This window comes from Oncorhynchus kisutch, linkage group LG22 (genome assembly GCF_002021735.2).
Source record: "Oncorhynchus kisutch isolate 150728-3 linkage group LG22, Okis_V2, whole genome shotgun sequence".
Taxonomy (NCBI): domain Eukaryota; kingdom Metazoa; phylum Chordata; class Actinopteri; order Salmoniformes; family Salmonidae; genus Oncorhynchus; species Oncorhynchus kisutch.
Genome location: NC_034195.2, coordinates 21,535,953 through 21,657,959, shown reverse-complemented (window position 1 = coordinate 21,657,959; position 122,007 = coordinate 21,535,953). Strand labels below are relative to the sequence as shown.

General features: G+C 42.7%; 5 protein-coding genes and 1 long non-coding RNA gene across 14 annotated transcripts; 2 read left to right on the top strand and 4 right to left on the bottom strand.

Annotated features, from left to right (window-relative positions):
- Positions 1 to 12,661: 12,661 nt before the first annotated feature.
- Positions 12,662 to 16,497, top strand: LOC109867258 (uncharacterized). Its single transcript, XM_020456315.2, has 6 exons — positions 12,662 to 12,850; positions 13,710 to 13,817; positions 13,998 to 14,137; positions 14,346 to 14,442; positions 14,668 to 14,792; positions 15,723 to 16,497. The coding sequence occupies exons 1-6, from the start codon at positions 12,766 to 12,768 to the stop codon at positions 15,897 to 15,899; spliced, it is 732 nt and encodes a 243-aa protein (XP_020311904.1). The 5' UTR covers positions 12,662 to 12,765; the 3' UTR covers positions 15,900 to 16,497.
- A 15,974-nt stretch (positions 16,498 to 32,471) lies between these two features.
- LOC109866815 (VPS9 domain-containing protein 1) lies at positions 32,472 to 60,687 on the bottom strand. The gene is made up of 16 exons (XM_020455662.2): positions 60,158 to 60,687; positions 51,955 to 52,027; positions 51,560 to 51,754; positions 51,314 to 51,476; positions 48,672 to 48,786; positions 42,805 to 42,867; positions 41,978 to 42,030; positions 41,595 to 41,682; positions 41,370 to 41,455; positions 40,791 to 41,260; positions 40,579 to 40,708; positions 39,901 to 40,103; positions 39,529 to 39,607; positions 37,379 to 37,483; positions 34,689 to 34,805; positions 32,472 to 33,714 (listed from the first exon to the last, which is right to left on the bottom strand). Exons 1-15 carry the CDS (start codon positions 60,227 to 60,229, stop codon positions 34,694 to 34,696), a joined length of 2,007 nt encoding a protein of 668 aa, XP_020311251.1. The 5' UTR covers positions 60,230 to 60,687; the 3' UTR covers positions 32,472 to 33,714; positions 34,689 to 34,693.
- Positions 60,022 to 67,162, top strand: LOC109866816 (uncharacterized). 6 transcript variants are annotated; one of them, XR_004204804.1, is made up of 6 exons: positions 60,213 to 60,904; positions 61,005 to 61,271; positions 61,413 to 61,459; positions 61,597 to 63,087; positions 63,189 to 63,307; positions 63,514 to 67,162. It is a non-coding gene; the product is annotated as an uncharacterized LOC109866816 (long non-coding RNA). The 6 variants fall into 6 exon arrangements; XR_002251734.2 differs by having other exon boundaries at positions 60,279 to 61,271; positions 61,597 to 62,155; positions 63,011 to 63,087; positions 63,514 to 64,783; XR_004204807.1 differs by having other exon boundaries at positions 60,316 to 61,271; positions 63,514 to 63,729; positions 63,821 to 64,783.
- fanca (FA complementation group A) lies at positions 64,890 to 91,856 on the bottom strand. 4 transcript variants are annotated; one of them, XM_020455822.2, is made up of 42 exons: positions 91,544 to 91,856; positions 90,789 to 90,901; positions 90,566 to 90,662; positions 90,296 to 90,438; positions 88,786 to 88,881; positions 87,722 to 87,795; positions 87,466 to 87,566; positions 87,202 to 87,315; positions 87,017 to 87,080; positions 86,811 to 86,923; positions 86,607 to 86,683; positions 84,122 to 84,263; positions 83,806 to 83,939; positions 83,584 to 83,694; positions 83,380 to 83,475; positions 83,133 to 83,192; positions 82,921 to 83,009; positions 82,725 to 82,785; positions 82,573 to 82,622; positions 82,374 to 82,450; positions 82,113 to 82,217; positions 81,940 to 82,037; positions 81,663 to 81,733; positions 81,035 to 81,134; positions 80,725 to 80,912; positions 80,477 to 80,570; positions 80,038 to 80,256; positions 79,853 to 79,926; positions 71,988 to 72,119; positions 71,800 to 71,878; positions 71,511 to 71,671; positions 69,057 to 69,162; positions 68,809 to 68,868; positions 68,608 to 68,712; positions 68,393 to 68,508; positions 68,098 to 68,248; positions 67,554 to 67,616; positions 66,402 to 66,504; positions 66,229 to 66,304; positions 65,987 to 66,137; positions 65,756 to 65,854; positions 64,890 to 65,603 (listed from the first exon to the last, which is right to left on the bottom strand). In XM_020455822.2, the coding sequence occupies exons 1-42, from the start codon at positions 91,602 to 91,604 to the stop codon at positions 65,505 to 65,507; spliced, it is 4,323 nt and encodes a 1,440-aa protein (XP_020311411.1). In that variant the 5' UTR covers positions 91,605 to 91,856; the 3' UTR covers positions 64,890 to 65,504. The 4 variants fall into 4 exon arrangements, with proteins under 4 accessions (XP_020311411.1, XP_031657230.1, XP_031657232.1 ...); XM_031801370.1 differs by having other exon boundaries at positions 81,904 to 82,037; positions 90,536 to 90,662; positions 91,544 to 91,788; XM_031801372.1 differs by having other exon boundaries at positions 90,536 to 90,662; positions 91,544 to 91,788.
- A 3,107-nt stretch (positions 91,857 to 94,963) lies between these two features.
- LOC109867542 (P3 protein-like) lies at positions 94,964 to 97,761 on the bottom strand. Its single transcript, XM_020456746.2, has 2 exons — positions 97,657 to 97,761; positions 94,964 to 97,140 (listed from the first exon to the last, which is right to left on the bottom strand). The coding sequence occupies exons 1-2, from the start codon at positions 97,684 to 97,686 to the stop codon at positions 95,782 to 95,784; spliced, it is 1,389 nt and encodes a 462-aa protein (XP_020312335.1). The 5' UTR covers positions 97,687 to 97,761; the 3' UTR covers positions 94,964 to 95,781.
- Positions 97,762 to 100,497: 2,736 nt separating this feature from the next.
- On the bottom strand, positions 100,498 to 110,407 carry LOC109867320 (charged multivesicular body protein 1a). Its single transcript, XM_020456421.2, has 7 exons — positions 110,270 to 110,407; positions 109,615 to 109,634; positions 109,432 to 109,509; positions 103,246 to 103,392; positions 102,919 to 103,047; positions 102,443 to 102,639; positions 100,498 to 101,668 (listed from the first exon to the last, which is right to left on the bottom strand). Exons 1-7 carry the CDS (start codon positions 110,274 to 110,276, stop codon positions 101,647 to 101,649), a joined length of 600 nt encoding a protein of 199 aa, XP_020312010.1. The 5' UTR covers positions 110,277 to 110,407; the 3' UTR covers positions 100,498 to 101,646.
- Positions 110,408 to 122,007: the final 11,600 nt, after the last annotated feature.

The window sequence follows — 122,007 nt, the reverse complement described above, 5'->3', positions numbered from 1 at the left end:
ATCACTTTGTCCAGCACTACAAGGTGCTCTCCAATGGTTGGTGCTGACACGAGGATGTCGTCCATGAAGCACACAACATGGTCTATAACGTACAAGATCTGATCCATTGTTTGTTGGAATATCGCTGGAGCTGTCGAGATTCCATAGGCCAAGCGATTGAATCTGAATAGCCCCTTGTGTGTATTGATGGTCAGATACTGTTCTGACTCCGGATCCAGCTTCAGTTGCTGATAAGCGAATGCCAGGTCCAGCTTACTGAAAACCTTCCCACCAGCTAGAGTGGCAAACAGATCTTCAGCGTTTGGTAGTGGATATTCCTCTGGTAGTATGCAGCGATTTACTGTGACCTTGTAGTCACCACACATTCTGACGGTCTTGTCTTTCTTTGGGACTACAACAATCGGAGCGGCCCAGTCGCTCCTCGATACTTTTGTGATTATGTTATTCTTCTGTAGGCGTTCCAGTTCCTTCTCTACTGCTTCCTTAAGAGCATAGGGAACCGGACGTGGTTTGTGAAAGATAGGCTTGGTTCCTTCTTGCACTCTGACTTTTGCTGTGAAGTCTTGTATTTCACCGTAGCCATCTTTGAAAAGTTCTTTGTGCGTCTCCAGCATGTTAGTGAGTGTAGCCTGACTCACTGGTTTGTCATTTCTGAGACTGAAGATTTCTCCCCAGTTCAACTTGATCTTTTGTAGCCAGTTTCTGCCTAACAAGGTTGATTTTTCTCCTTTAACAATGACAAGCGGTAGCGTCCACTCCTTCCCCTCATACCGGACTGGTACCTGGATCTGCCCTAACACAGGAATAGTGTCACCAGTGTATGAAGAAAGGCGGATGGACACGGGCCTTAGAGGGCACTCTTTCAGTTTTTCTTTGTAGAGTCTCTCTGGAACCAGAGATACAGACGCTCCGGTGTCCAGCTGCATTTTTACTGGTTTTCCCGCTAACTCCATGTTGAGATAGATTCCATCTTTTAGTTGTTGAGCTGTGTACACTGTGAACAGTTCCACTACTGTTTCAGTTGTACCTTCCTCTTCTTGTGCTGCGTCTGACAATTTGTGCGCTCTTGCTGTGCGTTTCGAGGCTTTACACACTCTCTGTAAATGTCCAACCTTTCCACAATTGTGGCACTTTTCATTATGGAATCGACATTCACTGTGCTGATGATTAGCTCCCCCACATCTGTAGCAACTTGGCTTAGACCTTTGAGATATGGGCTGCTTTGTTCTTGTGTAACCTTGAGGACGGGACTGAAAAAAGTGTGACTTTTGTGAGCTTTTTTCACTACGTGCATCACTGACCTTGTGAACACTTTTCTGACGTTCTGCATATCCCGATAGCTCAATAGTATCCCTGTGGGCAAGCTCGAGTCCAAGTGCTATATCACAGGCTTTCTTAAAGGTCAGGTCCTTCTCTGACAGGAGCCTTCTGTGATATGCTTCACCTGTGAGACCACATACAAACTTGTCTCGGAGAGCATCATCAAGAAATCGTGCAAACTCACATGTACTTGCCAGCCTTTTCAAAGCAAGGATGTAGTCAGCCACGGTTTCCCCTTGACTCTGGTGACGTTGGTAAAATCTGAAACGTTCTGCAATGAGAATTGGCTTAGGCTTGAAATACCTTGCAAGAGTTTCAGTCAGTTCTGCATAGTTCAACTCCACTGCTTTCATTGGTTCAATGAGACCTTTCAGCAATCCATACTCAGTTGGACCCAAAACACTGAGAAATACGTCTGCTTTCTTTCCATCTTTGATTTCATTTGCAGCCAGCCAACGCTCAAAACGCTCCAAATAGGAATCAAAATCCTCTTTTGTAGCCTCAAACTCTGGTACTCGACCAATGGTTGCCATTTTCACAGTTAATTGCTCAGTTTCCTTATATTCCTTAATTTTCTGAATTTTCATCTAATTCTTCACTTCAGAAGTTTCTGCAATTACTTCATTCACTGCACTAATTTGTATTAATGTACACATCGTGCCAATATTTCTCCACTGAGATCGCCTAATTTCAATGGGTTCAATGAGACCGTTTTAAAAAAATTTAACCACCAGAGGGCAGTGTCGCTATTCTGGACTCCAATAGTCTTGCTACTTGGCAGCTCCTGAATACTGTACTAGCAGTGCTAGCAGTGGTTAGCCTTCTATACTGGCGAAAGAAAATAAAAAATAACTGACGAATTACATAATTATTTTGAGTTTCATTACTCCCGCAACATTCTTCCCTTCAAGCAATGTCCGTTTATGTAGTTTAATCACCTCGTCGCCACTGTAATATTTGTGTTGTGGAGAAATAACCAGGCAGGAGACGGGAGTACCGTTAGTTTTCGTTTAGTCAAAACCCCTCGTGCTCTACAGTTCGCGGCACCCCAGTGCGCATGTGCATTTCCTATTAGGTGTAGTAACGTAACACTGCCGTAATGCATTACTGCTTAGTAACAGCACAGTAACTAATATAAACAGATGTAGATCCCAGATACTACATTCAGCAGTCTTATGGCTTGGAGTTAGAAGCTGTTAAGGAGCCTTCTGGTCCTAGACTTGGCGCTCCGGTACCTCTTGCCATGCGTTAACAGAGAGAACCGTCTATGATTTGGGTGACTGGAGTCTGACCATTTTTCGGGCCTTCCTCTGACACCGCCTAGTATATGTCCTGGATGGCAGAAAGCTTAGTCCCGGTGATGTACTGGGCAGGACGCACTACCCTCTGTAGTGTCTTAAGGTTCGGATGCCTGAGAAGTTGCCATCGGCATACCAAGAGCAAAACGCTCTGAATTTACAAACGTACAATCTGACAACGCGCTAAATTTACAAGCGCACTCTGACACTCCACATTTAATTTACGAACACACCCGAAATCGTAAAATGTCTAACTAGTCATTTGTTATGCTAACAAGCTAGTATGCTAAACTGAAAGGATACCGTATTCGAACACGGATATTAAGTTAATTAGCTAGTTAGCATTCTAACAAAAATAGTAGTAGCTGGCTGGCAAAATGTTTCAATTTACAAGCGTATTTGAGCTAGCTAGTCAACTGACTTACAATGAAGTCAAAAAGCAACACCAGTGAGTGAAGTGTGTGTCAAAAAACACAGCTGTCAAGTGTTAGCCAATTAGCTAGTTTGCGCAAACTATTTGTCTGACACTATGGAAAGTGTTTGAAGTAACAATTTTAGTTATTACATTCAAGCGCATGACTGATTTGGTCAGCGCGTTCATCTGACCACTAACGTTAGCCTAAAGATTCCGACTTTACAATAGCTGACTGTAAATTATATGGTAAGAAGATAGCTTGCTACGTCTTCCCTGTAAGGTCGGAACCATAGCTTACGCTGCCATGATGATCAGGACACTGCGCAAGATATGGCTCAGAAAATGTACCTCAATCCGGCCCTGTCCGGTGGTGTCTCAGCTTCCAGTATTTATGCTGCAATAGTTTGTGTCAGGTGGCTAGGGTCAGTCTGTTATATCTGGAGTATTTCTCTTGTTTTATCCGGTTTCCTGTGTGAATTTAAGTATGCTCCCTCTAATTCTCTCTCTCTCTTTATCTCTCTGTTCTCTCTCTCTTTCTCGCTCTCTTCTCTCAGAGGACCTGAGCCCTAGGACCATGCCTCAGGACTACCTGGCCTGTTGACTCCTTGCTGTCCCCAGTCCACCTGGTCATGCTGCTGCTACAGTTTCAACTGTTCTGCCTGCGGCTATGGAACCCTGACCTGTTCACTGGATGTGCTACCTTGTCCCGGACCTGCTGTTTTGGACTCTCTCTCTACCGCACCTGCTGTCTCTAACTCTGAATGATCAGCTATGAAAAGCCAACTAACATTTATTCCTGAGGTGCTGACCTGTTGCACCCTCTACAACCACATTGATTATTATTATCTGACCCTGCTAGTCATCTATGAACGTTTGAACATCTTGGCCATGTTCTGTTATAATCTCCACCCGGCACAGAGGACTGGCCACCCCTCAGAGCCTCGTTCCTCTCTAGGTTTCTTCCTAGCTTCCGGCCTTTCTAGGGAGTTTTTCCTAGCCACTGTGCTTCTACATCTGCATTGCTTGCTGTTTGGGGTTTTAGGCTGGGCTTCTGTTCAGCACTTTGTGACATTGGCTGATGTAAGAAGGGCTTTATAAATACTTTGATTGATTGATGTTTCAAGTGTGTGCAGATGGACAGAGTATATTGAAGAAGAGTGTATAGAAGGACAACGGTGTTGCAATTGTGGTGGGATCATGATCCCGAGTTCCTGGAGTGCCTTGTAAGGGTGAAGGAGATTGAGGTAGCAAAATTTAGAGCGGTCAATCGAATCTCCTATGCGGAGGCGATTAACCCTTGAGTGGTGTTCGGGTCTGTGAGACCCATTTTCAATGTTTACTAAAAGAAAAATGATACAATTAATTATTTTTTCAACCTGCTACTCATTGGCCTTGGCTCATTTTCTGTGGAGAACATGTCAAATAAATCATTTTCATTGAGTGCACACTGCACCCCCCTTATATTTATATTACATATGTGGGGATCGGGTCATAAAAGTGTGGAAAAGTGTGTGTGTAGGTATAAACAAGTAAAAATGAAACCAAAAGGTTTGCTATGTGCCTTCACTCTGTCTTCCTCCTCCCTGGGCCTGCTGTTTTCAACATAGCACAAAGAAACTGTCTGTCTGCCTGTCTCCAAATTTTCTCTCACACTTTACCCTTTGTAGTGTGTGAAACTACATAATGTTTTAAGGGAACCTGGATAATACATTATTTCGATACATTGTAGAAAATGCAGTATTTTCCCACATTCTACCCCAGCCAGGTGCAAATTGGGGGACACAACAAATAACTAGCTTTGCTTGTGTGGCTCCTTACCATAATCAATCTGTATGGCAAAAATCATCTCTGCTCAGAGAGAGAAGCTAGTGTGGAAGGAGCATCTTCCACTTTGGAAGATCATGTCTCTGTCAATTCGGAGTCTGACAGTGAGTTAGAAAAAGAGGATGAGATTGACCATCAGCTAGCCCCAGGACCAGCCCGTCAGCAACCAGCTCATCAGCAGCCTGCAAGGAGGAGAAATATGGATGTACATTTTTTATTGAATGGTCTTCTTGCCTAAGGAATGAGCCACCCCCGCATGGCTGCCAATGTGATAAGGAGTGCCGACACGGATGGTGGTTACTCGTGGGCAGGACATAAAGTCTTCTTTTGAACTATTCATCCTAGACACCATCCCGAAAATCATTCTGGACTACACTAATTTGGAGAGAAGGCGTGTTTTTGGAGAGAGATGGAAGGTGATGGACCAAACTCATTTACATGCATACTGTGGGGTTCTTATCCTTGCTGGTGTTTTCGGATCCAATGGAGAATCCCTGTGGGATGCAGAAACTGACATAACTTTTCAGTGCTTCCACATTATTTCCAACATTATCTGCTTCGTTAACCGAGACACCAGACCAGCTCGGCGGCAGAGAGACAAGCTAGCTGCAATCAGGTCGTAAACATGGGCACCCTCATAGATATTATCCTCACCAACTTGCCCTCCAAATATACCTCTGCTTTTTCAATCAGGATCTCATCGATCACTGCCTCATTGCCTGCATCTGTTATGGGTCCGCAGTCAAACGACCACCCCTCATCACTGTCAAACGCTCCCTAAAACACTTCTGCGAGCAGGCCTTTGTAATTGACCTGGCCCGGGTCAATATCCTTCCAGGATACCTCATCCCCTAGGTTGAGGATGCCTGGTTGTTCTTTAAAAGTAATTTCCTCACCATCTTAAATAAACATCCTGTGGCGTACTGCACTAGCATGCACTAGCACTAGCGTACTGCACTAGCATTTTCAGGGAAGTCAGAAACCAATACACACAGTCAGTTAGGAAAGCAAAAGCTAGCTTTTTCAAACAGAAATTTGCATCCTGTAGCTCTAACTCCAAAATGTTCTGGGACACTGTAAAATCCATGGAGAATAAGAGCACCTCCTCCCAGCCACCCACTGCCCTGAGGCTAGGAAGCACTGTCACCACCGATAAATCTATGGTAATCGAGAATAAGCATAAGCATTTCAATAAGCATTTCTCTACTGCTGGCCATGCTTTCCTCCTGGCTACCCCAACCCCGGCCAACAGCTCCACACCCCCCACAGCTACCTGCCCAAGCCTCCCCAGCTTCTCATTCACCCAAATCCAGATAGCAGATGTTCTGAAAGAGCTGCAAAACCTGGACCCGTACAAATCAGCTGGGCTAGACAATCTGGACCCTCTCTTCCTAAAATTATCTGCCGCAATTGTTGCAACCCCTATCACTAATCTGTTCAACCTCTCTTTCTTATTGTCCGAGATTCCTAAAGATTGGAAAGCTGCTGCGTTCATCCTCCTCTTCAAAGGGGGTGACACTCTAGACCCAAACTGTTACAGACCTATATCCATCCTGCCCTGCCTTTCTTCAAAAGCCAAGTTAACAAACCGATCACTGACCATTTCGAATCCCACCGTACTTTCTCTACTGTGCAATCTGGTTTCCGAGCTAGTCATGGGTGCACCTCAGCCACGCTCAAGGCACTAAACGATATCATAACCGCCATCAATAAAAGACAGTACTGTGCAGTTGTCTTCATCGACCTGGCCAAGGCTTTCGACTTTGTCAATCGCCGTATTCTTATTGGCAGACTCAACAGCCTTGGTTTCTCAAATGACTGTCTCGCCTGGTTTACCAACTACTTCTCTGATAGAGTTCAGTGTGTCAAATCGGAGGGCCTGTTGTCTGGACCTCTGGCAGTCTCTATGGGGGTGCCACAGGGTTCAATTCTCGGGCCGACTCTTTCCTCTGTATATATCAATGATGTTACTCTTGCTGCGGGTGGTTCCTTGATCCACCTCTACGCAGACGACACCATTCTGTAAACATCTGGCCCTTCTTTGGAAACCTCCAAACGAGCTTCAATGTCATACAACACTCCTTCCGTGGCCTCCAACTGCTCTTAAATGCTAGAAAAACTAAATGCATGCACTTCAACCGACTGCTGCCCGCACCCGCCCGCCCGACTAGCATCACTACTCTGGACGGATCTGACTTAGAATATGTGGACAACTAAAAATACCTAGGTGTCTGGCTAGACTGTAAACTCTCCTTCCAGACTCATAATTAAGCATCACCAATCCAAAATTAAATGTAGCATCGGCTTCCTATTTCGCAACAACGCCTCCTTCACTCATGCCGCCAAACATACCCTTGTAAAACTGACTATCCTACCGATCCTCGACTTCGGCAATGGCATTTACAAAATAGTCTCAAACACTCTACTCAGCAAACTGGATGCAGTCTATCACAGTGCCATCCGTTTTGTCACCAAAGCCCCATATACCACCCACCACTGCGATCACCACTGCTACATATTCGTCGCCAGACCCACTGGCTCCAGGTCATCTATAAGTCTTTGCTAGGTAAAGCTCTGCCTTATCTCAGCTCACTGGTCACCATAACAACACCCACCCATAGCAGATGCTCCAGCAGGTATATCACACTCGTCATCCCCAAAGCTAACACCCACTTTGGCCGCCTTTCCTTCCAGTTCTCTGCTGCCAATGACTGGAACGAATTGCAAAAATCGCTGAAGTTGGAGACTTATATCTCCCTCACTAACTTTAAGGATCAGCTATCTGAGCAGCTTACCGATCTCTGCAGCTGTACATAGCCCATCTGTAAATAGCCCACCCAACTACCTACCCCATCCCCATATTGTTTATTTTTTTGCTCTTTTGCACATCAGTATTTCTACTTGCACATCATCATCTGCACATCTATCACTTCAGTGTTCATTTGCTAAACTGTAATTACTTCGCTACTATGGCCTATTTATTGCCTTACCTCCTTACTCCATTTGCTCACACTGCATATAGATTTTTCTATTGCGTTATTGACTGTACTTTTGTTTATCCTATGTGTAACTCTGTGTTGTTTTTGTCGCACTGCTTTGCTTTATCTTGGCCAGGTCGCAGTTGTAAATGAGAACTTGTTTTCAGCTGGCCTACTTGGTTAAATAAAGGTGACATTTAAAAAATAAAAAGGTCAGTGTGGGACAAGTGGTTGAACCGCTTTCCCCTGTTTTACAACCCTGGGTCCAATGTTACTGTTGACGAGCAGCTTATGCCATTTAGGAGCCGCTGCCCCTTCAGGCAGTACATACAGTCTAAACCCGCAAAATATGGAATCAAGATCTGGGATGCCTGTGATGCGGCTTCATCATATGCGTGAAACTTTGCAAATGTACATGGGGAAGCCAGATGGAGGCGCCCCTGAAAAGAACCATGGGATGCGGGTTGTCCTGGACGTGGCCACAACATCACATGCAATAACTTTTTTACTTCGAACAAGCTGGGACAGGAGCTCCTCAAGAGGAAGCTGACGATGGTAGGAACAGTATGAAAAAACAAGCCAGAGCTCCCACCTCAGCTGTTGAATACACAGAGCAGGCCTATTAATTCCTCTAAGTTTGTGTTTACAGCCAACTATTGTCCTACATGCCAAAAAAATGAAAAAATGTGGTACTCATAAGTACGCTGCATAGGGATGGGATAATCTGTGGCCAGGAGCATCAAAAACAAGAAATCATAATGGATTACAATCCCACAAAAGGAGGGGTGACTGGCTACAGCTGCAAAAGAAGAACCCTATGCTGGCCATTTGTGATATTTTTCAACATCTTGGACATCTCGGCGTACAACGTGTTTGACATCTGGTTGGCGTTGATCCCAGATTGGAACAGAGGGAAGCTCCAGAGGAGACGGCTCTTTCTCAACGAGCTGGGCAAGGCATTGGTAAGACCTCAAATCCAGAGGAGGCAACATATCCCATGGACCCCAAACATTGTGAGGAGGATTCAGGAGGAAGATGCTGGTACACCATCCGTCCAATCCACAAATCCAACAACTCCAATACTGGAAGTAAGTGTGAGTGATGTTGTTGCATGTGTGTGTGTCTGACTCTCCTACCTTGGCCTGCTGTCACTATATATGTGAGTGAGATGTTAGAAAAATGACTGAACTGTTTTCATCATTCTAGATTGCAGCCGGTAGCAACAAGAAGAACCGCAGCGATGTGTGGAGACCCAAGAAGGACAGGTAGACACAGAGCACATACATCAAAGTGCAAGAAATATATTTGTAATACACACAGTAAAACTTTGTCCCTCATGTGGTGTGTAGACCAGCCGTAATTTGTGTTTCATGGGGCTCATTTACTGGATAATTTCTATAAAATACTGTATGTAAAATGTGTCTTTCCAATTTGTTCAGTTCAAAGCATTAAACATCAATAGTGATGAAAACCTTGTTTCATTTATATTTGTTCATGATTTATTCCACCCATGTCTTGACTATAATTGCTTTTGTTTAAAAAAAATCACATTTGATTAAAAATAACAAATAGCGCTTTTATTGATAAATGTGATCTAGTAGAGGTAAATGGCAAATGTTAACCATGTATTGCTTGTAAATGATATGTCAATATCTAAGTATTAAGTATTTTTAAGTAAATTGTTATGGCTGTATTGTTTTAAAACCCCAATAATGTTGTGGGTCCATCAGACCTGTGAACATTTGGGTGAATAAAAAAAACATGAACTCCACACAAGTGTTAAAAGAATTGAGAAAACAAGTGATGCTAGTGAAGAGATGGTAGTGGACACACCACCGCCTGTAGTAAATGTTGGCTACCAGTCAAAACATACCCTGTGTGTTAAAAGGGTAGATTTTGTGGCATTCATTGCCACAGTTGTAAACTGTATGACACAAGTCTCAAAGAAATAAAAAAAACTGGATATTATTGTGGCTGCAGCAGAAAAGTTTTTGGGACTTGCAAGGGGTACTAGCACTGGAATTACATGCCTTCCCAGGTTCCCCCAAAAAGTTGTTTGATTTAGTTTTTTATTTATTTATACATTTTTTGTATTTTGGTTAAAAAAATATTTTGTTAAATTTTGGGGGAATCCTTTTTCCACCCCGCACAGTAGATGGCGGAATGCACATTACATTGTGCGATCGCCAATATACATAAGAAGAAATGACAGGCTGTGGTCTCTTGGTTTAGTTATAAAAATCTTTGGTATTACACCCCACCCAGAAGACTGTCGACCAATCAGGTTCACGTTATCCTGCTGCGTCGCGCGGTTGCTAAACTATCGTCACGAATTGCCTTCTCAAAGTCAGGGTATGAATCGAGAAATCTGCCTATTTTCCTCGAAAGTAAGTAATGTCACGAATCCAAAGCTATACGATATTACAGAGAACACGTTAATTTATCTCACATCTCGGAAAATATTTGTAATGTTATACTTGTTGTTCTCGAAATTGATGCTAATGTTGGGGTTTTGAGCTAGCGCCCAATTGGAGAACTCGCCTTGAACCAGAATAGCTCAGAATGCACCGCGCGGCCCATTGACGACGCAATGTTCCGAGAATATTTGCATATGTTTGTTAGGGAACGCCTACTCTGTCAAATGCGCTTGCGCAGTAACTCAATTCACTTTTGCGCAGTAACTCAATTCACTTTTGCCCACCTTTGAAACATTGCAAATTCTTAAAACTTTGGCAAAAGGTAAAGCCTACAAAACGTTATCCACTCTGTTCGTAACATATTTTAGTTTTGGGAATAGGAAACAGTATTGAGACCAAATGTTTCATTGATGAGAAAATGTGCAGAATGCCTGCCAAAATCCATCTTCTCCCACTGCTGGCCAATGGGCTTCCTCTCACTACCATATAGTGAGTTGAAACGCAAAGCGGATTCTTCACATTTATACGTCCAGTAAAATATCTGTCTCATTGTTCTATCTATGGTATCTCTGTAGCTACTCACCCTAAACCTGTTACATCGATGAGCGTGATTTTAATGTTTGAACCCAATCAAAAGTTCAGAAAAGTTAACTGTCACGTAACAGCTCAAAAATGTGGGTGCACTCGATTTAGCTCAGCCCCCAGCCCATCTTTGTTTAGATTGTTGTCGTTTAGCAGACACTCTTATCCAGAGCAAATGGAGTTAAGTGCCTTGCTCGAGGCACATCAACAGATGTTTCAACTAGTTGGCTTGGGGATTCAAACCAGTGACCTTTCAGTCACTGGCCCAATGCTCTTAACCACTAGGCTAGCCTCAAAACCGATGCATGAGTAATTATGGGTTAAAACAGATGGGTTGGCTTAGATTGTTGACAACATGTATCTTAAACTATATTTTGTCTCCAATGTTTATTGAAACATAAATACATTTGCACAATGAGCACTTGTTGTCTCTCAAATAAAGCATTACAGTTGTTGATTATCTAGGTAGCGAATTTCAGCCATATTGGCATTGACATGAAATCAGTCAAAACACCTCAAAACAAGACATGGTATGAAGAACAACATTAAACTAGCTGAAACGAGTCGCCTTCAATTCCCTACATGTATTGTCATTTTCGATAAATTCTCAGCTACCCCATCTATAGCACAGCCATAAAGTAAAGTGGGAAGAATTATGAAAACAAAAATAAGCTTTTTGGTCTCAAAGTGAAAATCTGCATCTTTTCAACCTCGTAATTATTATCTCCAGCACAAAAATATGTGAAAACACAGCATTTCTATGATCTGTGGTTGAAAAGATAAGAAGAAATCTTTTTTATATTTTAATGAGAATTCACAGGGTAGGATTAAAATCAATTTAAAAAACAGTGATTTTCAAAGCTTGCACATCAAAGTTTGAAAATCACTATTTTTAAAATAATTAACTTTTGATTATGTCACTGGGTAGAACTTTTTAAGTTACATTTTTTTCTACAAAACATAGAAATGTGTCATTTTCACATATGTAGACACTGGTATTGTGCTGGAGATAATGAAAATGAGGTTGAAAAGTGGTGCAATTGCCCTTTAATTTAAGGTTAGGATTAGGCATAAGGTTAGCAGTGTGATTAAGGTTAGGGTTAGGTTTAAAATATGATTTTAAGAATAAAAATGTTAGAAATAGGCAAGGTCACAACCATATATTTAGAGACTTAGGCCAACTTTTAGAATGTTGAATATTGTTCTAATTCTAGACATTCAGTTACATACCATTGTTTAAACATTCCCCATCTCATGTTAATGATGGCTGCCATATAATGTTGTAGTGTCATGTAAATGCATCATAATGCTCATTGTAGACATTCATTTTTATAGTATGTTTTTTAATACTCCCCATGTAGCCTAATGTTAATGGGAAGCTAATATGGCTGACATAGAATGTTGAAGTGTCATGTTAATGCATCATAATGTTGAAACTGCCTTGGCTCAACTCGCTAAATACATGGCTCTGGGCTGGGTTTATTCCTTTGTGGCAGTGTTAAGTAGTGAAGACTCACTGAATCCGAATGAACAAAAAAAAAGATTAATATTCATACTACATTAATAACAAATTAATTAGCATTTTTATTTAAATGTTAATTTAAAACAATATACATATTCAAAATATAGCCTATGAATTTAATATATTAAATATCTGTAATATTTGAGAGAGAGAGAGAGAGAGAGAGAGAGAGAGAGAGAGAGAGAGAGAAGTGAAAGGGGAGAGGGGAGATGGGAGATGGGAGGTCAATTAGGTTTTGCCGTTGTTCTTTCACCTGATACGGGCGTGGCTTCAGTGACACTTGTAAAGGGGCGGAACTGTGGCCCTTGTTATTTGTTTAAAGGTCCCGGGTGGTACAAAGTACTCTCCATAGTCTCAGACTGTCAGCGGTATTTAAATTCCTTTGTACAGTCCTTTGGACCTATTCAGCATGTCAAACGCGGACAGAGTTGTGTTAGCTCTCGGTGGAGCAGGAACAGTGGGCTCTGGAATAGTTAAAGCACTCCTCGACAAAGGTAAGATGTCCTTATTGAGATACGGAGCATATGGAGTCTTGAAACCATTACACCTGCCTTAAGACAATGCCCCCGCCCACGGTTAATGGTCAGGATTAAATTGTGCAACATCTATCATTTCCTGCGTGCAAAATATGTAGGATATATGAAGAGGTCTAATAAATCTTATGCTGTGTGCGCCATTTGCCATTGGTCGTTGTTGGGTGGATCAAATTGGGTCTGCTGCAAAGTAGTTGTTTTGTTTGTGTTTCTCAAGTTATGTTGGGTAATAGATGAAAAAGATTTGAGTAATTGAGAAAAAAAAGAATGAGGCTACCGTTCGTTGTCAAGGTGAATTGTGGATTGTCACCGCGCGTAAAAAAAACGGCCTCTCCTTTACGCACAGATTTCAAGTTGTGATTCTCATAAGAATGTCCAAAAACTTGATGTTGTCTTGAACTCCAACTAGCAGTTAACATCGGGAGCAATGTGAATGCATTGTTGTATTTCGTCAAAAGTGCTGGTAGCCTAGCATAAGCCTGTGTATCTTGGTTTAACGTTTTCACATAGGTTTCTCGGGACGCGATAGATAATCAAATGTATGGTGAATCGAAATACCACGAAGAGTTGATTGATTGGTATAGCCCTTTTCATTAATACCACACTGTCATTCCTCAGGTGACAAGTTGCCTTAAGTGTCCATCACTTGTCAAGTGGACATTCCGGTTTCTTAAATTGTGTTTTGTTGAATAGTATAATATATTGTCCATGACATTCTACAATATTAAATCAAATATTTAGCAATAAGCCAACCCAATTACTGCAGCAAAATTAACCTTCTGTTTGCCTGATTGTGACTGTGTACTGTCCATGTTTCAAGGTTTCAAGGTGGCTGTCATCTCCAGAGACAACAGCAGATTAGAGAAGCTCAGGGGGTTTGTTTCGCCCTCCGTCCGAGACAACCTCACTACCCTAGTCGGGAATGTTGGTAAGAGCACCCATTCACACTCCTTGGCGGGTGACAACATTTGACAGACATATTTTAGAAATTAGAGTATTGTTGAAGGTATCCCATATATATTAAGACAATGCCCCCGCATTGGTTATATATTTAACCAAAATGTAATGTATGGAAACACCTCTCAAACTCTGTTACACTTCGTCTCAGGTTCAGAGGAGGGGGCAGAGGTGGTCAAGCACGCCCTTCTGAAGTCTGTTGGCAAGGTGACAGACATTGTGTCATCTCTGGGATTCAGCTGGTGGCAGGGTGGGCCACCACATACCCAGACTCTGAAAGAACTACACTGGGTGAGTCTTCAACACACCTCACTGACTAATTCATGATCGAGTTTACCATCCTCATTATCTGTTAAGCTGTCATGATTTCATTGTTTTAAATCTGCACTCTACAATCTTCCTCTCTTTTCTGTCAGTTCCACATCTATTTAGATTTCCCTCTCATCTTGAATTCTTCCCCTCTCACTACTTTAATCTGTATTAATATATCCACCCGTAGGTGATTGAGACATTGCTGTTTAGCACCTTTGTATCATGGAAGGTCTTCTTTCCACTGGTGAGAGACGACCCCAACTGCACCTACACCTTTATCACAGGTGAGTCTCCCATCTGGGCCCTTCCCTACATTCCAGCCAGTGTAGTGTGTAGTGTGTGTTCTGTGAAAGTGATTGGACGATTTGAGTGACATCGGCAACACCTGTTAGTACACTTGTCTTGAGGAACAACTTTCTTCCCCACTTGATAACACAATATTTAGTCCTTGCACATTATGCTGAGTATGGCTTGGTGGTTACTGGGCAGTGATGTGTGCTGTGCCGCAGGTGGTGCTGGAGAGAAGCTGTTGATGCCAGGTACAGGGTTCCTGACTGTTGGCGCCGCCAGCACCCTGGCATTCTGTCAGGTACTACGAGAGGAGTACCCAGAAGTGCCCTGCAAACTCAACCAGGTGTGGCCAAGATCTATAATGTAAACCCCCATTGTTTAGTTAGCTAGTGTATATTAAGGATCATGCTATCAGTTGCAGAACTTGTCTCAGTCTACCCAAATAGAAATTGCCAGTAAAAGTTGTCTGCAACATTGTGATCCTGAATACACCCTTCCCTTGTCTTGTTTGTTGGTTCATATACACTGAGTATACAAAACTGCTCTTTCCATGACACGGACCAGGTGAATCCACGTGACAGCTATGATCCCTTATTGATGTCTCTTGTTACATCTACTTCAGTCAGTGTAGATGAAGGGGAGGAGACAGGTTAAAAGATGTTTAAGCCTTGGGACAATTGAGACAGATTGTATGTGTCATTGAGGGTGAATGGGCAATACAAAATATTTAAATGCCTTTGAACAGGGTATTGTAGTAGGTGCCAGGCTCACCGGTTTGTGTCAAGAACTGCAATGCTGCTGGGTTTTTCATGCTCAACAGTTTCCCACATGTATCAAGAATGGTCCACCACCCAAAGGACATCCAGCCAACTTGACACAACTGTGGGAAGCATTGGAATCAACATGGGCCAGCATACCTGTGGAACACTTGACACCTTGTAGAGTCCATGCCACGATTAATTGATGCTGTTCTGAGGGCAAAAATGGTGCAGTTCAATATTAGGTGTTCCTAATGTTTTGTACACTCAGCCAATCTGCTGTACACTATCATTAACCAACAGTTGTGGAAAATGTACCCAATTGTCATACTTAAGTCAAAGTAAAGATGCTTTAAAAGAAAAATGACTGAAGTGAAAGTCACTAAGTAAAATCCTACTTGAGTAAAAGTCTAAAAGTATTGGGTTTTAAATATACTTAAGTATCAAAAGTATTTGCTAAAATATACTTAAGTATCAAAAGTATAAATCTGGCTTCCATTCACTTGCTCTCACAGGTAAAGATCAACACAGGTGTGGCCCCTCCAGAGCGCATGGCTCCTGGTTACCTGAACCACCTGGACCTTGGTGAGGCTGTGGCCACGTTGGTGGAGAGAAAGAACACCACCCACACAGTGTTCCCTGTCAACTCCCCGGCAGACATAAAAAAAGTCATTCTCGAGGGTAACCTTTAAGGCTTCCCCGCTCTGTCATAAGTCCCTGCAGACTCTCAACTATAGTGCTGGAGTCACTCCACATCCATTTTACTGTATAGTCAGGAATGTGCTTTTCTTTGCATGCATTATAACCCTGTAAGGAAGATGCCAAGCTTTATGTAAATTCATGCCAGAATCTGCATAGTCCTTAATTGTTCCAGTGCTCATGCACTAATAACCACATAATGCACTACCTTCCAGGATGTCAATGAAACTGTGCAGGTGCATAGTAGATAATTTAGATGTGCTCTATTGGGAAAGTGCAGGATGACTCTGAGATGAGGCAGCAAAAGATGGTGGGGGGACAGGGAGGGTAGACGGTAGGGGCAGCGATGGGGGGCTTGGCACATTTCTGTCCCCCTAGCGTGACTCTCTGTCCTGTTCACAGGCGCCCTCCACCCAACCCCTTTATCTGGGACAGCACATCCCATAAATAAACAATGTGGTGGGAGGTCTGATAGAGGGAAAATAAATATCACAGAGTGCATTGTCTTTGTTTTACTGTTCTGTTAATGGCATACATGCTTAAGCAACTAGAATGTATATTTGTCATGCCAATAAAGAAACCTGAATTGTGTTAAGGCAACGCTAACTAAATGAGGGGGGCTTATGCAGTTGGGTCAGAGGTTGTTGGCAGTGGTTTTGTTTTGACCGTGTCGGCTGACAGCTCAATTAGGCCAACTTTGAATGAACAGCGGGGGAGAATCCGCCAGTCTTTCTCACTCCATCACACACAAAACATTTACAAACACTAATGCCTACATACCCTCCTGTATGATGCCCTTTTTTTATTCTAATATATAAAATATTATATTTTGTAGGGAGAGACCAAGGAGGGATGGTAGTGGGATTACAAATTCTTACAAGGCAGGTCAAATTGGGAATCAGCCTCTAAAAGAGGGCAAAGGGAGGAGGAAGAAGGGATTTTTGAATGTATGGGAAAAGGACAAAGGTAACGTTCATATTTTAAGGAGAAGAGTATTATGATGGTTGTATGGCACCTGACCTCATTTGCCATATCATTAAGAGGCATTCAAGCTGCAGTAGACAGAGCAGACATAACTACAGATGTAATTCAAAAAGTACTGAAAACGATTGAAATGCAGCTAATTAATTGCACTACTTAAGTGTAATATGTTAATGCCTGGACTGGGCCTGTACCTGATGACACAACAAATCACTTAGGACAGGCTGAAGACATGGTAAGGAGCAAAGCAGAACAGTTAAAGTGGGCGTCAAATTTCTCCTCTGGTTTTGAGAAGAAAAAAATTGGACTGACCCAGACTCCTCAAAACATAGGAATCAGCTGAGGGATTGAACTATTGAAACGGACGGAAAAACAGATATGAGACGTTGGCCGTATCATGCTCCCCTTTCCGTGCGAGTGTAGCAAGTCCAGACCAAAATGCTTATTTAGTTTAACATTTCTAAAAACACATGCCTCACATTCACAGGCCAAAAGACACCACAGCATACAGTCAGGCTGACAAACAGACAGGCAACAGATTAACTTGATACATTCTGGGAAACTGGGAAAATACTATTTAAATTTGGTATAAGTCCTGTGTGCTTGTGTATCATTTAAGCACATGCAAGTGTTTGTGTGTGTCTTAGTTACAATTCATCTTAGTTACGATGACGTGTGTGTGTGGTCCCACATATGACAGATAGGGGAACAACTCCTAGAGTAGTGTGATGACAGAGAGAGCAGAGTGATCTGTTTAATTCTGTATCTTATTAAAAACAGATGGTCATTTGGTGTTTTTGGAAACCAGTGATATAGGCTTACACACTCCAGAGACATTTGTCACATCTGTGGCCAGCTCTGAGGTCAGAGGGAGATGGAAATGGCAGCTAATTGCATGCAACCATCATCAGGGCGTGGCCACACACACAGTTTATCAGGTAAGTTCCCAATGTTGACGTGAACAGTAGATGTCAGCCGGCACTGACAATAGGATGACAAATGCACTGGGTAGCTGTCATTCATGCTTTCCAGGGCACACTGGCCATGGTCCTTGTATGAGGAAGACCACACCTGAGATGCAGTCAAGTTCAGCCCTACAATGTCATCCTAGGGCTTCCTATTGCTGTTCCCGCTGGTATAGATCACACAATAGAGCAAGGGCACTACACCCCACACATGGTTATAGGCTGATATAACAGACTACCAGTGGTGTAGTCCTTGGGGTCTGGATTGTTATCTGTCCAGGTAATAGCAGCAGCCACCCCATTCCGGTTAAAGGGAATCCTTGGCCAGGTCGCATTTGTAAATGAGAACTTGTTCTCAACTTGCCTACCTGGTTAAATAAAGGTAAAATACAAATAAATAAAATCCCTCAGTGTCCTCTATCATGAATTCTGCTGCTGCACCTCCAAAGGTGATTCTAACATGTATTGGCTCAGGGGTGTAAATACTTAATGTAAATTAAATATTTCTGTATTTCAGTTTCAATAAATCTGCAAACATTTCTGCAAACATTTTTCCCAATGGCATTATGGGTTATTGTGTGTTATTATGGGTGAGATTTAAAAAAATATTTAATCCATTTTGAATTGTTGTAAAACAACTAAATGTTGAAAAAGTCAAAGAGGTATGACTATATGTGCATAGATATATATACAGTACCAGTCAAACGTTTGGGCACACCTACTAATTCAAGGGTTTTTCTTTATTTTTACTATTTTCTACATTGTAGAATAATAGTGAAGACATCCAAACTATGAAATAACACATAGTGCTACACTATGGCCTGTACTCCCTGTTCACCCACGACTGCGTGGTCAAACACGACTCCAACATCATCATTAAGTTTGCTGACGACACAACAGTTGTAGGCCTCTTATAGAGAGGAGATCAGAGAACTGGCAGTGTGGTGCCAGGACAACAACCTCTCCCTCAATGTGAGCAAGAGTAAGGAGCTGATCGCAGACTACAGGAAAAGGTGGGCCAAACAGGCCTCCATTAACATCGACTGGGCTGTAGTGGAACGGGTCGAGAGTTTCAAGTTCCTTGGTGTCCACATCACCAACAAACTATCATGGTCCAAACATACCAAGGCAGTAGTGAAGAGGGCACAACAAAACCTTTTCCCCCTCAGGAGACTGAAAAGATTTGTCTTGGGTCCCCAGATCCTGAAAAAGATATACAGCTGCACTATCGAGAGCATCCTGACCAGCTTCATCATCGCCTGGTGTGGCAACTGCTTGGCATCTGACTGTAAGGCGCTACAGAGGGTAACGCGAATGGCCCAGTACAACACTACAAGTACAAGCTTCCTCTGACACCGCCTATATAATAGGTGGTGTCAGAGAAAAGCCCATAAAATTGCCAGAGACTCCAGTCACCCAAGTTATAGACTGTTTTCTCAGCTACTGTTTCTCAAACGGTACCAGAGCTCCAAGTCAAGGACCAAAAGGCTCCTCAACAGCTTCTACCCGCAAGACATAAGACTGCTGAACAATTAATAAAATTGCCACCGGACAATTTACATTGACCCCCCCTTTTGTACACTGCTGCTACTCGCTGTTTATTATCTATGTATAGTCACTTCACCCCCACCTACATGTACAAATGACCTGAACTAACCTGTACCCCCGCACACTGACTCGGTACCGGTGCCCCCTGTATATAACCTCAGTATTGTTATTCTTATGTAACTTTTTTATTATAACTTTTTATTTTAGTCTACTTGGTAAATATTTCCTTAACTCTTCTTGAACTGCACTGTTGGTTAAGGGCTTGTAAGTAAGCATTTCACAGTCAAGTCTACACTTGATGTATTCGGTGCATGTGACAAATAAAGTTTGATTTGATATGGAATATTATAGTAACCAAAAAAGTGTTACAAATTAAAATATATTTTATATTTGAGATTCTTCAAAGTAGCCACCCTTTGCCTTGATGACAGCTTTATACAATCTTGGCATTCTCTCAACCAGCTTAGCTGGAATGCTTTTCCAACAGTCTTGAAGGAGTTCTCACATATGCTGAGCACTTGTTGGCTGTTTTTCCTTCACTCTGCAGTCCAACTCATCCCAAACCACCTCAATTGGATTGAGGTCGGGTGATTGAGGCCAGGTCATCTGATGCAGCACTCCATCACTCCATCCTTCTTGGTCTAATAGCCCTTACACAGCCTGGAGATGAGTTGGGTCATTGTCCAGTTGAAAAACAAATGATAATCCCACTTAGGGCAAACCAGATGGGATGGCGTATCGCTGCAGAATGATGTGGTAGCCATGCTGGTTAAGTGTGCCTTGAATTTTAAATAAATAATTGACAGTGTCACCAGCAAAGCACCCCCACACCTCCTCCATGCATCACGGTGGGAACTACACCTGTGGAGATCATCCGTTCACCTACTCTGCATCTCACTTTTTTTGTTTTTACATGATTCCATATGTATTATTTCATAGTTTTGATGTCTATTATTCTACAATTTAGAAAATTGCAAAAATAAATAAAAACCATTGAATGAGTAGGTGTGTCCAAACTTTTGACACCTTGACTTTTTCCATATTTTGGTACGTAACAGCCTTACATTAAAAATAAAAAAATGAAATACCTTATTTACATTCAGACCCTTTGCTATGAGACTCGAAATTGAGCTCAGGTGCATCCTGTTTCCATTGATGATCCTTGAGATGTTTCTTCAACTTGATTGGAGTCCACCTGTGGTAAATTCAATTGATTGGACATGATTTGGAAAAGCACACACCTGTCTATATAAGGTTCCATAGCAGAGTTGCAAAAATATATATCTCAGACTGGCCAATAAAAATAAAAGATAAAGATGGACAAAAGAACACAGATACTGGACAAAGGAACTCTGCCTAGAAGGCCAGCATCCCGGAGTCGCCTCTTCACTGTTGACGTTGAGATTGGCGTTTTGCGGGTACTATTTAATGAAGCTGCCAGTTGAGGACCAGTGAGGCGTCGAACTAGACATTCTAATGTACTTGTCATCTTGCTCAGTTGTGCACCAGGGCCTCCCACTCCTCTTTCTATTCTGGTTATAGCCAGCTTGCACTTTTCTGTGAATGGAGTACTACATAGCGTTGTACGAGATCTTCAGTGTCTTGGCAATTTCTGGTATGGAATAGCCTTAATTTCTCAAGAATAGACTGATGAGTTTCAGAAAAAAGTAATCTGTTTCTGGCCATTTTGAGCCTGTAATCAAACCCACAAATGCTAATGCTCCAGATACTCAACTAGTCTAAAGAAGGCCAGCTTTATTGCTTCTTTAATCAGAACAACCATTTTCAGCTGTGCTAACATAATTGCAAAATGATTTTCTAATGATCAATTAGCCTTTTAAAATTATAAACTTGGATTAGCTAACACAATGTGCCATTGGATCACAGGAGTGATGGTTGCTGATAATGGGCTCTACGCCTATGTAGATATTCCATAAAAAAATCTGCCGTTTCCAGCTACGATAGTCATTTACAATATTAACAATGTCTACACCGTCTTTCTGATCAATTTGATGTTATTTTAAAAGGAGAAAAAAGTGTTTTTCTTTCAAAAACAAAGACATTTTTAAGTGACCCCAAAATACATAAATATTTCAGGGTCACTTAAAAATGTCCTTGTTGAAAAAAAGAAAAAATATATATATATATAAACTCAGCAAAAAAAGAAACTTCCCTTTTTCAGGACCGTCTTTCAAAGATAATTCGTAAAAACCCAAATAAACACTGTTTCCCATGCTTGTTCAAAGAACCATAAACAATTAATGAACATGCACCTGTGGAACGGTCGTTAAAACACGAACAGCTTACAGACAATAGGCTATTAAGGTCACAGTTTTGAAAACCTAGGACACTAAAGAGGCCTTTCTACTGACTCTGAAAAACACCAAAAGAAAGATGCCCAGGGTACCTGCTCATCTGCATGAACGTGCCTTAGGCATGCTACAAGGAGGCATGAGGACTGCAGAAGTGGTCAGGGCAATAAATTGCAATGTCCGTACTGTGAGACGCCTAAGACAGCGCTACAGGGAGACAGGATGGACAGCTGATCGTCCTCGCAGTGGCAGACCACGTGTAACAACACCTGCACAGGATCGGTATATCCAAGACATCCTCCTCCCTCATGTGGTACCCTTCCTGCAGGTTCATCCTGACATGACCCTCCAGCACGACAATGCCACCAGCCTAACTGCAAGTTCTGTGCGTGATTTCCTACAAGACAGGAATGTCTGTGTTCTGCCATGGCCATAGAAGAGCTCAGATCTCAATCCCATTGAGCACGTCTGGGACCTGTTGGATCGGAGGGTGAGGGCTAAGGCCATTCCTCCCAGAAATGTCCAGGAACTTGCAGGTGCCTTGGTGGAAGAGTGGGGTAACAACTCACAGCAAGAACTGTCAAATCTGGTACAGTCCATGAGGAGGAGATGCACTGCAGTACTTAATGCAGCTGGTGGCCACACCAGATACTGACTTACTTTTGATTTTGACCCCCGCTTTGTTCAGGGACACATTATTCTATTTCTGTTAGTCACACATCTGTGAAACTTCAGTTCATGTCTCAGTTGTTGAATCTTATGTTCATACAAACATTTACACATGTTAAGTTTGCTGAAAATAAACGCAGTCGACAGTGAGAGGACGTTTATTTTTTTGCTAAGTTATATATAATATATATATTAACTCAGTGGGGTTAGTAGAATACACAACTTGCAATTTAGAAATGTGTTTCTTCATCATCAGCGTTTCTCTTGTGTCAGTCACTTAATTAGCCCATGTCAGCTAATATTTTTAAAACCGGTAAGTTAGTCTAGCCAGCTATCTGAATTTCTAGTAAACATGGTCAAATTACAGACCGAGGAGGCCCCCATTGATTTTGTAAGTCACTCTCACTCAAATCCAATTTTATTTGTCACATACACATGTTTAGCGGATGTTATAGCGGGTGTAGAAAAATGCTTGTGTTTCTAACTCCGACAGTACAGTAATATCTAATAAGTAATATCTGACGATACAAACAATCTAAAGTAAAGGAATGGCATAAGTCAAGACAAAATGTGTAGAATTGCAGGATATTTCCTTAAAAGCTGCACACATTTCTCTCCCGCTTATGGCCAAATCTGTAGAATTGCATGAAATCTGTTATAAAATTGCTAAATCTTCTCTCCATTGGCAAAATGTGTAGATTTACATCAAACTTCCGTTAAAAATGCAACATTTTCTCTAGCCCCATTGCAAAACGTGTAGGATTGCAGGAAATGAACTCCAAAACTTTGTTTCCCTCTACGTTGTCAAGAGGGGGGCCGCCAAAAGTACAGTCTGTTATGGCATAATGGGCCCTGATAGGACCCGTCTCTGACAGGGATTTCAGATTTTATGTAGGTGACAAGGTAAGTGGACTGGAAGAGATTCAACAGGACTTGCAGTGAGCAAGAGATCTGCATTAAAGTTATTAATGTTCTCCACAGGCGAGGGAGAGGGTATTCCGGTTTGGGGGAGGTTGTCTACGGACTCCTCCTGATTCAGAGTGACATGTTTTCTCCTCTGGTCCGGAAACTCTCTGAACTGTCCAGCCATCTGCCCGACAGAGCCTACGTCTTCTCCTTCTCCCTGCCCAACCTCCAGCACACAGCTCCGTCAGGTTTACACTGCCCCAACCACTCTGTCTGGGGCGAAGTCTTCCTTTTCTAAACAAATCATCCTATTGCATTAGACTCTGGAGTCAGTTGACTCACTTTGTGCAGAGGGGAGGGGCATGTAGAAGGGCTATGTAAGGATTTGGCTGACTGTCAAATTTTAATTGGGCATATCGTATCAGGACAAGTGAGTTTGAACGGGAAAGAACACATTCTCAAAAGGAACAATTTTTCCTCAACTTCTTTATAGTTAGAACCCACAGTCGTGACCAAAAGTTTGGAGAATGACACAAATATTAATTTCCACAAAGTTTGCTGCTTCTGTGTCTTTAGATATTTTTGCCAGATGTTACTATGGAATACTGAAGTATAATTACAAGCATTTCGTAAGTGTCAAAGGCTTTTATTGACAATTAAATTAAGTTGATGCAGAGTCAATATTTGTAGTGTTCAAGACCTCTGCAATCCGCCCTGGAATGCTGTCAATTAACTTCTGGGCCTCATCCTGACTGATGGCAGCCCATTCTTGCATAATCAATGCTTGAAGTTTGTCAGAATTTGTGGGGTTTCGTTTGTCCACCCGCCTCTTGAGGATTGACCACAAGTTCTTAATGGGATTAAGGTCTGGGGAGTTTCCTGGCCATGGACCCAACACATCAATGTTTTGTTCCCCAAGCCACTTAGTTATCACTTTTGCCTTATGGCAAGGTGCTCCATCATGCTGGAAAAGGCATTGTTCGTCACCAAACTATTCCTGGATGGTTGGGAGAAGTTGCTCTTGGAGGATGTGTTGGTATCATTCTTTATTCATGGCTGTGTTCTTAGGCAAAATTGTGAGTGAGCCCACTCCCTTGGCTGAGAAGCAACCCAACACATGAATGGTCTCAGGATGCTTTACTGTTGGCATGACACAGAATTGATGGTAGCGCTCACCTTGTCTTCTCCAGACAAGCTTTTTTTCCCGGATGCCCCAAACAATCGGAAAGGGGATTCATCAGAGAAAATGACTTTACCCCAGTCATCAGCAGTCCAATCCCTGTACCTTTTGCAGAATATCAGTCTGTCCCTGATGTTTTTCCTGGAGAGAAGTGGCTTCTTTGCTGTCCTTCTTGACACCAGGCCATCCTCCAAAAGTCTTCGCCTCACTGTGCGTGCAGATACACTCACACCTGCCTGCCGCCATTCCTGCGAAAGCTCTGTACTGGTGGTGCCCCGATACCGCAGCTGAATCAACTTTAGGAGACGGTCCTCGCGCTTGCTGGACTTTCTTGGGCACCCTGAAGCCTTCTTCACAACAACTGTATAGGACTTGTCACACACCCATTCATAATAACCACCCAGTCCAAGACGCTCCACACAAATTAAGATGAAGGTTTATTGTGGTTTCTCCAATAAAATAGCATATTGATTCCGACTCAAACTAACACACATGTTCGTATGTCTTCAAGAGCCAAATACAAAAATAAATACAAGTCAATGTAGTGGTTCATGTACTATGTGAAATACAACAGCATACATTACATCCCATACGTCCCCTCACATAAATAGATATTTGCACATTTTTGGTCTTACAATTTTCACAGAAGGTTTCAAAAGACAGAATCCTGACAGTAGGTGGCACAACTATTTTAGTATGTCAAACACGTTGGAAACGTTGGAAAAAATACAACAAAAAACTTCAGTAAATTAACCAGGTATTAAGAGTTGGCTGTACCATTTTCCTGCAATAGTGTATTCGGAAAGTATTCACACTTTCTCCACATTGTTACGTTACAGCTTTACTCTAAATTTGATTTAAAAATAATAATATTCTATCAATCTACACAATACCCCAATAATGACAAAGCAAAAACAGGTTTAGAAAATGTATTAAAACCCCTCAGAAATATCGCATTTTACATAAGTATTCAGACCCTTTACTCAGTACTTTGTCGAAGCACCTTCGGCAGCGATTACAGCCTCGAGTCTTCCTGGGTATTACGCTACAAGCTTGGCACACCTGTATTTGGGGAGTTTCTCACATTCTTCTTTGCAGACCCTCTCAAGCTCTGTCAGGTTAGAAGGGGAGCCACGCTAAAGTTATTTTCAGATCTCTCCAGAGATGTTTGATCGGGTTCAAGTCCGGGGTCTGGCTGGGCCACTGAAGGACATTAACACTTGTCCCGAAGCCACTCCTGCAATTTCTTGGCTGTGTGCTTAAGGATTGTTGTCCTGTTGGAAGGTGAAACTTTGCTCCAGGTTATCATCAAAGCCTCTCTCTGTACTGTGCTCCGTTCATCTTTCCCTCAATCCTGACTAGTCTCCCAGTCCCTGCTGCAGAAAAACAACCCCACAGGATGATGCCACCACCACCACCATGCTTCACCGTAGGGATGGTGACAGGGTTCCTCGAGATGTGACACTTGGCATTCAGGCCAAAGAGATCAATCTTGGTTTCATCAGAACAGAGAATCTTGTTTCTCGGTCTGAGTGTCCTTTAGGTGCCTTTTGGAAAACTCCAAGCGGGCTGTCGTGTGCCTTTTACAGAGGCGTGGTTTCTGTCTGGCCCCTCACCATAAAGGCCTGATTGGTGGAGTGCTGCATGGATGGTTGTCCTTCTGGAAGGCTCTCCCATCTCCGAAGAGGAACTCTGGAGCTCTGTCAGAGTGACCATCAGGTTCTTGGTCACCTCCCTGACCAAGGTCCTTTTCCCTCGATTTCCCTCGCGGACAGCTCTAGGAAGTCTTGGTGGTTCCGAACTTCTTCCATTTAAGAATGACGGAGCCCACTGTGTTCTTGTGGACCTTCAATGCTGCAGAACGTTTTTTGGTACCCTTCCGCATATCTGTGCCTCAATACAATCCTGTCTCGGGGCTCTGAGGACAATTCCTTCGACTTCAGTGCATGTCAGAGCAAAAACCAAGCCATATCAACTGTAGGACCTTATCTAGAAAGTTGTGTGCCTTTTCAAATCATGTTCATGAATTGAATTGAAATAAATAAATATGTTTATTTTATTTCACCTTTATTTAACCAGGTAGGCCAGTTGAGAACAAGTTCTCATTTACAACTGCGACCTGGCCAAGATAAAGCAAAGCAGTGCATCAAAAACAACACAGTTACACAAACAAACGTACTGTCAATAACACAAAAGACAAATCTATTTATGTACAGTGTGTGGAAATGTAGAAGAGTAGGGAGGTAGACAATAAATAAATAAAATATAATATTAATAAAAAAAAATATTACAATTTAGCATTAATACTGGAGTGGTAGATGTGCAAGTAGAGATCCTGGGATGCAAAAGGGTAAGTAATACTATGGGGTTGAATTTACCACAGGTGGACTCCAATCAAGTTGTAGAAACAACAGGAAACACCTCAGTTCATTTGAGTCTCATAGCAAAGGGTCAAGAAATTGGCAAAAAAACTCTAAAAATGTAGTCACTTTGTCAATATGGGGCAATGTGCGTAGATGAGTAATTTGTTTTCCTCATTTTTAGAATGAGGCTGTAAAGGAAAAATGTGGAAAAAGCCAAGGTGTCTGAATAATTTCCGAGAGAGGAGCAGTGTTGAAGAGGCCTATGCTGCCACCTACTGAAGTAACAGTGGAGGTGTAGGCATCCTGATAAATAAGAACACCTTTTTCCTTAATATTCCAGCACACAAATCAACAAGGCAATTTTCTAATGTTGAATTGTACCATACAAGATGAAAATTACATTTGTTTAATTGTAAATCCCCCCCAGGACAAATCCTATATTATATTATATTATATATATATATATATATATATACACATACATACAGTGGGGCAAAAAAGTATTTAGTCAGCCACCAATTGTGCAAGTTCTCCCACTTAAAAAGGTGAGAGGCCTGTAATTTACATCATAGGTACACTTCAACTATGACAGACAAAATTAGAAAAAAAATCCAGAAAATCACATTGTAGTATTTTTTATGAATTTATTTGCAAATTATGGTGGAAAATAAGTATTTGGTCACCTACAAACAAGCAAGATTTCTGGCTCTCACAGACCTGTAACTTCTTCTTTAAGAGGCTCCTCTGTCCTCCACTCGTTACCTGTATTAATGGCACCTGTTTGAACTTGTTATCAGTATAAAAGACAACTGTCCACAACCTCAAACAGTCACACTCCAAACTCCACTATGGCCAAGACCAAAGAGCTGTCAAAGGACACCAGAAACAAAATTGTAGACCTGCACCAGGCTGGGAAGACTGAATCTGCAATAGGTAAGCAGCTTGGTTTGAAGAAATCAACTGTGGGAGCAATTATTAGGAAATGGAAGACATACAAGACCACTGATAATCTCCCTCGATCTGGGGCTCTACGCAAGATCTCACCCTGTGGGGTCAAAATTATCACAAGAACGGTGAGCAAAAAATCCCAGAACCACACGGGGGGACCTAGTGAATGACCTGCAGAGAGCTGGGACCAAAGTAACAAAGCCTACCATCAGTAACACACTACGCCGCCAGGGACTCAAATCCTGCAGTGCCAGACGTGTCCCCCTGCTTAAGCCAGTACATGTCCAGGCCCATCTGAAGTTTGCTAGAGAGCATTTGGATTATCCAGAAGAAGATTGGGAGAATGTCATATGGTCAGATGAAACCAAAATATAACTTTTTGGTGAAAACTCAACTCGTCGTGTTTGGAGGACAAAGAATGCTGAGTTGCATCCAAAGAACACCATACCTACTGTGAAGCATGGGGGTGGAAACATCATGCTTTGGGGCTGTTTTTCTGCAAAGGGACCAGGACGACTGATCCGTGTAAAGGAAAAAACGAATGGGGCCATGTATCGTGAGATTTTGAGTGAAAACCTCCTTCCATCAGCAAGGGCATTGAAGATGGAACGTGGCTGGGTCTTTCAGCATGACAATGATCCCAAAAACACCGCCCAGGCAACGAAGGAGTGGCTTCGTAAGAAGCATTTCAAGGTCCTGGAGTGGCCTAGCCAGTCTCCAGATCTCAACCCCATAGAAAATCTTTGGAGGGAGTTGAAAGTCCGTGTTGCCCAGCAACAGCCCCAAAACGTCACTGCTCTAGAGGAGATCTGCATGGAGGAATGGGCCAAAATACCAGCAACAGTGTGTGAAAACCTTGTGAAGACTTACAGAAAATGTTTGACCTCTGTTATATACCCTTTGTTGGCAATGACAAAGTATTGAGATAAACTTTTGTTATTGACCAAATAATTATTTTCCACCATAATTTGAAAATAAATTCATAAAAAAAATCCTACAATGTGATTTTCTGGATTTTCTTTCTCATTTTGTCTGTCATAGTTGAAGTGTACCTAAGATAAATTACAGGCCTCTCATCTTTTTAAGTGGGAGAACTTGCACAATTGGTGGCTGACTAAATACTTTTTTGCCCCACTGTATGTATGTGTGTGTGTACACACACACACACACACACACACACACACACACACACAGTTGAAGTCAGAAGTTTCCATACACTTAGATTGGAGTCATTAAAACTTGTTTTTCAACCTCTCCACATATGTATTGTTAGCAAACAATAGTTTTGGCAAGTCTGCATGACAAGTAATTTTTCCAACAATTGTTTACAGACATTATTTCACTGTATCACAATTCCAGTGGGTCAGAAGTTAACATACACTAAATTGACTGTGCCTTTAAAAAGCTTGGAAAATTCCAGAAAATTATGTCATGGCTTTAGAAGCTTCTGATAGGCTAATTGACATCATTTGAGTCAATTGGAGGTGTACCTGTGGATATATTTCAAGGCTTACCTTCAAACTCAGTGCCTCTTTGCTTGACATCACAGGAAAATCAAAAGAAATCAGCCAAGACCTCAGGAAAAAAAAAAATAGACCTTCACAAGTCTGGCTCATCCTTGGGAGCAATTTCCAAATGCCTGAAGGTACCACGTTCATCTGTACAAACAATAGTACGCAAGTATAAACACCATGGGACCACGCAGCCATCATACATGCTCAGGAAGGAGACGTGTTCGGTCTCCTAGAGATGAGCATACTTTGGTGCTACAAAAGCATCTATGTCCACAGTAAAACGAGTCCTATATCGAAATAACCTGAAAGGTCGCTCAGCAAGGAAGAAGCCACTGCTCCAAAACCGCCATAAAAAAGCCAGACTATGGTTTGCAACTGCACATGGGGACAAAGATTGTACTTTTTGGAGAAATGTCCTCTGGTCTGATGAAACAAAAATAGAACTGTTTGGCCATAATGACCATCGTTATGTTTGGAGGAAAAAGGGGTAGGCTTGCAAGCCGAAGAACACCATCCCAACCGTGAAGCACGGGGGTGGCAGCATCATGTTGTGGGGGTGCTTTTCTGCAGGAGGGACTGGTGCACTTCACAAAATAGATGGCATCACGAGGAAGGGAATTGTGGATATATTGAAGCAACATCAAGACATCAGTCAGAAAGTTAAAGCTTGGTCGCAAATGGGTCTTCCAAATGAACAATGACCCCAAGCATACTTCCAAAGTTGTGGCAAAATGGCTTAAGGACAACAAAGTCAAGGTATTGGAGTGCCAAACACAAAGCCCTGACCTCAATCCCATAGAACATTTGTGGGCAGAACTGAAAAAGCGTGTGCGAGCAAGGAGGCCTACAAACCTGACCCAGTTACACCAGCTCTGTCAGGAGGAATGGGCCAAAATTCACCCAACTTATTGTGGGAAGCTTGCAGAAGGCTATCCGAAACGTTTGACCAAGGTTAAACAATTTAAAGGCAATGCTACCAAATACTAAATGAGGATGTTAACTTCTGACCCAGTGGGAATGTGATGAAAGAAATAAAAGCTGAAATAAATCACTCTACTAATTATTCTGACATTTCACATTCTTAAAATAAAGTGATGATCCAAGCTGACCTAAGACAGGGAATATTTACTAGGATTAAATGTAAGGAATTGTGAAAAACTGAGTTTAAATGCATTTGGCTAAGGTGTATGTAAACCTCCGACTTCAACTGTATGTACACACATCTGGGGCTGTTTTTCATGGTTCAGGCTAGGGCCTGAGAAAGGCTAGGGCCTGGGAAATCTTAATGCTACAGCATACAATGACATTCTAGACAATTCTGTGCTTCCAACTTTGTAGCAACAGTTTGGGGAAGGCCCCTTTCCTGTTACAGCAGGACAATGCCCCCGTGCACAAAGCGAGGTCCATACAGAAATAGTTTGTCGAGATCGGTGTGGAAGAACTTGACTGGCCTGCACAGAGCCCTGACCTCAACCCCATCAAACACCTTTGGGATGAATTGGAACAGCGACTGCAAACCAGGCATAATCTCCCAACATCAGGACCCGACCTCACTAATGCGCATGGCTGAATGGAAGCAAGTCCCCGCAGCAATGTTCCAACATCTAGTGGAAAGCCTTCCAAGAAAAGGGGGTACCAACTCATGCCCATGATTTTGGAATGAGATGTTCGACAAGCAGGATTCCACATATTTTTGTTCATGCAGTGTAGATGTGCAGAGAAGAGGCAAAAGACTACATCGCAGATGTTGCATCAACCAATGGTTGCGTGCTTCGTCATCAACTGTGGAGTTGGGCATCAGATTGCAATATCATATGTGGTTTGCAGATATGTTAAACACCTATCCAGTTGTTGTGAGATCTAGCATGGGTCTGCAATGTAGTCAGCCTGGAAAGTGACCATTGCCTTTATCTCCAGTGCTGTGAGTGACTGTTAGAGCCTGGTAGAAACAAACTAGTCACCTCTCAGCACATGTCCCCTAGACACTATAAAACAGATAGAAATAGAATCCAAATATCCAGACAACTGGATTCTATTTCTAAACATTATGAAATGTTTCTATACATCTGTTGTTACGCACCACTCTTGGAGAAGGGAACGCAACACCCTGCTACACTCAACTCCCCGTGGAGTGAAAGAGGTATGGGATTGCAGGTGCGGGTAAGGATGACATAGGTAGAGAATTTTACCGTTAACAGGGAATTTATTTCCTTCACACTTTAATTTGAGGGGAAAAGGGGCTGGACGGAACCAAAACAAAGTAAAAAGTTAAAGAGCCCCCTCTCCTACCCATCTTAGCACGCCAATACAGGGGACGGTCCACCCAGGTCTTACCTAGTGTGCGTAGACATAGTAAATACTACGGGAATATGTATTCCCAAGGAGCCTTCCCCTTCCCCCCTGGGAACAAAAATAGAATAATTACTAACGTAAAGTGAACAATTTCAATAATCAAAAGTCCTTTTGATATGCACATACGTCTGCAGGACCAGCTACAAAATACTTCACAACAATTATACAGACCAACAACAAGACATAACAAGAAGCTCTCTCTCCTAACAAAGGAACACTGGCTTTTATCCAGCTGGGGAAGGAGTTTGTAATTGCCGACAGCTGTATCTCCTGACGAGAGGGCGGGGTCAGAGCTCCAATCTGAAATGGGGCCGACCAATCAGCTGCTTTGGACTTCAGGAAGCCATTTCCTGAAATACACACATACATAAACCCAAAACACAGAAACTGGGGAATGTAACATCACTGGGGCTAAGCTTCCTGCCATCCAGGATCTATATACTAGGCGGTGTCAGAGGAAGGCCCCCAAAAAATTGTCAAAGACGCCAGTCACCCAAGAAATAGACAGTTCCCTCTGCTACTGCACGGCAAACGGTACTGGAGCGCCAAGTCTAGGTCTAAAAGGCTCCTTAACAGCTTCTACCCCCAAGCCATAAGACTGCTGAACAATTAATCAAACGGCCACCCAGACTATTTACATTGACCCCCCCCCCCTGTTTTTACACTGCTGCTACTCGATGTTTATCATCCATGTGTAGTCACTTTACCCCTACCTCCGTGTACAAATTACCTTGACTACCCTGTACATTGATTCGGTACGGGCTTTTAAGTAAGCATTTCACGGTAAGATCCACACCTGTTGTAGTCGGCACATGTGACAAATAAAATTTGATAAAACTCTTTAATTAACATGCCTCAACTTTATACTGTAATAACACCAGTTCATGATAAATTCATGTTAAATTCTGTAAGTATAAAACACTATTGTTGTGAAAACATGTCAAAATGCCTTTCATATCTTAACATGTTATCTGCTTGCTCGCACACTTTTACAGTGATTTTGTGATGGGGATTTCAGAAGTGGGACAAACCTAAAGTGCAAAAGTTATAATTAAATTAAAATGTAAGTATTACCAATTTCTGTTCTAAGATGCTCCTTAAGAGCAAATACCCCCCCCCCCCTTGTGAATCCTCTCTATAACACCATCCACCCAAGTACACAAAATACAAAAGATTACTTCTAAATATCTGCCAACAAGTTATTACCAACTAATTTCAACAGTAAATTTGTTTTAATCATGGTCACATGGGGGCCCCGTATCTCAATTTTGCATGTACTTTTACACAGAGGAATTGATCACACACATTATCGCACACACATTCCCAGGTAGCACAATAAATACCAACCTAGGTCTTCTCTTTAGAATGATCCTAAAACATCTCCTGAATGCAAGGATTCAAATGAAACTAGAATCTAAATACATCTAAAGGCATACTACGGGTCTTCATTTCCACCTCTCCTAAAATAAGAATCATTTATCATAATATACTGTCAGCATCTACACAATCATTTATCAATCCATGCTTTTTTAGAGTTTCAAAAACACACATTTTGCTCTATGGTGGTAAATAGTTCTTTTTCAGACATGAACCGAATTAAATGACAGGGTCAGTTCATAAACGAAAGCAATAAAAATTAGCAATATTGGACAATAGCAATAAAATATTTTCCAGACTTCAGTGACTTATGACAAAGCTTCAAGCACTTGACCTAAATGCCCCTCAAATAAGGGGACTCATAACCACAGACGCTGTAGTCCATCCAGACCATATCACATTGCAGCTAGTCCAAGTAACAGTCAACAGGCCATGTCAAATCACTTGGCTGAACACAAACAGAACTTGGAAATCATGTCCAGCCCATCGGAACCATTGTTGCATAGAAACTACAGTTCAATAGGGATCACTTTAAAAAAAGAAAATGTATTTGAAAGCCCGAGGTATAGGATCCTTTCTTGCGCAGAATATCTGAATGAAGTTGAATGGTGGTCCAGTCTGCAGCTAACAGGCAATGCCACTCCAGAGCACTGCAACAAGGGGAAATACAGGTTTCCATTTCAAAGCAGCACCCTGAAACAGAAAACAATAAGCACTCAATTCATTGGTACCCAACACCCAGATACACAATGTGAGACCAACAATGTGCTCAAGTGTCCCGTTACTGTATTTAATGGATGCCCTTTCAATCAATGAACTCGTGGGTTGAATGTTCTTAGGTGTAGAAAAGTTGCTATTCACTTGGTCCAGGGTTGCATTCCGATCCTTTACCCTTCTACCTAAAGTGTACACTTGCTTACACACCCTCATGGAGTTAAAAGCATTGGATTAGTGTAAGCATGGGCTAGGGAGTTTCCCTTTTACACCAGTCCATTCCTTCTGACATCCATAAGGGGTGAAAGAGTCCACACTTCAGAGAGAAGGGGAGAGAATCAGACTACAGCACTAGCCTGCACCTCCATGTTATGTAGAAGTGCAGTACAGAGCCCATGTGTGTAGTTCTACAGAATCTTTTCAGATCAATAGGAGATGAACTAAGAATGTCAATAATCCCCAAATTCCAATAAAATTATTTGATAAAATTCTGTAAAACATTGATTGGCCACTCAATAAGGCTACAGGGACACTCCAAATCACCCCCCTTTATATCCATGGCGACAACGGACCGTTCCATTTAGGACGCATGAATTGGGAGGAGATCGGATTGACATTTAAACTAAATCTGTTATTCCATCTGAAATGTGAAACAGAGGAGTCCTTCTCATAACTGAACAGCCTTGCATAACTGACAGCTCTGCAGACAGAGCACACTTTTCAGTCAAATGTTTAGTTAGCATGGATTAATTATGTCACCGGGAGTTTAGGTGGTACTGTTTGATGATGTCATATATAATTAATCCCTGTGTAAATTCTCCAGCTCTCGGAAGACTGCTCAATGGCCCGCTATACTATACGACTCATCCAACTTCCTAGATACTGAGAACAATGAACCCTCCAACCCCAATCAGTTCAATCACTTCTAGTTGATCATCTTGGAGGTATATTACCTGTATCAGGCCGATTTAGTGTTGTGCAACTGAAAACCTCCTGTGTGCAATGACTCCACATATTGCAGAGCACTTTGCATAGAGGTCAAGCAGTAGCCCTCCTCTCCAATCAGATACCTGAGATAGAGAAGAACTGTTAGAACTCTCTACACCATCGTTGTACAATTTACAGACAGATCAATAAAAGAAAATCAACATACAGTGGGGCAAAAAAGTATTTAGTCAACCAATTGTACAAGTTCTCCCACTTAAAAAGATGAGGCCTGTAATTTTCATCACATATACACTTCATCTATGGCAGACAAAATGAGAAAAAAATCCAGAAAATCATGAATTTATGAATTTATTTGCAAATTATGGTGGAAAATAAGTATTTGGTCTCTCACAGACCTGTAACTTCTTCTTTAAGAGGCTCCTCTGTCCTCCACTCATTACCTGTATTAATGGCACCTCTTTGAACTTGTTATCAGTATAAAAGACACCTGTCCACAACCTCAAACAGTCACACTCCAAACTCCACTATGGCCAAGACCAAAGAGCTGTCAAAGGACACCAGAAACAAAATTGTAGACCTGCACCAGGCTGGGAAGACTGAATCTGCAATAGGTAAGCAGCTTGGTTTGAAGAAATCAACTGTGGGAGCAATTATTAGGAAATGGAAGACATACAAGACCACTGATAATCTCCCTCGATCTGGGGCTCCACGCAAGATCTCACCCCGTGGGGTCAAAATTATCACAAGAACGGTGAGCAGAAATTCCAGAACCACACGGGGGGACCTAGTGAATGACCTGCAGAGAGCTGGGACCAAAGTAACAAAGCCTACCATCAGTAACACACTACGCCGCCAGGGACTCAAATCCTGCAGTGCCAGATGTGTCCCCCTGCTTAAGCCAGTACATGTCCAGGCCCGTCTGAAGTTTGCTAGAGAGCATTTGGATTATCCAGAAGAAGATTGGGAGAATGTCATATGGTCAGATGAAACCAAAATAGAACTTTTTGGTAAAAACTCAACTCGTCATGTTTGGAGGACAAAGAATGCTGAGTTGCATCCAAAGAACACCATACCTACTGTGAAGCATGGGGGTGGAAACATCATGCTTTGGGGCTGTTTTTCTACAAAGGGACCAGGACGACTGATCCGTGTAAAGGAAAGAATGAATGGGGCCATGTATCGTGAGATTTTGAGTGAAAACCTCCTTCCATCAGCAAGGGCATTGAAGATGAAAAGTGGCTGGGTCTTTCAGCATGACAATGATCCCAAACACACCGCCCGGGCAACAAAGGAGTGACTTCGTAAGAAGCATTTCAAGGTCCTGGAGTGGCCTAGCCAGTCTCCAGATCTCAACCCCATAGAAAATCCTTGGAGGGAGTTGAAAGTCCGTGTTGCCCAGCAACAGCCCAAAAAACATCACTGCTCTAGAGGAGATCTGCATGGAGGAACGGGCCAAAAGACCAGCAACAGTGTGTGAAAACCTTGTGAAGACTTACAGAAAACGTTTGACCTCTGTCATTGCCAACAAAGGGTTTATAACAAAGTATTGAGATAAACTTTTGTTATTGACCAAATACTTGTTTTCCACCATAATTTGCAAATAAATTCATTAAAAATCCTACAATGTGATTTTCTGGATTTTTTTTCTCATTTTGTCTATCATAGTTGAAGTGTACCTATGATGAAAATTACACGCCTCTCATCTTTTTAAGTGGGAGAACATGCACAATTGGTGGCTGACTAAATACTTTTTTGCCCCACTGTAACCTCATCATCATTGTAGATTGAGTGATTGAATACCAACACCTGATATGTTATTCATTTTGCCCTTAACAACAAATCAACGCTCACATCATTTCCTTCTGAGGATTACCATAAAGATGGTTTTATGCAACAACTTCCCTCCTCATATCAGGCCATTCTCCATGACTAAACAAGGCAAATGGTCCAGTAAAACAAGTGTTTTTTTCCTGGCCCATCTGTATATAAAAGGGGGAGGGAAGAGCAGATTTGTGGGGAGGATAAAAAGGCAGGACAGTAAGCAGGGTGGAGGTTTTCATAAGGGAGCAGTGAAAGGCCTGGGCCTCAAGTCAACTCTGGGTGACCTTAAGCTAATGAGACCAAGACACGAGAGCAACTCATGCCAGGGCTGTGTGTGTGAGAGTGAGAGAAAGAGAGATCGAAAGATATCTATCCATAAGCTTCTATGATGGGGGTGGGCCGGGGGCGCGTGCTTTTACAGGCATGTAAATAACATCACCCCATCCTCTTTACTTTTTGACGTGTCATTCTGGAAATCACAGCAATAATTCCGACATGGGGGGCCCGCCTCTGTAGGGCCTTGGACCCAGTGAGCCCAGCCTTCCCTACACTCTGCTCTTCCAAACCACTGAGCTGTATAAACATCAAGTAGGCTTTTATTTGTATTTTTTATTGGAAAGGAAAACCAAACCAGAATATCCCCACATTCCTTTATCACTGCCAATCTAACCAGCCTATTAAAGCCTGTTTTTACTAAGATAAATAGAGCTCTCGGGTGTGGTCTGAGCTGACACGCAAAGGGAAACTGATACAGACTAAGCCAGAGGTTGACAGTCTCCAGAGTTGAGATTGGAGGGGGAGAGGTACAATGGAGTTAGGGACATGTTTTCTGTGAGGTGAACTTTAAAAGTGTGTATGTAAGTTGGAGACCTACCCTTCATGAATGAACTCCTCCAGGGCAGCACACTCTGACACCAGCTGAGGCAGCTCACAGTGCAGAGCCACATAGGAGAGGATGGGCAACAAGTCATCTGCCCCACTAACAAAGAAACAGAGAAGAAATTAAATCAAATAATATTTGAAATGGTTGTGTTAGAATTCAATTGTTAAAAAATATATATAATCTGTTGTGGTACACATTTTCACAAATGATAATATCTCCACTGGTCCAGTGACTCTTATTAAATCACCCATCAACCGCAATCACAGACTTCTTTGCGTGAGAAGGTGGATGACTGTCCCCTTACTGACCCAGCCAGAGGTAACCAAATCCCTGGCATGCAAGTTAAAGAGGTGTGGACCGTGTCATATAACCCCAGAGAGCAAGGGCTCACACTTCACACCCATAATCAAAACCCAAAATAATAATGATAATTTTTTTTTAAATCACACCCTCCTTAACTGTAAATACGCAGAGACACATACATTGCTAGAACCTTCAAATTAGTGTCTATAAATTCCAGTTTTAGCATAAATATCAAATTCAGGGTCAAACATGAAGCGTCATAATGCAACCAGTCATAGACAAAGTTGACATATTTAAAAAGACATTAGTGTCCTGAAAAATCTTAGAAAAACATTTAGATATTGAAAAAGACAAAGTGAAGAGATATGTAGAGGAGTGTGAGGGAAAAAAATTAATTGAAATGGGAGTTGGTTCAGACAAAAGAGGATAGAGAGGACAAAATGAAAGAATGAGACGAACAATGAATGAGGAAGTTGGCTGCAGACTGTGTGTGTGTGTATGTATGTATGTAAAAAGGAAACTAAGGTGACAAGAAAAAATTGATTGATAATGTTCACACATGCGTACTGCATTCATACTTTCATGTGAACACAATAGAAAGTAATTAGTGAGAATAATGGTCACATTGAAGCCATTCATTCTACAGTCCCAAACCGACTCCTCAGAATAGGAAGCACTTCTTTCAATAGTGTGGGCAACATTTTTCTTAAAGTGAAACACACTGAACATTAACAAGCAATGGAGAAAAGATATTACCCCCTAAAATGGAAACTGTTGGAAACAGTATGCCATGTTCAAAACCAATCACACCACACACCCCAAAATATCTTGACGAGACCTAGCTGACTAAACTCCACTCCATGCTGAAGGAAGTTCCTGATGAACTCCACCAACAGAGTGGAGCAGAGACCAGGCTTTGTGGAATTCAGCTCCGACTACATCGATACAAGGAGACAGATACAGAGCATGAGCTTTTCTCTGAATGCCCCTAAAACATTAATATGAGACAGAGAAAATGAGAGGGACAGATATTTGTTTTGTTGGGCGTGGGAGCATAGAATTGGAGCCCACAATCCTCTAACAGTTTAGTTTTAAAGGCGCCTTGTATAAGCTCATGCAATGGGCTACGATGCAGACAGCCGTTTACTGGGTGTCATTTAGGTAGCTTGTGGACTGGTTCTTAAATATTTGTGATCTACCTCATCAGTTTCCTGCCTACACTGGCAAGCCTCATTAAATCCTCAAGTAGCAGACCCCTAAATCAAGCAAACAACCCAGTAAACTTCCTCACTATATTACTCGCCCCCAACCCCAACCTCAAGCATGCCTTAGCGTCTACGCTCTGTATTCCCTTCAGATGGTCTCTGATCTATAGCTCTTTCTGCTACTCAGTAGAGCTGCTTTCCCTCCCACGGCTCCTATGCCAGCTGGGACCTGCCAGGGTAAGTTCCAGACAAGGCGACCCACTTTGAGGGTCGGCCAGGATGAGGCACTCTGCAGGGGGCGGTGATCCTTGGCCAGACCCCTACTGCGTCTGGCCTTAGTGAGCCCTGATGAAGTCTGACAAGTCGACCATTGACTGAGGCAAGAGGTCCTAAATTATATTAGGATACACACACACCCCCCCCCCCCCAAAAAAAAAGATTCTGTACCGTAAGTCCTAGTCTTTATAAAGCACAAACAGAAGAATGAGGGGAAAAAACATTGAAATATAAATAACACTATTTGAAACGTGTGCAAGTCAGTGTGAGAAAGAGAGAGAGAGACCTGAGAGGGAAATCAGCATGATCCAGCACGTGATCATGTTCATAAAAGCAATGTTGCAGTACTAGACTCACATGGCTGCTGTTTTGGAATCCGCCTCATGAAGGCAGCAGTAGTCCTCAGCACAAGCACAGATCAGACGCAATGTCCGAACTGCAACAGAACAGAAAGCAAAAACAAAAGGTGACTAATAGATAGGGATATGGAAAACAACATCAATTACATTACACAATTAGACCAAACAAGTCCATTCAGCTTCCAGCCTGTCTAAAATAAAGTGTACTGGATGTTATTTTGCCAGAGAGACATGGATTTCCCACCCCCCCATTTCATTCAGCACAATAAACAGTGGTGCTAGTAGAGATCAAATGCTTCCCCTGTATGAGCAATGTGAAGAACACTTCCCACACTATCATTGTCCAGTGAGGGTTAAGGGGTTCACTCACCAATGCACTCCAGCTTTTTCTGGGGACAGCAATCTCTGCACAGCAAGCGAAGCTCCTGCACTGCTGATTCATAGGGGTAGGCATGCAGCACAACATGGTCTTGGGGGTACAGTTTCGATGCGACACCAACGTCACCAGGTGAGGCGTCCTGATACAGCCTCATACTGGACTCAAAGGACAGCTCCCGCTCTCTGTGGACCTTCCTGCATAGTCCAGGACACAAAGATACAAGGGGTTCCCATGTATAATCAACAGGTTTTGTGACATGACTGACAGCAGCTGTCATACTGAACTACTTTTTAAGTGAACATTAGACTGAATAGATCAACGAACGGTTGCACAACAAACTTGTAACAGGTCTAGAAATCATCTCACTAAACTGATAGCATAAATCAACAATAGGAGAAGAGGGAACAGCTTCTACTTGTAGCCTACTGACGCCATCTACTGACCACTGCCTGGCATCCGACTCATTCTGCATGCAAGGAGGTTTCAATCATCATCAGCATCATCATCACAAAATATGTAAATGTGTTCAGAGCAGCAAAATACATAGTGCTGGACTGGGTTTTAGTATATTGGCCATAAAAAGCAGTCATATAAGCACCGACTGTAAATTAGAAGACTAGAAATTTGTAAAAAAGCTAAACGAGGGGTTAAGACCTGACGCTGCTTTACCTGAAGAGGGTCAACAGAGGGCTCCAGATGGGAGTGAAGAAGGCTTCCTCTATGCTGGCCACACACAGGTCCTTAGAATTGGCTGTGTTCAGACACTCAAATGAGAGCAGACACAGAGACAGCAGTTGATCTGGAACACAAACAAATATGTTTATCATTTCTTCTATATATTTTCCATTAGAGAACACATTTCCTGTCAAAGTGAGGTTTACCAATGGCAATATGGATGTCCTTCACTATAGCCTTCAGGTGCTTTTTGAGAGCATGCATCTCCAAGTCCTGAACGAGGAACTCCTGATCTAACTGTGATGGTTCAAAGATCATGTCAGGGTCCCAATGAGAGGGGTCCCGGTCCATCTGTGTCAGGAACTGCTCCATATCCTCAAACAAATTCTCCCTGTTCTGAGTATGGGGCCCATCACTATCCAACTCTGCCTCGTTGGCATTATGGTCATGGGAGGAGGAGATATTGAGAGAGGCATCGGAGGACAGACTGTGACCTGTGCCAGATTTTGAAACATTCTGATGAGAGTCTGAGATCAACAAGCTCTGAGTGCTGCGGGAGGGTTTCATGGGCAGGGCAGGACTTGCAGGTAGACTCTTGCTCACGATTGGATAAAGCCTGTTGTAAACTCTGTACTGGAGCCTTTTCAGTAGCTTAATCACAGGGTGGTCGGGACAGCTAGGATACACAGAGCACACAACAAGTTACTCCTCTATTGAAATGGAAATTAAGTAACATTATGTTTGGCAAAATATATGACTGCCTTGTTCTGCCTCGTGTTCAGTACCTGAGAAGACATGAAACAAGGCCGGTGACCAAGGTGGCATCATCAGGATTTTTCTTGAGTTTCGCTTTCCAAAGCTTGGGCCAGTCCTGTAAGTCAAACACATACACAGGATGAGGACAACTCGACAACAGTCACTTAGCCAATAACCTTATCATTCTCTGAAAACACTGAAGTTCATTTATCAACACAAAGGCTTGTCAAGTTGTTACTGAACTCTGAACTCACATGATCTTGTTCATATTCCAAAATATTTGTGTACAGAACACGTTGTTCCTGTTCTTCTCCATTAATTGTTCCAGACGCAGCAAACCTCCTGCATACAGCACAGACAGATTACTAATCTGATATATGGATGTAACTGGAGCTCAGCTCCAAGCACCATTCATTGACTTTCATTCATGGGTGGATTGAGTGGTTAATGAAAATCGTTTGGAAAAATTCTATACTTAACTGCAAGCACACAAGTATCAGCTTTCTGTTCTGATTCTAATCCCTACACAGTTATACTTCCGACATGTCTTATGCTGTTAGCCTGTAAGGCCATACAACTGTGAGGCTTGTACTGTGATGTGTAACGAGCTCTACTGTCTAGGTGGATGAATGTTCACCTGTTGGCCTCCTCCTGCAGCCTCAGTCTCCTTTCCTCCATCTTCCTTTGGAGCTTCACAGACATTAAGGACGTCTTCCCAAATGTCCACTGGCTCTAAACATAATCTAGCAGCTCACCCCAAAGCTATATGCCTACCACCATGGACAACCAACAGCATTCATTATCTCAGAAGGTGTTTACCTTCAAAACACCAATAGGTCAATCACTATAATAGATGATGTAACCCTTTAGGCTACTCCTTGCATGGTCTGCGGGGGTGTCCGGTACACCAGTGCAAGAGGTGTCTGGGATGTGTGTTCCACGGGTCACACGTAGGGATCCTTGAACCAAGATACCATCATTTGGATCCTGGTCTTACTCAAGTGGACAGTCTTACCCAATAACCCCTAGACTTATATAATAATAAACTAACCCCGAAAGTCTAGCCTGACGAGTCGATAACACACACCAAATTCTTCAGCTGCTCTGTCATTCGCTACATACTTTAGTCTGAGACTGCCATCATTGAAATCGTGTTTGTGATGACGAGGGGCGTTGTACAAAACAAAGTCCTCAGCGATTGGATCGTCTCTAACCAGTCATAGTATCAAAGCCAATGACAATGTCAAACTGCTGCTTTACCCACGTGTGTTCTGGCTCCGGCGCAACCCACAAATCAGACGGTCCCGAATGTGTTCGTATTCGATGAAGGGTCGGGGAGGTACTCAGATCCAGACTCACTGCGGAGAAGAAAATAACGTCCGTGGCCTAGTGTTTGGCTGGAGCAAGGACTATGGGTAGCCAGGCAACTGAAAGTCCACATTAAATATCAGAAACAAAGGATACAGCATCTTGCCTGGCCTTGGCAATAATCAGGTTCTCCATCATCTGCCTCTGAAGAGAGAGAGTCTGAAAGAAAATGTATAAATATTTAGGATTTCTAAACCCTTTCTAGAGATGTTAAAAGCATGCATGTCAGATATCTCACACACAATGTAATTAGTAAATAAGAAAAGCAATATTTTGCTTTTTGCAGAATTCTTGTTGAAAGGTAAAGATAAAAGTTATTATCACCTCAACACTACAACCAGTATTAGCCTGAGGTCGGCTAACTGCTGACTGATTGCATTATATATGGCTTATCGGGGTCTGAACAATGAAACGTCATAGTTTAAGGGTTGTCATTGATTGCACTCGAGTAGGCTACTGGAGAACTAACCACCCTGCGAGTATATACGAGGAAGTCTGTGCTACATCTCTTAGTGTGCATAACGCATCATTGGAACAATTAAAGTACATGGATATAAAAAGTACAAAAGTATGTGGACATCTGTTCATCATTAATATGGAGTTGGTCCCCCCTTTGCTGCTATAACAGCCTCCCTCTTCTGGGAAGGCTTTCCACAAGATGTTGGAACATTGCTGCGGGGACTTGTTTCCATTCAGCCACAAGAGCATTAGTGAGGTCGGGCACTGATGTTGGGCGATTAGGCCTGGCTTGTATTCGGTGTTCCAATTCATCCCATGTTTAATGGGGTTGAGGTCAGGGCTGTTTGCAGTCAAGTTCTTCCACACCCATCTTGACAAACCATTTCTGTATGGACCTCGCTTTGTGCACAGGGGCATTGTCATGCTAAAACAGGAAAGGGCTTTCCCCAAACTGGTTGCCACAAAGTTGGAAGCACAGAATCATAGGAAGCACATAATCGTCTAGAATGTCATTGTATTCTGATTTCCTTTCACTGGAACTAAGGGCCTAGCCCCGAAACATAAAAAACAGCCCCAGACCATCATTCCTCATCTGCCAAACTTTACAGTTGGTACTATGCATTCGGGCAGGTAGTGTTCTCATTTTCCAAACCCAGATTCGTCCCTTGAACTGCCATAAGGTGAAGCTTGATTCATCAATCCAGAGAACACTTTTCCACTGCTACAGAGCCAACACTTCTCCCGACGAACAGTTATTGTGCTGACGATGCTTTCAGAGGCAGTTTTTTGGTAGTACCGAGGACAGACTATTTTTATGCGCCATGAGCGTCAGCTCTCGGCGGTCCCGTCGACATGCTTTAACCACTCCTGGAATCTTCTGTGTAAGATAACTAATCACAATGTCCAACAAGACTCCAGATATGACACCTTTAAAACAAAGAAAGAAGAAAACGTTTTTTTTTTAAAAATAGGTAGTATCCCGTTTCTCAGTGTCATGGCTGAACAAGGACAATATACATCTAGATGGTTTGTCTATGTATCAGCAGGACTGAACGGCGGCGCAGTGTAAGCTCAAGGGGGAGGTGTGTCTTTATTAACAACAATTGGTGCACAACCTCTAATATTAAGGACGTCTCGAGGTTCTGCTTGCCTGAGTTAGAATACCTCATCAAATGAAATGTATTTATAAAGCCCTTCTTACATCAGCTGATATCTCAAAGTCCTGTACAGAAACCTAGCCTAAAACCCCAAACAGCAATCAATGCAGGTGTAGAAGCACGGTGGCTAGGAAAAACTCCCTAGAAAGGCCAAAGAGAGGAACCTAGAGAGGAACCAGTCTATGAGGGGTGGCCAGTCCTCTTCTGGCTGTGCCAGGTGGAGATAACAGAACATGGCCAAGATGTTCAAATGTTCATAAATGACCAGCATGGTCAAATAATATTAATCACAGTGGTTGTAGAGGGTGCAACAGGAGTAAATGTCAGTTGGCTTTTCATAGCCGATCATTAAGAGTATCTCTACCACTCCTGCTGTCTCTAGAGAGTTGAAAACAGCAGGTCTGGGACAGGTAGCACGTCCGGCGAACAGGTCAGGGTTCCATAGCCGCAGGCAGAACAGTTGAAACTGGAGCAGCAGCACGGCCAGGTGGACTGGGGACAGCAAGGAGTCATCATGCCAGGTAGTCCTGAGGCATGGTCTTCATAAGCTGTGGACCACACTATTTACCAAGAGAGTTTATATATATTTTTCGTAGCTGTCTATTTACCACCACAAACCGATGTTGACGCACTCAACGAGCTGTATAGGGCAATAAGCAAACAAGAAACTACTCATCCAAAAGGCGGCACTCTTGGTGGCCGGTGATTTTAATGCATGAAAACTGAAATCTGTCTTACCTCATTTCTACCAGCATGTCAGCTGTGTAACTAGAGGTGGGAAAAAATAACATAATAATACAATTTAAAAAAAAACTTGTAGGTCACCTTTACTCAACAGACAAAAACACATACAAAGCTCTCCCTTGTCTTCCATTTGGCAAATCTGACCATAACGCTATCACCCTGATTCCTGGTTACAAGAAACTAAAATTAAAAAACAGGAAGTACCAGTGACATGCTCAATATGGAAGTGATCCGATGGAGCGGATGCTAAACTACAGGACTGTTTCACTAGCACCAGGATTCATCTGATGGCATTGAGGAGTTAACCACATCAGTCTTCACTAATAAGTGCATCGACGACATCGTCCCTAAAGTGACCGTACGTACATATCCGAGCCAGAAGCCATGGATTACAGGCAACATTCGTACTGTGCTAAAAGGCTAGAGATGCCGCTTTCAAGGAGCGGGACACTAATCCGGATGCTTATAATTAATCTCGCTACGACCTCTGACGAACCATCAAACAGGCGAAGCTTCAATACAGGACTAAGATCAAATCCTAATACATCTGACACTTGTCAGATGTGGCAGGCCTTGCAAACTATCACAGATTTCAAAAGGGAAAGCCAGCCACGAGCTGCCCAGAGACGTGAGCCTACCAGACAAGCTAAATGCCTTCTATGCTCACGTCGAGGCAAGCAACACTAAACCAATTGAGAGCACCAGCTGTCAGACGACTGTGTGATCAAGTTCTCCGTAGCCGATGTGAGTAAGACCATTAAAACAGGTTAACGTCACAATGCCCAGGGACAGACTGATAACCAGGACACGTACTCAGAGCGTCTTCACTGACATTTTCAATCTCTCCCTGACCCAGTCTGTAGTACCTACATGTTTAAAGCAGACCACCATAGTGCCTGTGCCGAAGAACACCAAGGAAACCTGTCTAAATGACTATCACGCCGATGTACTCACATCTGTAGCCATAAAATGCTTTGAAAGGCTGGTCATGGCTCACATCAACACCATAATCCCAGACACCCTGGACCTACTCCAATTCGCATACCACCGAAACGGATCCACAGATGAAGCTCTCGCAATTGTACTCCACACTGCCCTTTCCCACCTGGACAAGAGAAACACCTATGTAAGAATGCTGTTAATTGACTAAAGCTCAGCGTTCAACACCATAGTGCCCTCCAAGTTCATCACAAAGCTAAGGATCCTGGGACTGATCACCTCCCTCTGAAACTGGATCCTGGACTTCCTAACAGGCCGCAAACAGGTGGTGAGGGTAGGCAACAACACATCCGCCATGCTTAGTCCCCTCCTGTACTCCTTGTCCACCCACGACTGCGTAGCAGTTCAAGACTCCAACACCATCATTAAGTTTGCTGACAACATGACGGTGGTAGGCCTGATCACCAACGATGATGGGAGCCTATAGGGAGTAGGTCAGAGACCTGGCAGTGTGGTGCCAGGACAACAACCTCTCCCTCAACATCAGCAAGACAAAGGAGCTGATCGTGGACTACAGGATAGAGGGCTGAGCACGCCCCCATTCAGATCAACAGAGCTGTTGAGGAGCGGGTCGAGAGCTTCAAGTTCCTCTGTGTCCATGTCCCTAAGGATCTAGCATGGTCCACACACACCAACGTAGTCGTGAAGAGGGAACGACAGCGCCTCTCCTCCCTCAGGAAGCTGAAAAGATTTGGCATGGTCCCTCAGATCCTTAAAGTTCTACGGCTGCACCATTGAGAACATCTTGGCTGGCTGCATCATCGTGTGGCATGGCAACTGCATGGCATCGACCGCAAGGCGCTACAGAGGGTAGTGCGTATTGCCCAGTACATCACTGGGGCTGAGCTCCCTGTCATCCAGAACCCCTATACCAGATGGTGTCAGAGGAAGGCCCTAAAAGTTTTCCAAGACTCCAGCCACCCTACTCATCACATACACTACTCCTGCTACTGTTCATTTTCTGTTATTGTGGACTATTCACTTTATTCCTAGTTGTACAGTACCAGTAAAAAGTTAACACGCCTGCTCATTTCAGGGTTTTTCTTAACTTTTTCTGTTTTCTACATGGTAGAATAATAGTGAAGACATCAAAACTATGAAATAACACATATGAAATCATGTAGTAACTAAAAAAAGAAAAGAAAGTGTTAAACAAATCAAAATATATTTTATATTTGAGATTCTTCAAAGTAACCAACCGTTGCCTTGATGACAGCATTGCACACTGATGTCTACACTATTATTTTACAATGTAGTTACTTTAAATATTTTTGTATGCTAATTTCTTTCATATTTTCTCTCTTTTTATCGAATATTTAGAACATACAATATACTTGCAGTGAAGCCGCTCAACAACTACATCACATTAGTCATCTAACAGACTCACATCCGGAGTGACACACAGAAGCAACAAGGGTCAATGCCCTGCTCAAGGGCACATCGACGGATCTCCCACAAGTTCAAAAATGGGGACCCGAATCAGCGATCCATCAGCCACTGGCCCAAGCTCACAACCGCCAGCCCTCCAAGATTCCCAAGAGCTGCCCCTCAGCCATCCAAGACCCCCACCACCCCCCCCCCCCCCCCCTGAGAATGTTTTTTAAAATATACATACTTCCATTCCCCACCCCCAAGACCCCCCAAATGTACCAAAAACAAACAAAATGAACAAAAGACAAAGAGAAAGGAAAACAACAATGCAAAAAACTTGTCCAAACCTTTGACTGGTACTGTATGTACATATCTACTCAATTACCTTGTACCCCTGCACATCCTGACTCAGTACTAGTACCCTGTGTATGTAGCCAAGTTATCGTTACTCATTGTTTATGTATTATTACTTTCCTAATATTTCTCTCTCTCTGCATTGTTGGGAAGGGCCCGTAAGTCTACACCCATTGTTTACGAAGCATGTGACAAATAAAATTGGATTTGATTGAGCCGAAAATAAAAGCTCTCCATTTCAGATTCTGATCATTTATAGAGCTACAATGCCTTCTCCTCCTCCTCCTCCTCCTCCTCCTCCTCCTCCTCCTCTTTTGAGACAAAGGAAATCAAAACAAAACCACTCCTGGTCCCTCTGACTACCTTTCTTAATGCCTCCTTTAACATATTTGTGACCTCAAATTGATCGTTGTTGACGAATTGCACTCCCACCAGAAACCGAAGTTCTCCTGTCTTCCATTCATTCTCAATTCTCAATTAATTCAATCGCGCAGCATCAGAATCAACCTGCACTTCCACCATTTTCCCTCCTGAGCTCTTGTTGGGTCCATCTTTGATTTTATACCAACATCAGGTACTCAAGTGTGTGTGTGCCCGTGCACAATATGTGTAGTGAATATAACAGCTGTGTGGATTTCACAACCTTTCTTCTTTACTTTGGATGACATTTCAATTGTGATAAATTGAGGGTACTTGTTAGTAAGTTTAATACTGTGTGTCATATTACAGTAGAACAAAGCTAAAAAGAAAGTTTGTGATATCCACACAAACGTTATATCCACTTCATAAAAGTTTGACACACACACAAACTTTGTTCAACTGAATATGGTGTGTGGTGTCTGTTTGGTATAAGTGACATAATAACACACAAAGACTGACCAGAGAAGTCTTCTGTGTCCGGGCCTGAGCAGGGGGCAGTCGGGCCAGACGAGCTTCACAATTTGCTTTCAACTTCTGGTTCAACCGTGATGCCTCCTCTATGGGTGTAAGCTCCCTTTCATATACACAAAAACATACAGAAATATTTAGTCACATCTTACCAAAGGTTTAAAAAGTATCAAGACTACAACTGGGGTGGGCACACTATGTGCATTTCAGTTCTGCAGTATTAAAATACTCTGCACTAACCAAGTCTGTTTTTAAGTAATTAATAAAAAAAAAAACATAATATACACTGTGTACAAAACATGACGCCTCTTTCCATGACAGAGTGACCAGGTAACTCCAAGTGAAAGCTATAATCCCTTGATGTCACTTGTTAAATCCACTTCAACCAATGTAGATGAAAGGAAGGAGACAAGTTAAAGAAGGATTTTTAAGCCTTGAGACAGTGCATTCGGAAAGTATTCTGACCCCTCGACTTTGCACATTTTGTTACGTTACAGCCTTATTCTAAAATGTATTAAATAGTTTCTCCCCCATTCTACACACAATACACCATAATGATGAAGCAAAAACAGGTTTGGAAATGTTTGCTAATTTATATTAAAATGAAATACATTTCCATAAGTATTCAGGCCCACTTTGTTGAAGCAACGATTACAGCCTCAAGTCTTCTTGGCAAACCTGTATTTGAGGAGTTTCTCCCATTCTTCTCTGCAGATCCTCTCAAGCTCTGTCAGGTTGGATGGGGAGCGCGGCTGCACATCTATTTTCAAGTCACTCCAGAGATGTTTGATCAGGTTCAAGTCCGAGCTCTGGCTGGGTCATCAAGGATATTCAGAGACTTTTCCCGAAACCACTCCTGCCTTGTTATTGCTGTGTGCATAGGGTGGTTGTCCAGTTGGAAGGTGAACCTTCACCCCAGTCTGAGGTCCTGAGCACTCTGGAGCAGGTTTTCATCAAGGACTTTTTGGCAAACTCCAAGCGGGTTGTCATGTCCCTTTTACTGAGGATTGGTTTCTGTCTGGCCACTCTACTATAAAGGCCTGATTGGTGTGCTGCAGAGATGGTTGTCCTTCTGGAAGGTTCTCCCATCTCCACAGAGGAACCCTAGAGCTCTACCAGAGTGACCATCGAGTTGTTAGTCACTTCCTTGACCAAGGCCCTTCTCCCCCGATTGCTCAGTTTGGCCGGGAGGCCAGTTCTAGGATCAGTCTTGGTGATTCCAAACTGCTTCAATTTAAGAATGATGGAGGCCACTGTGTTCTTGGGGACATTCAATGCTGCAGAAATGTTTTGGTACCCTTCCCCAGATCTGTGCCTCGACACAATCCTGTCTCAGAGCTCTATAGACAATTCCTTCAACCTCATGGCTTGGTTTTTGCTCAGACATACACTGTCAACTGTGGGACCTTATATTGACAGGTGTGTGCCTTTCCAAATCATGTCCAATCAATTGAATTTACCACAGTAGAACTGCAATCAAGTTTTGAAACATCTCAAGGATGATCAATAGAAACAGGACGTACCTGGGCTCAATTTCGAGTCTCATAGCAAAAGGTCTGGATACTTATGTAAATTAGATGTTTTTCATTTGTAATATATTTGCAAATAAAATCCCAAAAGCTGTTTTCGCTTTGCCATTATGTGGTATTGTGTGTAGAGGAGGATTTTTTTTCTTCTCCATTTTAGAATAAGGCTGTAACGTAACAAAATGTGGAAAAAGGGAAGGGGTCTGAATAGTCAGCCGTTTCCCATGTGTATCAAGAATGATCCACCACCCAAAGGACATCCAGCCAACTTGACACAACTGTGGGAAGCATTGGAGTCAACAATGGCCAGCATCCCTGTGGAACGCTTGACACCTTGTGGAGTTCGTACCCCGACGAATAGAGGTTGTTCTGAGAGAAAAAGAGGGTGCAACTCATTATTAAGAAGGTGTTCCTACTGTTTTGTGCACTCAGTGTATCTGCAATAATAGTGGAATTTTATTCACAAAACAAATATTTTGGACCGATACAAAATTGCATTCTGATGGTGCAGCCTTCCTGATGGTGCAGCCTTCCTAACAAAATATGTTGTCAAATGGGAAAGCTGCAGCCTCCCTTCAGTGTCTCACAGAGGCTTGGTAATCTCCTCAGGAGCAATCAACAATGGTAGACTTGGGTAGTAGAATTCGCTCTGCCATTTCCTGGTTTTAATAATGTCAGTTTGTGACAAAACAAGCAAGTATAGTGTAGAGAATCATTGTACATCTAAACCGATGTGAAACATATTTTAAATAACCAAAAATATTGTATTTTCAGATGTTTGAAACTGGTGTTCAAAACCGAAAGTAAAAAGATGCAAACGTGGGGGAGGGGAGTAAAGCTAGGAGGGGGAGAATTGTTTGAATTCAGGCTGTTATTGCAATTCGCTTAGTTTCCACAAGGGGGCCACATTCTACACGTAGAGTACTTAATCACCTGCCTCTTTCACAATGTAAAAAAGTTCTATATTGACAACCATTCTCCAATTGACTTCTGATGAAGGCGTCTCATGAATACTGTAAACAGAGTCCTTCTGCTGTCCCTAAAGGGCTATTTATATTTCCCATTTGCACCCCGATTGTTTAGTCCTCAGTTTCTATGATAACTCACTTCCTGGTGTCCTGTGACTCCACTGTCTGCAACCTCTGGAAGACTTCTGGGGGCAGGAAGAGGGAGACCACCCCTCCACCCTCAGAGAGAACTCTGCGGTGTCCAGGCCTGGGGTTATATTTAGGCCCCGAGTCAATAATCTTCTCTTGTGGTTGTGGCAAAACTGGAGGAGGGACAGGAGGATGATACATTCTGGGAAAAAGTCATATGAAAAACATAGCAAAATTTGAGGATAAATATATTTACCAATCTTTCCAGGGTTTACTGCAACAGAAGGGGCTAAGGCTGTGGTCAGGCTGAGTGCTGCTGAGTTGGTTGGTGTGGTGGTGGAATAGGGAGGGGGTTCATCTCTCTTTCCTACAAAGGACTTGACTCTCTCCAAACACTGCTCAGCTAGCCTCAACATCTTTTCCACCTCTACTGCTACCATCTCCTCCTCCTCTGGGTGAGAAAAGAGAAAATAAAATAGCAGTTAGTGAATAAATTATCAATAAACACAGCCATTAAGATGTAGTTGCAGTCCCATCTTGAAAGCATCACAACAACTCTCATTTACAGAGCACATCTTGTATGAAAGGAGATGTATGAATTGTCCTTTATTTAGTTTTGCATAATGGAATATAGTCCAGGTCTCATCTTACTCCTTGATTCAGCATCCTCCAGAAGTGCGTGGGAGATGAAATTGATACTCCTCAAGTATTCACAGTAAGCTTCCTAGAGAGAAAAACTCAGCTGTAAACTTCCAACAGTTGAAACATAATAGCATTAAAACATATAGATAGAACATTATCACATAATACCAACAGGGCAACGACTGTAACAAATGATATTGCAGCAGTTACATTTTTTTATTTTACAGTGATGATGACAGTGAAAAAAATTGTTACATGTTGCCACTGCAGAGAAGGGTGTGATTGCAGCCCGCAATTACCTGTGCAGTTCGATCCACCATAATCATTTTGCAGACCATAATTAATCTACTTACATTTAAATTAAAGTTTATGCTTATAATTTCCGACATTTGGTAAGCTATATTATAATTTCTGACATTTGGTCGGCCATTTATTTGTCAACTATAGTGTGATACACGCAGCGTCTCTTTTGTCATAACTTATTGGCCTAGAACAGTGGTTCCCAAACTTTTTATAGTCCCGTACCCCTTCAAACATTCAACCTCCAGCTGTGTACCCCCTCTAGCACCAGGGTCAGTGCACTCAAATGTTTTTTTTTACCAACATTCCCGTCCTGCAACACACACACACTATATGATACATTTATTAAACATAAGAATGAGGGTGAGTTTGTCACAACCCGGCTCGTGGGAAGTGACAAAGAGCTCTTATAGGACCAGGTAACAAAAAATAATCAATCATTTTGCTCTTTATTTAACCATCTTACATACAAAACCTTATTGGTTCATCGGAAATTGTGAATAACTCACTACAGGTTAATGAGAAGGGTGTGCTTGAAAGGATGCACATAACTCTGCAATGTTGGGTTGTATTGGAGAGAGTCTCAGTCTTAAATTATTTTCCACACACAGTCTGTGCCTGTATTTGGTTGTCATGCTAGTGAGGGCCGAGAATCCACTCTCACATAGGTACGTGGTTGCAAAGGGCATCAGGCATCACGATTTGCAAAGGCAGGATACTCTGGGCGCAGCCCAATACATAGATCTGGTAGTGTCTTCTGATTAAATTCAATTGTCACAGAACCGCTTGTTGCAATTTCGATGAGGCATAATTGCGCACCCAACTCACTCAGGTGCGTCGCTATATCACATTTGACATTGGCCGTCAAATGAGTTCATTTGCACACACAAAAAAATCATACAATGATGGAGGGACCTGTGTGCTGTCCTTGTTAATGCAGACAGAGAAGAGCTCCAACTTCTTAATCATAGCCTCAATGTTGTCCCGCACATTGAATATAGTTGCGGAGAGTCCCTGTAATCCTAGATTCAGATCATTCAGGCAAGAAAAAACATCACCCAGATAGGCCAGTCGTGTGAGAAACTCGTCATCATGCCAGCGGTCAGACAAGTGAAAATGGTCAGTAAAAGAAAACGTGAAACTCATCTTTCAATTAAAAAAAAAAAAGTATGCGTTATATGGTCGGTGCCTATAGTGCAGTGCAGAAAGAGTTTAGTGGCCTTGCTTTAACAAAGTTAACCACTTTCACTGTAGTGTCCAAAACATCTTTCAAGCATTCCCTTGGCAGCAAGAGCCTCTCAGTGGAAGCTGCAGTGTACCCAAGTGGTGTCGGGAGCAACTGCTTGCACGTGCGTTACCACTTCACTATGTATTCCTGTCATGGCTCCCGACGCCACTTGGGTAGACTGCAGCATCCGCCGAGAGGCTCTTGCTGCCAAGGGAATGCCTGACAGCTTTTCGAAAATGTGAAGAAAACTATTTTTAATTTTTAATGGGAATCACATTTTTATTTGGCGTACCCCTGACAGCATTGCACGTACCCGTACCCCAGTTTGGGAATACCTGCCCTAGAAGACTAAATAAAGTAGTGCTTACCAGAATAATGTCTTACATCGATAGAAGGAATGCATTAGTAATCTATAGTTAACACCAGTGAAGTTGTCTGTTTAGTTTAGGGACTGGGGAGAAAACACAATCATTTCAAAATAGTAGAAAGATTATTCCTGTGTAAAATGTTATCAATTTGACTGGTTTTATAGAAATTGCAAAGCAGAGAAAAATGACAAGACATTTCTGATAAGACTGCAGTTCATCTTGGGTGCATATTTTGTGGTTGAAATACTGTCTGCAGTTTCAAAGATAACACATTACCCTCGCATTCGCATTGTCGCAAGAGATGCTGAAAAAAAGAGACCATATTTCTCCACTCCTTTTCCTGAGACAAAATATATTTTTGTTGTATAATTTCACTGTAAGAAATGCATAATTCTGCAGGAGCTAATAATATATTACGCTACATGTCAGGTTAAAGGCCTATAGTCAGTGTCCATATTTCTGTTACTATTCCGTTTAACCCATATACAGTGCATTCGGAAAGTATTCAGACCCCTTGACTTTTCCCACATTGTTTCGTTACAGCCTTATTCTGACAAGGATTAAATTGTTTTTTTTGTAATCAATCTACACTCAATACACCATAATGAGACTTTTTTTTCTTCTTTGCAAAAGTATTTAAAAAAAATTAAAATGGAAATATCACCATTTACATTAGTATTCATATCCTTTACTCTGTATTTTGTTGAAGCACCTTCGGCAGTGATTACAGCCTCAAGTCTTCTTGGGTATGACGCTACAATCTTGGCACGACTGCATTTGGGGAGTTTCTCCCATTCTTCTCTGGAGATCCTCTCAAGCTCTGTCAGGTTGGATGGGGAGCCTCGCAAAACAGCTATTTTCAGGTCTCTCCAGCGATGTTCAATCGGGTTCAAGTCCGGTCTCTGGCTGGGCCACTCAAGGACATTCAGAGACGTGTCCCAATGCCACTGCTTCATTGTCTTGGCTGTATGCTTATGGTCGTTGTCCTGTTGGAAGGTGAACCTTCATCCCAGTTTGAGGTACCTTGCTCTGTTTATCTTTGCCTCAATCCTGACTAGTCTCCCAGTCCCTGCCGCTGAAAAACATCCCCACAGCATGACATTGCCACCACCATGCTTCACTGGAGGGATAGTGCCAGGTTTCCTCCAAGCGTGACACTTGGCATTCAGGCCAAAAAGTTTAACCTTGTTTTCATCAGACCAGAGAACCTTGTTTCTCATGGTCTGAGAGTCCTTTAGGAAAACTCCAAGCTGGCTGTCATGTGCCTTTTACTGTGGAGTGTCTTCTGCCTGGCCACCATAAAGGCCTGATTGATGAAGTGCTGCAGAGATGGTTGTCCTTCTGGAAGGTTCTCCCATCTCCACAGAGGAACTCTGGTCACCCTGACAGAGCTCCAAGGGAAGTGACCAAGAAAAATGTATGAAGAAAATAAAAAAGTTGGTATACATTTTTGAACAAGGCTGTAACATAACAAAATCTGTAAAAAGGGGTCTGAAAACCTTCCGAATGCACTGTACTTATGAGGAATATTATGTTCATGGATACAGGGATACTCATGAGCAGGATATCAAAGGTGCATGTAAACAGCTTATCCCGAATAAGCGGGATATGAGCTATTATCCGGAATACTGTGTGCATGTAAACGCAGTCACTGAGTGCTAGCTAGAGCTGCAGAAACGTTACACAGACAGGAGACAACGGCAGCTAGCTAGCTAGGACACCCATAGACAGTGTCCTTCACCACCAGCTATGCACTGCTTTCCCGCAGTTTTGTTAACGTTACATGCTGACCACACCGGCTGTGTTGCTTGCGCGAGCATTGCAAAATAAATGTACACATATGTTAATCAATCATTTCATCCCAAACTGCTCGCGAGCGTCCGCGTAGCCAGGTGCTAAAAAAATTACTTGGTTCTATTTTAGACGCCCTGCAAGTCCTGCCTCATTGGTTTTTAGGCTCATAACCACGTGGGTGATTGAAAGACGAATGAGGTCCACAAAAAAAAAGTGTTACCGAGAGCAATGTGTAATATGGCAAAATTTGCCAACAAGGCATTTGTGGTAAGTGCATGGGGGCCATCAATTTTATGCACAATCGCTATTGCGGTACGGTTCTAGAAACATAAAGCCCTCTACTTTCATTTCACAATGGCAAAATATACACTTACGGTTAACACAGTTGCAGGTGACAGTATTTTTCAGTGACAACACGTTTGTGGTGTCCATCTTCCGTTTACACAAAGATGTTCGAAGACGCAGATAGCTAATTAGCACAGGTAGTCGAGTGTCTTCCATCTGTTTTCCATAAACAAGTGCTGGAACATGGTTCTTTATGTTTCCAAAACGTTGGCGCAAAAGATGTGGCCAAGCACGACTCCAACACCATCATTAAGTTTGCTGACGACACCAGTGGTAGGCCTAATCACCATCAACGATGAGACCTGGCAGTGTCGTGCCAGGACAACAACCTCTCTCAATATGAACGAGACAAAGGAGCTGATTGTGGACTTTAGGAAAAGAAGGGCCGTACAGGCTCCCATTAACATCGATGGGACTGAGCGGATCGAGAGTATCAAGTTCCTTGGTGTCCACATCACCAACAAACTATCATGGTCCAAACCACCATGACAGTTGTGAAGAGGACACAACAACACCGTTTCCCCCTCAGGAGTCGGAAAAGATTTGGCATGGGTCCCCAGATCCTCAAAACATTGTACAGATTCACCATCGAGAGCATCCTAACCTGTTGCATCACCACCTGGTATAACAACTGCTCGGCATCTGACCGTAAGTCGCTACAGAGGATAGTGTGTATGGCCCAGTACATCACTGTCAAAGACTCCAGTCACCCAAGTCATAGACTGTTCTCTCTGGTACCACATGGCAAGCGGTACCGGAGTGCCAAGTCTAGGACCAGAAGGCTCCTTAACAGCTTCTACCTCCAAGCCATAAGTCTGCTGAACAATTAATCCACCCAGACTATTTACATTTTATACACACTGATACATAGACAAAAACTGAAATACTGTTCTTTTTCCTGGAAAACTGCCCTTTCCGTCCTCGTGCTAGCTAGCAGTAACCACCACAGCCAATCAGCTCCTTTGTTGTTCAACGCGATGTGCAATTCCATAACGGCTGTTGTGGCTAATGCTAGCTAGCATGAGGATGAAAAGGGCAAACTAGCAGTATTTCAATCTTCTCGATAGAGCAGTGTGGATAAAGGTCAAAGTTGGAGTACAGTGGCATATAGGGTTGGGTAGGTTACTTTCTAAATGTAATCCGTTCCAGTTACCTGTCCAAAATTGTAATTAGTAACATTATGTTATTGAATTTGGGTAATCCAAAAGTTCTGGTTCATTTTCATTACTTTCACCTTAAGAGGCATTAGAAGACAAATGAATGTGGCCAATTGAAGAACATTTATTGCAGGATAAATCAATGTTAGAGTTCACATAGCTGGCTATAAATGGATGTTGCATTTTACTTTATGGGGTGGTTATGTAGGCTTCTTCTAACCCATTGCTTTCTACTACAGAAAAGAATACAATTAGGTTTTATCTTTATCAAATGTTATTTGTCACATGCGCGGAATACAACAGGTGTACAGTGAAATGCTTACTTACAAGCCCTTAACCAACAATGCAGTTAAGAGATAAGAATAACAACTAATTTAAGAGCCGCAGTAAATAACAATTGCGGGGTTATATATAGGATGTACCGGTACATTACATTAAAAACCAAAGTCTGTCAGATTTCCAGTCATTCCAATTAATGTAATACCCCTTGACATTCAAGAATAGGACTTGGAAATATGGATGTACTGTACCAGTCAAAAGTTTGGACACACCTACTTATTACTCTAGGGTTTTTCTTTATTTTTACATTGTAGAATAGTGAAGACATCAAAACTATGAAATTACACATCATATAGTAACCCCCCCCCAAGTGTTAAACAAATCTAAATATATTTTAAATTTGACATTCTTCAAAGTACACCCTTTGCCTTGATAACAGTTTTGCACACTCTTGGCATTCTCTCAACCAGATTCATGAGGTAGTCACCTGGAATGCATTTCAATTATCAGGTGTGCCTTGTCAAAAGTTCATTTGTGGAATTTCTTTCCTTCTTAATGTGTTTGAGCCAATCAGTTGTGTTGTGACAAGGTAAGGGTGGTACACAGAAGATAGCCCCCCAGGAAAGGAAGAACCAGAATTACCTCTGCTGCAGAGGATAAGTTCATTAGAGTTAACTGCACCTCAGATTGCAGCCCAAATCAATGCTTCACAGAGTTCACGTAACAGACACATCTCAACATCAACTGTTCAGAGGAGACTGCGTGAATCATGGTCGAATTTCTGATAAGAAACCACTACAAAGGACACCAATAAGAAGAAGAGACTTGCTTGGGCCAAGAAACAATTGACATTAGACCAGTAGAAATCTGTCCTTTGGTATGATGAGTCCAAATTGGAGATTTTTGGTTCCAACCGACGTGTCTTTGTGAGAAGCAGAGTAGGTGAACGGATGCTCTCCACATGTGTGGTTCCCACCGTGAAGCATGGAGGAGGTATGGTGGTGCTTTGCTGGTGACACTTATTTATTTAGAATTCAAGGCACACTTAACAAACATGGCTACCACAGCATTCTGCAGCAATACGCCATCCCATCTGGGTTGCACTTAGTGGGACTATCATTTGTTTTTCAACTGGACAATGACCCAACACACCTCCAGTTCTGTGTAAGGGCTATTTGACCAAGGGGAGTAATGGAGTGCTGCATCAGATGACCTGGCCTCTACAATCACCCGACCTCAACCCAGTTGAGATGGTTTGGGATAAGTTGGACCGCAGAGTGAAGGAAAAGCAGCCAACAAGTGCTCTGCATATGTGGGAACTCCTTCAAGACTGTTGGAAAAGCATTCCAGGTAAAGCTGGTAGAGAGAATGCCAAGAGTGCGCAAAGCTTTCATCAAGGGTGGCTACTTTGAAGAATCTCAAATATACTACATGATTCCATGTGTTATTTCATAGTTTTGATGTCTACTATGTAGAAAATAGTAAAATAAAGAAAAACCCTTGAATGAGTAGGTGTGTCCAAACTTTTGACTGGTACTGTGCATATTAGCAAAATTGTTTTACCCGAGCTGAACTCCCTCAAACTTGTTGCAAGAGGTCATTTTTCATTGAATGTCCGCTGGTTGCAAAAAAAAAATATTGATAGGCAGCTTTAACTTATTCAATTCAACAATTATTAGTTAAAAATACCCATATTCATTTATGAACAGCCATCCACAATCTGTAAGGCGCAAATAGCTAAACGAAAGATCAGCAATGTGATTCACATCAATGCACTATGCAGATATCAATAACTTGATATCCGTATCGACTGTAAGCCACACCCTTGTCATTGGAAGACATATCTCGGACTGTAGCCGACAAAAGGATATTCCTGCTCATAATCATAGTGGTCTCTGACTTGTGGTCATCCTCGCTAAGGCCGAACAAATATTTTTTCCTCAGTGGCGGCAGGTAACCTAGTGGTTACCTAGGGCCAGTGACAAAAAGGTTGCTAGATCAAATTCCTGAGCTGATAAAGTACAAATCTGTCGTTCTGCTCCTGAACAAGGCAGTTAACCCACTGTTCCTAGGCCGTCATTGTAAATAAGAATTTGTTCTTAACTGACTTGCCTAGTAAAAAAAAAAAAAAAGTTAAATAAAATAAAGTAATCAATTTCTTCAAAAGTATCTGTAATCTGATTACAGGTGTTTTAATGTAACCACAATTGCATTTCCGACCCCAGTGCAGCTAGGTGTAAACAAGCACAAATCTAGGGTCAGGCATTCTAAGCATCTAGAATGGGCTACAGTAGTGTATGCAAATACACCCGCGTTGCTAAAAGCACCCATCTGTTATCCATCGCATCAGATTACACATACATTTTAAGATAAAACATTGCACATGTATAATACTACAACGATGGCATAGCCTAAACGGAAAAAAACTCTGATAATACGTTTATTTCCCTTTTGGCCCACATTTCAATCCCATGGACAATTATGGAAATCTAGATGAAAAAAAAAAAGTAACTTAAACACAAGCAGGAACCAATAGGAAGTTCCTGCAAATGCAGGAATGCCCACAAGCAAGAAACCTCCGAATTTCAGGCCGCAATCACACACTATAGACTGCAGCTGGCATCGGATAGCCCCGCCTATTTTGTGGTTGTTTACATCAACGATAAAGCGTATATCTCGTGGCTATATGACTCGTCTGCCGCTGAAATTGTAAATCTGTTGAAATATAGACATTATAATACCTTTTGTCGGTTCCCCGCGTCCAGTTGTATAGCTACTTTAGCCATTTTCATGGCATTTTGAAGGGGCTTCATTGCAACGCAGCGCCAACTGCGGCCAATCAATGTTCCGGATATGCACTCCGGTCTGGTGGTTATTTGATGTTTATTATTTTCGTACTACTTCCGGGTTTTGTTGTTTACAATATAAACCGTTACAAGTTCGTGCTTAACGATATTGTGTTACTGTTTAAAAGACTGTATATTTTACTAAACCACCAACGAAGTGGTTAAACTACATATGACTGATAGAATTTGAGGCGAATAGTGTTCTCATTGGAAGTCGCAGCTGCAGCTTTCAAACCAACTTTGGTAAAAAACAGCTTTCTGAATAGCTCCCATTTAAGACTCAAGTTACTTTGAAAGCTACTGCTACATTATATTGATAGGATTTTCCTTTGGATCCTCCGTATTCTCTTAGGACTGTGTTATGAAGAAGAGAGTGAGGCGTGCGCGGTTTTCCGATGTGGCAGCAGGACAAAGAAGCCAGACTCAGTTAGTTGTCGGGGTAAAGAAACATTTTGGGCGGCGAGGAAGAACCAATAATAATGCTGCAAAGATAACTTCACCATCAGTGACATATCTACAGTTTTACAATTGAGCACAGCAGTGTCAGCTGTGGCGACAGAAGGGGAGGAGCAGCCACAGCATAGATCAAAGAAATCCTGTGATTCCCCTTCAAGATTCTTGACAAGCAGTCTAGATTTTGAGGTCAATGATAGGTTGTTGTCAGGTGTTTTACCTCCATAAGGTAAAGTATCAGCTGTTAAATGTTCTCAAATGCAACCTACTTCCTTGTCTGATCCTACAGGTATGGGCAGACTCAGCATTGCATTCTGTCATGGAAAGTTCTCACCTCGGAGGCTGCGGCATGCCTTCGACAAGTGGCCAGGGGATCCAGAGAGAGCCAGCCCAGTCGCCACTGTTTTTATACATAGACTTTCAGGGCCTAGTTGGAGTGCCACTGAACCGTGGTCCACGTCACTCAGTTTGTCTGCAAGACCTGCCACACAATACTGCTCATATTTATGCAGAGGGTTAACATCTTGCCCTCTGTGAATGTGCACACCAGAGGCAGGTGAGAAAAACTGCAAGCAACTGTAATGACACAATGTAGAGAGCGGCGATTGCAAAACTACGAGGGTCAGCAATGAGCTAGTCTGTAAATCTGGCCCAAAACTGCAGCGAAACCATAACGTGATATTGATTTTGGTTTCAGGAAGAGTTCAGAGGGCTCTCAATGAACGGTGGACCCCATCTTGTTGTGTAAGTGGATACATTCCATCAGGACAAGATGATTACCAGATTTTGATAGGCAGAGATGGCTTTCATGTTTATAACCACTGTTACCAATTGTCCCATTTCTTTTACCTCCAACCTGACAACCACCTCTCCTTTACCAGCACCCTCCATCCCCTCCTTCCCAAGTGTCTCCACAGCCTGGTGTCCTGGGCCCACCACCATGCAGAGGACTGCCGCTCTTGCCCTGAGCTGAAAGAAGTGCTGGAGAGGCAGTGCTGGGGCTCAGTAAGTGCCGTCTGGGGGTGTGTGGATGGACATAGTTACGGAATAGACACACAGACCACAAAGCCCAGAGCAAACCCTGGACACACAGAGTGATCCCCTACTGGAAGGTGAGGAGCAGCTTCGAGGGAACCAACACCCTGTCAACACCACCATGTCCCAGCCCAGTACAGCTGCCACCCCCCAGACTCAGAGCGCCGTCCACACTGATGCTACCACCACCAGTGTAGATGGTCAGACAGCTTTTGGTACCGCCAAAGTTACCCTGGGAAACTGAAGTATGGTGTTAATTGCATTGAAATGCATGGCTCTTTGCAGGTGGTTACCATCTTATTGTCTGTTGCCAGTCCAAATTAATTCGTTTGACCCTCTTGTCCCTAGAATTTCTCTTTGAGGAGACACCCTCTCCTGCACCAGCCCTGCTCATGGACAGGCCAGGTGAATCAACAATGAAAAACAAGGTTCAAGTTATACAGTACTGGAAAGTTAAGATTGGTTAAACTATAGGCTGTTGTGTCAAATCTTAGGAACTTGTCCAGCGAGGATGAGTTTGAAGAGAAAAGGAAAAGTGTATCCTCTGAATTATTTGAGCCATACCTAGAGAAGGAGTGAGTAGATTGATGTGGGTTCTAGCCAGAGGCAACATGCCCATAGGGGGCACAGGGTCACATGCCCCTTCAGATTGGTCCTGTTTAAAAATAATTGTGGTTTCTCTGTAATACTACTAGCCACCTCGCAATTTTATGAAGCTGACTTTAGCTAGCCCAGATAGGCTCCCAACCACATAACTAGCTACCAAGATGCCATTTCAGTCTATCAATCAAGTTAGAGTAGCTAGCTTGTCTATCTTAACTGGCATGCCTATAAAAGCAAGCAATAGCTAAATGTACTGAATAAGACTGACATTCCTTTCAATCTTTTACCCAGAATTTAGCAGAGAAGCATATTTAGTTTTGTCGTTTTTTTTTACCCACCAGTCTGGAGGATACAGACAGCTCAAGAGGTATGCTTAGATATGCAGATAAATATACATTTTTCTTTACAAAGAATTAAGCATTTTGGGGTGCATGATGCCCTGGTTCTAGCTATTTTGCATATCAAACCAAAATTATACATAACACATCAGTAGACAGAAAGATCTCTTATTACTAGCGGAAAAAGGGCATCGTGGCTTTGATATCTTCAGTGTTTTCTTCCTTTTCCCATGCCCTACAGAATTGCTTCCCCGGAGAACCAGAATAAAATAAGCAATTGGACTGAGGTGTAGTATCCATGTTTGTTTTTGGTTTTCAGAGAGGAGCTGCCCAATCTACAAATGTCCGTACCCAGGCTGCTTATCTGTAGAAAAAAAAAGAGCAGAGGGCATTAAGGTCAGATTCAAGTCCTCCTTACAGCACTGTTCATTCTCTTATGACAATGAACATGTCTGTTGGTACATTACCGTTTGAGTGCGGTTGTGTCTCGGGTACAGAAACACATTAAGGAGCACTATGAAGAGGTCTGCAAGCGGCCCTGCCGTCACCATAGGCTGCGACAAGGTCTTCATGATTGACCGCTACCTGCAGCGACACGTCCAACTCATTCACACAGGTAGGTTTGGACTGGACACAGCGCTTTTACAGGGGGGAGAGATGTGTTTGTCCCAAAAGGTGTCCTAGTTCTAATATTGTGCACTACTTTAGAAAGCCTGATTGGTCACCTGATCAAAAGTAATGCACTATGAAGGCAATAGGTTGCCATTTGGGATGCTACCAGAGTGTGTTGGTATTAAGTTAGACAATTCTCCTTTTTTATAGAGTTGGGGAACTACATCTGTGACTAATGTGGTCAGACCTTCAAGCAGAGGAAACACCTGTCTGCACCAGATGTGCCACTCAGGGGTTAAGCCACTACAGGGGGAGATTAAGCTCATATCAGGTGGCAAGGTTCTGCTGAATTGTGTTGTGAGGGGCTCAAGCACTGATGAGTCTGTCAGGAGTTAGCCAAGCCTTTGATTATGTGGTACGATTTGGGTGAGTCTGTAATAATGGAAGGGATGGTTAGGGGCACAAGAATGCAAGCTTGTATTTGGCACCCTCACTAAGCCTTTTTGTCTACTTTAAGATGACCAAACAAGACAGAGGCTGATCTGGAATTTGCATGTGACCTGTGTGGGGAGCGCTTTGAGATGGCCCACAACCTCAACGACCACGGTGCATCCCCTCACACTAGCAGCTGTCAGAGGAAACATTGACAGCCCCTCCAACAACCAACCATCAAAGACTGGGGAGCTGAACCCATACACCGGTTGATAGACTTGATTAGGTCCGTAACCGACAAGGAGCTGCAAAGAACACAACGTCCCTTGAGCCTCTAAGGAGTCTGGTATAGACTGGTCATGGGTACAGTGACTAATTGAATAGGACATGGAATCACTAGTCACTTTTAATGTGTATACTGTTGTACTCATTTCAATTGTATATACTGTATTCTAGTCAATGCCACTCAGACATTGCTCGTCCTAATTTATATATTTCTTAATTCCATAATTTTACTTTTAGATGTGTGTATTGTTGAAGTATTAGATACTACTGCACTGTTGGAGCTAGGAAAACAAGCATTTCACTACACCGGCAATAACATCAGCTAAATATGTGTGAGACCAATAACATTTGATTTGACTTGTACTGTTCATGCTCTAAACCAGGAATAGGCAACTGACTGGGGACACAGAAAAATATCAACTCATCAGTGGTGTAAAGTACTACTTAAAGTTGTTTTTGGGGGGTATCTGTACTTTACTATTTATATTTGACAACTTTTACTTCACTACATTCCTAAAGAAAATGTACTTTTTACTCCATTTTCCTTGACACCCAAAAGTACTTGTTACATTTTGAACGCCATCTTGTTTATTGATACTTAGGTATATTTAAAACCAAATACTGGGTGACTAACTTGAGTAATTTTCTTTTAAAAGATATCTTTACTTTTAATCAAGTATGAGATTTGGATACTTTTTCCACCACTGCTCATGAGGGACTCGCATGTCTGCCCTACCCAAATCCATAAATGCAAAAAATATAAGTTTTAGAGTTACTTTTGTCCATTTCTACACATTTTGCCATGGGGCGTAGAGCAACAAAATCAACAGTGGCCCCCCCAGTCGGTAAATCGACCATGATTACCACACATTTAGATTGGTCTAGCGGCCAGCACATTTTATTTTTTGCTGACATGGGCTAATTGCGTGACTGACGTAACTAGGGAAACTGCTGATGCACAACCAAATTGCACTTTGTGTATAATACTATTCTAACTCTCAGTATGTTGAGACCCCAACAGTTCCTAAAAATGGGGGGGGGGGGGTTCACCACTTTCCCCATACCTGCTCTAAACCCACAACATACTTGATAGTGGAACATTATTGTGTAGATCAATGCTTTTTAAAATTAAGATATTTGATTAAGTTTATTCCTTACAACATTCATAAGGGCTGGTGAAACTTAAACAGCTATACAAGTGATCAGGCTCTTCTGTGTACAGGTATCTTTCTACAATGCTGAATATACACTGCGCTCCCAAAACCACAATTCCTTCCACACACACAGAATTCAAATACAACTGCCAACCACATAACCTAAAGGCAACATTATAATGTAGCTATCCAAGTATATTCTTCATTGGAGGACAAAGACCAAGTCCTCTTGCACCCATACTAATCATCTTTATATATCTTGTTCATGAAGGAAGCCAAGTTAGTGTCATTAACAGTCCGTGGTGTGCCTGTAGCCCCATATACATCCATTCACAGGAAGTCCAGCTCTGGGCTGAGGCTGGAAGAGCTGAGGTGAAAGACCAGAGCTGCTGCCACCTCCGGGTCCAGATCAACACATAAGGCCTCCAGCTAGGAACAGGAGAGTGAAAGGGTCACAAGTAGGGTATTGTGTAGTTCAAATCCATATGATTTCAACACAGTACTACACAACCCAGTCCTACTCTATGGAATACAGACTGAGATCAGCCTTACTCTGGGTGGTCAGTGTACAAATGTGTTACCTGGTTCAGCTGATGTGGAGACAGTGAGGTTGGGGATGTCAGAGATATAGTCTTCAGAAGCACCTGCTGGGCCCTAGTCAGAATATATGAGGGGTCCATCTGCGAGACCAAAACCCGGATTCAGAAAACCACTGTCAGTAGTTTGGAGACCACATACCAGTCAACCAGTGACCGTGTCTGATGAATAAACATGATTATCTTAGCTTTTTCTGCATATCAAAATAAGCTCACCTGGTCAGTCAGATGCTCGGTCACAGGGCAGGGAGTCTGGCCGTCCATAAAGAGCTTGATAAGGGAGGAGTAGCAGAGCACAGCAGTGTGGAGGAACCCTGGGGCCTTCACTGTTTTCTCCAATATCTCAGAGTTAAGATGGGGGACCAGGCTGGCAGGGAAACACAATACACATAAAGAACTCACATATAAACAAGAAAATGGATGACAACACTGACAGTTTGACCACCAAGTAAATATACCTGTAAAAGGCCAAAGGCATCAGTCTTGTGTATTCATCTGATGTTACCACGGCCACAGGCTGGTATAGCCCTTTTTCTTGAATAGGAAAAACAAAATATTACATCACAGAGACACAAAATGGGACATATTCAAAGCCAGAGGCTACTGTAAATAAGCAAGTTATATACTGTACCAGAGCATGGTGTCTTGAATAGTAGCAGCCAGTCAGCAGAGTCCACAAGGACAGTCAGGATATCTTTACAGAGTTCCTGAGCTCTCTGAAGACCCTTCACCCTCTATGTAGCATGTCACACAAAAGTTGTATGAAACGTTGTAATTGTGATGTTTTGTTAGCAGAAAAGTTGTTTTAGTCTGTTGAATACGTTACTGTTACACTGTTGAGTGTGTAGGGCTAGGACAGCGTTTCCCAAACTAGGGGTCGCCTGATTTGAAAATGGGATCGCAAGAGAAACTCTGAAATTATTATACATATATTTTTAAACACGTTTGGTTCATAGAACCGGGATTACGTCACTCCAGTAGCAGCTAGATGCAGTTGTAATAAACAGAGCGGTTTCTGTTTTCTTCCTACAAATGTGGCTCTGTCTTTTCAACAGTTTAAGCTACAACATACGGCCCTGTCACTGAAAGATAAGACTCCCAGGAACTTGTAGCCGCGCAGGACTCAGAACAGACTGGAGAGGAAACAGAACATCAATGATAATGTTCCATTTGACACAGAAGTTAATAAATTATTGCCTGATGATCTTCTGAACTTGCCAATACCTTTCTGATACATTTCTGTCACCATACTTTCTTCAGATAAAAATACTGTCAAAAGTACAGTCTGACTGATTTGTAATAGACTGTCATAGCCCCAATTAAAAAAGTAAACATTGGCAGTTGATAACAAAACTTTTTTACATGGTGGGGGCAACAACAAAAACAATTTATAAAAAAAAGGTGTTGCAGGCCAAAAACATTTGGGAACCACTGGGCTAGGAGTTCCCATGTGCCCTAGCCAGGAACACTCCTGGCCTTAAGGTGTAGGAATGATGTACCCCAATGGTTTAACAAGCTTCCTTCTAACGTCAGGACAGCCAAGTCCCTGCCCATCTTCCGAAAACCCACCTCTTCAGTATCTTGACTAAATCCCAGTGACCCCCCCCTCCCTCAAAGAAAGTTGTAGTTGTCTTTTCCTACTAGCACTGACTTGGCTAATAAATACTGTATTGAGGAAAAACGTACTTACTATGTCATGTAGTTATCTCACCTAACTTTCTTAAGATTAATGAACTAACTGTAATTCGCTTTGGATAAGAGCGTCTGCTAAATGTAAATGTACCTGGGGCGTGAGAAAAGTTGTGAGGAGGTCAGTCACGCAGAGGAACAGCAGAAACACCAGCAGCTGGGGACAAATGGCATCACAAATGATTTGAGGTTACATGGCAGTTTCCCTGGTGTCTACTAACTAATGACAAAATGGAGCCTAGTGACAATGATCATGTCTCTAATAGAAAACTGCTAAGTTGGTTCCCTAATCATCTGAGTGTCTCTACTCCTAAATCACGAACAAGAAACTGTGTTAGTGTGAGGCCGAAGGTTAGTTCTGAGCATGTGAGTGTCAGTGTCTTACTAATGTGTCACAACTGCCAATACATTCCAATAATATATTCCAAGACACCTATATATCCCAAGAAACCTACATAAAATGGGGATTTTTTTCCCTGTGCACTTTGACCTCCTTTATGTGGTGTGAAATACATTTTCTCAATTGGCGGTGTTGTGTCCACTCCATCAAAGCTTACAAACATGGCTAGTGAACCTTTTGAACAAACATCTAGGTTGAGTTTGAAACACTTGGTGATAGGGAAGAGAAGTGTACTTACCTGACTGTGCTGCTCTGTCAGCTGTCCCAACATCTCCAGGCTTGTCCTGATGCCCTTGCCACATGCCTGGCCTTCCCATACACAGTGCAGACAAGCTGCCAGGAGCAGGGGCGGGGCAGAGGGGACAGGGCATGACACTCCATCCTTTGAACTGCCAAGGACACAGGACAAAAAAACATTCAATCATTGCGCCAAAAAATTACAGAAATAAAAGTCAACATATTTAGTTTCTAAAGGAGTATTATCAGTAAATGCTGTCTACATACACAGGCATGTACGCATGATCCTGTTTTACCTGCAGACCCACAAGTGACAATCAGCCAGGACCTGCAGCTGCTGAGGCAGGGGCTGTCCGTCAGTGAGGCGATGCCAGAGAGACACCAATACAGGGGAGAGACGGCCCCACCAGTGCTGCCCAACACACACAAGTTACACACTCAGTCAGCATCATACATTACAACTCTCAGATAAACAAATCAGACGTGATCCTGGAAGTATAATGTACGGTACCCCGGCAGAGACGAGGAGCAGTGGACATTGAAGACTGATCAGGGACATGGCCTTGTTTACTTCTCCTGATGCACAGTCACAGCTCACACTGGCCATGAGCACAGCCTATGAGAAATGACTTCATATGATAAATATCACAATATGTTGTTAACACTGTCAACCCAGGTCTAGAGCAGTTAATAATCTGTGAGTGGAACTTACTCTTAAGAAGTGTGCTGTGAGGTGGTAGGGCAGCAGTCCAGCTGGGGAACAGCCCTTCCTCTGATACACAAAGAGATATTGTATAACGATAATGATCAAATCTAGGAAAACGCATCTATAGTAGGTGGTTTGGTCAAGATGAGAAGTGAACTACGGATCGATTCACACAGACTGTAGCTACAATACATTTGCTTGAATGAATGATTCATTAATCTAACCTTCCTCTCTCAACCCCCATTGTGGCGTACCTGATACTGGTTGATATGTTCCATGAGGGTCTCACAGTCCAGAGTCCTCTTCCCTCCTCCAGTCTTCACTGTAACCAACATGACTGCAGGGAGTGCCAGTATCACCCTATGATACACAAACACACGTTTTGTTAAAGTTAATATACACACACGCACAAGTTCACACTGTAGTACAGTGGATTTCTATGGTGTAGAGCAGACCCGCCCAGGGTTGCATATTTTTGCTAGCCCAGCACTAACACACCTAAATCAACTAATCAAGGGTTAAATCAGTTCAGTGAGTTAAGTTAGAACAACCATATACAACCCTGGGGTGACCATGTTTGGATTCACTGGTGTAGAGTAGGGCTGTTGGAATCCTTGGTGTAGAGTAGGGCTGTTGGAATCACTGGTATAGAGTAGGGCTGTTGGAATCACTGGTATAGAGTAGGGCTGTTGGAATCACTGGTATAGAGTAGGGCTGTTGGAATCACTGGTATAGAGTAGGGCTGTTGGAATCACTGGTATAGAGTAGGGCTGTTGGAATCACTGGTATAGAGTAGGGCTGTTGGAATCACTGGTATAGAGTAGGGCTGTTGGAATCACTGGTATAGAGTAGGGCTGTTGGAATCACTGGTATAGAGTAGGGCTGTTGGAATCACTGGTATAGAGTAGGGCTGTTGGAATCACTGGTATAGAGTAGGGCTGTTGGAATCACTGGTATAGAGTAGGGCTGTTGGAATCACTGGTATAGAGTAGGGCTGTTGGAGTCACTGGTATAGAGTAGGGCTGTTGGAATCACTGGTATAGATTAGGGCTGTTGGAATCACTGGTATAGAGTAGGGCTGTTGGAATCACTGGTATAAAGTAGGGCTGTTGGAATCACTGGTATAAAGTAGGGCTGTTGGAATCACTGGTATAGAGTAAGGCTGTTGGAATCACTGGTATAGAGTAGGGCTGTTGGAATTACTGGTATAGAGTAGGGCTGTTGGAATTACTGGTATAGAGTAGGGCTGTTGGAATTACTGGTATAGAGTAGGGCTGTTGGAATTACTGGTATAGAGTAGGGCTGTTGGAATTACTGGTATAGAGTAGGGCTGTTGGAATTACTGGTATAGAGTAGGGCTGTTGGAATTACTGGTATAGAGTAGGGCTGTTGGAATTACTGGTATAAAGTAGGGCTGTTGGAATCACTGGTATAGAGTAGGGCTGTTGGAATCACTGGTATAAAGTAGGGCTGTTGCGGTGACAGTAGTGGCGGCAAGACTCATGACTATTGTGCTCATTGTGATTGATCAATTTGAAGAGAGAAGTTCAACAACAGGTTGAAACTGAGTGGAAAACATGGTCGTTGTGTACGGTATGTTGTTTCAAAGCCTAACAACGAAATGGACAGGGCTTTCTTTAAGGTGATGATAAATTCTAAACACCATACGCATATTAGAACTTATAAATACACACAGGCCTATACATGAACCCCGCCCCCCAAAAAACTGAATTAAAATAATGATTGTGCCGTTATACAATACATAGCCTAACCGCATATTATGCATGGCCAAAAAACATAAAAAAATATATTTAAGATGTCTTCGGTACATAATAATTGGTCTAGCCGGACAGCTGACAGAGTTAGTCTACCATTATAGTGAATTTGCATTTGACTTTCAATAGCCTAGCAATAGGGTATTTTTTATATTTTCATAATTAATAGGCTGACACATTACCTTTAGCTACAGAAAATCTCACCACTGCACGTATCAATCTCCTCCCCTCTCTCCTTCATTCCTTTCAGCGCACAGAGAGGAGCTGTCAACAGTTTATTGAAATATGTTTCCTTCTGAAAACATGTTACGATCAATGCTCCAAAACAGATTTGACTTGGTTTCCTAAATTAAGCGCTGGGTAGCTGCAAGGACAAGGTTGGAGAGCCCATGGCATACAGAGTTTGGGCGAAATATCACGAGGCTCCATGCTCCTCAAACAGTGGTTGATGTGTAGAGTGAAATCACCAGCTTACCCGGCATGATTGAAAAACCAACCGTCAAGAAAGCGGCCTCTAAATGCTATCCGAGTGCATACAGATTACCTTTATTTTTCTCCATTCTAAATCGAAATAAATTTGACATATTAGTAAAGACAAGATTAAATTGAGAATAATCTGATGGGTGAAAATATGATAAATTGGTGAGAGAACAGCATGTGCTGCCTGAGGAAAATAATATTCTTCTTATATTCATACTATAAAATCATAATATAAAATAATGGCACAGGACTTGGATGCATATCTTGTCATATCTGCTAAGTGAACAAACCTACAGCAGGACACATAGCCAGATAACATATAGTAGGCCAACTCATATTGTTCTTCTGAAATACATGTTCTCCTTGTCATGTTTCTTTTGCATGACAATTAACCGGCTAACAAAATGTCAAGACCGCCAAAGCCCTAGTATAGAGGATGTGTCTGTACATTACCTGTTCCATGTATGTAATGTTTGCTGAATGCAAAGCTCACTGCTGATACTCTGCAGGTCAGAGGTCACAGAGCATCTATGTGAAATCAGATCCAATAGGAAATGTCCCTTATCTTGAGTCCTTTGAGAGCGACTAGTGAGCTCCATCTCATAGACAATCTCCTATAAAGACATCAAAGGACACACACAGGAAAATCAGTGCAAAACATATGCAGAAAATACAAAGCATTAACAGGAAATCATGTACAGAAACAAACTAACATATCAATCAAAAGGTCTGTGTACTGTACCTGAAGTCTGGAGAAAATGTCTGGGAGACAGGTGCCTGCCTCCGAGGGTCTGTGATCAGTGTTCTCCTGGGTCGGAGCACTAAGGACACAAAGAGAAGCGATAAAGACTAAACAACTCAACAATGTCTATTATTCAAATAATCAGGATTATCTGAGGTGCAGGAGGCCATAAGCCAAATCATGCTGACCATACTGTCTTCTGGTCCATGACAGCGTTGAGAATGTGGGAGCAGGCTGTCTTTAAGTCTCCTGCACAGCCCCCCTTGTCCACAGGAGATGGCAGGTATAGCTGCTGACACGCCCACTGTTGATACTCCTGTCTGATACACACGCAGGCTGTTACATACCAGTACGCAACATTACTGTTATCGATCAATAATGACAAACCTACTAGACACAGCCTCATTAAATTCAAGGTGGTTCACCGTATCCACTGGTCGGGGGCCAAACTTGGAAGAATATTCTCTGATTTTGATCCTACCTGTGTCAGATGTAAAGTGGAACCAGCCACACTGTTGCATATGTTTTGGGGCTGTCATAAACTGTCAGGTTTCTGGGAATTAATATTTAAATGTCTCTGATATGACACTTATAGATTCGTCTCCCCTTACAGCCCTTTTTGGAGTACTGCCCATGGGTACCCCCCTATCAAGAATCCAGTCGGACACTGTTGCTTATACAACTCTTTTAGCTAGACGGCTAATACTACAGAACTGGAAGATGGCAGCTCCCCCATCTTATAAATATTGGGTGAGAGATGTGTTGTGCTCTCTGAAACTAGAAAAACATTCAATTAAATTCACGTGGGAACCCCAAACTGTTTAATGAGGCTTGTGCTCCATTCCGGTCTTACTTTAAACAGTCCATCCTCTGATGGCATTCCAATTAAAACTAAAATAAGTCTGAATTTGATCCCCCTGTGACTTAAGGGTTGGAGGAGCTTCTCTCTGTGTTTTTGCTGGGGGGGGTTATTAAGGTCCATGTGCTTATTGATTGTGATCCGCGGATGCCTTGTTCATCTTGCCCGGGCAGAGACTGAAGTGTGAGCTTGTTTTTCCCAGTTATTTTTACATTTTGTTCACGCCTACATGAATAATCATTCTATTTTCTTTTATTTTAAAGCATTGTAAACTTTATTTTTGGTCCAGTGGATGGTCGGTCTGTGGCCATGACTCTCTGTGAGTGGTTGCATTTCTCCACCCTTGTCCCTTGACTGTTTACAGGAACAATTGTGAGGTGTTTGCACTTTAACCTTTGTAGCCTTCTGCCTGGTGTGTTTAACTTGTCTAAAGTATGGTATCTTTAAAGATATATTTTTATTTGTATTTTTATGTATTTCTTTTCTAGTTGAGTATATTATTTATATTGCTTTGTGTTGTCTTGTCTGTGTGTGTAAAACGTAATAAACAGAGTTAAAAAATAATAATAATAATGACAAACCTCCAGGCATTGACAAATCTGGCCACTCCCATCTTTAATCTATGTCTAATCTAATCTATGTCACTTGGCTCATCATGCTCTAGCAACTCCTGGTGGTGGGCTGGGCTGACTTCAGCCGTAAATTGAACAGTGTTTCCTCCGACACATTGGTGCAGCTGGCTTCCAGGTTAAGCGGGCGGATGCTAAGAAGCACGATTTGGCGGGTCATGTTTCGGAGGGTGCATGACTCAACCTTCACCTCTCCTGAGCCCATTGGGGAGTTGAAGCGATGAGACAAGATCGTAATTGGATATTTGTGAGAACATTGGGGTAAAATAGAAAAATAAATAAAAGGCGTTGCAGTCAGTTTTGGAATGGGTGGCCAGTAATAAAACTGGTCTGGAACATCTCTAAAACTAAAAGTATTTGGTACAAATCATTCCCTAAGCTCTAGACCTCAGCTGAATCTGGTAATGAATGGTGTGGCTGTTGAACAAGTTGAGGAGACTAAATTACTAGGCGTTACCTTGGATTGAAGTGTAGGCAAGAGATAAAGAAATATTCCGTTATTGTTGACAACGCTGGAACATGGAATCTGTCTGATATACAAACGCTTGGGAAAAAATACAGAATGTCTAACTCATTAACAAAGACACGATGGACACAAAGTAATAAACGACATGAGAAATTATAGATAAAGAGAGTGAGGGCTCTTGGTGAACAGAAAAACCTTAAAGGCAAAATTCAACAATTACACGAGGCAAGAGTGGCAGATTTTTCCCCCACCTGTGGGCCCTTTGTTCCCTCAATTTACCCTCATGCTGAGTTGCGCAAGGATGATCAGGTTTCAAGCATCTGATCAGCACTGCCTGGCTTTGAGTCAATAGATTCTGGTAGCGGTGACAAACAATGTCTTATGCCAACCAGAACACAGGCTGTTAAAGGCAGGAAAGACAAACACCAGGTGACAGTAATCAGCATCTCCAAAACAGTTGGATGAGTTGTCAAAGACTTTGAAGCATCCACAAGATGTGGGTATGAAGACGTGAGACCATTTAAAGCAATAAGAAACTATACAATCTACATCCTTATGACGGGTTACAGTTATTAGCCTTTGTTTTGAACAACCGTGAACATGGCGTACTTGAAGAAATGGTCAAGAGAGCTGTGGGTGGTGAAGAGCAAGATGTGGCCGATGAATGGAGAGCAAGACTTGTTTTCCTTAAGGGTCTGACCAATTCTACCACCAATTGGGGAGAGATAACCAAATGTGTTCAAAAACCAAAAGAGCCGTTTGTTGAATGTGAAGAAAGGTTCAGAGCAGAGGAGGTTAGCCACAGTGGGTTACCCATCATGAAAGATGGCGATGCACTCACCTCTTCCAAAAATGGGGCAATCACACAGTTGATGCAATCCATACACAATGATTAGCGCAAAACTTTTGTTTCCACAACTACTGACTGGGAGAGACAAAACTGCGGCGACATCATCGACATGCTGTCCCGAATGGTTAGAGACATCAATCAACATAATAAACCTGCTGTTATCTTAGTTGTGCAAGTTCCAAGTTAACCCAAAAACATTACTCATTCAGCAGAAGAGAAACCTGTAGGCTACTATTCGAAGAAACTGGATGAGTTGGGATGGGTTCCCTGTCACAGAGCTATAAGGGCTACTTACATCGCTGTGTCGACGGTGGCAATGCTTCTTCTCGACCAACATCTTACCATCAAGTGTCCACATGCTGTTCACTCTTTTGACAATGAATCGAGCTGCACAGGTCGCAGCGGATCATTGGAACAAGTGATCGACTGTGTTGGAGGTTCCTAACATCATCATACAACGTGGCACACCATGTAATCCAGATACTACATTACTTGAACACAACTGCTGTGAGTTGGACAATGTGATAGAGACAGGCACATTACCTGCAGGAACATCAGCACAGGTGGCGGAATTGGTGGCTTTGACAGAAGCATGTAAACAGGCTGAAGTAAAAAAAACAGCTAATATCTACAGACTCAAGGTATGCTTTCAGCCTTACCCATGATTTTGGAAAAATATCGAAAAACAGAGGATTCATGACATCACTGGGAGCTCCTGTGAAGAATAGACCAGAGGTGATGGCTCTACTGAATGCTCTCCAGTTACCTGGACAAGTTCGATCTTGAAAATGAAAGCACATGGAAAAAACCTGTACAGACAAGAGTAAAGGTTATGACCTGGCTGACAGAGCTGCCAATGCGGCTGCCAAGAGAACACCTCTGTCACCTAAACTGATTAGGAAATACACCGTGGATACACTGTAACACATTAGAGACATGAAAAGCAGAGCTCCAAAAGGTGAAGTGTGGGAATGGATGGCTGCAGGGTGCAAACTCAATCAAGAAGGTATGTGGAAATACAACCTGAGATGTGTAGCGCCAAATTCACTCTTACCCTACGTGGTGACACATACCACTCTTTGGGACACATTGGTGTGGACAAGATAGTTTATCATTTTGTGGGCAAATGGTGGAATCCTGAGGCAGAAAGAGGCTGAGGCTGTTGTGGCGAATTGCAACATTTGTATGGAAAACAACACCAAGGGATGAGTGAAAGTACAGACACTACGAGCACCTCCCCCCACCAGGACCCTTCAGACATCTACAGCTTGACTACATCACGCTAGCCAAATGTAAAGGAAAGGAAGCTGTTCTGGTCGTTGTTGATTGTTTCTCACGATGGGTTGAAGAAGCCTACTCTACTAAGAAAGGATGGGTGATGGTAAAAAAATATATTTAATAGAGACAATCAGGGCCAAAATGGGAAGGTCCTTGTCAAGTTTTGCTCATAAAAAGGTCAGCAGGGAAAATCACAATGGATACATGTCACTCACTGCAAGATTGTACATTTTGATAACAAAGCAGAGCCTGGAGAACCTGATAAGCTTCTATGTTGTACACGGGAGTTGTCATTAGAGGTCGACTGATTAGGGCTGATTTATTAGTCTCGATTTCAAGTTTCCATAACAATCGGTAATCTGCCTTTTTGGAAGCCAATTACATTACAATCCATGAGGAAACCTGCGTCAAAAGGACCTTGTTGCTGCAAGGAGCCACGGTAAGTTGCAAGCTAGCATTAAACTTATCTTTAAAAAAACAATCCATCTTCACATAATCACTAGTTAACTACACATGGTTGATGATATTACTAGGTTAACTAGCTTGTCCTGCGTTGCTAGTAATCAATGCGGTGCCTGTTAATTTATCATCGAATCACAGCCTACTTCAACTTCGCCAAACGGGTGATGATTTAACAAAAGCACATTGGCGAAAAAAGCTCAATCGTTGCAATAATGTACCTAACCATGAACATCAATGCCTTAATTAAAATCAATACACAATTATATATTTTTTTAAACCTGAAAATGAAGTTAAAAGATTCATGTTAGCAGGCAATATTAACTAGGGAAATTGTGTCACTTCTCTTGCGTTCAGTGCAAGCAGAGTCAGGGTATATGGAACCGTTTCGGTCGCCTGACTCGTTGCAAACTGAACTAATTTGCCTGAATTTGACATAATTATGTCATAACATTGAAGGTTGTGCAATGCAACAGCAATACTTAGACTTAGGGTTGCCACCCATTCGATAAAATACGGAACGGTTCCGTATTTCACTGACAGAATAAACGTTTTGTTTTCAGCATGATAGTTTCCGGATTTGACCATATTAATGACCAAAGGCTCGTATTTCTGTGTTTATTATATTATACTTAAGTCTATGATTTGATATTTGATGGAGCAGTCTGACTGAGCGGTGGTAGGCAGCAGCAGGCTCGTAAGCATTCATTCAAACAGCACTGTACTGCGTTTGCCAGCAGCTCTTAGCAATGCTTAAGCACAGCACTGTTTATGACTTCAAGCCTATCAACTCCTGAGATTAGGGTGGCAATACTAAAGTGCCTATAAGAACATCCAATAGTCAAAGGTATATGAAATACAAATGTTAAAGAGAAATCGTTGACGCGTCATAATTCCTATATTAACTACAACCTAAAACGCCTTAACTGGGAATATTAAACCACCGGCTTTCATATGTTCTCATGTTCTGAGCAAGGAACTTGAACGTTAGCTTTTTTACATGACACATATTGCACTTTTACTTTCTTCTCCAACACTGTGTTTTTGCATTATTTAAACCAAATTGAACATGTTTCATTATTTATTTGAGACTAAATAGATTTTATTTATGTATTATATTAAGTTAAAATAAGTGTTATTTCAGTATTGTTGTAATTGTCATTATTACAAATATATATATATTTGTAATAATGACAATTACAACAATAGTGATATCGGGACATGCTTATTTAGGGAAATCTATGTGAAATATTATTTTTCTTGAAACCAGAACATTTTTGTTTCCTTCGTTACAGGTATTGAGAATCTATCATCTGAAGTTGCAGCAATATTCCTTGACCCAAGGCCTGTACCTGAAACAATACAAGATCACCGGTGAAGTGTTCATTAAAGAGGTCCTTATCAACCAGTGGAACGGAAGAATAATTCCTCACTACCGTCAGAACATCATTTCTAATAGTTATCTATGTCGGACTGCTTCCGGTGTGGAAGAGCTGGTCACTTTTACAGGACTCTGAATGATTACCAAGCCAAAAGAACGATTTAATATTATTGTCTTGCAAACAATTATTTTTCTTGTCAGTTCTCCTAAAACAGGATGTGGTAGGAATTATGAGGGTCATCATCATTACATCTGTTAATACTTATTTTCTTTAACTTGGTTTGAAATCTATTTCTTATTGCAAAAGCAAGTAAAATATGCCCTGTGTTTTATAGAAATGCAAGTTAATGTGAATGATTTTATGCTTACAACAAAAAATGTTATGTCTATTTTTTCATGTTTTCTAAAAATACATTTGAAGTATATTTCTTTTTTAAATGGTCTAGGGAGGACTGTAAGAATATTTAAAGATAAATACACAACAGCAGAGGACTAAAGGTCAAGAGGGAATTAATGATATATGGAAAAAGTTGTTTTTCCTATAATGGGGAACTGAAGATTAATGGGTCAGGGACACAGGAGGAATTTCAGTCCAGGACTCATACCTACATGTGGCAAGTTGATTGGTCCGAATTGTCTATACATTGAGCCTGAAACGGGATACTTGTTATTTGGCCACGTCGCCTGCAGTGGTGTAAAGCCTGCCGCCATTGGACTCTGGAGCAGTGGAAACGTGTTCTCTGGAGTGATAAATCACGCTTCAACATCTGGCAGTCTGACAAACAAATCTGGGTTTGGCAGATGCCAGAAGAATGCTACCTGCCCGAATACATAGTTACAACTGTAAAGTCTGGTGGAGGAGGAATAATCGTCTGGGGCTGTTTTTCATGGTTCGGGCTAGACCCCTTAGATCCAGTGAAGGGAAATCAGAATACAATGACATTCTAGACGATTCTGTGCTTCCAACTTTGTGGCAACAGTTTGGTGAAGGCCCTTTCCTGTTTCAGCATGACAATGCCCCAGTGAACAAAGCAAAATGGTTAGTTGAGATTGGTGTGGAAGAACTTGACTGGCCTGCAGAGCCCTGACCTCAACCCCATTGAACACCTTTGGGATGAATTGGAACGCAGACTGCGGGCCAGTCTTAATCGCTCAACATCAGTGCCAGACCTCACTAACACGGAACACAAACCGGCTGTGAACGTGCGCCATCATGCATAAATGTATTTTGTCCCCCCACACCAAACGCGATCACGACACGCAGGTTCAAATATCAAAACAAACTCTGAACCAATTATATTAATTTGGGGACAGGTTGAAAAGCATTCAACATTTATGCAAATGTAGCTAGCTAGCTTGCTGTTGCTAGCTAATTTGTCCTGGGATATAAACATTGAGTTGTTATTTTACCTGAAATGCACAAGGTCCTCTACTCCACCAATTAATCCACATTTTCAGTCACCCACGTGGGTATAACCAATGACGAGATGGCACGTGGGTACCTGCTTCTATAAACCAATGAGGATATGGGAGAGGCAGGACTTGCAGCGCGATCTGCGTCACAAATAGAACTGACTTCTATTCTAGTCCCTGGCAACGCAGACACTCGTTGGCACGCACGAGCACTGTGGGTGCAATAATGGAATAATAAAGATTTTGACATTTATTTTGCAACGCGATCGGTGTAGTTAGCCTGTAATGCTCTTGTGGCTGAATGGAAGCATGTCCCAGCAGCAATGTTCCAACATCCAGTGGAAAGCCTTCCCAGAAGAGCGGAAGCTGTTATAGCAGCAAAGGGAGGGACCAACTCCATATTAATGCCCATGATTTTGGAATGATATGTTAGACAAGCAAGTGTCCACATTCTTTTGGTCATGTAGTGTATTTTGTGTCTATGTATTGATATGTAGGCTGTGTGTGCCGTTCTTAAACGTATGTAGTTCTGTCCTTGAGCGGTTCTTGTCTATTAATGTTCTGTATTAAGTCATTTTTCCTGTGGACCCCAGGAAGAGTAGCTGCTGCTTTCGCAACAGCTAATGGGGATCCTAATAAAATACCAAAAAGAGATCAACATATACCAAACTTTTATATTAATGTGTGTATGCGCTGCATATTTAGGCATGTGCTTCACCTATCTGGGTCAGACAGGGCATCCTCACTCCTCTGAACTCGGAGTTCAGCTGCCAGCCACTCTGAAAATGAGAACTAGACAAAGAAGAAAATTAGAACTTCTCCAAGAAAATGAGAAGCAGACATGTCAAATATGCTGAGAAGGCTGGTGGTGCTTTACACCAATGTTTAGACAGTTTTCCTCACCTGGTATTCTGGGAGTTTTACTAGGAGACAAAAGGGGGCGTGTTTCCATAGTGCCCAGGCTGACTTCCTCCAGGTTGTATTTGTGTCAGTAACACTCTTCCACAACCCACAATTCTCCTCCTCACCCTGTTTGTTTGCCCCTACATACTCCGATTCCCCACTCGCTTCAATTGGCAACCTCCTCATATCTGGCATTAGTCTGGGAATTAGGTACAGCAGCTACAAATACCAAATACAAAAAACACACACACACACACACAGGAATAGGCAGGACATGGATCTGTGCAGGCAAGCAGAGAGGTACAACTGCAGCCCTACTGTATGTGACATTCTGCTCAAACATCAGACCCCTGCTGCTTGCATAAAGGGCATCTCAGAGTGTGGCTGGGTGATAAGAGAGAGCATAATTACAGTGACACTGAAAGAATAACGTGCATACCTTTTTATAGAGGCTGCAGGGATTATACTGCTGCGGCTGATCACACAGTGACTCACTCCTGCAGAGACCATAGCAAACTGCAGCCACGCAGAACCTGGCAAACAAAAACAAAGCTGTCCACATAAATACATCTTATGATAACACTGTCCTATTGAACTAAAGTTAACTGTGCCTTTTGGTTTATAATATACTGTATAATTATTTTCTGTAATCCTAGATGCTGAGGGTCCCTCTCCAGTCTCACCCACCTAACACAGAATAGCATGTTGGTTTGGGTGGTGCAGGGCAGAGCAGTGGTCAGTGCCTCCAGTACTGACACAGGGCCGGGAAGCAGGGGTGGGCACAGCTGCACCTTGGGGCACTTGGTCTGGGAGGCATGAAGGTGCACAACAAAGGCTGCCAGTCCAAGCACATGTGCAGCACTCAATGATACCCCCTATAGAGAAGGACAGAAGATGACTGTAGTTAGAAAAGGGGGGGGTAAGAAAGAGGTAAAAAGGAGAGAGAGCGAGAGAAAGAAAGAGGTAGTAAAAATTAAATGGGAAGAGAGATGGATACCTGATTGTGGAGCAGGTCCCACATGCGGTGAAGGAGGGCAGTGAGCAGCTGTCTGTGTCCCAGCAGGATATTGACAAACTGGGATGCCCAGGGGCTCTGTCTTGGGTCACAGGTCACATTAAACTCAAATGAGAGTAGTGCAGTTTTATGCGGACTTGTGTTTTATGCTGACTGGTGGAGGTTAAGAGGCCATTTTACGCCTGATCTGAAAATGTGGTCCGGAGGTACGCAGAAGCCAAATTGAGCTCCGTACCGCATTGCCATGTCCCTCACACATTTTTAACAATTCAGGAGAGCTCCATATAGTGCCACATTGTCATGATTGGTTGACGGTAGGTGGGGGCAGGAGGTCCTGTATAAACACAAACTCACTTCCTTCACAACAGCTCTGCGCTGCTCTGTGAAGCGCAAGAAGTATGAATACCCTGACTTCTGCAGAGGCCGTACCACTATAAATGCTGAACACCCAATGCAGAAGTCAGATTGACCACACACACACCACCTTTAACAAGCCCATAATACGCACAACAATCTGACTAATAACATTTGATTTGATAGACTTTAAAAACGATCTCACTCTTCCATACATCTTTCAGATTTTTACTTAGTGACATGATTAGTTCCTCACTTATTTGGTGGGCTTATTCTGGAGGCGTCCAAAAGGCTCTGGCAGAAGCTCCTCAGGATCATGTTCACCACCTGAACAAAGACAGGGCAGATAAGCAGACAGTGTGAGAGACAGAGACAGTGAGCGTGGCTAGCACAAATAACCCGACAGACAGAAAAATAGAGTAGGGAACGAAAAGACAGCAGAGGGAAAACAGTAGAAGAAAGAGAGAAATACAGAAGTTCCTCGCATTCCTTCCTACTTTATTGTGCAGTTCAGAGAAAATGGACTCATCTACATGAAGCTGGATGACTGCCTGGCTGACCAGTTCCTCAGCACGTTCAGGGAACACAATACTCAGAGTGTGGGAGATCCTGGCCAGCTGGGCTGACACCTCTGTAAAGCCAGAGAGAATAAGATAAGTTAGGTTTGCTTTGGTTGGTGTGTGTGTGTGTGTTGCAGTCTGCTCACCTCCGTCACTAGCCCCCTCTGTTAGCAGGGCTCTATGTTCCTGTAGTTGGACCTGTAAAACCTCCTGTGGGTTATCATCATCATTCACCACAGAGACTCCTTTACCTGATAACACACAAGTAAAACACAGCTCTTCAAACATGGACAAAAGCAGAGAGATATGACTACAGTGGTGCTTAGGGTGGAATAAGCTAATATTAAATATATGATTATATTAAAATGCGTATGGTGTTAAACATGGGATAATGTGATGGTACACACTGTCCTGTTGCCTCTGTCTCTCTCTCTGACATGACTCTATGTAGGAGGAGTGCTGGGCAGCTGGGATCTTTTCCGCTCTAGTAGAGAGCAGAAAACAAAACTGGAATCAATATACAAAAAACATCTATCAGCCTCAAAGATATGACAGAAAACTGTGTGGTGAGTGGTTGTATGGCTGAGTGTGAATGTCAGAAAATACTTTTTAAGAGAATCTATGAAATTCATCCTGGCGTCAGGCTTTACAGGAAGCTGAAATGGACAGAGACAAAGAATACAAAATCTAGACAGACCACGTAAACACACCATTCAGTCAAATGCATTCAATCTAAAGCAAGAGAGCATAAGACTTACCACACGTGGGGTTAGGAGGGCAGGAAGGAAACGAGACAGGAAATAAGGCCTTCTGAAAATGCTGGAGTAGGAAAAGAGTATGAGTGTTGTAAAACATAAAGAGAGTGTAGGACAACAGGATAAGTAGGTCATGCAGTAGATTGATCTCAATAGGTGATTTGTGAGAGTTATGTAGCATGCTGTAGTTGTAGGGTACCTGGCCTCCATGACAGTGGCAGATATCCTTCCTGTGCTCCCAAACAACGAGATTGCCTTCTCCACATCCTGACGTGCCTGACACCGGGGCTGAGAAGGCATATTGAACAAATACAAAGAGTGATACACACACATTCATGAGCACATGTAAAAAAAACAATTGAAAAGGGACAGTACACAAATGCATAAACAACCAGCAGAAAGCACTCTAACCTGCACTGAGGTTCCTGCTCCAGAGATATCCTCATAAAGGCCCATCTCCTCAATTGAGACCTGCAGACAGAGACATGTCGACCCCGTTTATACAGCTGGAGGAGAGTAGATTAATGGGATGCATGATGAGAGGGTTTGTGGTATGACACATCAACCAGTCCGAGTTAGTTACATTGTAATAACTGTATTATGTCTCTCAGTCTGTCTATATACCATCAAATACTGGTTCAGCGAATCTAGGCCCTACCTTCAGGTCAGCCAGTCTGGTCTTGGTGAGGGATACATACTCCTGCAGTAGGGCCCGGTGTTTCACTGCCACGTAGGGTGGATGGAGGATGTGGACCTGAGAGACCAGACCATCCAGAGACATTAGCATTCAGAAACATTTAGACTTGGGCCCAGGCCAGCAGTAAAGTGTTAAAGTAGAGCCAAACAGTGTCTGTCACCTGACCTTCAGATACTGTGGGGGGTCAAAGGGCACCAGGTCCGACAGGAACTTTAGCAGGAACACCAAAGACTTCTTACTTTTGCCGTGGTAACTGCTAGCACCGCCAAAAGACATCTAGGAAGACAGGAGAGAAGCCAACTTTATTGAAAAGAGCCAAACATAAGAAGATAGGGGACCAATAAATTATATTCTAGTAACCACTGACTAAGCTCTGAGGGGTCTTGCCTTAAACCACTCGCTGTAGGAGGGGAAAACACCAGGCCCTTCAAGCGCACCCTGACGGGCCAGGAGGAAGGCAGTGATCATGTTCTCCAAGTCATACCCCTCAAACGCTGAGCTTAGGAGCCTGGACAGCAGCTCTGAGGTACAGAGAAAAATAATTATTTCCAACAACACTATGACATTTGTGTGTGTGTGTTGCTACTTAACATTTATTCTGCACTGTTAAGGAAGAGCTGCAAGTTAGCATTTCAGTGTACCATTTACACCCACTGGATCCTGTGCGCGTGATGAATAAACTTTTATTTTGATTTGTGCGTACCTTTTAGGCTAGGCTGGGTGTTTGGATTGTACACCAGCAGGGTGGAGAGACAGGAGAGCACATGCTGCCAGTTGACCTCATGCGTCTCCAGTACTTGTTGCAGGTGAGAGAGAAGCTCCTCTACCTTGAATATCACTGCCAACTAAGACAAAGAGAAAGGGCTGGATGTTGTATTACACCACAGAGACAGTCAAGTCACAACTCCCCAATATAAAAAGTTTACACTTGTTATTCTATAGACCGGTTTTACAGGTCAATTACTAAATGGACTGGAGCCATGTCCCCTTTTAAATCTGAACTCAGCCCGAGTGACTTCCAAGAGGTTAGGAATCGCCAAAAAGCAGAACCTGGTATCCTAGGTGACCTCCCTGAGACCAAGGGCAAATAGCTGTAAATTCTGTCATCGGTGGTGTCAAATTTTTGTCAACAATCTACACAAAATAGTCTGTCAAAGTGGAAGAAAAATCTAACATTTGTAAAAATATATATATTTTTAAATAGAACTGTCAGAAAGTCTATGGGAAGCTCATCTGCGTGCTTGTCATCCTCACCAGGGTCTTCACCTAACTGCAGTTTATTTTTGTTCCGTATATCTTGATTAGATAAATTATTCAAACCCCCTGAATCAATGTTCTAACATGTTATAATCACATTTGGCAGCAACTACAGCTGAGTCTTTCTGAGTAAGTCTAAGAGCGTTCCACACCTGGACTGTGCAAAATTCTTCAAGCTCTGTCAAATTGGTTGTTGATCATCACTAGATAACCATTTTCAGGTCTTGCCATAGATTTTCAAGCAGATTTAAGTCAGAACTGTAACTAGGCCACTCAGGAACATTCACTGTCCTGAGCAACTCCAGTGTAGATTTAGCCTTGTGTTTTAGGTTATTGTCCTGCTGAAAGGTGAATTATAATATCCCAGTGTCTGTTGGAAAGCAGACTGAACCAGGTTTTCCTCTAGGATTTTGCCTGTGCTTAGCTCCAATCCATTTTACCCTGAAAAATGCACCAGTCCTTAACATGATGCAGCCACCACAATGCTTGAAAATTGGAGTCATACTCACTGTTGCATTGGATTTAACCCAAACACAACACTTTGTATTCAGGACAAAAAGTGAAATGCTATGCCAAATATTCTGCAGTATTACTTTAGTGCCTTGATGACAACAGGATGCATGTTTTAGAATATTTTGATTCTGTACAGGCTTCCTTCTTTCCACTGTCAATTAGGTTAGTATTGTGGAGTAACTGCTATATTGTTGATCCATCCTCAGTTCTCCTGTCAGTTATTAAACTCTAACTGTTTTAATGTCAACCTTGGCCTCATGGTGAAATCTATGAGTGGTTTCCTTTCTCTCCAGTAACTGAGTTAGGAAGGACATATGTATCTTTGTAGTGACTGGGTGTATTGATACACCATCCAAAGTATAATTAATAACTTCACCATGCTTAAAGGGATATTCAATATCTGTTCAACTTTTTTTTACCCATCTACCAACAGGTGCCCTTCTTTGTGAGGCATTAGAAAACCTCTGGTCTTTGTGGTTCGGTGCTCAAAATTCACTGACTCACCTTACAGAGAATTGTATGTGTGGGGTACAGAGAAGAGGTAGTCATTCAAAAGTCATGTTAAACACTTATTGCACACAGAGTGAGGCCTTGCAACTTATTATGCACATTTTTACTCCTGAACTTATTTAGGCTTGCCCTAATAAAGGTGTTGAATATTTATTGACTAAAGACATTTCAGCTTTTCATTTTTTATGAATTTGTAAAATGTCTAAAAACACAATTCCACTTTGACATTAGTTTTTTGTGTGTAGGCCAGTGACAAATTTTTTATATATTTAATCAATTTTAAATTCAGGCTGTAACACAACACAATGTGCAAAAGGCCAAGGGGTGTGAATACTTTCTGAAGGCACTGTATGTAGCAAACATAGACTGAATTCTTCCACTGCTCTGAGTCATCAGGCAAGGGGTCTGGAACACTTGGAGAATGAACAGATAAGAAAGAGTATTTATGCCTGCCCTTTAGTAGGTTGGCAGATTACTATGAACCTCTCCGAGGAACGTGTCTCTCGCCCTATATGCATAGGTCTGTCTAATAAACCTTTAAATATAGAATTGGTTTGCCTCATCCTTGTAACCAGCATTCCCACACCTTGGGCAAATTCCTGACAATTAACACAAAGAAAAATGTACATGTTTCAAATGTCAATCTTAATAATACAATGAACACATCCTACGGTACTTTCACAAAAGATCACAATGTCCTGGAAAATACCATGTCATAAATCACACCCCCAGGGATATTATCATTCCCATTCTGATGTACAGTCACACCCACACAAATAACTACATAAGAAAATACATATTTTGAAAAGCAGCTCACATTAACCAGACAGGTCAATCTATTTATACATGTACAAAAGGTATTTACATGTTTCTTTAGAACAGAGTAGAGCAAAGCACAAGTCATTTACCTTACGAAACAAGGAGGTCAACAGTCTGCAGGTTTTAGCAAAGCTCCACTCTCTTTGCATGGCAATGGCATCAGATACTAGACAATACAGGTTGAGGAGAACACTCAGATGACAGGATGAGATAGAACTTGACAACATAGGTGGCTGTTTTACAAGAGAAGTTATATTAAAGAGAGATGTCAATGATATGTTCTGTGATCTTACCTTTGAGTCTAGGTCTGTAGGTGAGAGTGTGGGTGAGAGAGTGGATGAAGAAACGGTGCAGTGCATCAGGTGATACAGACACACCACACAAGGAAGCATCAAACATCTGTACCCTTTTCAAACAGAAAGAGTGAATAAAAAGATTGAATATCGATTATTATGCCTGTTCTAAAATTCCGTTTGGTTGGCAGCCTTTTCTCCTTTACCATAATTCAGCTGTTGTTTCACCAGACTGCAGGGTTGGCTTGCAATTCAAAGTATCCAGTACCCCTTAAAAAGAATGGACAACCATCACAAAAGGTTAACAAAAGAATCTTAGCAGTTGGACAAGATAGAGCCTCTGTCTATTGAACGCAGCTTTGAGCTGCAATGAGAGGGATTGTATACTCACAGGAGAGCATGTCATCCAGCACTGAACGGCACACCTGTGAGAGCCTCCTGCAAGGTGCTGCTGTGGAGTCCTGTGTTTCCTCAAAAACAGCTCGCACCAACACAGATACCACAGCTGCAACACAATACACATTTGCACGTATAGAAAGAGCACATATGGACACAACACTGGCAGACTGAGGTGAGGTGATTGTCAGATAAGAATAGATGTGTATACATAGTACTGATTCACTGTGATGAATGAGACACTACTGTAAAGGCTTACTTGAGAGAACCTGCTGAGGTACTCCATCTCCCTCCTCAGTAGCTGTCCTACCACACAGAGCCTTCAACTCAGACATCAACCATGACCTCACCCCATTCTCACTGCAATAAGAGCCCATGTGAAATATGAAGATTAATAGCCTAGCAATTAATAGCGATTGTGTTTCTATCCCACATAGCTCATTTCAATCTGAAATACTTTTGAATCCCACAACACACAGAATCTCATACACTGTATCAGCTAGAACTTCAGATACCTTTCCAACATGTACTCCAGAGAGAGGATATTCTGAGTGTGTAAGTGGTACACCACCTCCAGCATGGGCTGTTTCTACACAAGGAACAGGGAAGGAAGTCACTAGGCAGGTTTTGATTGCTTTTGTCTAGTAAAACTGTGTCAATGTCACAAAAAAATAACATTGCTATATGTGTAATGGAAACGGTAGCTATAGGAGAAATGTTCTAAAGATAAATGTCTGTTTGCCAGGGCTGGATTTTTCTTTTGTCAAACTTTATTTGCGACAAATAATGTAAAGTGTTTTTCATGTAAATTATCTTTATTTTATAGTTTTTTTACTTATTATAAATTACACAAAAAAACTAAAAAAACATGACATCACTACACATATTTTCTCTGACAAAAACAAAATCACATTTAAAAAAAAAAACGTAACTATAAAGCTCGACGTCACATTAGTTATACATGCCTACTACATAAGTTCTTAACTATAAAAAATATAGATATATATATTTGCAGGACAAGGATTGTCCTGACTTTCAAGAATTAATTAATTGGTTCGCTTTACTTTTCTGGATGCAAGTTTCCCCATGGCACGGACATGGCGATACATTTAGAATTCGGCAAATCAATTCTTGCCTTCTATCCATGCTAGCTTTTGCAGAACATGAATCAGATAGGTGGGAGGGCATACAGGCTGTCACCAATTTATTAATGTGCAATTTGCCGAAATGGATATTGGAAACACTTTTATTCAACACTCCAAGGTCCTAGCTTTTTGCGGAAACTTTTGGTTTGTGACATTATGTCCAGATGTTTTTAATCGACAAGACAGATCAATGGAAACACACCGTAACAGGCAATTCTGGCATCTATTTTCTATGCAAACTTTCTAACTGTTGACAACAAAAATCACTGGACAAGTTAATGGAAAAAAACTGTAGCAACTGTCAGGTACACACAAACAGATAAATGAAAAAAAAAAAAAAAATCGACAATAGGCTCAAATTGCCAAAACCCGAAGGTATGGCATTGGCAGTATAAAGACAAGAGTCTGGTGTGTGCACACACACACACACTCACCTGATCCCTCCAGTATTCCTGCCAGAAGAGTTTAGAGCAGAAGGCTTCAAGAGAGAGAAGCTCACGGGTTGATTGGAAAAGCACGGAGAGCTGGACCTGGACAGAGGACAGTGAACATTCCTAAAGGCATAGGCTATGTAACACATCTCAAACAATAGTCTTATAGGCAAGGGTGAAACTAGATGTAATTTCTTCCTGGTACGGGACCACCAAATTATTTTTATGGGCCTAGTAGTAAATACATATAATTTAACTGTAAAACCTTTCAATGTGGCATGTTTTCATCTGATTGTCAAACAAATCACTTCAAAACAGCAGGCTACCTGAGCACGATTGTCCATTCTAAAATAAATCTAGCATCTACAACAGTGCACTGACCCCCATCAAAGTTGCCCATCCTTGCTCTATTGGGTTTGGTCAGCAACAATGCACAGATATGTTGTGGCATTCAACCATTGCTCAATTAGTATCAAGGTACCTAATGTAAGCCAGGAAAACAATCCCCACACCAGTACACCACAAGCCTGTACTGTTGACACCAGGATGGATGGGGCCATGGATTCATGCTGCTTAGGCCAAATCTTGACTCTGCCATCAGCATGACGCAACAGGAACTGGGATTCGTTGGAACAGACAATGTTTTTCCTCTCCTCAATTATCCAGCATTGGTGATCGCGTGCCCACTGGAGCTGCTGCTTCTTGTTTTTAGCTGATAGGAGCAGAACCCAGTGTGGTCGTCTGCTGCAATAGTGGCAACTGTTATACTGCGGCATTATTTGTCTGTTTGTGTTCCGTCTGTCAGCATGCATGATTCGTGCCATTCTCCATCGACGAGCTGTTTTTCACCCACAGGTCTGCCGTTGACCAGATGTTTTTTTGTTTGTGGCACCATTCTCTGTAAACCCAAGACCCTGTCGTGCGCGAAAAGCCCATGACAGGGTGGTTGTTTTTGAGACACTGGATCCGCCGTGCCTGGCACCGACAATCATACCACGCTCAAAGTCGCTTAGGTCACAGGACATCTTTGTTTTAATTATTGTGGGACTCCCTACCGGACAGGCTTACTTTCACCCCTACCTATAGGCCTAGATGTTGGATGATGAAAAATCATACTTGAAATAAGGCAACAGTAAACATGCCGTCCCACAGAAATGATGCAGCACCCACCCCCCTTCGGCCAATTGAGGTATCCTGTGACTAACACATTTCAGTTAACTACTATAGCTTCCACCTTGGGACAATCAGAGTACTTTTGTAAATGCCAAATCTCTATGGCAAGACGCATCATTAACCCAAGTTTCATCAAAATTGAGCCAGTACGGTCTGAGATATCGCATGACTTTCGTAAGGCGACAGATCCACAGACCCCTCTATTTTTTATATTTTTGTAATTTATTTAACTAGGCAAGTCAGTTAAGAACAAATTCTTATTTACAATGACGGCCAATTTAATTGTGGGGGACAACAAACATCGACAGATGCATATCCAGACATTATTCCCAGCACAAACCCTTTGAGTGGAGTTGAGCAACACTTGCTCTCGGTCCCCTTTGATATGGCCGGTCAGGTCCAACAGTCTTTCTACCACCATCTTCACTGACAGGGCTGCCACCGGGACCCCCAGCTCCCCAGCCTTCCTCCTCAACTCATTCACTGAAAACACGCATATCAATTTCTACATAATTATCACACACACACACACAGTGTAGCATTCTAGTACATACACCACTGACACATTGAAAGTATTTACCTTGATGGAGAAGATATCCTGAAAACTCACCCAGAAGTGAACCCCCAATTGTAGGTGAGGGACTTTCACTGGCTCCTTTTTGCTGTCCAGAGGACTCCTTGCAAATTAAATTGCAAGGATTTGGACTCTAGAAGGATAAAGTAACTTACTTGTCTAAATCTGACAGGTCTAATTTAGGGCACAAAATGTTATAGTGCCCCTTGCTACCAGTCCACAGACTCCATCCCAGTCTAGACTGGACTCATTCACTCACCCCCACCTCCAGAAACAGATCTGAGAGGTTCTGGTGTCTGTTCAGCAGCTGGACTGCTGCCTCCTGCAGCTCCTGTACATTCTCCTGCTTTGGCCTCTTCCCAACACGCCCTGCTGTGGGAGGATCAACACTGTGTTCTTTTATCATCATAAAATCTGTAAGTCAGGTAAAGTCTTTGACAATGAAGGATTGGTTAGGGTTTTGAGGCAAGACATGGGTCAAGATCAAGTTGAGGCTACGGAATAACGTTAGATAAAATAGAGAATGGAAGAGATTAGAATAGAACGGGAGGAGAGAGGAAGACCTGGCAAGTAGATAGGGTATAATGTAGTCCATTATTGCGGTGACGTTAACGTTACTCCTTATAGTCCAATGACCTTACATGTTCTGTTTAATAAAGGCGAATTAACTCTGAAACTTGCCAAAACAGCCAAATACTCAATCGATTCTCAATTGCGGTACGATTCTAGAAACATAAATCCCTCTACTTTTATATCACATCAAAATAATTTCGGATTTTAACATTGCAGTCGACAGTATTTTTCAGTGACAATGATGACAACACGTTTGTGGCGTCCGTCTTCCGTTTACACACAAATATTTGGAGACGTAGATAGCTCATTAGCACCGCTACTATCGTCAATAGGCGTTAAAAAAGTTCGCATCTACGAATGGGGTAGTAGAGATAGCCAGCTAACTACCCAGTTCAAAACCTTGGCTTGTGGTGCAAAGCTACCGCTAGCTAGCCAACTTACCGAGCAGACACGAGAGTGTCCTTTTCTGAGTGGGACACATACTTGACGCACCTAGCGACATGATTATGACAATTAACGTTAGTATGCAACAAGAACAAGCATTTTCACCTCATAGTAAAGTGAGTCAGCTAGCTAGCAAGTTATTGAGAATATTTGTCATATGCTGGTAACGTTAATATATGGTTGGCTAACTAGCTAATGATTTTTGACATGGTCGGATGTTGTTGTCGAGCTACTTCCATGTCCTGCTCTTTACTCTCATTGGTCTGAGTCTGGTTTTGCGCAGCCAATCCAGGGACGGTATGCTGTTGACATACCAGACCAATCATAAACAACCCCTGAATTTAAAGCTTTGTTCAAGGCTAAAAACGTAGCTTTTTTATCATCTTAAAAAAATATATATATTAAATGATTGACTAATATAGTTGGCATCTACATTTAAGATAGTGAAAAGATTGATTATAGACCATCTGGATTCAGCTATCCAATTTAGTAAATAATAGTTGACCCTGTCAGTAATCCCTCTAGCAATAACTGATATTTAGGTATAAGCTATTTTAAGAAATCAAAATAAAATACAATTATTTTTAATGAAATAACACAATGAACAGTAATGTGCCCAATAATGTTTGTACCATGTTTGTGCTGCTACCATGTTGTTGTTATGTTGTGTTGCTACCATGCTGGGTTGTCATGTGTTGCTGACTTGCTATGTTGTCTTATGTCTGTCTTTATGTAGTGTTGTGTTGTCTCTCTTGTCATGATGTGTGTTTTGTCCTATATTTATATTTTATTGATTTTTAATCCCAGCCCCCATCACCACAGGAGGCCTTTTGCCTTTTGGTAGGCCATCAATTGTAAATAAGAATTTGTTCTTAACTGACTTTCCTAGTTAAATAAAGGTTCAATAAAAATAAAATAAAAAACAGAGGCATTACTAATGACAATCTAAATATCAATATCCTCAGACAGAACAGGGGAAAAACAGATCAATGCATATCAGGGTTGGCAAGGCTAACATTTCACTGTCTCAGTCTCTCTCTTGCCGACTGGCAGATCTGGGGCCCAGGTGTTTATGCACACAATCGATCCATTGAAGGTAAATGGCACCAACTAGTCCAATTAGAGCTACACTGTCTCTGGGATGATGAGTGTCTGCAACAACAATAATGAGAGGTACTTTAGTGCATTACTCTAAGCAGACACATTGCTTGCAGGGTTTGCCAATCTCGGTCCTTGGGACCCCAAGAGGTGCACGTTTTGGGTTTTGCCCAAACACTACCCAGCTGATTCAAATAATCAAAGTTTGATGATGAGTTCATTATTTGAATCAGCTGTGTATTGTTTGGGCAAAAACCAAAACATGCATCCCTTGGGGTCCACAGGACCGAGTTTAGGAAATGCTGGTTTATTGTAAACAAGTTGCCATTGAACAGAATGTTTCTCTGTGTGCATGTCTTTGTTGAGTAATGTATATATCCTAACAACACCAATGCTGCTAGAACATCGACATGAAGGCAGTACAGCTTTGACTATGAGCTATCTATCGATGGACCAGATAAGTCGTGGTTCACAAATGGTTTAATGTAAGATCAGAGAATTTGATGCCCTTCAGACAGTCTTCCCTTTTTTGTGGTTCCAGTGAATAGGCCTACTGGAGATACTTGCACACATGAATGACAATATTTTGTAGGATTTCCACTTATGTTATCCTGGACACCCTGGCACTGCGGCAGGAAACCTGCTCATGGGAGGTGAAAATAACTAATTGAAATGTCATCCCATCTGTCTCATTAAGTGTTTTTTCCTACTGTGTCACTAAACCGCAGCATAGGAAGTTTAAATACTGCAGCTGCCTTGAACAGTGTCAGGAAATCACCTGTCAACCTGTAAAGTACAGCGGACACAGTTACCTGGGGCAAACGATCTGAACTGTCGCTCAAGCGGACGTGACACTGTCCTTGCACTCACGTCAGGTACTTTCAAATGTTTCCCCAATAGAAGTGACACTATTACTTTAGGCAGTTCGTCAACGTACAATGTACAAACAGTTTGATTCGGATTTTACAAACCACACAGCTCATATGGTAACCTCATGGCTCCGTAATGCCAAGAAGATAAATATACCAGGTAAATGAGGGTATATTGTGTGTATCTGTGAAATAGTGTAGGCCCTATGTCTCGGTCTGTCTGAAATCTGTGGTTATTAAAGGTCAAATTACCAATTGAGAGTGAGGCTGTGCAGCTTTAGAGCCTTTCATTTATATTACAGACGAAATGCGTGGCAGTGAAAGAGAGAGGGAAAGAGACATGCATTGAAAAAATGGATGACTCTCCCATTGGTAATTTCATGATTGTAGCTCAGTGTGTGGATTTGCATCATTTTCAAACAAAGCTTAAAATACTTAAAATACCTTTAGCTAAAAATAGGTCTAACAGCAGATATATGAATTGAATGGGTGATATGTTGCGCATCTGAGCGTAATTGATATGCAAGGCTTATGACATTGCACAGGAGGGTCCAGAACATGCTCTTAGTACAGAGCCCTGTGGTATTTTTTACCCTCAGCTTAATGTGTCTCCATTAGTTTTAGGGGTTAGTTGCAATCACAAAACAAAATAGCCCGTGTTTACAGTGGATCACAAGGGTTTCAGTATGTGTGCATTTTGTAATGGAAAAACACAAAATGAACTTGCCACAAAAAATATTCCAGGTTTTCACTGTCTGCAACTGACTATATGTATATATATTTATACAAAAATAATAATCAAAATTAAACTTCACTCCTTGCTATGGAAAGGTGTCTATAATTGACAGGAAAAAGGTTCATTTTGGGGGTAGTTGAGTCATATCTCAATTTCCTGTTGTAACTATCACTTCTCATTTACAGGAAAGCATAATAAAATCCACCTCGCTCAGCAGTTGAAGTAGGTCAATATTGACAAAGCCTCTTCTTACACCAAACAACTGGGTTCAGTTCATAGAGCTGAGCACTACGCTACAGGGCCCACTCGCATATCTTGGGCCAAAACCAAGCTCCAATGCTGTTTTCCCATTACAAATGCAGACACAAACACAGTAATTAAAATACTTACTGAACAGGAAAAACACTCTCCTACATAAATGCCTTTTCTAAAACTCTCCCTCCCCTCAGGCATCAGCTTTGCTTTAGCCAGAACATGGATACATAGACAGCTATTCTAACTGTATGCGAATATTTCAAGACCTATACCTACCAAAAATCATGTTCCTTTCAGTCATAACATGCGCTCTCACACAATGACCTTTGAACTACACACACAAAAATAAGTCATTCTTGCCTGTAAACTAGAACCTCCAATTCAGCAGTAAAAAGGTTGATAAACATTGGATCTTGACCCTCTTGAAAAAGGTAACCACATAACATGTAAAGCTAGATCCGTAATGCCATTTTTTTATTTTTTTATTCACACAAACACACATTGCAAAGAGACATGCAAATGTACTCACATTGGCACACACAAAGAAACCAATGTTAATCAGTCCACAAATATGACAAGCAAAAATTCTCAGACACAAACGTACTGGCTATATTGCTCAGCTGTGCTGCAGCACAATCTTTACTTTAGTACAGCTCAGTATGAAGATTCCTTTCTAAAATAAAGATCCTCCTTGGACAAACTTAGTCTCGAATACCAGATCCTATGCAACAGTGACAAGCCGGAGCGTTTTAAAATTGTGGGAGGCAACACGGATGTTTTCAGAGACTTGGACAAACTCAAGGCTCCTTTTATGAATGCTTTTATTTTTTTTGTCTTCTCTTTATAATTCAAGTACATGGATTCTTAGATAACCACCTATGATTCCAGAAAAAAAACCAATCAGTAGCAGTACTTCAAAACACCACACATTTTCCGTCCGTTTTAAAAACCGTTCCCATTCCTAAGACACGTTGACCTCTTGTAAACATGACACAAATCAATACTTTCAATTACAAAAAAGAAATCTGATAGAAAAATATCTTTCCTGTCATAGGTATTTCTCTTCTGCCTATTTACATTAGGTACTTATCAGTACAATCTAATTAAAAAAATGGCATAAAAGAAAGGCCTTTGGTTTCAAGAAAACGTAAATGTCCATTCCCTATCCTATGTACAGTGTCAATGTCATTGATTGTTTTCATCTTGTTCGATGTGATTTGTAGCCAAATCTGTGGGACCTCTACAGGTTTGGTTCAGAACAGAAACTCTGCTAACAATCATGTGTCAGTTGGAGCGCTCGGGGCACAGAACTTTCGATGGGCGAAATGGCAGAGGACAATGAGTAGCATCTCAGAGGTGCTGCTGAGCGCTACTATGAAGGGTGCCTGGGACGCAAAGTCAGCCTCCGCCCGCCGGAACGACAGCTGCATAACCGCCAGCGCCAGGAGACTGTTCTGCACCCCCACCTCAATACTGACCGTCTTCCTCTGTGGCACTGCCAGCCCTGCCAGCTTCCCCATCCCAAACCCCAGCAGCAGGCCAAACATGGGCACAGTCACCCCCGCAACCACTATCTGAGGTCTCACATTGGCCAGGATAGACGCCCCCATCTGATAGGCCATGAAGATGCCGCCCACAATGAGCACGAAGCTGAAGGGACGGATCAGTGCCAGCAGCACGCGGGTCAGCTTGGGCAGACGTAGCTTCACCAGCATGCCCAGGGAGATGGGGATGGCAATGAAAAGAAGGGTGCCCAGGATCTTGACAAAGGGCACATGGAGGGCTGCGTGGACCCCCAGTAACCTGCCGTACAGGGCAGAGGACAGGGGCATGGCTGCTGCAGCTACCACTGTGGACACTAGTGTCATGGAGATGGCCAGAGTGACATCCCCACCTAGTAGCAGGCTGTAGAGGTAGCCTCCGCCTCCACCTGGGGCAGAACATGTGATGACCAGGCCCAGGGAGAGGGCCTTGGGCAGGGAGCCCAGCCTGGACAGGCCATATGCATACAGTGGCATGACCAGGAACTGACCTGCGACCCCTAAGATGAGGGGCACAGGCCTCCGCAGGAGACCCCTCAGCACCTCTACCTCTACCTTGCACCCAAAAGCACACTTGTTGATGAAAATGAGTGGCAGCAAGGCAAATAGGACAGGGTTCTCAGAGAAGTGGGACAGCCCGCCCGACTGTATAAGCTGGGCGGCTGGGTCATCACTGCCAGGCGCCACCCTGATGGAGTAGTCTGTCCTTTCCTCAATTACAGCCGAACCAGAATCCCGGTACAAGTCCAGTAGCTGAATGAGCAGCTGTGCCCGACCTGGCCACCCAGACCTTATGCTGATTATGTAACTCTTCAAGGGCCCCATATGCCCACTGTCGCTTACATTCAGAATGGAAAGAACCTCCGGGTCCAGGGAGCGTACCTTGACCGTCTGCTTCCAGCTCTCGCGGTCCTTCCTACTTGCGGTGCTCCGGTATTGACTGAAGATTACAATCACGCCCTTAGTGTTTTCGGGAAACTCAAATTCCTGGGAGGTCCCGTCCCCGATTTGTATATACCTTCTGCTGCTGTCGGCCGTCACGTTCGTGTTGATGTCTGTCAGGGACCGGACCGCCGTCGAACAGTCTGCTCCTCTCTTTATCAAGAAGATAAAACAGAATAGAAATAGCGTCCTCATTGTTTTGACGGACAGGGGGCAGAGGGGCGCCGCAAATACACGCCTTTGCCCAGCCTACGACCTCCCCAGTCCGTCTTAAACGACTTCCCTTTTACAAAATGCGATAAAAACTTATCAGATCCCCTGTTATAATAGCTAGGTAGGCAGCCAGGTCTAAATTTCTTCTGGCACCCATTTAGCATCACCCGTGTTCTTGCTCTTTTTCTACCGGAATTTAAACATCACCCGCCCCATCCAAATTAGCCGTACTTAAATTCCGAGCAAAATTTATATCGATTCAAGATTCCTTTTAACGTACTAACAAAAAAAGGTCTACCTCGGTAAACTCTCGCTGCACGTTACGGTTTTTACTGTCTTTACTTGATAGCAACTGTCACCACGATCGTTTCCTCTGCTTCTCCTCTCACTCACTCGCTAAACCCTCCCGTAATCCAATCAGAGCAGCCCCCAGCGTTAACTCTCTAGTTCCCTTACCAAATAAGCACCGACGTCACATTTGAACATCTGAAAGCGGGGGTGTTCTTTCTTCCCTATATGGGCTGAATCCTCAGCATCATAGAGGAAACACTGTTGATGACGGTCCTATATGACCGGGGTCTTGCCACAGAGATCGGAATTTACCCAATTATACTGATTGGCCAGATGATGGCCAATCAGTAACAATAGATTGAAAACGTAAATGTTGAAAATTCACGCCCCTCACCTCGGTTGACCTTAAGTCAATTCGGTACATAGACTCTTCCAAATGGCCGATCTGCACGAAACTTCATATGTGGCATCTATAGACAACAGTCTCTCAACACAATATTTTCCAGACTATTACCTAAAACAACATGGCCACCATTGACCAGTAAACATTCACGTGGGAGTGGTCTGACACATATATGCATATATATCAGTCAAGGATATTCTAACTAACAAAATTTGGTACACATGTTGCAAACACTGTCAAGACTCAAGACTCAAGAACATTCATATGGACCACATGGTGTCGCTCTAACGGGCACATGTTTATATATCTTGATCTCTTTGACTCAGTGTGTTGAAATTTGGCACACATGCTCAGGGATGTGAATCTAACTAACCCAAGAAATATCTGACAAGGCACTGCGTCATTCGTGGAGGATGACATGTTTACTATTGCCTTCTTTATAAAGGGGAGGACCCACTGCAAAATGCTGTGGCCATGTTACAGTATGTTGACGAAAGCCAAATGGGGGAATAAGATAAACACATAGACCAAAACACCACTTACTGTGTTCTACAATTTAAAGAAAGGAGAAAGGAAATTTGATTCAAATAATAAGTGATTTACTTACAAAATAAGAAGTGTGGTTTGAGCTACTCTGGCCACTGTGTTAGCTATGGCAGCTAGCTTGCAGATATGTCACTGGTGTTACTGGTCACATCATGGGTTTACTATATTTTATTAACTAGGTAAGTCAGTTAAGAACAAATTCTTATTTACATTCATAGATCAGACCAGTGACAAAAAGTCAGCATTTTTTCAATGTAATGTAATAAAAATATCTAAATACATTAACCTGTCATTTATGTTGATTTATAATAACTATTATCTGACTATAAGTTTTGTATATACTGTATATATATTTTAAGTTGGCTAGTCAAAAAGCCAGAATTTTCATAGAAAAATAAAACACAAACAGCAAAGTATTACTGTGTTCCCTTATGCAATAAATAATGCATTTAAGCAGGGCGGGGGGGCTTGATGAGACAATTTCCTTTCCCTACTATACTGTATGTAAGAGAGCACCTGGAATGTTTGTTGACCAGAAGGGTGGAAAGTGTTCAAGCTAGTCTGTTCCAGTTCCAGATGTTTGATGTCTGGTGAGCTCTAGAATAACACATCGTCTGTGTTCCATTGAAAATCTACATTGAACTTAATAGGCATCTTGAGGTTTTGTAACCTTCATTGTTTTATCTTTAGAAGCTTGTTGGGCCACTGCAGGAACAACAACGTTTCACTATCAAATTGTCTTGATCTTTTGCCCGCTGCATATTTCCTCACTGAGCAAAGCACAGTGACCAATAACACACACTGCATGGTGTCCAGTTCCAAGTTGCTGCCAAGTATTGCTGATGGGACATTCGTACACAACAAATACAATTGTGAAATTTGATACCAACATTTGTATTGTGTAAGGGAACCCCTGTTCTCTCAGAACAGCCAGTGCACATAAGATTAATGGGTTTATGGCATGTGTCTCCTACTTTGTAAAAGGTTAAGTGAGTCCAGTCAGTATTTTTAGTGAGACAGCTATTCAAACTATCATAGATAGTGAGTGCAGCCACTTTCAATTTAATGATGAGTGCAGTCATCTATTGTGCAGTGTGGCCTACAGTACTTTGACTCATACAGAGGTTCCATGAAAAGAGGGAGGTCTTCTGTGAAAGCATTTCAGCCGACAACCTACTGATCTGGAAAGCTCTCCTGACATTTAGCAGAGTGACTGATGTTAAGAGCCACAAGGCAGCCCAGTGTTTTGTTTCCCAGCTCTGTTATGATAATATAACTCACAAAAGACACACGGAAAAAGCTCTTGGATAGAATTCCACACACACCTACTGTAGACAGTTGTTCCAGTATGGCCATGGTGAAAAATTTGAGGTTTCTTTGAAGTTAGGCACTAAGGCATGTACAGTATACAACAATTAGTCTGTCTGCCTCTGACTGAAAGACTAAACATACATAAAAGTTATCTACATGATGACACAGTGACCTGTTTACACTAGATGGGTGTAGGCAAGCGTGTTATACACACACACACACACACACATACACGAGGTTGGTGGCATCTTAATCTGGGGAGGACGGGCATGTGGTAATGGCTGGAGCGGAATAGGTGGAAAATGTATCAACTCCGTGTGTTTGATGCCATTCCATTTGCTCCATTCCAGCCATTATTATGTGCCGTCCTCCCCTCTGCAGCTTCCATTGGTGTTATATAATCTTATCTGGCAAATATAAGGACCATCAGTTCACCAGGAAAAGGAACCAACATATATGTGCGGCAGTGAAATTTCACAGCATCACAGAGAACTATCAACAGTTTGAACTGTGAAGTATGTGAGCTTACTAGAGCAAAGAGTAAAATATGTATGTGTTAAATCAATTATCAATCACAAAATAAGACCGGTTGACCCAAGTCTATGGATTGAACCCATGTTGTGGTTACATGGTACCTGGTTACATTTAAAATTGCTACAAACTAAGCAATAAGTATATCAGTTTGCTTGTGCTGCCATCTGCTGCTGTCCTTTCCTGAGTGTTGAAATTATATTAGTAGAGCCACATTTTCATATCAGAGGGCTTTTATTTCCACAAGATAATATACATTTGAGTATAAATAAACCTCCCCTGTAAAATGAAAATGATTCCCAAAATGTCTTACTGTAGCTACAGCAGCAACATTTCTGGTTTGATGGGTACAGAAAGGGGGAATCCTTATTATATGCTGACATATAACCTACATAGGATCAATCACTAGAACTAGTTTAATTCAGGCACTGAGGAGGAGCACCTACGCAAATACCTGCATCCCAATAAGGCGTACATATTCAAAGCAAATAGGTATGATTTAGCAAAAGATTAAGAGAAATAAAGAAACAAAAAGTAGTTAATTTGACTGCTTAAAAACAACAACTGAGAATTGTCCTCCCTGTACAGTATATAACTAATGCTTACATTATGTAAATTTTTACATTATGTCAAAGGATCATTTCTCATAGGAGTTAAGAAGAAGTAGTGTGTGTGGTGTCTTGCCTTTCTTTGTGTTGTCAAACTGTGGAAAAGTTGGTATACATCAGAGCACTCATACTGATGGTCTGTTTGGTAGAAGAAGGCCTCCCCTTTACACTGTGTTGAAGATAACCTGTGTTTTACTCCTTCCATCTGACCGGTAGCGAATAGAAAACAAAAGATATTAAATATAAAAACAAAGACAACCCCACATTTGAAATACAACACCCAATAAGTGCCAGGGGTCCAAGCTTATATTACATGAATATGTCTGTTTTAAAACACCCCTTTCCACTATAGGATTTATATATTTTGTAAAACCCTCCCATTCAAATATACATACAAAAAAAACATCTCAAGTGGCAATGTACCGAAATTCACAAGAACTAACCAACCAAGGGGAATATTTAAGGGAGCCCTGAAGGAGAGAAGACAAGAGGTGAAACCAGAGGTGGGGAAAATAGATTGTTGTGCAACAGAGAGAGAGATGGACAGAGAGACAAAGGAGAGACCCATGCCTTCTCAGGTGGTATATTCAGCAACACAGTGTGAGTGTATATATAAATAGAAGTGGGAATGGAAATCAATAGGCTCATTAGGTCATCATGATAAGAACAGTTCGATAGAGTCACACAGCTCCCCGCTGTCTGTTCCCAAGCAGCTGTCAAGCCTCCATCTGTCTCGCAAATACCCAAGATACATCTTCAGTTCCGCAACGCTGCCAACCTGCAACAAAAGTTTTAGAAAAGTGTCATTGTTTATTTATATGAAACTCTTTGCCTATGACGTCACATAGATCAAAACATTCCATTCTGTTCATTTAGAAAGCCCCTTTGAAAAAACTGGCGTGTAATCTAACATTGTCACCAACCTATAGAAGCACGAGTGTACCATACCCGCTCACAGGGATATCTAACCCTTGAAATTCTATCGGTTACTACATATTTAGTTAAAACAGTTTTTCGTTTCTTCACACCTCACTTATGGAACAATTTTCAGAATACCCTACAGTTGAACACATCGGCGCATTCAGAATTTTGATAGAGAACCTCCTCAATGACGAATGTTGGTGTTTTTATAATTGTGTTTTTTTGTTGTGTTTCCTATGCTCCTGCATTGATTTTAGTAGCTGTGTAACTTTGTGTAATTGCTGCTGATCTTGTCATGCAGGTTTCCCTTGAAAAAGAGACCTTGGTCTCAATAGAGCTCCCTGCTTGAAAGGGTTAAACAACTAAATAATTTATTATAAACCGTCATTAATTGAATCATTTTTTTTAAAGTGTTTTCTATAGTCCATGGAATATCACCTGCATAATTAAAAAGGGGGTCTATCAAAGCTCCAACACATCTAGCCAGAATCTACACTACTTCACAGTCTAAAATAATTTGAGAATAGCTTAGGTCGTCTTGTCATCATCACATTTTCTTATTTTAGAAAACAAGCAAAATGTCACACAGTAACCAGTTAAAGCAGCAGTGAAAGCTGGATTGTTAGTGTACCTGCGGGACAGCTGGTCCTCCTTCTCGTGCTGTGAGCGTGACGAGCTCTCTCCCAGTGAGGTGGCACCTGCAGGCACCTGGCTGAGCTGGTCCATCACCTCCAGACCACCCTCCTCTGCTATCTGGAGGATGAGGTCATCCACCTGGTCTTGGGGAGTGGTCAGCGTGGTGGCCGAGCTCATCGAGTCCTCCATCACCTACAGGATGGGAACAGTGAGTGGGTTTATGTTGTTTCACCATTAAAACAACATATATGATTATCCAGAAAGGTACAGTAATACATTGTGAGAGAGGGTTAAGTGAACAACAATGGTTAGTTTATTAGGAGTATAATAGTCGAGGAGGCCTAGTGAAATAGAGGTCTTGGGAAAGAATGTGACAAGTGAATAAGAGGTGAGTGAAGAAATGATTTAAATCGATTAGGAGTACAACAGTTATGCACATGAGGAATACTTTCTACAACTTGTGCCACTCACAGAGGTGTGAACATCCAGGTTCTGGACCTGTGTCTCAAACTTGTCCATGACAGCAGACACCTTCTGCAGGTCCATGGAACCCAGTGCCTTGTCGAGTGCCTTGGTGACCTGCGTCATATTCTTTGTGACCTAGGAGAAAAAAAGCCAGACAGGATCAGAAAAGCAGAGAGCCACATATGAAGGTAGGACAGAGTGCATGCTCATGAAAGTAGACAATATAGAAGATAGTAGAGATTGGGGGTCAAGAGAAATATGACATTGACTGATGAGTGAGATACAATTGAATGATAGCACACTGTTATTATTAGGCAGAAAGAATAGACTCACCGCCTTCATAGCGACTGCAGTCTGGACCTTGGAGGCTACAGCATCAACACGAGATGCCATGCGCAGCCAATTAAGGCCCTCGTTCTTCTTACGGATGGCATTCTCTGCATACACTCTGGCAACGTCCACATTCTTCAACTGAAGAGCCTGGTGAGACAAACAAACATCAAAAGTCACTTCAGTTGACTATGAAAACAAGTTCAGGGGCCATATGCGTAACAAGCATCTTAGAGTAAGAGTACTGATCTAGGATCAAGTCCACCCTGTCCATGTAATCTTATTAATTGTGATCTATAAGGAAAACTGATCCCAAATCAGCACTCATACTCAGAGTTTTGGCCCCTGGTCGTAAATCCTTTGGTCAGTAATGGACCAAGGCAGCCTGAACCATGATCATCCACTGCCACCTGCTGGATAATGTGTAGCACACCTCTTTATTTGACCTGTCCAGTCAAACACCAACAGAACACGATGCCTAATAATTATTACGTTAAAATGAGCTACACTACATAACCAAAAGTATGTGGACACCACTTCAAATTAGTGTATTCTGCTATTTCAGCCACACGTTGCTGACATGTCTATAAAATTGAGCATACAACCATGCAATCTCAATAGACAAACATTGGCAGTAGAATGGCCTTACTGAAGAACAGTGACTTTCAACGTGGCATCATTGGAACGCCACCTTTCCTATAAGTCAGTCAAATTTCTGCCCTGCTAGAGCAGGCCCAGTCAACTAAGTGCTGTTATTGTGAAGTGGAAACGTCTAGAAGCAACAATGGCTCAGCCGTGAAGTGGTAGACACAGAACCTCACAGTTCTGAAACGCTTCTGGAGGCAACGTCAGCACAGCACTGTTCGTCGGGATCTTCAGGAAATGGGTTTCCATTGCCAAGCAGCCGCACAAAAGCCTAAGATCACCATGCGCAATGCCAAGTGTCGGCTGGAGTGGTGTAAAGACAGCCGCCATTGGACTCTGGAGCAGTGGAAACGCGTTCTCTGGAGTAATGAATCACGCGTCACCAACTGGCAGTACGGACAAATCTGGGTTTGGTGGATGTCAGGAGAACGCTACCTGCCGAATGCATTGTCAACTGTAAAGTTTGGTGGAGGAGGAATAATTGTCTGGGGCTGTTTTTCATGTTTCTGGCTAGGCAATTAGATCCATTGAAGGAAAATCTTAAAGCTACAGCATACAATGACATTCTAGATGGGGAATGACATTCAACAATTTGGGGAAGGCCTGTCCCTGTTTCAGTATGACAATGCCCCCATGCACAAAGCGAGGTCCATAGAGAAATGGTTTGTCGAGATAGGTGTGGAAGAACTTGAACTGCCTTCAGAGCCTTGACCTCAACCCCATCAAACACCTTTGGGATGAATTGGAACGCCGACTGCGAAACAGGGCTAATCGCTCCACATCAGTGCCCGACCTCACTAATGCTCTTGTGGCTGAATGGAAGCAAGTCCCCACAGCAAATGTTCCAACATCTAGTGGAAAGCCTTCCCAGAAGAAGAAAGGCTGTTATACAGTGGCAGCAAAGGAGGGGACCAACTCCATATTAATGCCCATGATTTTGGTGTTTGACGAGCAGTGTAGTGTATTTAATGACACAAATTGTTTCAATATTCTCACGTTGTTTATACGCTATGGGGTTTACTGAGTGCGGATCCTGCCTAGTCGTTTGAGTACTAGTATGAACAATACACTGATCCTACTTGAGCCTTACATTAAAATACATTTCATGACCCAAGCCCAACGCAGTTATCCAATACCTATATGATAGGATATAGGCTACTGCACATTAAGCACGACAGAAAAACATAAATCCCACAAATGTAGCTCGTTACAGTTTCTTCTGGAAAGTATTCAGACCCCTTGACTTTTTCCACATTTTGTTACATTACAGCCTTATTTTAAAATTGATTACATTTTTCCTAGCCAACGTGCTTCAACACCTGCATTGCTTGCTGTTTGGGGTTTTAGTCTGGGTTTCTGTACAGCACTTTGAGATATCAGCTGAAGGGCTATATAAATAAATTTGATTCAATATCATTTTTCCCTCATCAACCTACACACACATAAGCCATAATGACAAAGCAAAAACACGTTTCTAGAAATGTTTGCAAACGTATGAAATATAAAAAACAAAAATACCTTATTTCCATAATTATTCAGACATTTTGCTATGAGACTGGAAATTGATCTCAGGTGCATCCTGTTTGAATTTATCCTCTTTGAGATGTTTCTACAACTTGGAGTCCACCTGTGGTAAATTCAATTGATTGGATATGATTTGGAAAGGCACACATCTGACTATATAAGGTCCCACAGTTGGCAGTGCATGTCAGAGCAAAAAATAGGTTGAAGAAATTGTCCGTAGAGCTCCAAGACAGGATTGTGTCGAGGCAGATCTGGGGAAGGGTACCAAAAACATTTCTGCATCATTGAAGGTCCCCAAGAACACAGTGGCCTCCATCATTCTTAAAATGGAAGAAGTTTGGAATCACCAAGACTCTTCCTAGAGCTGGCCGCCCGGCCAAACTGAGCAATCGGGGGAGAAGGACCTTGGTCAGGGAGGTGACCAAGAACCCGATTCTCACTCTGACAGAACTCTAGAGTTCCTCTGTGGAGATGGGAGAACTTCCCAGAAAGACAACCATCTCTGCAGCACTCCACCAATCAGGCCTTTATGGTAGAGTTTTTTTTACTCGTCAGTAAAAAAAAAAAAGGCACATGACAGCCTGCTTGGAGCTGATGATCCTTGATGAAAAACAGCTCCAGAGTGAACAGGACCTCAGACTTGGGCAAAGGTTCAACTTCCAACAGGACAATGACCCTTAAGCACACAACCAAGACAATGCAGGAATGTCTTAGGGACAATTCTCTGAAAGTCCTTGAGTGGCCCAGCCAGAGCCTGGACTTCAACCCAATCGAACATCTCTGGAGAGATCTGAAAAAAGCTGTGCAGCAACTCTCCCCATTCAACCCGACAGAGCTTGAGAGGATCTGCAGAGAGGAATGAGAGAAACTCCCCAAAATACAGGTGTGCCAAGCTTGCAGTATCATACCCAAGAAGACGAGGCTGTAATCACTGCCAAAGGTGCTTCAACAAAATACTGTGTAAAGAGTCTGAATACTTAAGCAAATGTAATATTTCAGTGTATTTTTAATACATTTTTTAAAAAGTATTTGCTTTGTTATTATGGGGTATTGTGTGTAAATTGATGAGGGAAAAATCTATTTTTAGAACAAGCCTGTAACTTCACAAAATGTGGAAAAAGTCAAGGGGTCTGAATACTTTCCGGAAGCACTTTATTTGCTCTCTTGGGCAAATAACTGAAACTAGCTCCAGTAGGCTAATATTTTTGAGTGTGAACTGTATTACTGTATGCTATTATATGGACTGTAATTACGCACATTGTTCAAACAAGGATAAAGCAGGGAGAGAATGTGATTCTGGTGCAGCTGATGCGGCCTACGAAGTTACAAGTATAGGCTAGACATTTGATCTTTAAATATAATGAGGCATTTTTGCACAATTAGTGGCTGAAGCATATATACATCTTCCATAATATTTCCCCTAATGTTATTAGCCTACCTCCCCTTTCTCTCTCTATTGTTGCATCATTCCTTCCTCACTTTGTTATAAATTGTTGTCGTCCTTATTTTTCATCATTCTAACGTCATCCTTGAATAATATAGGACTAGAATTAGATGGAAAAGGCTTTCACTTCTCTTCATGAAGATTGAATGGTTACCGCCATCACGTGTTCCCTCTTCTTTCAAACTACCCGTGAATTCTATTGGCTGCAGTATTTAAAATTGAGCAAACAAAGAGCTTGCGTCCCTCTTCGAATAGTCTATTGGTAGAAGAAAAATAATAATAATAATGTCCAGCAAACTATTCTTGTCTAGCTTTGACTGCATAGCTAAGGAACGCATTAATTAGCTAAATATAAAAAGGTTAATACTGAATTGAATTTATTACCTGAAAGATGTAGGCTAGGTTAGGACATCTATACTCAGCAAAAAAATAAACGTCCCTTTTTCAGGACCACGTCTTTCAAAGATAATTCGTAAAAATCCAAATAACTTCACAGATCTTTTTGTAAATGGTTTAAACACTGCTTCACATGCTTGTTCAATGAACCATGAACAATTAATGAACATGCACCTGTGGAACGGTCGTTAAGACACTAACAGCTTACAGACGGTAGGCAATTAAGGTCACAGTTATGAAAACTTAGGAGGCCTTTCTACTGACTCTGAAAAACACCAAAAGAAAGATGCCCAGGGTCCCTGCTCATCTGCGTGAATGTGCCTTAAGCATGAGGACTCCAGATGTGGCCAGGGCAATAAATTGCAATGTTCATACTGTGAGACGCCTAAGACAGCGCTACAGGGAGACAGAACGGACAGCTGATCGTCCTTGCAGTGGCAGACCACGTGTAACACATCCGAACATCACACCTACGGGACAAGTACAGGAAGGCAATAACAACTGCCCCAGTTACACCAGGAACACACAATTCCTCCATCAGTGCTCAGACTGTCCAGAATAGGCTGAGAGAGGCTGGTTGAGGCCTGTTGTAAGGCAGGTCCTCACCAGACATCACCAGCAACAACGTTGTCTATGGGCACAAACCCACCGTTGCTGGACCAGACAGGACTGTCAAAAAGTGCTCTTCACTGACAAATCTCTGTTTTGTCTCACCAGGGGTGATGGTCGGATTCGCATATATCGTCGAAGGAGTGAGCGTTACGCCGAGGCCTGTACTCTGGAGCGGGATCAATTTGGAGGTGGAGGGTCCGTCGTGGTCTGGGGCGGTGTGTCACAGCATCATCGGACTGAGCTTGTTGTCATTACAGGCATTCTCAACGCTGTGCGTTACAGGGAAGACATCCTCCTCCCTAGTGTGTTACCCTTCCTGCAGGCTCATCCTGACATCACCCTCCAGCATGACAATGCCACCAGCCATACTGCTCGTTCTGTGCATGATTTCCTGCAAGACAGGAATGTCAGTGCTCTGCCATGGCCAGCGAAGAGCCGGATCTCAATCCCATTGAGCACGTCTGGGACCTGTTGGATCGGAGGGTGAGGGCTAGGGCCATTCCCCCCAGAAATGTCCGGGAACTTGCAGGTGCCTTGGTGGAAGAGCGGGGTAACATTTCACAGCAAGAACTGGCAAATCTGGTGCAGTCCATGAGGAGATGCACTGCAGTACTTAATGCAGCTGGTAGCCACACCAGATACTGACTGTTACTTTTGATTTTGACCCCCGCTTTGTTCAGGGACACATTATTCTATTTCTGTTAGTCACATGTCTGTGGAACTTGTTCAGTTTGTGTCTGTTGTTGAATCTTGTTATGTTCATATAAATATTTACACATGTTAAGTTTGCTGAAAATAAATGCAGTTGACAGTGAGAGGATGTTTCCTTTTTTGCTGAGTTTATATATAGGGCTATATATCAATCTAGAACAAGAATATTAATTTGAATGGAGTTGATGAAAATGGAGACTGCGAGAGTGCTCGCACGTGCTCTGATTTAAAGCAACAATATTAAAGTGATAGGCTGTTTTAAAACTCTGCTGCTGCAATAAATAAGATCTTCACAATTAAAAATATGGTGACCCCCAAACACCAGATGGAGATGGGTAAATTAGATGCTAATTCGGTCTTTATATTACTGTAGCATAGACTACTGCAGAAAATGCAGGCCTACCTGTCACAAAAAAAAAAAAAAAAGTTACCATGATGAGATGATAGGTTTACATGCATTGTGAACTGCGCTCCATACTGAGATGGGCTCTGGCCCCACCCTAAGCATTGATGATTCAACATGCAGAGGCAGTAGAGAAACCAGATTTAGACATTGCATATAATTTAACAGTTCCATTTCACGCCATATTGTTGATATATATAATTGATGGATTTCTCGCAGTTATTTATCCAGGGAAAAGGATAGCAGGTAACCCGGTTCCTGCCATTCAACACTAATACCCATAACTGGGGTCGTGTTCAGTAGGGAACAGTGTACACCACATAGAAAAACGTTTTGCAGAAAAAAACTAAAATCTGTTCAGGCAGTACCTTCACACTTCAAATTATTTTCTCCTTAATGAACACAACTGTTTACTAGCCTACATTTGTCTCCCAGAAAGCACATTCTTACTGACCTTTTTAACTTTGGCTTGCTCAGATTTTGAATCTTTCTCTGCCTTTTTGGCAAGTTTCTCAAGCTGTTTTGCTGTAAACTGTAAAAGAGAGAATTATTAGTAGACATTTCAGATGTGTAAAAAAATAACATAATGGATGTGTTTAATTAAACTTTACAAATATAATGCATATTTCTTACATACCTTCAGTTGGAAGAGTGTGTCTGAAATAAAGAAATAAAAAAATAGGATGAGAGGGGTGATAGATACAGCCGAGTGAATTGGGCGTACCTTACTTAGCACTAACATTGTGCAATGACAATAACAGAGTGAGGGTAGTGAGCTCTGTGTCCAAATCATAGAATTGTATAGGACGTCAATGCTTTCTGATCACTGTAAACTATACTGTACTCCCATGGCGATAACGTACGTAATGATAGCTAACTACCTTCCATTGAATAAATCAAAGTGGGGAGTAGATAATTAACTAGCTAACGTTAGACAGCTATCTAGGTTTACAGACAGTTAAGCAAAATAATCTCTCCAATAATAACCATGTAATGTTGACTTACTCGTCTGAACCTTCCTTCTTTGAACTAGTCTTAGTTTCTGGTGACATCTGACATAGCAGCAGCTATCTTAGTTAGCTATTAAAAACGTGTATATTTGGTAAAACATAATAACATTCATTAATAAAGGCATTTCACTGTACTTGTGGCTGTGGTATTACAACTTGAAAACGTGATTTAGCTCACCGACTGGTTTCCAAGCTTTGTGCTAGCTTATGTCGGCTAGCTAGCGCGACATAGTTAAAAATAAGATGACAACCTCATCATATCAAAAGTAGAAAACGACTTACCATCCATGTCCACATGTATTTGAGTTCCACTTCACCTAAAAAAAAATGTTTTACTTTGCAAATGAGCTAATTTCCCTATTGTATAGATGTCCGTGTATGACGACACTCTTCCTGGTTCAGAACGGGTCACGTGAGATAGGCGTTTCTATTGCTGAAGCCAAATAGCAAGAGGCCATTATTGGCAGTCACATGACATAATGTAGATTTTTTTTTTGTCCCTTGTCTTAATGCGAGTGTAGCGAAATGCTTGTGCTTTTAGTTCCCGACAGTGCAGTAATATCTAACAAGTAATCTTACAGTTCCACAACAACTACCTTATACACACAAATGAAAAGGGATGGAATAGGAATATGTAAATATAAATATATGGATGAGCAATTGCCGAGTGGCATAGGCAAGACGCAATAGATGGGATAAAAAAATGAAAAAAACAAATCAAATCCAATTTTATTTGTCACATACACATGGTTAGCAGATGTTAATGCGAGTGTAGCGAAATGCTTGTGCTTCTAGTTCCGACAATGCAGTAATAACCAACAAGTAATCTAACTAACAATTCCAAAACTACTACCTTATAGACACAAGTGTAAGGGGATAAAGAATATGTACATAAAGATATATGAGTGAGTGATGGTACAGAGTGGCATAGGCAAGATACAGTAGATGGTATTGAGTGCAGTATATACATATGAGATGAGTAAGTGGCTAGTGATACATGTATTACATAAAGATGCAGTAGATGATATAGAGTACAGTATATACATATACATATGAGATGAATAATGTAGGTTATGTAAACATTATATTAGGTAGCATTGTTTAAAGTGGCTAATGATATATTTTACATAATTTCCCATCAATTCCCATGATTAAAGTGGCTGGATTTGAGTCAGTGTGTTGGCAGCAGCCACTCAATGTTAGTGGTGGCTGTTTAACAGTCTGATGGCCTTGGGATAGAAGCTGTTTTTCAGTCTCTCGGTCCCAGCTTTGATGCACCTGTACTGACCTCGCCTTCTGGATGATAGCGGGGTGAACAGGCAGTGGCTCGGGTGGTTGTTGTCCTTGATGATCTTTATGGCCTTCCTGTGACATCGGGTGATGTAGGTGTCCTGGAGGGCAGGTAGTTTGCCCCCGGTGATGCGTTGTGCAGACCTCACTACCCTCTGGAGAGCCTTACGGTTGTGGGCGGAGCAGTTGCCGTATCAGGCGGTGATACAGCCCGACAGGATGCTCTCGATTGTGCATCTGTAGAAGTTTGTGAGTGCTTTTGGTGACAAGCCAAATTTCTTCAGCCTCCTGAGGTTGAAGAGGCACTGCTGCGCCTTCTTCACAACGCTGTCTGTGTGGGTGGACCAATTCAGTTTGTCTGTGATGTGTACGCTGAGGAACTTAACTTACTACCCTCTCCACTACTGTTCCGTCAATGTGGATAGGGGGGTGTTCCCTCTGCTGTTTCCTGAAGTCCACAATCATCTCCTTAGTTTTGTTGACGTTGAGTGTGAGGTTATTTTCCTGACACCACACTCCGAAGGCCCTCACCTCCTCCCTGTAGGCCGTCTCGTTGCTGTTGGTAATCAAGCCTACCACTGTTGTGTCGTCCGCAAACTTGATGATTGAGTTGGAGGCGTGCGTGGCCACGCAGTCGTGGGTGAACAGGGAGTACAGGAGAGGGCTCAGAACGCACCCTTGTGGGGCCCCAGTTTTTTAATTTATTTTTTATTTAACCTTTATTTAACCAAGTAGGCTAGTTGAGAACAAGTTCTCATTTGCAACTGCGACCTGGCCAAGATAAAGCATAGCAGTGTGAACAGACAACACAGAGTTACACATGGAGTAAACCATTAACAAGTCAATAACACAGTAGAAAAAAAAGGGGAGTCTATATACATTGTGTGCAAAAGGCATGAGGAGGTAGGCGAATAATTACAATTTTGCAGATTAATAACACTGGAGTGATAAATGATCAGATGGTCATGTACAGGTAGAGATATTGGTGTGCAAAAGAGCAGAAAAGTAAATAAATAAAAACAGTATGGGGATGAGGTAGGTAAAAATGGGTGGGCTATTTACCGATAGACTATGTACAGCTGCAGCGATCGGTTAACTGCTCAGATAGCAGATGTTTGAAGTTGGTGAGGGAGATAAAAGTCTCCAACTTCAGCGATTTTTGCAATTCGTTCCAGTCACAGGCAGCAGAGAACTGGAACGAAAGGCAGCCAAATGAGGTGTTGGCTTTAGGGATGATCAGTGAGATACACCTGCTGGAGCGCGTGCTACGGATGGGTGTTGCCATCGTGACCAGTGAACTGAGATAAGGCGGAGCTTTACCTAGCATGGACTTGTAGATGACCTGGAGCCAGTGGGTCTGACGACGAATATGTAGCAAGGGCCAGCCGACTAGAGCATACAAGTCGCAGTGGTGGGTGGTATAAGGTGCTTTAGTGACAAAACGGATGGCACTGTGATAAACTGCATCCAGTTTGCTGAGTAGAGTGTTGGAAGCAATTTTGTAGATGACATCGCTGAAGTCGAGGATCGGTAGAATAGTCAGTTTTACTAGGGTAAGTTTGGCGGCGTGAGTGAAGGAGGCTTTGTTGCGGAATAGAAAGCCGACTCTTGATTTGATTTTCGATTGGAGATGTTTGATATGAGTCTGGAAGGAGAGTTTGCAGTCTAGCCAGACACTTAGGTACTTATAGATGTCCACATATTCAAGGTCGGAACCATCCAGGGTGGTGATGCTGGTCAGGCATGCGGGTGCAGGCTGCGAACGGTTGAAAAGCAAGCATTTGGTTTTACTAGCGTTTAAGAGCAGTTGGAGGCCACGGAAGGAGTGTTGTATGGCATTGAAGCTCGTTTGGAGGTTAGATAGCACAGTGTCCAAGGACGGGCCGGAAGTATATAGAATGGTGTCTTCTGCGTAGAGGTGGATCAGGGAATCGCCCGCAGAAAGAGCAACATCATTGATATATACAGAGAAAAGAGTCGGCCCGAGGATTGAACCCTGTGGCACCCCCATAGAGACTGCCAGAGGACCGGACAGCATGCCCTCCGATTTGACACACTGAACTCTGTCTGCAAAGTAATTGGTGAACCAGACAAGGCAGTCATCCGAAAAACAGAGGCTACTGAGTCTGCCGATAAGAATATGGTGATTGACAGAGTCGAAAGCCTTGGCAAGGTCGATGAAGACGTCTGCACAGTACTGTCTATTATCGATGGCGGTTATGATATCGTTTAGTACCTTGAGCGTGGCTGAGGTGCACCCGTGGCCGGCTCGGAAACCAGATTGCACAGCGGAGAAGGTACAGTGGGATTCGAGATGGTCAGTGACCTGTTTGTTGACTTGGCTTTCGAAGACCTTAGATAGGCAGGGCGGGATGGATATAGGTCTGTAACAGTTTGGGTCCAGGGTGTCTCCCCCTTTGAAGAAGGGGATGACTGCGGCATCTTTCCAATCCTTGGGGATCTCAGACGATATGAAAGAGAGGTTGAACAGGCTGGTAATAGGGGTTGCGACAATGGCGGCGGATAGTTTCAGAAATATAGGTTCCAAATTGTCAAGCCCAGCTGATTTGTACGGGTCCAGGTTTTGCAGCTCTTTCAGAACATCTGCTATCTGGATTTGGGTAAAGGAGAACCTGGAGAGGCTTGGGCGAGTAGCTGCGGGGGGGGCGGAGCTGTTGGCCGAGGTTGGAGTAGCCAGGCGGAAGGCATGGCCAGCTGTTGAGAAATGCTTGTTGAAGTTTTCGATAATCATGGATTTATCGGTGGTGACCGTGTTACCTAGCCTCAGTGCAGTGGGCAGCTGGGAGGAGGTGCTCTTGTTCTCCATGGACTTCACAGTGTCCCAGAACTTTTTGGAGTTGGAGCTACAGGATGCAAACTTCTGCCTGAAGAAGCTGGCCTTAGCTTTCCTGACTGACTGCGTGTATTGGTTCCTGACTTCCCTGAACAGTTGCATATCGCGGGGACAATTCGATGCTATTGCAGTCCGCCACAGGATATTTTTGTGCTGGTCGAGGGCAGTCAGGTCTGGAGTGAACCAAGGGCTGTATCTGTTCTTAGTTCTGCATTTTTTGAACGGAGCATGCTTATCTAAAATGGTGAGGAAGTTACTTTTAAAGAATGACCAGTCATCCTCAACTGACGGGATGAGGTCAATGTCCTTCCAGGATACCTGGGCCAGGTCGATTAGAAAGGCCTGCTCACAGAAGTGTTTTAGGGAGCGTTTGACAGTGATGAGGGGTGGTCGTTTGACTGCGGCTCCGTAGCGGATACAGGCAATGAGGCAGTGATCGCTGAGATCCTGGTTGAAGACAGCGGAGGTGTATTTGGAGGGCCAGTTGGTCAGGATGACGTCTATGAGGGTGCCCTTGTTTACAGATTTAAGGTTGTACCTGGTGGGTTCCTTGATGATTTGTGTGAGATTGAGGGCATCTAGCTTAGATTGTAGGACTGCCGAGGTGTTAAGCATATCCCAGTTTAGGTCACCTAACAGAACAAACTCTGAAGCTAGATGGGGGGCGATCAATTCACAAATGGTGTCCAGGGCACAGCTGGGAGCTGAGGGGGGTCGGTAGCAGGCGGCAACAGTGAGAGACTTATTTCTGGAGAGAGTAATTTTCAAAATTAGTAGTTTGAACTGTTTGGGTATGGACCTGGAAAGTATGACATTACTTTGCAGGCTATCTCTGCAGTAAACTGCAACTCCTCCCCCTTTGGCAGTTCTTGACGGAAAATGTTATAGTTGGGTATGGAAATCTCAGAATTTTTGGTGGCCTTCCTGAGCCAGGATTCAGACACGGCAAGGACATCAGGGTTAGCAGAGTGTGCTAAAGCAGTGAGTAAAACAAACTTAGGGAGGAGGCTTCTGATGTTGACATGCATGAAACCAAGGCTTTTTCGATCACAGAAGTCAACAAATGAGGGTGCCTGGGGACATGCAGGGCCTGGGTTTACCTCCACGTCACCCGCGGAACAGAGGAGGAGTAGAATGAGGGTGCGGCTAAAGGATATCAACACTGGTCGCCTAGAGCGTTGGGGACAGAGAATAAAAGGAGCAGATTTCTGGGCATGGTAGAATATATTCAGGGCATAATGCGCAGACAGGGGTATGGTGGGGTGTGGGTACAGCGGAGGTAAGCCCAGGCACTGGGTGATGATGAGAGAGGTTGTATCTCTGGACATGCTGGTTGTAATGGGTGAGGTCACCGCATGTGTGGGAGGTGGGACAAAGGAGGTATCAGGGGTATGAAGAGTGGAACTAGGGGCTCCATTGTAAACTAAAACAATGATAACTAACCTGAACAACAGTATACAAGAAGGCATATTGACATTTGAGAGAGACATACAGCGAGGCATACAGTAATCACAGGTGTTGAATTGGGAGAGCTAGCTAAAACAGTAGCTAAAACAGTAGGTGAGACAACAACAGCTAATCAGCTAGCACAACAACAGCAGGTAAAATGGGTTGATTCACTGTTGTGGTCATCCTGTCTGGGTTGGCGCACCCCCCTTGGGTTGTGCCGTGGCGGAGATCTTTGTGGGCTATACTCAGCCTTGTCTCAGGATGGTAAGTTGGTGGTTGAAGATATCCCTCTAGTGGTGTGGGGGCTGTGCTTTGGCAAAGTGGGTGGGGTTATATCCTTCCTGTTTGGCCCTGTCCGGGGGTGTCCTCGGATGGGGCCACAGTGTCTCCTGACCCCTCCTGTCTCACCTCCAGTATTTATGCTGCAGTAGTTTATGTGTCGGGGGGCTGTGGTCAGTTTGTTATATCTGGAGTACTTCTCCTGTCCTATTCGGTGTCCTGTGTGAATCTAAGTGTGCGTTCTCTAATTCTCTCCTTCTCTCTTTCTTTCTCTCTCTCGGAGGACCTGAGCCCTAGGACCATGCCCCAGGACTACCTGACATGATGACTCCTTGCTGTCCCCAGTCCACCTGGCCATGCTGCTGTTCCAGTTTCAACTGACCTGAGCCCTAGGACCATGCCCCAGGACTACCTGACATGATGACTCCTTGCTGTCCCCAGTCCACCTGGCCATGCTGCTGCTCCAGTTTCAACTTCCACCTGACTGTGCTGCTGCTCCAGTTTCAACTGTTCTGCCTTATTATTATTCGACCATGCTGGTCATTTATGAACATTTGAACATCTTGGCCATGTTCTGTTATAATCTCCACCCGGCACAGCCAGAAGAGGACTGAGCCTGGTTCCTCTCTAGGTTTCTTCCTAAGTATTGGCCTTTCTAGGGAGTTTTTCCTAGCCACCGTGTTTCTACACCTGCATTGCTTGCTGTTTGGGGTTTTAGGCTGGGTTTCTGTACAGCACTTTGAGATATCAGCTGATGTACGAAGGGCTATATAAATAAATTTGATTTGATTTGATTTGATTTAAAATGGCGTTGACTAGGCAGGGAGGGTCGGATTAAATACACACAGAGCCTGAGTGCGGCTGGGGCCGACAGATAAAACATAAACAAGCAGAATGGAGTACCGTGATTAATGGACAGTCCAGCATGCATCAGCTATGTAGCCAAGTGATCATTGTCCAGGGGGCAGCGGTGGATGGGGCAGGGAAGCTGGACTGGCGAGTATTATCCAGGTTTTAAAAAACTGTCTGGCTGTGCAGAGGGTAAGGTAAAAGCCGCTAGCAGTGGCTAACAATGACTAAATAGCTTGCAGCTAGTTAGCTGGTTAGCTTCTGGAGGTTCTTGAGTGTGTTCTAAAAATAAAAAATAATAGCAATTCCGTATCACATTGGGTGAGGCAGGTTACCGGAAGGTATAAACAAATTAAATAATCGAAAAGAGATTGAAAGTAAATATGGGTCCAGTGAGTGTTTGGGACGAGGCGATTCAGACGGTTAGCAGGCCGGGGCTAAACAAGGTAGCAGTTAGCGGACCGGGGCTAAACAAGGTAGCAGTTAGCGGACCGGGGCTAAACAAGCTAGCAGTTAGCAGGCCGAAATAGCAAGCAAGGAGGTAGCAAGGGCTAGAAAGTTAGCCTTTGGGGGGCGTCGTGATGGGGTGAGTCTGTTTATAACTCATCATGCGGTGACATCGATAGACCGGTCGTGGGTCCGGATATTGTAGCCCAGGAGTATGCTTCGGTGGTAGCACAGGAGCTCTGGCCGGGCTAGCTTCAAGCTAAGTGGGTGGAAACGCTAGCCAGGAGTAATCATCCGGGGTTGCGGTTAGCTAGTTAGCTAGTTGTGAAGATCCAGCTGAAAATGTTCAGTTTATGGTGGGAATCCGGTGGGAATCCGGGGATAAAAAAAAATATATATATATATATAGCTCCATTATGCTCTGGTTAGAGTCGCGTTGTTCGAACTGGCGAAAGCTTTCTGAGCTAAAGGTTAGCTGATGACCGGTTAGCTGAAGACCGCTAGCAATGGTTTGCTGACTGATACCTGGTAGTTAGCTGGCTAGCTTCAGTTGAGGGGATCCGGATCCGAAGTAAATATAAGTACTTTAGAAAAAATAGCTACATTGGGTGAGGCGGGTTGCAGGAGAGTATTTAGAAGTTGAGGTTTAGCGAAAAGTTTTAAAAGATATGCGAAGAAAAATATGTTTAAAAAACGATATATACGATATATACAAGGGACACGACACGACAAGACGTCCGACTGCTACGCCATCTTGGATCTTGAGGATCAGCGGGGTGGAAATGTTGTTGCCTACCCTCACCACCTGGGGGTGGCCCGTCAGGAAGTCCAGTACCCAGCTGCACAGGGCGGGGTCGAGACCCAGGGTCTCGAGCTTGATGACGAGCTTGGAGGGCACTATGGTGTTAAATGCAGACCTGTAGTCGATGAACAGCATTCTTACATAGGTATTTCTCTTGTCCAGATGGGTTAGGGCAGTGTGCAGTGTGGTTGAGATTGCATCGTCTGTGGACCTATTTGGGCGGTAAGCAAATTGGAGTGGGTCTAGGGTGTCAGGTAGGGTGGAGGCGATATGGTCCTTGACTAGTCTCTCAAAGCACTTCATGATGACGAAGTGAGTGCTACGGGGCGGTAGTCGTTTAGCTCAGTTACCTTAGCTTTCTTGGGAACAGGAACAATGATGGCCCTCTTGAAGCATGTGGGAACAACAGACTGGGATAGGGATTGATTGAATTTGTCCGTAAACACACCAGCCAGCTGGTCTGCGCATGCTCTGAGGGCGCGGCTGGGGATGCTGTCTGGGCCTGCAGCCTTGCGAGGGTTGACACGTTTAAATGTTTTCCTCACGTCGGCTGCAGTGAAGGAGAGTCCGCATGTTTTAGTTGCGGGCCGTGTCAGTGGCACTGTATTGTCCTCAAAGCGGGCAAAAAAAGTTATTTAGTCTGCCTGGGAGCAAGACATCCTGGTCCGTGACTGGGCTGGTTTTCTTTTTGTAATCCGTGATTGACTGTAGACCCTGCCACATACCTCTTGTGTCTGAGCCGTTGAATTGAGATTCTACTTTGTCTCTATACTGACGCTTAGCTTGTTTGATTGCCTTGCGGAGGGAATAGTTACACTGTTTGTATTCGGTCATGTTGTTTTAGTTTCTGTCTGTAGGCAGGGATCAACAAAATGGAGTCGTGGTCAGCTTTTCCGAAAGGAGGTCGGGGCAGGGCCTTATATGCGTCGCGGAAGTTAGAATAGCAGTGATCCAAGGTTTTTCCAGCCCTGGTTGCGCAATCGATATGCTGCTAAAATTTAGGGAGTCTTGTTTTCAAATTAGACTTGTTAAAATCCCCAGCTACAATGAATGCAGCCTCCGGATAAATGGATTCCAGTTTGCAAAGAGTCAAATAAAGTTCGTTCAGAGCCATCGATGTGTCTGCTTGGGGGAGAATATATACGGCTGTGATTATAATCGAAGAGAATTCCCTTGGTAGATAATGCGGTCGACGTTTGATTGTGAGGAATTCTAAATCAGGTGAACAGAAGGACTTGAGTACCTGTATGTTATTATGATCACACCACGTCACGTTAACCATGAAGCATACGCCCCCGCCCCTCTTCTTACCAGAAAGATGTTTGTTTCTGTCTGCGCGATGCGTGGAGAAACCAGCTGGCTGCACCGATTCCGATAGCGTCTCTCCAGTGAGCCATGTTTCCGTGAAGCAAAGAACGTTACAGTCTCTGATGTCCCTCTGGAATGCTACCCTTGCTCGGATTTCATCAACCTTGTTGTCAAGAGACTGGACATTGGCGAGAAGAATGCTAGGGAGTGGTGCACGATGTGCCCGTCTCCGGAGTCTGACCAGAAGACCGCTCCGTTTCCAACTTTTACGAAGTCGTTTTTTTGGGTCGCCGGCTGGGATCCATTCCGTTGTCCTGGGTGAAAGGCAGAACACAGGATCCGCTTCGCGAAAGTCATATTCTTGGTCGTACTGATGGTGAGTTGACGCTGCTCTTATGTTCAGTAGTTCTTCTCGACTGTATGTAATGAAACCCAAGATGACCTGGGGTACTAATGTAAGAACTAACACGTAAAAAAACTAAAAACTGCATAGTTTCCTAGGAATGCGAAGCAAGGCGGCCATCTCTGTCCGCGCCGGAAGTATAGTATATACATATGAGATGAGTAATGTAAGATATGTAAACATGACTAAAGTTACATTATTTAAAGTGACTAGTGATCCATTTATTAAAGTGGCCAATGATTTGTGTCTGTATGTAGGCAGCAGCCTCACAGTGTTAGTAATGGCTGTTTACCAGTCTGATGGCCTTGAGATAGACGCTGTTTTTCAGTCTCCCGGTCCCAGCTTTGATGCAACTGTACTGACCTCGCCTTCTGGATGGTAGCGGAGGGAAACGGGCAGTGGCTCCCATTGTTGTTGTCCTTGATGATCATTTTGGCCTTCCTGTGACATCGGGTGCTGTAGGTGTCCTGGAGGGCAGGTAGTTTACCCCCGGTGATGAGTTGTGCAGACCACACCACCTTCTGGAGAGCCTTGCGGTTGAGTACAGTGCAGTTGCCGTACCAGGCAGTGATACAGCCCAATAGAATGCTCTCAATTGTGCATCTGTAAAAGTTTGTGAGGCTTTTAGGTGACAAGCCAAATTTCTTCAGCCTCCTGAGGTTGAAGAGGCGCTGTTGTGCCTTCTTCACCCCACTGTATGTGTGGGTGGACGATTTCAGTTTTTCCATGATGTGTACGGCGAGGATCTTAAACTTTCCACCTTCTCCACTACTGTCCCGTCGATGTGGATAGGGGGGTGCTCCCTCTGCTGTCTCCTGAAGTCCACGATCATCTACTTTGTTTTGTTGACGTTGAGTGAGAGGTTGTTTTCCTGATACCAAACTCCGAGTGACCTCACCTCCACCCTGTAGGCTGTCTTGTCATTTTGGAAATCAAGCCCACTACTGTTGTCTCATCTGCAAACTTGATGATTGAGTTGGAGGCGTGCATGGCCACGCAGTCATGGGTGAACAAGGAGAACAGGAGGGGGCTGAGCACGCACCCTTGTGGGGCCCCCGCGTTGAGGATCAGCGAAGTGGAGATGTTGTTTCCTACCTTCACCACCTGGGGGCTGGCCCGTCAGAAAGTCCAGGACTCAATTGCACAGTGCGGGGTTGAGACCAATGGCCTCAAGCTTAATGATGAGCTTGGAGGGTACTATGGTGTTGAATGGTAAGCTGTAGTCAATGAACAGCATTCTTACATAGGTATTCCTCTTGTCCAGATGGGATAGGGCAGTATGCAGTGTGATGGTGATTGTATCGTCTGTGGATCAGTTGGGGCGGTATGCAAACTGAAGTGGGTCTAGGGTGGCAGGTAAGGTGGAGGTGATATGATCCTTCACTAGTCTCTCAAAGCACTTCATGATGATTGAAGTGAGTGCTACGTAGTCGTTTAGTTCAGTTATCTTTGCCTTCTTGAGTACAGGAACAATGGTGGCCATCTTGAAGCATTTGAGGACAACAGTCCCGCAGTCCTTGGTAGCCGGCCGTGTCGGTGGCACTATATATTATTCTCAAAGCGGGCAACACGTAGGTGTCGTGACGTGGCTGGTTTCTTTTTGTAGTCCGTAAATGCCTGTAAACCCTGCCACATATGTCTCATGTTTGAGCCTTTAAATTGTGACTCTACTTTGTGCCTATACCTACGTTTCGCTTGTTTGATTGACTTGCGGAGGGAATAACTACACTGTTTATATTCAGCCATATTCCCAGACATCTTTCCATGGTTTCTGGTAAGGCTAGGTTTTAATAGTCACAGTTGGTACAACATCTCCAATGCACTTCCTTATAAACTCACTCACCCAGTCAGCATATAAATCGATGTTATTCTCTGAGGCTTCCCGGAACGTTTCCCAGTCTGCGTGATCAAAACAACCATGAAGCGTGGATTCCGATTGGTCAGACCAGCGTTAAATGGTTCTGGTCACGGGAAATCCTGTTTGAGTTTCTGCCTGTAGGACGGTAGGAACAAAATGGAGTCATGGTCGGATTTTCCAAAGGGAGGGCAGGGGAGGGCCTTGTATGCATTGCGTAAGTTTGAGTAGCAGTGGTCCAGTGTATTGCCCGCGCGAGTGCTACAGTCAATGTGCTGATAGAATTTAGTTGGCCCTGTTCTCAAATTAGCTTTGTTAAAATCCCCAGCTACGATAAATGCAGCCTCAGGATATATGGTTTCCAGTTTACATAGAGTCCAGTGAAGTTCCTTGTGGGCCGTCGGGGAATCTGCTGTGACTATAATCGAAGATAATTCTCTTGGAAGATAATGTGTTCGGCATTTGATTGTAAGGAATTCTAGGT

Excerpts from the sequence above, each read along its gene's own strand:
- LOC109867320 (XM_020456421.2), bottom strand. Across the intron at positions 103,393-109,431 it reads AGCAAGCCAAAGTTAAAAAG|GCTCTTCAGTTGAAGAATGT; the intron begins GTCAGTAAGAAT and ends TTGTCTCACCAG. Across the intron at positions 101,669-102,442 it reads GAGGACCAGCTGTCCCGCAG|GTTGGCAGCGTTGCGGAACT; the intron begins GTACACTAACAA and ends CTTTTGTTGCAG.
- LOC109867542 (XM_020456746.2), bottom strand. The coding sequence starts at position 97,686 with ATGTTCAAATGTGACGTCGGTGCTTATTTG. Across the intron at positions 97,141-97,656 it reads GTGACGTCGGTGCTTATTTG|AGAGGAGCAGACTGTTCGAC; the intron begins GTAAGGGAACTA and ends TTCTTGATAAAG.
- fanca (XM_031801370.1), bottom strand. The coding sequence starts at position 91,604 with ATGTCGCTAGGTGCGTCAAGTATGTGTCCCACTCAGAAAAGGACACTC. Across the intron at positions 81,734-81,903 it reads TCTCTGAACTGCACAATAAA|GTGGTGAACATGATCCTGAG; the intron begins GTAGGAAGGAAT and ends GTCTTTGTTCAG. Across the intron at positions 68,713-68,808 it reads TCACAGCACACTTCTTAAGA|GCTGTGCTCATGGCCAGTGT; the intron begins GTAAGTTCCACT and ends CATTTCTCATAG.
- LOC109866815 (XM_020455662.2), bottom strand. The coding sequence starts at position 60,229 with ATGAAGCCCCTTCAAAATGCCATGAAAATGGCTAAAGTAGCTATACAA. Across the intron at positions 42,868-48,671 it reads GGACACAGAAGACTTCTCTG|ACTCTCTCTCTTCAGAGGCA; the intron begins GTCAGTCTTTGT and ends ATTTTCTTTCAG. Across the intron at positions 37,484-39,528 it reads GATTCCAAAACAGCAGCCAT|TGGGGCAGATGACTTGTTGC; the intron begins GTGAGTCTAGTA and ends TTTCTTTGTTAG.
- LOC109867258 (XM_020456315.2), top strand. The coding sequence starts at position 12,766 with ATGTCAAACGCGGACAGAGTTGTGTTAGCTCTCGGTGGAGCAGGAACA. Across the intron at positions 12,851-13,709 it reads TAAAGCACTCCTCGACAAAG|GTTTCAAGGTGGCTGTCATC; the intron begins GTAAGATGTCCT and ends CCATGTTTCAAG. Across the intron at positions 14,443-14,667 it reads CACCTACACCTTTATCACAG|GTGGTGCTGGAGAGAAGCTG; the intron begins GTGAGTCTCCCA and ends GCTGTGCCGCAG.